The 144,179-nt window shown below is 43.1% G+C and overlaps 1 protein-coding gene across 1 annotated transcript; it reads right to left on the bottom strand.

Moving 5' to 3' along the window:
* Positions 1-58,196: 58,196 nt before the first annotated feature.
* ETV5 (ETS variant transcription factor 5) lies at positions 58,197-109,553 on the bottom strand (the record flags this gene model as incomplete). Its single annotated transcript, XM_079705067.1, has 12 exons — positions 58,197-58,418; positions 61,524-61,625; positions 66,304-66,473; positions 66,622-66,690; positions 70,755-70,814; positions 72,871-73,130; positions 83,744-84,031; positions 84,920-85,049; positions 108,962-109,012; positions 109,106-109,153; positions 109,286-109,373; positions 109,509-109,553. The coding sequence occupies 12 exons, from the start codon at positions 109,551-109,553 to the stop codon at positions 58,197-58,199; spliced, it is 1,533 nt and encodes a 510-aa protein (XP_079561193.1).
* Positions 109,554-144,179: the final 34,626 nt, after the last annotated feature.

Here is a 144,179-nt window from a genome sequence, read left to right as displayed (position 1 = left end):
AAATTCAAGTCTGTGTGTCTGCAAAGTCTGTGAGCTTTCCACCATATCAGAACTTTGATCAATGCAATTCTCAACTTATGAAAGGACTGGGTCATCAAATTCATTCAGAGTTCAGTTGTTTGGAATTTGGGACATATTTTTCTCTTAGAAACACTGTAGAAATGCTAACCTGCAACATTGTGTAAAGATCAACCCTCCAACACTGGTGAAACTACATCTACTCATATGCTGTGAAGCCACAACTTTCAATAAGGTGTTTCTTGCTAACCCTTTCTCCCAGATGTACACCCGAGAGAATATCGCAACTAATATCGGAGTGAGGACAAGGCAGTACTTGGGGAAGTCATGGAAAGGGTATCTCAAAAGTGGGCTTCCGCCTGCCGATGCAGGGGACACGGGTTCGTGCCCCGGTCCGGGTAGATCCCACATGCTGCGGATCGGCTAGGCCCGTGAGCCATGGCCGCTGAGCCTGCGCGTCCGGAGCCTGTGCTCTGCAACGGGAGAGGCCACAACAGTGAGAGGCCCGCGTACCTTAAAAAAAAAAAAAAAAAAAAAGTGTATGTGTGCAGGGGATTCCCTGGCAGTCCAGTGGTTAGGACTCTGTGCTTCCACTGCAGGGGCACAGATTTGATCCCCGGTCAGGGAACTATATGATCCTGCATGGCACACGGCATGGCCAAAAAAAAAAAAAGTGTATGTGTGCAGAAAGAGAAAGCAGAGTCAAGGTATGACCTGGGGTACAGGCAAAAGCCATGAGGTCTGAATGGCTGACTGTGTGAAGGCATCCAGGATAGGTTTGGTGGGTTTGAGTATGGAAGCCCAGCATGGAAACCTAGGGTGCCCCCAGGAGGTCTTGTGGGCATTAAATCCAAATGTTTCCAAGAGCCAGGCAGGTAAATTTATGAAACAGCCGATGTACCACAATACAGGATGGTGGAAACCATGGCAGTGAGAGCCTGCATGACTCAAGTACAGGCACTAAGAATAGAATTTAGCAGAAACACAGTGTCACCGAACATCAGTTGCCTCAGCTGTTCCTAACATGATGGTTTTCTGACTTTAGGGTTTAACAGTTGAATCTTCCCATTTTGTGGAAGGAGAGGTACCTGGTGAGGCTGTAAGGACAGCGGGTAGAGGGCTTGATCATGAGAGGAAGGGGCAAGAACAAGACTCCGGGGTCCCCTGCTTTGGCAATGCGGAAAATGTCAGGCGAGGGCTGCGAGGGTCAGGGAGCTTCTTGGCAGCAGCTGGTCCTATTTGTGTGTCATTACAAATGAATCATTCCCTTATTGCTTCCAGCACAAGTTTGGCCATGGGGGGAAGAGAAAGAAGAAAGGAATCAACGTTTGTTGAGAGCCACACTGTTTCATAATCATCATCTCATTTAAGCCTTATTATCTCCCTGAAAAGTTGGTGTACGTGGCAAAGACTTGCTAGATGTTTATCAAACCTGTCTCCTCATCTTCCTGGGCACATAGATGGACCTCATTTCTAAGTGTTCTTTGTAATTCATTGCAGCCATGTGATATAGACTGTGATATAGACTGTGATATAGACACTAGCCTGGGAGTGGAAGTGATGTGGGACATTTCTAGGCCCAGCAGAAAATTCTTCCACTTGCCACTGTCCTACATCATCTCCCTCCTACCTTTGGATTGACATCTACAAGTCTGGTGACCTTAAAAGCCATGTTTAGAAAATGGTGAAGTCGGACAAAGAAAGGACCCAGTCACCTATCTCCCCTCTTGGAGGAGAGCAGCCCACAGATCAGGAACATCTGTTCTAGACTTTATGCATATCAGAAATAAACTTCCATAATGTTAGAGCCAATTAACTCTGTGTGTGTGTTTATCACAGCTGCTAGCATTGCTTTAACCAATATGGCATTTTTAATGCCCGTTTTATAGAGAAGCAAACCTAAGCTCAGAGAAGTAATTAGCCCAAGGTCACACAACTGAAAATGAAAGAAATTGAACCCAGGTTTATCCAGTTCCCAAGCCCAGGCTCTTTTTATAACAACATATTGCTTCCAAGGGAACCAATAAACAGTGTAGTCCTAATTTGTGATTTCATATCTTATTTTAACCAGGCCGCCCACCCCCAAATCTGATGGGTGCCTCCAAAATGAAAGCAAGTGGGATGAAAGAGAGTAATGAATGACTCACCAAGATCTTGTTCTAACATCAAGTTGCAGGCAGGCGAAAGGCACAGGCAGCTCCCAGGTCTTTCTCCCGAGAGCCAGGTGGGGCTGCTGGCAGAGCAGCGTGGGGCCTGACAATCCTGGGGAAGTTTTTCCATTCCCAGTAGCACTCTTGCTTGGTCCCCTTGTTCATTAACATCTGTGTCCCTCCAATTTGGGCTCTGGCTTGAACTCTGTGAACTGCTCAAAGAGGCTCTTGCTACCTCTTTGTTCAAACAGACAATGGTTGCAGTGACAAAGAGGAAAATCAGATGCAGGTGAAAGTTTATTTTTAACATTTCCAAGGCCAAATGGGGATTTAACATGAAAATCAGAGCCCTCACTTCCGCCAGCTCTCTCTCAAAGTGGCTTGGGTGCTTTTGGCTGGCCGGGACTCCAACATGCTTGGATATTTTCCAAGCAAGTGCACCATTGACGAGTTAGACAGTTCAGTCTTTTCTGGGGCCTTCGTTTGGACAGAAATGGACATTTGTTTGGAGATGGTGTTCAACTTGGGCTGACAGAATGTGATAAGCCTAGGAAGGAAGGCATGCTGCCCTGGCCACCCAAATATGTGAGGTTTCTTTACATTTTAGTCAAGTCAAGCTGAAGCCTGAAAAAATGTGTAATAAAGTGAAAATTCTTGGAAATCACTAGGTGAAAAGCTCCCTTGGGGACTTCCCTGGTGGTGCAGTGGTTAAGAATCCGCCTGCCAATGCAGAGGACATAGGTTCGAGCCCTGGTCTGGGAAGATCCCACATGCCGCGGAGCAACTAAGCCCGTGCGCCACAACTACTGAGCCTGTGCTCTAGAGCCCATGAGCCACAACTATTGAAGCCCGTAAGCCACAACTACTGAAGCCTGTACTTCTAGAGCCTGTGCTCCGCAACAAGAGAAGCCACCACAATGAGAAGCCCGCACACCACAATGAAGTGTAGCCCCCACTCGCCGCAACTAGAGAAAGCCCATGTGCAGCAACAAAGACCCAACGCAGCCATAAATAAATAAATAAATAAATAAATAAATAAATTTATTGGGGAAAAAAGTCAGACCTTTGCCCTTCAGTGCCCCTCAAGAATGAGGAGCAGTAAAAAGGAAAGGGGGGATTTTATTGCCAGAGTTTCTCCAGGTCTTTGCTCAAAAAAAAAAAAAAAAGAAAAGCTCCCTTGGGAGTGGGCCCCTAGTTCATCCCTCCTCTGTGGATCCCCTAGAGGCTGGGAGGTTCCTGTGAGAAACATCGAGGACCACCAGGGGTAGGTCTTCAGGGAGCACCTACATGGAGCAAAGTACTTGACTATGTTACCTCCTCATCATATCATCTTGGGAGGTTAGAGTCATTGTCAGCTGTGTTTGATCAATGAGGGGACCAGCACTGTGAGGTAATGAGTCGGCCAGTAGTTACAGAGCACACCTAAGATTATTTGACTCCAGACTCACTCACCTTTGGTCAATTAAGGAAGGAGGCAAGAACATACAATGACTGAAAAGACAGCCTCTTCAGCAAGTGGTGTTGGGAAAGCTAGACAGCTATGTGTAAATCAATGAAATTAGAACACACCCTCATATGATATACAAAAATAAACTCAAGATGGTTTAAAGACCAAAATACAAGACATGACGCCATAAAACTCCTAGGAGAGAATATAGGTAAAACATTCTCTGACATAAATCTTAGCAATATTATCTTAGATGGGTCTCCCAAGGCAAAAGAAATAAAAGTAAAAATAAACAAATGGGACCTCCTCAAACTTAAAAGCTTTTGCATGGCAAAGGAAATCATTAACAAAACAAAAAGACAATGTACAGAATGGGAGAAAATATTTGCAAATGATGCAACCAACAAGAGGTTAATATCCAAAATACACAAATAGCTCATACACCTCAATATCAAAAAACAAACAAACAGACAACCCAATCAAAAAATTGGCAGAAGATTTAAATAGACATTTCTCCAAAGAAGACATACAGATGACCAACAGGCACATGAAAAGCTGCTCAACATCGCTAATTATTAGAGAAATGCAAATCAAAACTACAATGAGCTATCACCTCACACCAATCAGAATGGCTATCATCAAAAAGTGTACAAATAATAAATGCTGGAGAGGGTGTGGAGGAAAGGGAACCCTCCTACATTACTGGTGGGAATGTAAATTGGTGCAGCCACTGTGGAGAACAGTGTGGAGGTTCCTTAAAAAAATAAAAAAAGAATTACCATATGATCCAGCAATCCCACTCCTGGGTATATAGCCAGAAAAAATGAAAACACTAATTCAAAAAGATACATGCATCCCCATGTTCATAACAGCACTATTTACAATAGCCAAGACATGAAAACAACCCAAGTGCACATCAACAGCTGATTGGCTTAAGAAGATATGGCATATGTATACAATGGAATATTACTCAGTCATTAAAAAAAGAATGAAATATTTCCATTTGCAGCAACATGGATAGACTTAGAGGATATCACACTAAGTGAAGTAAGTCAGACAGAGAAAGACAAATATTATTTGATATCACTCATGTGGAATCTAAAAAATAATACAAATGAATCTATACACAAAACAGAAACAGACTCACAGCCATAGGAAAAAAACTTATGGTTACCAAAGGGGAAACGGAGGGAGTGGAGGGATAAGTTAGGAGTATGGGATTAACATGTACAAACTACTATGCATAAAATAGGTAAGCAATGAGAATTTATTGTATAGCACAGGGAACTATAATCAATATATTATAATAACCTACAATGGAAAGTAATCTGAAAAAAAAATTATAACTGAATCTCTTTGCTGTATACCTGAAACTAACACAATATTGTAAATCAACTACACTTCAATAAAAAAAAGATTATTTGACTCCAAAGTAGAGTTTCCCCATTGTCCCATAGTGAGACGAGCATTAGTTTTCTTTTCCCTGATTTTCTACCTACCGGGGGAGGCAGAAACATGCAGAAATGGCTCTGTGCTTTTGCTCTCTTGAGCCCCAGCAGCTGCAGTTTTCCTGCAGAAGTGAAGAAATGAGAAGTTGTGGGTTCACAGTAGCCATGACTGTAATAAAATGTTTCAAGAAAACAAAACAAAAATGAAATAGTTGTTCTTTTTTGTGCTTCACTTTAAGCTAAGATGGCTTTCTGATATGAAATGGCCTTCCTTTCTGATGTAATTCTTCCATTGGCAGGTCTTGGGCAAAGTACGGATTGAGGAAGAAAGGAAGAGGGGACTAAGTGCTCCCCAAGAGCTAAGAGCTGCCTTTCTGTTCTTAGGACACTTGGCGAATGTGCCTTCTTCTTGCTTGTATTTTGTTTATGTTTTCCTTTGTGAAGCAGGGAAAAGGTGGAGTGACCACCCAAGGGAAGGGAAGAGCAAGGATGGGCAGTGTGAGGAGGCAGGGTGGAGGTCAGTGTTGGAGCAGGGCCACCCGTTGGCTGGAAAGCCAGCTCCATCAGGTGGATGGGGCTGCCTGAGGCAAAACTGATAGGCTGGGAATGACGTTACATCCAAGCGCCTTATTGCCATCTACCTGTTTCCTCTCTGCTCTAAGCCTCCTCTGACTGTCCATCCTGCCTGCCTCCTGGTGCTCACTCCTTTCCCAGGGAAGAGGCACTCATTGAGGGTTACCAAATGGGTTCTTCCCAAATTCCCATCTCCAGCCAGTCCCTCTCACAATAGTACTGTATTACTCCATTTTCCTCACCGGCAACTTTTTTTTTTTTTTTTTTTTTTGGCTGCATTGGGTCTTCGTTGCTGCTCGTGGGCTTTCTCTAGTTGCAGTGAGCGGGGGCTACTCTTCATTGTGGTGCGTGGGCTTCTCACTGCCGTGGCTTCTCTTGTTGCAGAGCACAGGCTCTAGGCACGCGGGCTTCAATAGTTGTGGTGCACGGGCTCAGTAGTTGTGGCTTGAGGGCTCTAGAGCGCAGGCTCAGTAGTTGTGACGCAGGGGCTTAGTTGCTCCGCAGCATGTGGAATCTTCCCAGACCAGGGCTCGAACCGGTGTCTCCTGCATTGGCAGGTGGATTCTTAACCACTGCACCATCAGAGAAGTCCTCACCAGCAACTTTTATGAAGTTCAGCAAGGGCAAAGTCACTGCCAAATCTTCTCTTACAAGCCAGTTTCTCCTTCTTTCTTCCCATTTCTAAAGGGCCATTGCCAGGAGTCCAGGATTGGGGTCAACATTGACCCTTCTTTTCCCATAAACTCCCATAGTCTGTCATTCACAAAGTCCTATCTGTCTTTTTTCCCACTTGCCTCTTGCATTTCTTACTCCCTCTGCCTCCATCCTAAGACAGCATCTTGCATCTGATTCTTGCATCTGCCATTGGCTGGTCTCCCCTAGACTCTTTCCTCTTCAAACTATCATCCCATATTCATTTATTATTCACTCACCAGAAAAGTATTTATTGAGCACCCACTAAGTGCCAGTCAATGTATTGGACACAAGATCTACCAGTGAGTAAGACAGATGTGGTCCCTTTGGGGAGGTAAGTAATTGTCAGGCAATTACAGTGCCTTGGGGTGAGTGTGGTGATGGACGAGGCACAGGTTGCTAGAGAAGTCCTCAGAGGGGTTCCTAGTCCAGATGTGGAAAGGTGTCAGGGAGGCCTGCGCACTCCTGCCAGACTCATCCTCCTAAAACAACACTTTTTACCCTGTTTTAACTACAATTGGCCTCCTATTACTTTTGCTCCTTCAGGAGCATTTTACATTGGGCTGAATGTCCCCCCAAAGTTCATATGTGGAAACCCTAACCCTCAATGTGATATTATTAGGAGGTGGGGCCTTCGGGAGGTGATTAGGTCATGAGGGTGGAGCCCTCAGGAATGGGATTGGTGCCTTTGTAAAAGAGACCCCAGAAAGCTCTCTTGCCCTATTTCTGTTATGTGAGGACACAACGAGAAGAGAGCAGTCTGCAACCCAGAAGAGGGCTCTCACCAAAGCCTGACCCTGCTGGCACCCTGATCTCAGACGTCTAGCCTCCGGAACTGTGAGAAATAAATTTCTGTCGTTTATAAGCCATCCAGGCTACGGTACTTTGTTGCAGCAGCCTGAAAAAACAAGGTTCAAACTCTTCACCTTGAGATCCTAAGCCTTCCCTCTTCAGCCCAGCCTTATCCCCAGGACTCTCTGATGGCAGAAGTAGTAACGGCAGTATTCATAACAATAGCACAATAGCAAAACTTCATTATGATTATATATGTCTCAGGCCCTCTTCTGAGTGCTTCTCCCATGTCCACTTTCACAGCGTTTTCCATGAGGGAGGCACTATTACTATCACCTCTTACAGATAAGAGGCATGGGTGGCCTAAATGGCAGAATCTGGGTTCAGATCCCAGGGGTGTGGCTCCAGGCCTGACACATGACCACAACACCACTGCATGTCAGTGTAATTCTGTGGATCTTGGACTTTCTGCCTCACGCCCTAAATTCTCCCTTGGGGCTTTCCCTCTGGTCCTCTCTCTCCTGGGAATGCCCTTCTCTTTCTTATCAAACCCCTTATCTTTTAGAGAGCCTCCCTCTATGGAAAAAGAGCTGAGTCTCTACTCAGTTCTGTGTTCAAGTCCCAGCTCCCAGCTGTGAACCCCCTTCTTCTCCCTGACACTTGGTTCCCTCTTCTCTACAATGGGAATATTACTGTCCTCCTCCCAGGGCCTTTCTGAATATGACGTGAGAATACTGTATATGAGTGTGCTTTTCAAACTCTAGAATCCTATGCAAATGTAAGGGAACTGACATCATTTTTTCCTCGTGTTTCCCAAAGTAAGAATATTTCTATACAGCCTGTACTTCATTATAACAACATTTGCTTTTATATTCCCTTGGGCACATGACTTCATCTTTCTAAACCTCAGCTCTCTCATCTGTGAATGGGCATAATACCATCAGCCTTATTGGACGACTGTGGGGATTAAATGCAATAGTGCTTTAAAAGGATTAGACACACAAGAATGTGCATTGCCTGTCTCCCAAACCTTGACTTTTCTCCAGCTGCTGGGGCTAAATGGTTTTTGTCTCTCACTAGAGGAAGGCCGTCCAAAATCGTGCCTTCTCTCTCCCTCTACTTTTTAATAAATGAAAGGCAGCTGTCTTCTTGGAGCTTCGGATTTAATCAGCATCAACAGTGGAATATTTATTTACCAAAGAAAAATACTTTTCATGCTCCTTTTGACCATGTCGCCCACATGCACCGCCACCAGCTGCCCAAAGCCCGTTCTGAAGCAGCAGAGCGTTTTGCGAGCACAGCAGCGCTCTGTGACCCTCCGAGTGCTTGTTCAGCTGAAATTACTTGTGCCTGGCACAGACCTTCTCTTTTGATTTTGGCAGAACTTCAGGGAGTGAAAAAGCTGGGTTAGTGTTAGGGCTGGGTTTAGAATTTGAGACTCAACAGATCATACTGTTAACACTTCTCCTCTTTGCTAACTTTACGAAGTTCGAGAAAAGCTTTCTGGGGAACGACACCAGTTTATTTGCCAAAAGCTGAGATGGGCCAAGGAAGATGTAGTCAGCATTTGGAATCTCCTTGCCTTAGAATCTCACAGCCAAGGAGGGGAGAAGGATGCCGGGGAGCTGGGGGTGGGGGGCTGAGGGGGTAGGTGTGTAGAAAGGATTTGGAAGGATTCAGGATGCTGAACGGGCTTGGCTCCCTGTAATTCCACCCCCATGACATCTCTTAAACCATCCCTTCCTCTCCTTCTCTAGCACAGCCCCTGTCCTCGTCCTCATCATCCTTAACAACAACAGCGATACTTTCTAATACGCCTCCTTGTCCCTCTTGTTCACTCTAAACACGGCTGCCAGTTTCTATTCCTCTGCTTAAAAACAGTCAAGCCCCCCCACCCCGCCCAGCGCTTATCAAACAAAAGCCTCACCTTTAGGTGAGTGCTCAAGGCCCCCCTCCTTCCCCCAAGCAGGCCCCAAACTACCCCCTGTCCTCATCTCATCCCTCATCCTCCACGGAGCCTCTACCTACACCAGCCAGGTAGATATGTGCTACCCCACCGACTTGCCCGTACTGTACCTTCCAGCTTTCCAGCCTTCCAGCCTTCCAGCCTTTGCCTGGGCTGGCGCCTCTGCCTGGATGGCTCTACCCTAGTTCCCACCTTTGCCTGGATTCCCCCCTCAGCCTCCAGGACCCAGTTCAAAGACGCCTCCTTCTGCAAAGCCTTTCTCAGCTCCTCCAGGCAGAGCTGACGTCACCTCATCTCTGCTCCGTGGACCTGTGTACTGCACTTGTTCGAGTGTGCCACTAGGTGACCTTGGGACTCTACTAAGCCTTGTTTATGTCTCCCGCACCCCCACCTAGTGCCTTGTTCAGCGTATGCTACTTTATTTGAATTTTTGAAAGCTGATGGGACAAACTCCCATGATGCCAGGGAGGAGCCAGAGCAGTAGACTGAGTTTTTGGCTGTGTCAGGCTCACAGATTCTGCCTGCCCTAATCTCCAGAGCAGTGCCATTTACTGGGTAAATGCCTTCTTGTTTACCCTGGATTACAGCTCACTGAGAATGTGTCTGTCTCCAAGACAGTGTCCCAGCTGGCAGATACTCCAGCCCAGTTAATCTCCTGGAAGTGATCCCCATTATGTTGCAAACCCTGTGCTGGACTCTGGGCACACGCACATGACTGTGACTCTGTCCCTGCCATGGGGGTCCTCGCAGATAGTGGGGGAGAGACACACACATAATTTCAAGACCAGGCAGAAGCTCGATGGGGCTCTCAGTCAAGCCTTGGAGCATCAGGGTAGGCTTCTTAAAGGAGGTGATACCTGGACTGAACATTAAAGAATGTATAGGAGTTAGGCAAAGACAATGAGTCTAAATAACACAGCCTCAAGCTACCATGAGCATTCAGGACTGCAGATTACTGGTAGGGTGGGGAAAGGGGTCAGATGAAGAAAGAGAGAGATATTGACAGAGAAGATGAAGGCATTTGAGCTGGACTTTGAAAGATGAGAGTTTTGGATGCATAGAGATCTGAATAGGATAGAGGGTGGAGGACAATCTGGGCAGAGGAACAGCATGAGGAAAGGCATGGAACAGTGATGTAACTTGCTTTAAGTGGTCAACTCCAAGAAGGTTATCACTGGAAAAGATGAAAGCTCTAATTCGAAAAGATACAGGCACCCCAATGTTCATAGCAGCACTATTTACAATAGCCAAAACATGGAAGCAACCTGTGTCCATCGACAGATGAGTGGATAAAGAAGATGTGGTATATATATATATATTTATATTTATTTATATATATATATATATATATATATACAATGGAATATTACTCAGCCATAAAAAGAATGAAATAATGACAACATGGATGGACCTAGAGATTATCATACTAAGTGAAGTAAGTCAGACAAAGACAAATATTACATGATATCACTTATATGTGGAATCTAAAAAATAGTACAAATGAACTGATTTACAAAACAGAAACAGTCTCACAGACATAGAGAACAAATTTATGCTTACCAAAGTGGGGGGAGGGATAAATTAGGAGTATGAGATTAACAGATGCACACTACCATATATAAAATAAACAACAAGGATTTACTGTTACAGCACAGGGAACTATATTCAATATCTTACAATAAACTAATTATAAGAAAAGAATTGAAAAAAAAGAATATATGTGTATAAACAAATCACTTTGCTGTGTACCTGAAACTAACACAATACTGTAAATCAATTATACTTTAATGAAAAAAAGAAAATTATCACTAGAGTATGGACCATGGGGTCATAGGGAGAGATGGGGCTGAAGAGAGAAAAGGGTCCAGGTCACAGAGGGTCTAAATGGTGAGACTTGTATATTCTGATCATCTCCTGCTAACAGTGGAATCTGCAGAAGCGGGACACAGGGGCCTGGGGTTCAATCAGCTCTAATACCAACCAGCAAAACTGCAGCAGGTTCATCACTTCTGTTCTCATCTTCTCAATTACCATATTGGTATGATCAAGCTGACCCATCTCCTAGCAGCAAAGGCAGGAATTAAAGCAACCCAGGGCCCCACAGTGCTAAGATGCTGAGGACAAAGTTTGCTGTTCTGCTCTCTCAAGAATAGTCACCTTGGGCTTCCCTGGTGGCGCAGTGGTTGAGAGTCCGCCTGCCGATGCAGGGGACACGGGTTTGTGCCCCGGTCTGGGGAGATCCCACATGCCGCAGAGCGGCTGGGCCCGTGAGCCATGGCCGCTGAGCCTGCGTGTCCAGAACCTGTGCTCCGCAACGGGAGAGGCCACAACAGTGAGATGCCCGCGTACTGCAAAAAAAAAAAAAAAAAAAAAGAATAGTCACCTAAACGTCCCTCCCCGAAAGAAGAGGCTGAGCTCTTCCTTCCAGGCTAGTGTGTTTTTAGAAAGTTAAGTTCTTCGGGTGTTGTGCATTTCAGATGGGTCAGGGACATGTTGGAAATTGAGAGGCCCTTAGCCTCTTGCAAATAGGCTGGGAGAGTCTTAGGTCAGAGCCCAAAGGAGAGGGCTGTGAGATTGTTCATTGACATCCAAGAGAGATCAAGCTTGTTCCAATAATTCTCTCTGCTCTTAGCTCCAGGCTCTGCCAGAATGCAGGTCTGTTGGAAAGTGGGAATCCTGACAGGTTCTGGGAAACAACAGGAGTCTGGCTTAAATGGAAGAAACTACCTTTTTTTTAGGTGCATGGCAGTCCTGGGGTCCTTGACCCTCAGGACCCTCATGCAAAATATATAAGCAGCGCCTCTTGCTTAGCTGCAAAATAAACAGCTCTTGTGTAAAGCTCTGTATTTCAGGGTCTACTTTGGGTGGGAGTGGAGCAGTGAGATGGGTGAAACTGGCCTCTACTGTTCCAACTGGAGCCTCCAAGTTGACCACGCAGTCATAACCCACACTGTAGCTTCCCTTGTGACTAAAACCTGTGCATCTCTGCTGATGACTCAGGAAGGGTCTTAGCCTTGCATTAGTACCTGCCCAGGGAAGGGAAAAAGGCTCTTCTAGTTACTCTGAGCCCTGGGATTCTATTAGAAATGTCTTGTGAAGGCAGCCTCAAGCCCATCCAAGAAACTCTCCTTCAGTACCTGCTGTGTGCCTCGCACTAATACAGCTGCCAGGAACACAACTGCAGATAAGATCCAGTCTCTGCTCTCACACGATCTAATTGCAGCAGGAGGAGTGGGGAAGAGGATTTATCAGTTAGGACACTTTTGTTTGTAAGTGATGAGAATGCTGCTTCCATCTGACTTAAGCAAAGAGAAAGAGTAGGCACAACAGGGGCCAGGGGCTCAGGGTCCAGTTTTTCTCTTTCTGGGTTGACTCCCTTCTCAGACAGGCTTTACCCTTATGGTTGCAAGATGGTTCCTAGCAGCTACTGGTGCTACCTATCTGGCTCATGTCTAATGGGAAATAGAGGAAAATTTCCTTACCAGGACTCCTAGCAAAAGCCTCATAATGCATCACTGGCTATAAAACAGGAAACATGCCCATTTCTGTACCCATTGAAGGTCAGGGAGAAGAGATGGCGTGCTGATGAGCTTCTGTCTAGGTTACATGCTCCATCTTTGAGCCAAAGGTAGGACCTCAGCTGAAGTCATAGGCTTGCAAACTGGAGAGGGGAATAGGGCTATGGTTACCTAGAGGGTGAATGGAAACTGGTGACAAAAAATGAGATACTCCAAGGTAGACTTAGATAATAGTGATCTGATTGGAACGAACAGCAACCCAAGGCAAATAAAGCAAAAAACAAAACCAAAAACAAACCTAATAATAAGTGGAAGTGTACTGGGGTAGGGGTCACAGGATCAAAGGAAGAGTTGAACAATAAATTTTCTAGAAGGAGAGCTCCTGGGTTCTGTGGAGATCTTTGTGAATGACTCCATGACATGGCTTGAGGCTGTGCTGGCTGTACTCACTGCTTTTGCCTGTCTAACTTTACATTACATTCTTTAATCTTCTACCCCCATGATTAGTCTATGCCAATCATAATATCCAAGTAGTAAGAGCAGAGTGATGGAAAAAACCCAGGTTTTGTGAAATTGTTCTGTGACTGGATCAGCCAGTCCTAGAGCCCACCTTATATTAGGTTATATGAGACAATTAATTTTTTTAATTTTGATTTTTATTTTGTTCATGGTTTGAGTTCAATGTCTACTACTTTCAGCTAAAAGTGTCCAAATTAGTATAGGCTCAGACAAACACCTTTGGGACTCTGTATTTCACCTGGGTCTCTTTCCAATGCTGGCTATACTCCATTGTAGGAAGGCTCCACACATACATCTTAATGGTTCTATGTTCGAAAAATCATGGTGGAGGGTTCTGATTGGTCTGGCATGAGCAGCTGGTCTGCCCTTTGGACCAATTCTGTTCCCAGGGGCATGATATAGTCTGAAGGGCACAGCTTGTGTGAATTGTCTCTAGTCTTGGATTAATCAGTCTAGGGTAGTGGTTGAGTTAGGAATAGAATAGGCAATGCTCCTGGGGGTGGGGATGCTATTACATCTGTATCTACTCCTACAAGGTTTCTCAAAGTGTGGTCCCCAGACTAGCAGTATGCACATCCCAGGGAAATTGTCAGAAATGCAAAGTCTTAGACTTCACACAGATCTCCTGAATCAGAAACTCTGGGGGTGAGGCCCAGCAATGACCACCAGGTGTTTTGATGCACATACAAGTTTGAGAACTATTGGGCCACAATCACACAACGACTAAAACCAAACACCATGGTGGTTCAAAGAAGAAACAATAATGTTTGATCAGAAGATGAGGAAAGCCTTAAGAAAAGAGGAGGTCTTTGAGATGAATCTTGAAGATTGGTTAGATTGGTTGAAATGAATATAAGTTCACAAATAATACTGTAATTACAATAAAGAAATTAAAAAATCCTTCACCCAAACAAATCAACTGTTTGCTTTTACCTATGGTCTTTTTCATTCTTGGTTCATGAGAAAGCATACATATTCTTCTTTTTGTACTAACACAAAAATTTTCTATTTTGCTTTTCTCACTTAACAGTTTTATTCCTAGTACACTATGGTTTCTATTATGTAAACATTTTGACCATTTACAATAGCTTTGAGGAAATGCATTTAAAAAAACTTTAGAAGTTATCCATGGATCCACCACCCTAACCCAATCATTATGATCATTTCCTTCTAGTACTTTTTCCTACGGAAATTATTTACATAACTGGGATAATAGCAGATATATTTTATACATATATACTTTACATTATAGCACAAGCATTCATCTTCATTATGGAACAGTTTCATTATGTACAAGAGGTCAACAAAGAAATTTATCATAACTTAGTTAACCAATCTCCTGTTATTAGACATTTTGGTTCTTTCCAGTTTCTGCTGTGGTAAACACCTCTGTGTATGAAGCGCTTTCTCCCACATTTTGAGCTATTTCGTTGGAATAGATTGCCAGAAGTGGAATTACAGGATCACAGGATACAAACTCTTTTATGGTTTTTGATGCATTTTGCCAAATTTCTTTTAAAAGGTTTGTACCAATTTATACTGCCACCAGTAATGTGTAAGAGTGCCAGTTTTCCTACATCCTTGGCAGCTTTGGGCATTTTAATTAAAAAAAATTTTTTTTGCCAGTTTAATAGGGGAAGAACTTTACGTTGTCTTAATTTGCATTTTTTAAAACTTTACCTAACATTACTTAATAAATGTTTCCCATGTTGCTTCAACGTTCTTAATAAGCTCTTTTATGGTCGCAAAGCCTTTTTATAGTTGAGATTTGATTACTGAATATAAGTGTAGGGCATTTCAGTTTAGGGACCACCAGGAGCCATAGCAGAGGGTCAGGAAATCTCCCACACAGGCTGTCAGGAGCTGAACTCATTGTTTTCAACATCCTCCTCCTTTTGGGCTTCCCATCTTAGTGAATAGCACCACCAACCATCAGGTCATTCAAGCCAAAGCCTGAGTGTCATTTTTGACTTCTCTCTGTGTTACGGAACCATACTTGGGTCTGCTTGCCCGTGCGCAGTAAAGCCAATCTACTGACCCTGGGTTGTGGTAAAGGAAAGTGCAGCGTTTATTGCAGGTCACCAAGCAAGGAGTCCAGGGCAGCTAGTGCTCAAAACGCTCAAACTCTCTGATGGGTTTTAGCAAAGCATTTTTAAAGGCAAGATGAAGGAGGAGAGTCCCAGGGTATGTGATCAGCTTGTGCACAATTCTCTGACTGGTAACAGGGCGGTGTCACAGGGGTTAACATTATCAATCCTCAGGTTCCCATAGGCCTGGGAGCTAAGTGTTCATGGTCATCAAGTAGTTTACGTCTTCCTTTTGGTGGGAGTTTTTGCAGCTGTAAAACAACTCAGGAAATGTGTATCAGATACTATTATTTAGGTACTTCAGAGAAGAGCTAAAGAAGATGATATGGGGAGGGGTCTGCCCTGGGAAGGCCCCATGGGGTCCTGCTCAGTTACACCTGCCCTTCATCACCTACATTCAATCAATAACCAAGTCCCTAAATTGCTCTTGAAACCCTACTGCTATTACCTGAGTTCAGGCCATATCAACTCTTCCCAAAACGACTGCAGAAGCCTTCTAATTGGTCTCGTTTCCCTCTAAAACATGCTCCACATTGCAGGCAAAACTATCTTTCTTATACCCAAATATGACTCCAGTGTGTTAGCTTCCCATTACTTTTGGGATGAAATCCCCAGATTCCTTAGTCCATTTTGGAAGCCTGCCATGACCTGAACCCTGCCCTACTCTTTCCCAGGTGGTGCAATCAGAAGGTTGTGTACTTGTCTTTCCCCCTGAGGTGTACAGAGACCATGACCCAGACCTTTGAGGACCATAACCACATTCTCAAAGTGGCTGACTGGGGCTGGGATTAAAAGATAGGAAGCAGTACCTGGTTCACATGAGCAGCCTTACTGACATGCCCTGTATCCGGCAACACTTGGATGGTGCTTTACTCTGGAGCTCCTCAAAGTAGCTCCAAGATGTGTCCATGAAATATTTGTTACTGATTCATGATGGGGTGAGTACAGGAATAGAAAGTAGGCCTTTAGAAACTGTTATAGAAATTTGATAGACTAATTTTATGTTTAGCATCTAATCATAAAAAAGTTTGTATTTTGTGAGTCAAAAATTTCTCTTGTCTATTAATTGAATTTTATTGTATTTTAAAATTACTGGTCTACAATGTGCTGAATTGGAAATTTAAAAATAAAAGTCCTTTGACCACAGATAGTGTGACTTGAATTCTCTTGGAAAAGTTCAGTCTGAAACAATCTTCCCATGAGTTTGTAAATGCATTTTCTGGAGTAAAGAGATATTTGAATACCCAGCTGGGAAGAGTGTGTTTCAAAGATTGAAGAAAATTACAAAGAGAAAGAAATCACAACTTTATATCTTAACTTCATTATTTTCATAGAGAAACTGGTTAAAATAGGAAGTTCGAGCTTCTACCATCAAGTCAAGATATAACAGTCCTGGATATATTGAACAGGATGGTAACTTGGGACCCTTAAGAGGGGGAATTGGTTTCAAGCAATTCCTCATTTTCCTGGTCTGTAAGATGAGGGGGTGGGATGAAAAAAAACTTCCAATATTTCTTTCAGCTCTAAGACCATGTGCTTTCACAATTCTATGCTTGACTATTTAGTTTAAAACGTTGCTAATAAAGGTAACTGTTGGTATGTGACATGGAGTAACAAGAAGGCTTGAAAAAAGAAGCAGATGGATAATCATTATTCAATCATCATTGTACTTTGTTCAAATTCAACAACTTTTTAATGGAAGAAACTGCCAAACCATGAATCATTTAACAGAGACCTGGGTTTTCTACCACTAACTAGCTGTGTGACTGAGGACAGGTGGCTTCACTTATTTGTGCCCTCTGCTTTGTAACGAGGAGACTGGACTGTTGCCAGCACCCCTAAAGTGTCAAGTGGCTCCCCAAGGGTACAGGGGAGAAGGGTAGGGAATAGAAGTAGCCAAGCAGGTTGGCTCCTTCTTGGGGTTTTCCCCACACTCAGCCAGAACAGCTCCTGTTTTAGAGATCAGGTCTTTGTGTAAGACTTTGTTAGAAGAAGTACTTCACTACTATAAAAAGTTTGGAAAAACAATCAGGCTATACGATTTTTAGTGTCCCTTTTAGCTTTATGTCTACCTAAAAGCATTGTACCATTTTGTGGCTGATGCCTGACTTGCAGTCATAATATCTAAATGGAGGGATTGAAAAACGAAATGCACAGGAGACAGGTAAGCTATGTAAATGAAAGAAGGAGGCTGGGTGTCAGCCCAATAGGGAGCTGTGGGGATTATGGTGAACTAGAAAGTGCATGCCTTGTCTGAAGGGAACCTCGGAAATTCAGCTCCTTCCCATTGTTGCCTGTGAGGATGTGGGCACCTCTCTAGGGCCTATGCATCCAATATATATTCTGGGACCTGCATGTGACTCATCTGCCTCCAAACTGTGGCTCACCTGAATTTCCTAGAATTTTTTTTACGCTAAAGAGTGGCACACATGAACTATCAGTCTGGTAGGCCTAATCATCTTCCCAATTGTTTTGGCACCGTATTTGGCACATGGTAACCAGACTACAGATGTTAGCTATCATTATTATCAACATCATCATTATTACTTAATAATGATGTGGCAGACTTGGATCTGTTAGTAATTGCAATTGAATTCTAACATAATTATACAATTTTGTGCTATTCAAGTTTAATTCCTTTAAAAGCCATATCATAAAACTGGAGCATTTTGGAGAATTACTGACAAGAGGAAAAAGGAAATAAATGATGCCTCTCTATGAACTTGAGTCATGTCCAAGGTCTGTCCTACGGTACTCTGCCAAGCTTTGCCCTTCAGCCTCATCAAGGCTCACAGTGAAGTGTGTTGGCGTCCAGCACTACTGCACACTTAGATGTACATGCTCTGTGTGTGTCTTAAAGTCAGGCCTATTCCAGTGATGATACAACCACAGTCACACTCAGATAGGTGCCCAGATCGCTGACGTCTTTCTCAGTCACATGATCACTGTAGCTTTAAAGAAGTTATCATCTCTACAGAAATAGGCCCCTTCCTTACTTTTTATCAGAAATGTCTTGGCTTGTTTATCAACTTATTTTTCCAGACAAGCTTGCTTGCTCATATGGGACATAAATGTCTAGAGCCTGATTTCAGATAGCACAGTGAAGCCCCGCCCAGGAAACTGGGGTTCAATCATTAAAAAAAAAAGTTGTAAAACAAAATATAAAAGAAAAAAATTTTAAATGCTCAGTTCCACCCGCCTAACAAAATGATTGTCGTTTCTCTGCCTTCTCTCTCATACACGTCTGTACATTGTTAAGTAAATTAGACAATCATGACTTTATTGAATTTGTTGGTGGCTGGTGAAGGGGTAGGTAGTTACAAAAACGACTAGGACATAGTTTTTACCCTCAAAGGGAGGGAGACAGAGAGGTAAAAAAGAACCTTAAAATGGAATAAAGCAAGCAGGGGATGACAAGAGTGGGAGGTGGCTAAGGAAGAAAGAAGCGTAAAAGAGAAGGGCTCATTAACTCTGACTATGGGGTAATCTATCTGAAAGTTTCCTAAACCATTTTGAAACCTGTTTTAGCTGAGGATTTTTGATGCTGGAGTCTAGTTGGATCTGGAGGCTGGAGTTATATTTATTATTATATACAGTGTTGTGTTTTCCTTTTATTAAGTTTTATATCAAGAAGTAAACCATTTCTCATGTTACTACAGAGCCTTTATAATTATTTTGTGTACTCTACTAAAACAGTCCCCTTACATTAGGTATGTATGTTATAACCAGTTTATCCCTAAGGTAAATAACAGTGACAATAATATGTAATAACGATACAAGTAACAGTGACAAACATCTATATGCATATAGTTTTTTCCTTCATTATAATTATTTCCTTAGGATAAATTCTGTGGAATTGAGAGCCTTGGTTTTAAAAATATAGTTATTATTTTGACTTGTGTCATATTGCCCAACTGTCTTCCAAGAGGTTTGTATACATTTGCATTGCTACTGGATTAAATGAAGTTTCAGTGTTTCTGTAGACTTCTGAGAATTGGATTTTATACATTTTTGTTTTAGTTTTTGTGTCTCTGAAGAGTAATAAAATAGAGGATCTTTTCAAACTGCTTGTTCATTACTTTTGTTGTGTTAATTGCCTATTTTTGTCTGTTCCATTTGTCTAATGAGGTTGAGGTGATGTTCTTATATATATTTTACCCACTTTTATATAGTATAAAAAATAGCCCTTTGATAATCACTTTTACAAACAGTTATACTGGCCAGGTGTTTTCCTTTTTAAATCTTAGTTTAACTGAGTGTGTGCCAAATTCACCCTGAGCTTCTGTGTACTTTCTTTCTATCTCATTCCGGTATCTACCAGGTTGTGCTGCAATTACTGGTTTACATGTCTCTCTCTCCTATTAAACTGAGAGCTCCTTTCTATATGCCCAATACCTTAGATAGAATCTGTTACATAATATTTGCTCAAAATTGCTTGTTGAGGTTTGGAAGAAAAAGAATGTTTGAGTGAAAGAATTGAGGGAATGCTCCATAGCCCTTTTGAATTTGATACTGCCCTTTTGAATTTCTAGAACCAGAGGGAGTCCTGAGTTTTCCTCCTTCAGTCAGGAAGGCAGAAGGCAAACCTCTGGCTGACCCTTGGGGAGGCCTATCTGTGGGAGTGTGGGTTTCCCTCTCTCCCCTGGGGCCTCACCCAAGACTCAGGTCCTATGTGGAGAGTCCCTGGGGGTCTGGTTGGGGAGATGATTTCCTTTGGCACCACTTTCTGGGCAAAAGATTCCAGTGTTTGGATTTTATTAGCCAATAAAATTAAGGGAAAAATGCTGGGAAAAAAAAAATCACAGCGCACTGTTGTTACTCTTGTGAATGAATCACATAACTTGCAGCTACACTATTAATGTCTAAATGGATTTTCTGTGCTCCAAGCCAAAACATGTTTCATAAAGTTACCCAGAGGTGGATGGTATCCCAGTCAATAAAAACAGTTGTGGGTGAAGGGTGCATGGTCTGACGGAAGGGGAGGTGATTGATGCTAGGTTGCTGGGACTGTTACATTTAACTGTGATTTTATTTATTTTTAAAGAAAAATAAAACAATTTATTAAATAGTTGAACTTCAGTGTTATTACCAAACCCTAACTCAAAACAGGGAATTTATTGAGTGTTTGGAGATACAAATATGCAGATGGAATTTTATGAGGTGTCTTGAATAATTTTCCACATTGTATTATCAGCCAGTTTAATCCAATCCTAGTTTGTGTCTAGTCAGGGTTGGGATGTTTCTTTTTAATTTACATTTATTTGTCGGAGTAATATCCCTCCCAGAATTGATGCACAGTCCTAGAAGTTTAGTCAATACTTGAAAACAAAAATAAACAGCTCTACAGATTCTGACAGCTGTGGATACCTTAGCTCAAAGAATTATTTCTGTGATCCTCTCCCCCCACAATATTTTGTGATGATATATTTCAGAGTTTAATTTCTTTAGAGCCTCCATCATAGTCAACCAGAGAACAAAAGAAAGAATGCAAGTCACTGTACTGGAAGCTTAAAAAACCCAGGACTTTGATCTGAAAAAGGTAAATTTTCATTCCAAAAAATCTTCCCCATCCCAACAGATCTCATTAGTGGTGATCGGTGGCTGGTGGCTGGTGGCTGGATATCACCTGAAATTGCAACCACCTCTTCCAACAAGGCTATTTGTAACAACAGCTAGGAAATATGTGGCATGGGTCACAGACTGCTTGGCCAAAGTAGTTAGATCCTATATGTAACAAATATCGTTTTTCTTTTCTCACAAGTGTAGCACAGATACAATGTAGAAAAGTGATAAAATATGAAAAATAAATTCGATGTATATGTGGAAACATACCAAATGTGAACAGTGGGTTACTTCTGGGTCATGGAATTAGGAGTGATTTATTTATTGTTTGCTTGTTTGTATTTTTTTTTTTTTTTTTGCTGCAATAAGCCTGCACTTTTTAATAGCAGGAAAAAAGGAGCTACTTTTCCCTTTATTTTTTTTTAATTTTGGAAAATTAAAAAAAAAATTAAAATAGCAAGACTAGATTAGTATACCTAGGCCATCACCTAGACTTGTGCACTGGGTTTCAGGCTTGCTTGGGACCCGTGAGCCCCTTTTTCCCTTCCTCTTTCTCCTTTTAGACTGGGAATATCCATCCCATGCCTGACCTACCACTGTATTTTGGAAGGACATAACTTGTTTTCTGGTTTCACACGTCCACAGATAGAGAGGTATTTTGCTCCAGGAGGTACCATATCCCAAGTCTCAGCTATAAGTGATTTAGATGATGAAATTTTTGACTTTTTGAATTGATGATATTTACATGAGATATTGGACTTAGATGCTGGAATGACTTATAACTTTGGGGGATGTTGGGATCAGGTGAATATATTTTGTACATGGGACAGATGTGAATTTGGGGAGGCCAGAGGGCAGACTATATTGGATTGGCTAGAGTCTGCCGAAATTCATGTCTTTCCTGGAACCTCAGAATTTGACCTTATTTGGAAATAGGGTTGTTGCAGATGTAGTTAAGATATAAGTTAAGGGACTTCCCTGGTGGCACAGTGGTTAAGAATCCTCCTGCCAAGGAACACTCTTGCACTGTTGGTGGGAATGTAAATTGATACAGCCACTATGGAGAACAGTATGGAGGTTCCTTAAAAAACTACAAATAGAACTACCATACGACCCAGCAATCCCACTACTGGGCATATACCCTGAGAAAAACATAATTCAAAAAGAGTCATGGGGCTTCCCTGGTGGCGCAGTGGTTGAGTGTCCGCCCGCCGATGCAGGGGACACAGGTTCATGCCCCGGTCCGGGAAGATCCCACATGTCGCGGAGCAGCTGGGCCCATGAGCCATGGCCGCTGAGCCTGCACGTCCAGAGCCTATGCTCTGCAACAGGAGAGGCCACAACAGTGAGAGGCCCACGTACCTCAAAAAAAAAAAAAAAAAAAAAAAAAAAGAGTCATGTACCAGAATGTTCATTGCAGCTCTATTTACAATAGCCAGGACATGGAAGCAACCTAAGTGTCCATAAACAGATGAATGGATAAAGAAGATGTGGCACATATATACAATGGAAAAAGCCATAAAAAGAAACGAAATTGAGTTATTTGTAGTGAGGTGGATAGACCTAGAGTCTGTCATACAGAGTGAAGTAAGTCAGAAGGAGAAAAACAAATACTGTATGCTAGCACATATATATGGAATCTAATCTTACCTAGGGGTAAGACAGGAATAAAGACACAGACCTACTAGAGAATGGACTTGAGGATATGGGGAGGGGGAAGGGTAAGCTGTGACAAAGTGAGAAAGTGGCATGGACATATATACACTACCAAACGTAAAATAGATAGCTAGTGGGAAGCAGCCACATAACACAGGGAGATCAGCTAGGTGGTTTGTGACCACCTAGAGGGGTGGGATAGGGAGGGTGGGAGGGAGATGCAAGAGAGAGGGGATATGGGGATATATGTATACATATAGCTGATTCACTTTGTTATAAAGCAGAAAATAACACACCATTGTAAAGCAATTATACTCCAATAAAGATGTTAAAAAAAAAAAAAAGAATCCTCCTGCCAATGCAGGAGACACGGGTTTGAGCCCTGGTCCGGAAAGATCCCACATGCCACCGAGCAACTAAGCCCGTGCGCCACAACTACTGAGCCTGAGCTCTAGAGCCCGAGTGCCGCAACTACTGAAGCCTAGAGTTCGTACTCCACAACAAATAGAAGCCACTGCAATAAGCCCATGCTCCACAACAAAGAGTAGCCCCTACTCACTGCAACTAGAGAAAGCCTGCGTGCAGCAACGAAAGACTCAACGCAGCCAAATAAATAAATAAATAAATTTATTTTTTTTAAAAAAGATGTAAGTTAAGCTAAGCTCATGTAGGAGTAGGGTGGGCCCATAATCCAATATGACTGGTGTCCTTATAAAAAGAGAAGATACACAGAGAGACACACAGGGAAAAGGCCATGTGACAAAGGAGGCAGAGATTGGAGGTATGCATCTAGAAGCCGAAGACCACCAAAGACGAGACACCAGAAACAAAGAGAAAAGGCATGGAATGGGTTCTCCCCTCCAGCCTTTAAAGACAGCATGGCCCTGCCCATGCCTTGACTTCACACTTCCAGCATTCAGAACTGTGAGACAATAAATTTCTGTTGTTTTAAGCTATGCAATTTGTGGTACTTTGTTACAGCAACTCCAATAAACGAATACAACTTGGATATGTGCTACTGTATTGGTATCTTATGCACATTATAAAACATATATAGAAATAGATATTGAAAATGGGTAAAAATCAAAAAAACTAATATTTGAAAACAATTTTATCTTGTTTCCTGCATGCAAAAAGTTTGAGAGCAATAAGACCGAATATTTGCTGTTTTAAAATTAACTTGTTTTGGAATATGTTTACATTTTCAGAAAAATTGCAACGATAGTACAGCAAGCTCTCCAGAGCCCCTCCTGGTGTGGACCGGGTGGGTGGGAGAGCACAGTGCCTCCCAGATCAACAGGCAGCTTGACAGCCCCGAGCACTGACCTTGGAGTAGGAGACCAACGTGAATGTCTAACGCAGCTGCTCACCATCTTCCTACCTCTGTTTCCTCATCTGAAAACAGGGATGATAATACCTCCCTCATAGAGTCGTTGTGCAGATGAAGTAAATCCTAGCTTATCCGGTGCTAAACGACCCTGGAGAAGACATCTGACTCTTTAAGGCACAGTTTCCTCCTCTGTAAAGTGGGGAGAGTCACACCTTCCCTATAAGTTTATAAGAGCGTGCGAAGTTGTTTAACTCTAGGCCACCGGGTCTTGGTTTTTCCCGTTCTTTATCCCTCAGACATGTTTTCTAGGCTTTTTCTTAGAGTACTTTGTTGCGGTGGCAAAAATGCCAAAAGGCAGATCAACTATCTACATGGTATGTTAGGATGCACCAGGAAAACTTGCTGTGAGACACACAGCTTGTGGCACTAACAGTATTGACATGTGTGCATGTCGGGGCGGGGGTGGGAGAGGGAGAATGGCGCCCCCTTAAGGACCTTCCAGTCTTGAGATTCTTTGTACCTACCAAGATAAGCCAAATCCAGGCTTGATGCTTTTATGCTGGGAGTAGTCCTCAGCTCTGCCTGGAAAATTCCAGGAGGAGGCTTCTTCAGTATATATGTCTGAGAAGAGCTGATTTGTTCTAAAACGAGCAAATGCGTGGGCTGCTACGCACCACTGCTCCTCGGCACCGCACCGCCCCCACTTCTGCCAGCGCCAGTCTTGCTTTCAGCTGAGGAACCTCTGCCACCCCCGCTCCTTTTCCCCCGGACTCCCTCAGGGGGAGGGGACACTCCCAGGGTCTGGACTTCAGCCCTTTTCTCCTCCTTTTTCCATGATGACTAAGATCACAGAACACTCATTTTAGAGCAGGTTGTTCTTAGATCGTTTAGTCAATGTTTCTCAATCCTGGTTATACTTTGGAGTCTCTTGGTGGAGCTTTTAAAGCATACACACTCCTGGGTCCCACCATCGGAGATGCTGGGGAGAAGCCAAGGCATTGGCATTAAAAAAAAAAAAAAACTCCCCAGGTGATTCTAAAGTCCAGCCAGGATTGAGGACCAGCCCAGGGTTTCAGGCCACCTCTTGCTGAAGGCAGAGGTCTTGTCTCTCTTGTTTACCACTGTATCCCCTAGCAACACAAATATTTGTTGAACGAATGATCAAACTTACTCCTTGGAGCCCTGGGAAGTCCCTTGGATGCTGTGGCCGGTTGGGGAGATGAGGGCCAATTTACTGGGCTCCAGGCCCTCATTTTTATCTGTTAATTTTTTAATATATACTTCCAGGTAGGATATGGAAACTTGTCATTTACTATCATCTGCTTGTTGTAGACAAAAAAAACCGGAAAATTTCTCCTGATGCAGCAAGATGGCCTAAGAACACGCGTTCTTATGATAAAACTCCAACACATGTTCATTAATAAGAATAATTTAAGTTTAAGAATAATTTAATTACACATTAATGGAGTTCAATACAACACTATAGGCATTTTTCCTACTAGACTTTATTTTTTAGAACAGTTTTAGATTTACAGAAATGTTGTTAAGACAGTACAGAGTTCCCACATCCCCTGTACCCAGTTTTCCCCTACTATTAATTTTTTACATGAGTAAGGTATATTTATTATAATTAATGAACCATTATTGATACATTATCATTAACTAAAATTCATACTTTATTCAGATTTCCTTAGTTTTTACCTAATGTCCTTTTTCTGTTTCAGGATCCCATCCAGGACACATTACATTTGTTGTCATGTAGCCTTAACACTCTTCATGGTTGTGACAGTTTCTCAAATTTTCCTTCTTTTGAAGGCTTTGACCAGTTTTGAGGAGTATGAGTCAGATTTTTATAGGATTCCCCTCTATTGGAATTTGTCTGTTTTTCTCATGGTTAGGTTGGGGTTATGAGTTTGGGGGAGGAAAGCCACAGACGTAAAGTGCCATTCTCATCACATCATATCAAGGGTATGTACTATCAACATGACATCACTGTTGATGTTGACTGAGATCATCTGGCTGAAGTAGTGTTTGTTACGTTCCTCCACTGTATGGTTACTCTTTCCACCCCTGCCCTTTTCCTACTGTATTCTTTGGAAAGGAATTGCTATGTGCAGCCCACCCTTGAGGGATGGGTAGTTAGGTAACCTTGTTTGAGGGAGTGTTATCTACATAAATTATTTGGAATTCTTCTGCTTGGAAGATTTCTCTCTCTTTTCTTTGTTCTTTCTTTCCTTCCTCCCTTCTTCCCTCCCTCCCTCCTTTCCTTCCTTTCTACTTATTCAATCATTTATTTATATCAATATGGACTCTGGATATATATTTTATACTTTAGGTTATAATCCAACACTTCTTTATTTATTTATTTTTACTCAAATTGTTCCAGCTTTGGCCATTGGGAGATTTTCCTGTCGGCTCTGATAGATGACCACCTTTTTTTTTAGTACTTCTTTACTCTCTGGCATAACAACATGCTACAGGCTCATCGTGCATATTTCCTGCCAGATTGTAGCCATTTAAAGTGTATTTGAATCGTTCTTCTGTACTTCTTAATTTCGGGTTAATGTATATTTTTCTCAGAATAATTAAAAAAATTTAAAAAGTATTACAGGGAGATCGCTTCAAGACAGCGGAGTAGAAGGATGTGTGTTCACTCCCTGTTGTGAGAGCACTGGAATCACAAGTAAGTGCTGAACAATCATTGACAGGAAGGCACCTGGAACTCACCAAAAAAGATAACACACATCTAAAGACAAAGGAGAAGCTGCAAAGAGACAGTAGGAGGGGCACAATCACAATAAAATCAAATCTCATAACAGCTGGGTGGGTGACTCACAAACTAGAGAAAACTTATACCACAGAAGCCCACCCACTGGAGGGAAGGTTCTGAGCCCCATGTCAGATTTCCCAACCTGGGGGTATGGCAATGGGAGGAAGAATTCCTAGAGAATCAGACTTTGAAGCCTAGTGGGATTTGATTGCAGGACTTCGACAGGACTGAGGGAAACAGAGACTCCACTCTTGGAGGACACACGCAAAGTAGTGTGCACATCGGGACTCAGGGGAAGGAGCAGTGACCCCATAGGAGACTGAACCAGACCTACCTGCTAGTGTTGGACGATCTCCTGCAGAGGTGGGGGGTGGCTTTGGCTCACCATGGGGACAAGGACAATGGCAACAGAGATTCTGGGAAGTACTCCTTGGCGTGCGCGCTCCCAGAGTCTGCCATTAACCCCACCAAAGAGCCCGGGTTCGCTCCAGTGTTGGGTTGCCTCAGGCCAAACAACCAACAGGGAGGGAACCCAGCCCCACCCATCAGAAGACAAGCAGATTAAAGTTTTACTGAGCTCTGCCCACCAGAGCAACACCCAGCTCTACCCACCACCAGTCCCTTCCATCAGGAAGCTTGCACAAGCCTCTTAGATAGCCTCATCCACCAGAGGGCAGACAGCAGAAGCAAGAAGAACTACAGTTCTGCAGCCTGTGGAAGGAAAACCACATTCACAGAACGATAGACAAAATGAAAAGGCAGAGGACTTTGTACCAAATGAAGGAACAAGATAAAACCCCAGAAAAACAACTAAAGTAAGTGGAGATAGGCGGCCTTCCAGAAAAATAATTCAGAATAATAATAGTGAAGATGATTCAGGACCTCAGAAAAAGAATGGAGGCAAAGATGGAGAAGATGCAAGAAATGTTTAACAAAGGCCTAGAAGAATTAAGGAAAAAACACCTAGAAGAATTAAAGAACAAACAAACAGAGATGAACAATACAATAACTGAAATGAAAAATACACTAGAAGGAATCAATAGCAGAATAACTGAGGCAGAAGAACAGATAAGTGACCTGGAAGACAGAATGGTGGAATTCACTGCCACAGAACAGAATAAAGAAAAAAGAATGAAAAGAAATGAAGACAGCCTAAGAGACCTCTGGGACAACATTAAACGCAACAACATTCACATTATAGGGGTCCCAGAAGGGGATGAGAGAGAGAAAAGACCCAAGAAAATATTTGAAGAGATTATAGTCAAAAACTTCCCTAACATGGGAAAGGAAATAGCCACCCAAGTCCAGGAAGTGCAGAAAATCCCAGGCAGGATAAATCCAAGGAGAAACACGCCAAGACACATAGTTACCAAATTGACAAAAATTAAAGACAAAGAAAAAATATTGAAAGCAGCAAGGGAAAAATGACAAAAAACATACAAGGGAACTCCCATAAGGTTAAGAGCTGATTTCTCAGCAGAAACTCTACAAGCCAGAAGGGAGTGCCATGATATACTTAAAGTGATGAAAGGGAAGAACCTCCAACCAAGATGACTCTACCCGGCAAGGATCTCATTCAGATTCGATGGAGAAATCAAAAGCTTTACAGACAAGCAAAAGTTAAGAGAATTCAGCACTACCAAACCAGCTCTACAACAAATGCTAAAGGAACTTCTTTAAGTGGGAGACAAGAGAAGAAAAGGACCTACAAAAAACAAATCCATAACAATTAAGTAAATGGTCATAGGAACATACATATCAATAATTACCTTAAATGTGAATGGTTTAAATGTTCCACCCAAAAGACACAGACTCACTGAATGGATACAAAAACAAGACCCATATATATGCTGTCTACAAGAGACCCACCTCAGATGTAGGGACACATACAGACTGAAAGTGAGGGGATGGAAAAAGATATTCCATGCAAATGGAAATCAAAATAAAGCTGGAGTAGTAATACTCATATCAGATAAAATAGACTTTAAAATAAAGAATGTTAAAAGAGACAAGGAAGGACACTACATAATGATCAAGGGATCAATCCAAGAAGAAGATATAACAATTATAAATATATATGCACCCAACATAGGAGCACCTCAATATATAAGGCAACTGCTACCAGCTCTAAAAGAGGAAATTGATGGTAACACAATAATAGTGGGGGAATTTAACACCTCACTTACACCAATGGACAGATCATCCAGACAGAAAATTAATAAGGAAATACAAGCTTTAAATGACACAGTAAACCAGATAGATTTTATTGATATTTATAGGACATTCCATCCAAAAACCGCAGATTACACTTTCTTCTCAAGTGCACTTGGAACATTCTCCAGAATAGATCACATCTTGGGTCACAAATGAAGCCTCAGTAAATTTAAGAAAATTGAAATCATATCAATCATCTTTTCTGACCACAATGCTATGAGATTGGAAATTAATTACAGGGAAAAAACCATAAAAAACACAAACACATGGAGGCTAAACAACATGCTACTAAATAACCAAGAGATCACTGAATAAATCAAAGAGGAAATCAAAACATACCTAGAGACAAATGACAATGAAAACACGACGACCCAAAATCTATGGGAGGCAGCAAAAACCATTCTAAGAGGGAAGTTTATAGCAATACAATCCTACCCCAAGAAACAAGAAAAATCTCAAATAAACAATCTAACCTTACACCTAAAGGAACTAGAGAAAGAAGAACAAACAAAACCCAAAGTTAGTAGAAGGAAAGAAATCATAAAATCAGAGCAGAAATAAATGAAATAGAAAGAAAGGAAACAATAGCAAAGATGATAAAGCTAAAAGCTGGTTCTCTGAGAAGGTAAACAAAATTGATAAACCTTTAGCCAGACTCATCAAGAAAAAGAGGGAGAGGACTCAAATCAATAAAATTAGAAATGAAAAAGGAGAAGTTACAGCAGACACCACAGAAATACAAAACATCCTAAGAGACTACTATAAGCAACTCTATACCAATAAAATGGACAACCTGGAAGAAATGGACAAATTCCTAGAAAGGTATAACCTTACAAGACTGAACCAGGAAGAAACAGAAAATATGAACAGACCAATCACAAGTAATGAAATTGAAACTGTGATTAAAAATCTTCCAACAATCAAAAGTCCAGGACCAGATGGCTTCACAGGTGAATTCCATCAAACATTTAGAGAAGAGCTAACACCCATCCTTCTCAAACTCTTCCAAAAAATCTCAGAAGAAGGAACACTCCCAAACTCATTCTATGAGGCCACCATCACCCTGATACCAAAACCAGACAAAGGTACTACAAAGAAAATTACAGACCAATATCATTGATGAATAAAAATGCAAAAATCCTCAACAAAATACTAGCAAACAGAATCCAACAACACATTAAAAGGATCATACACCATGATCAAATGGGATTTATCCCAGTGATGCAATGATTCTTCAATATATGAAAATCAATCAATGTGATACACCATAGTAACACATTGAAGAATAAAAACCATATGATCATTTTAATAGATGCAGAAAAAGCTTTTGACAAAATTCAATACCCATTTATGGTAAAAACTCTCCAGAAAGTGGGCATAGAGGGAACTTACCTCAACATAATAAAGGCCATATACAACAAACCCACAGGAAACATCATTCTCAATGGTGAAAAACTGAAAGCATTTTCTCTAAGATCAGGAACAAGATAAGGATGTCCACACTCACCACTATTATTCAACACAGTTTTGGAAGTCCTAGCCACGGCAATCAGAGAAGAAAAAGAAATAAAAGGAATACAAATAGGAAAAGCAGAAGTAAAGCTGTCACTCTTTGCAGATGACATGATACTATACATAGATAATCCTAAAGATGCCACCAGAAAACTACTAGAGCTAATCAATGAATCTGGTAAAGTGCAGGATACAAAATTAATGCACAGAAATCTCTTGCATTCCTATACACTAACAACGAAAGATCAGAAAGAGAAATTAAGGAAACAGTCCCATTTACCATTGCAACAGAAAGAATAAAATACCTAGGAATAAACCTACCTAAGGAGGTAAAAGACCAGTACTCAGAAAACTATAAAACACTGATGAAAGAAATCAAAGATGACACAAACAGATGGAAAGATATACCATGTTCTTGGATTGGAAGACTCAATATTGTGAAAATGACTATATTACCCAAAGCCAGCTACAGATTCAATGCAATCCCTATCAAATTACCAGTGGCTTTTTTTACAGAACTAGAACAAAAAATCATAAAATTTGTATGGAGACACAAAAGACCCCGAATAGCCAAAACAGTCTTGAGGGAAAAAAACGGAGCTGGAGGAATCAGCCTCCCTGACTTCAGACTATACTACAAAGCTACAGTAATCAAGACAATATGGTACTGGCACAAAAACAGAAATATATATCAATGGAACAGGATAGAAGGCCCAGAGATAAACCCACACACCTATGGTCAACTAATCTATGACAAAGGAGGCAAGGATATACAATGGAGAAAAGGCAGTCTCTTCAATAAGTGGTGCTGGGAAAACTGGACAGCTACATGGAAAAGAATGAAATTAGAACACTCCCTAACACCATACACAGAAATAAACTCAAAATGGATTAAAGACCTAAATGTAAGACTGGACATTATAAAACTCTTAGAGGAAAACATAGGAAGAACACTCTTTGACATAAATCACAGCAAGATCTTTTTTGGTCCACCTCCTACAGTAATGGAAATAAAAACAAAAATAAACAAATGGGACCTAATGAAACTTAAAAGCTTTTGCACAGCAAAGGAAACTACAAACAAGCTGAAAAGACAACCCTCGGAATGGGAGAAAATATTTGCAAACGAATCAATGGACAAAGGATGAATCTCCAAAATATATAAACTGCTCATGCAGCTCAATATCAAAAAAACAAACAACCCAATCCAAAAATGGGCAGAAGACCTAAATAGACATTTCTCCAAAGAAGACATACAGATGGCCAAGAAGCACATGAAAAGCTGCTCAACGTCACTAATTATTAGAGAAATACAAATCAAAACTACAATGAGGTATCACCTCACACCAGTTAGAATGGGCATCATCAGAAAATATACAAACAACAAATGCTGGAGAGGATGTGGAGAAAAGGGAACCCTCTTGCACTGTTGGTGGGAATGTAAATTGATACAGTCACTATGGAGAATAGTATGGAAGTTCTGTAAAAAACTAAAAATAGAATTACCGTATGACCCAGCAATCCCACTACTGGACATATACCCAGAGAAAAGCATAATTCAAAAAGACACATGCACCCCAATATTCATTGCAGCACTATTTACAATAGCCAGGTCATGGAGGCAACCTAAATGCCCATCAACAGAATGGATAAAGAAGATGTGGTACATATATACAATGGAATATTGCTCAGCCATAAGAAGGAACGAAATTGGGTCATTTGTAGAGACATGGATGGATTTAGCGACTGTCATATAGAGTGAAGTAAGTCAGAAAGAGGAAAACAAATATCGTATATTAACGCATATATGTGGAACTTAGAAAAATGGTACAAATAAACTGCTTTGCAGGGCAGAAATAGAGACACAGATGTAGAGAACAAACGTATGGCCAGCAAGGGGGGAAAGCGGCAGGGGTGGTGGTGGGAGGAATTGGGAGATTGGGATTGACATATATACACTAATATGTATAAAATAGATAAATAATAAGAACCTGCTGGATAAAAAATAAATAATATTCAAAGATTTTTAAAAAAGTATTACAGAGGTGTGTCAGGCAGGTACAGATTTTCTGATGTTGGTCAGCTTTTAAAATTCGTAATTTGTGATTTATTTCCTTGGTTGAAATAAATATAATTTTTATACCTAATTTGATATTCATAATTTTGCATATTTTTCTTTTTAAACATTCCCCTAATTATAGAAATTTTAGACCCTGGTGAGCCCATGATGCCCCTTGGCTGCATAAGCGAGCCAAGACACTTAGGAATGAAGTCTAGGTCTTCAACAGTCAGGGTCAAGAAAAAGAATGCTGAAATATGGACATGGGAAAAGCTGGCTGTCCCATGGGTGAGGACAGCTGAGCCTTCCCTTAAACAGGTTGCTGACCACGGGCCTTTGTTAAGATAAGATTCCTGCTTTGCCAATAATGTAACTTCAGTTGTTGTATTTGTTATTTTACTAAGCACATGGTACTAGTGATTCATTCAATAAACATTCACTGACAACACTGTCTATGTGTTAGGCATCTTGCTGGGCATAGCTGGAAATAGTAAGATAAAGTCTTCAACTCCAAGGAACCTACACTGCAGAGAAAGTGATAAGATAGGGAGGTACATGGATGATTACCAATGGAATGCGACAGGAGCTCTGGGGCCATAAAATTCTTCAGGAGAGACTTATTCTTTCTTGAGGGGTCAGGGAAGGCTTCATAGAGAAAGGGATATTTGGATTGGGTCTTGACATATGAGTAGAAGTATGCCAGGCAGAGAAAGGGTCATTTCTGGTAAGGGAGTAGGGTGGCTGTATTAGTAAGACAGGGTTGTGAAAGGGCCTGCCAGGGACATCAGGACATCTAGGGGATTCAACGAGGCCAAAAATGTAATTGTGATTCTTTCAGTATCCTTTCCTAGATTAACAGTTCCTGTGCCAGATTCATCTTTGTAACTCTAGCATCTTGACCGTTTACAGTGAATAGTAGGTGCTCAAGAACAGTTGTTCAGTGAATAAAAGAAAACATGCAACACTTGTTCTAAATTGACTTCTTCAATGAATGTGAGTATTTGGCTATAAAAATGTCCAGTATACATCATATATAATAATAAAAATTTCAAAAGAATCTAAATTTCCAGGCAAAGTGGATTGGTTAGACAAAGTGTGGTATATTCATTAATACAATAGAATTCAAAGTAGCTAATAATAACAAGAAAGTTATATTTGGTAATATGAAACAGTAGTTATAGTATATTATTGAGTGGGAAGAGGAGATTACAAAACAAAATAAACAATATGAGCCCAGTTTTGTAAATTATGTGTGTGTGTGTGTGTGTTTGTACACATGCATTCATGAATGTCTATATATGAAAAATTTGGAAGGATTTTTATAAATAAATTATAGATTTCAATTTTCTCCTTTTCCCCCTTAATTTCTCTATAATGCATATACATTAAATATGTAAAAAGAAAAATGTTTTTCGAAGACTCACATTTTGGCAAAACATGCTTATTGAAAAAACATAAAATAGTAACTGAAAGAGTTCCCTATTAAAATGCTGATACTGGGCTTCCCTGGTGGCGCAGTGGTTGAGAGTCCGCCTGCCGATGCAGGGGACACGGGCTCGTGCCCCGGTCCGGGAAGATCTCACATGCCGCGGAGCGGCTGGGCCCCTGAGCCATGGCTGCTGGGCCTGCGCGTCCGGAGCCAGTGCTCCGCAACGGGAGAGGCCACAACAGTGAGAGGCCCACGTACCGAAAAAAAAAAAAATGCTGATACTTGTGCAGGCACGGGTGTATGCATGTGTATACGGTGTAGCTATATTAATATTTTAAAACCTTGTTGCCTCACATTGAATGGTCTTTTCCTATGCATCGTCTCATTTAATCTTCACTACATGCCTGGGTTAGAGGCCAGGATGGCATTATTGTGGGTGAGAAGGAGTAACTGTTGGTAACTGATGCTCACAGCCTCAATCTTACCTGTGTGCACACAGCTGGTAACTGGTTGAGCTGGAACACATCCATAAGCCTCTTGACTCCAGGGGCCAGAGCATTTTTCTTTATTATTCTAGAGATTATCCTGGGAGAGGCAAAAAATAGCCATATTAGTAAGCCAGGACTTCTTCCTGACGTCATAGCCCTTAAAAATCATGCTGTAGAATATTTGATGATATACAAACATTTCCATAAAAATTCCTAAGTGAAAAAAACAAATTACAAAAGTATGATCCCATTTTAGTAAAAAACTAAAATGTTTGCATAAACACATGAATAAACTTGAACTAGGATATATTGTCAAGTGCAATATGCTAGATGCATTACATGTAATATGCTGCCTTTTACAGTAAGAAAGGTGTAAAATAAGAATTTATGTTTGTATTTGTATCTTCATTAAGGAACAACAGAAGGATACACAAACGACCAAAAATGTTCACCTAAGAGGGTGGGAGTGGGAGAGAAACATGATAGAGGGAGGAGGGGTGGAGACAACACTTCTTAAGGAATATCTTTTTAATACCACTTTGATTTTGAACTATTCAAAAACCTAAAATTTTAAAAATCTAGTAAACATACCAAAATGCATATTTTTGGGTGGTGGTGCAGAAACATGTAATGTTTATTTTCTTCTCTTGGTACATTTGTATTTTCTCAGTGTTTTACATGTGTAAGAAAAGGAGTTATTTTAAAACCATTTCTTCTAAACTTATTAAAGTCTTTGTACCCTTGGTTGAAAAGAGGACTTGAACGAGATTTCTAAAGGATTTTGGGAAAAGGGCATTCTATAGTATACTGTAAATGTGAATTCTTTTTTCACCTGAAACTGTTTATTACTTTGGTCAGCCAAGATACATTCTGGACCTGGTTTCCATTGTAAGAAAAGCAGTAGTCCCCAGAACTCCTCCTAGAATTGCATTCAAAACATGGCTCCAGCTGAAAGATGAAATGCAGATTTCCCACTGAAGGCCAGTCCACCCCACCCTCCACCCCTGCATGTTGATTCAGGTAATGCTTTAAAAAAAATCCCTTACCACTTATTCTCAGGGAAATGGAAGAAGTCTAATCCAAAGATATTCCCTGAGCTGTTAGCATTTTTGATTGATTGCGAATTTAATATATTTTTAACTCAATTCAAGTGCTTTTCTCTCAAGAGACTGCTCCTCTGTTTCTGGTCTGTGTTGCCTGAGTTGTAGGCAGTGATGTCTGGCTGGGTGTTTGTGGACACATTTTCTGGGCAAGACTATTTGAGAAATACTGACATTTCCCCTAGCTTTCTCCTTAGGCATCAACCCAGTTTGTCTCCCCATCCCTGTTGGGGCTCCAGGCTCTTTTTTGGAAGATAAGAATCTGCTTTCATCTTCACAGTCTCTCTCAGATTTTTTTCTTTCTCTCCTTCTCCAGACTTATCTCTATTCCACAGCCTGGGTCTTTGCCCAGCCAGCTTCCGAACCATGCTGTCTTCCTAAGCACAGAGGCCGCAGCTTCAAATTTGGAGGGACCTCAGAGACCTTTTTAGTTTGCAAATCAGGAATTTCCTCTACCACATCTTTGCCGGAGAGTCCTCCAATGTCTCCTTAAACACCCCTAGTGACAGAGATGACTACTTTTTAAATCAGTTGTCCATCCCATCGTTGGTGTCAGAAAGCTGTTTTGTAAGGAAGCTGAGAGCAAGCCTATGGTCCTCTTGTTTGTTCTTTAGTTGATTTCTGAGCTGGTCTGAGAGGAGGAGGATGGAGAAGAGAGGTTGTTGCCCAGCCTGACCAAAGGGAGCGGGTCCAAGACTGGCACTTGTCCACAAGGCAATGGGGGGCAGTGGGGAGGGGACCTGAAAAGAGCTCTGAATTTGGCCTCAGGAGACAAGGCTTTGTCCCAGCTCTGTCTTTCAACTACTGACCTAGTTATCTCGGACAAGTCATTTGTATTCTGAATCTAGTTTCTCTCATTTATAAAAGTGGAGTTGTAGAAATAATGATGTCAAGAGGTTAATGGGAGGATTGAATGAAATCATGCAGGTGAAAATGCTTTGTACCTAGAAAGAGTTTTACAAACAAGAACACAGTTACCATCTAAGATGCTAGATGCCTAGCTTAGTGAATCTGTGAACCAGCCCAGCCCAAGGAGGTTACAAAGTGGAGGGTTTTGGGATATACTCTGCCTATACCTGTGTGTCATTGGCAGAATCAGCTCATGGCCACTGTTGGCCTTCTCTGAGGGGCCAAGCACATGTGATGACAGAATTTGGGCAAGTCAAAGACTGAAGGATGTGAATTTCCATCAGGTATAAAATGCTTATTTTCAAGATGAATGAGAAGGATTGGTGACTTGCCCAGTCACATAGCTCAATAATGGTGGGCTGGACCTTGATCCCAGAAGTCAGATTTCTAGGCACAGCTCCTGGAAGTTTTCCTGACAGAAGGGCATTTGGTGTTTTGGACAGTGATCTTTTCATCGTTCAGGTCTTCCTGGCCACTGTAGCAAGTTTAACATCTGTTCCCCATCCATTAAATGGCAATAGCATCCCCTTGTCTTATGACAATCAAAAAGGCTCCTACACATCTGCTATGGCTTCGAGGGGACAGTACCTCCCCTGGTTGACAACTTCAGTGATAGGTTCTATAAGACATTGAATTGGGGGTTAGAAAATGATGTTTGCCATTAACTAACTCTGTAATCTAAAGAACTTCATGTCTCCAAGCCTTAGTTTCCTCATCTAAGAAAAGAGGGAGTAGGCCTAGAGGCCCTCTGGAGTCTCCTGCATGCCTCTGTGCTTCCGGCCTCCGCTTAGCCTGCCTGCACCTGAAATGCCTGCACCTGAAATGCCTCCATCAGTGAGCCTTGGTGGTTAGGTCTTAACAGCATGAGTGATTTGTGTTTGTATTTATATAAACCGTTCTGCATTCTACATGTATTCTACACGTATGGAATGTGTATTATTTTCACAGTCACAGTCATTTCCTCATTCTTTCTATTCTCTTTCATTTTTGCTCTTTCTCACCCTCTTGCTCTCTCTCCCCCATTCTTCATGCTGTCCCCTCCACCGACATCTTCCCATTGGTATTTAAGTATGCTCAAGTTTCTGTCATTCAAAAAACCAAAAAAACAGCCCCCCAAAAAACTCCAACCTTTGACCAACTTCTCTCTCTTTCCTCATCACAATCAAAGCTGTTTAAGAATTACAAAAATAGTACAAAGAATTCCCACATACTCTTCACCCAGATTTCCCAAATGGTTGCATTTTATATTTGCTTCCTCTCTCTAATTTAATATAAATGCATAAACATGTTTATATTTATAAATGTTTTCTTTTTCCCTTTCTTTCATTACGTCTTTGATTTCTTCTTATTTCCACTATTTTGCCAATGTGTTTTCTAACACATGGATTTATTCTTATATATATTTTCTTGAACTGTTGCACATAGGATGCTCCTTTACCCTTAAATACTTAATTTTCTATAAACATAAGTACAATTATCAAAATAAGAAAATTAATATTAACATATTATTTAATCTGTAGACCTTATTCAGATTTACCCACTGTCCCAATAATGTCCTTTATAGCAAAGGAAAATTCTGGATCATGCTTTGCATTCATCTGTCATGCTTCTTTAGAAGTTTTTTTGTTTGTTTGTTTGTTTGTTTAAATCGAACAGTTACTCAGTTTTTTCTTTGTGTTTCATGACACTGACATTTTAAAAACTGTAGTGGCCAGGGGTTTTTGTTTGTTTGTTTGTTTTTGGTTTGGTTGTTTTTGTAGAAAATCCCTCAATTTAAGTTTGTCTGACATTTCCTTATGATTTGAATAAGGTTATAATTCTTTGGGAGAAATACCACAAAAGTGATGCTGTGTTTTCTCAGTGCATCATACCAAGAGGCACAGGATGTTGATTTGTCCTATTATTGGTGATATTAATGTTCATCACTTGGTGGCGTTAACAGGTTTTTCCACTATAAAGTTTCTACTTTTTCCATTGTAATTAGTAAGAATCTTTGGGGAGATACCCTGAGACTTTGCAAATATCCTGTTAGCCCTCAAACTTTTCACATACTAATTTTAGTACCCACTGATGATTCTTAGCTTGAATTAATTACATTACCATAATGGTTGCCAAATGATGATTTTCTAATTCCTTCATTCCTTCTACATTAGTGATTTAAATGCATGCTCTTTTACTTTTGTCAAATACCTTTTCAGTGTCTATCATATTATTTTTCCTCTCAGGTCTATTAATATAAATTATACTGATAAATTTGCTAGTATTGAACCATCCATGCATTCACAGAGTAAAACTCACATAGGCTTTATTATTATTTTTTAAATTAATTAATTAATTAATTAATTTTTGGCTGCATTGGGTCTTCGTTGCTGCACGTGGGCTCTCTCTAGCTGTGGCGAATGGGAGCTACTCTTTGTTGTGGTGCGCAGGCTTCTCATTGCGGTGGCTTCTCTTGTTGTGGAGCACGGGCTCTAGACACATGGGCTTCAGTAGTTGCGGTATGTGGGCTCAGCACTTGTGGCACACAGGCTCTAGAGCACAGGCTCAGTAGTTGTGGTGCACAGGCTTAGCTGCTCTGTGGCGGCATGTGGGATCATCCTGGACCAGGGCTCGAACCCGTGTCCCCTGCATTGGCAGGCGGATTCTTAACCACTGTGCCATCAGGGAAGTCCCAGGCTTTATTATTATTTTTTTAAACTGCTGCTGGGGGCTTCCCTGGTGGCGCAGTGGTTGAGAATCTGCTTGCCAATGCAGGGGACACGGGTTCAAGCCCTGGTCTGGGAAGATCCCACATGCCACAGAGCAACTGGACCCGTGAGCCACAACTACTGAGCCTACACGTCTGGAGCCTGTGTGTCTGGAGCCTGTGCTCCGCAACACGAGAGGCTGCGACAGTGAGAGACCTGTGCACCGCGATGAAGAGTGGCCCCCACTCGCCGCAACTAGAGAAAGCCCTCGCACAGAAACGAAGACCCAATACAGCCAAAAATAATAAATAAATAATTTTAAAAAAAACTGCTGCTGGGTCTCTTTGTTAATATTTTATTTATGATTTTTGCACCCATATTTATAAATTAGATTTATTTATATCTTTTGTGTATTCAGTTTGTTATTTATGTGTATCGATATTATATTCTTATTACGAAAAACATTTACAAGGTTTCTTTTTTTTTTTTCCTAAGCTGTGGAACAGTTTAAATAACATTGGCATTATCAACTAGAACGGCTGGTAAAAATTCCCTGTGAAATTCTCTGAGTGTGCTGCTTTTTGAGGGAGTAGCTCTCTGATAAATTTCTCACCTCCTTTTCTGGAAATTGGTCTATTTTTATCTTATATCTGTTCTGGGGTTGATTTTAGAGAATTGTATTCTCCTAGAAATGTATTCATTTCATTCAGGTTTCCAAAGTTATCTGCATAGAATTAACAAATTAGTTTCATGATTTTTAAATTTTCTCTAATGCTTGATTTCTCCCTTGTCATTTCTTATTTTGTGAAGTTTCACTTTCTCATTGTATCAGTTTTGTTGTTGTTGTTGTTTTTATGCTGTAACAAATTACCACAAACATAGTGGCTTATTATATTTCAGTAGGTCAGAAGTCCAATTTGGGCATCACCAGGCTAAAAATCAGGATGTCCACAGGGCTATGTTCCTTTCTGGAGGCTCTAGGAGAGAAGCAGATTCTTTGCCTTTTCCACTTTCTAGCGGCCGCCTCCATTCCTTGGCTTATGGTCTCCTTTTTCCATCTTCAAGCCAGTAATGGCAGGACAAAGTCTCACAAGTCTCTCTGATCCATCACCCATTGTTACCTCTCTCTCTCTGTCCTCAACCAGGAAAGGTTCTCTGATTTTAAGGACTCATGGGTTAGGTTGAATCCACCTGGATAATGCAGGAAACTCCCCCCATCCTCATGTCCTTCACCCCAATCACATCTGCAAAGTTCCTTTTGCCATGGAAAGTAACATATTCACAGGTTCTAGGGATTAGAGTGTGGACATCTTTGGGAGGTCATTCTATGTGCCATACACTTTTTTTTCTTAATAAGATCGGTTAAATTTTAAGCTACTTTATTACTTTTTTCTTTTATTCATTTCATCTTGATTTATTCTTATTTCTACTATTTTCAGTTTCCTAACACATTGGTTTATTCTTTTTCTTTCTACTTTTCTATTCTTTATTTTGTTGTTCTTTTTATAATTTTGGAGTCATATGCTTAAATTAATTTCTCTTCTATCTTCTCTATCAGTACAAATAAAGATATGGCATCTCCTCTGCACATTGCTTTAACTCTAGGTTCTGATATGTTGTTTTCATTATTATTGTTTCTAGATAGATTACACATTTAGTTGTTATTCTCCCTTAAGCCTAAGAAATGTTTAAGACAGAATTTTAACATTCTTTTTATTTTCTGAAGGTGGAAGTGTTTTTTTATTTTCTGATTTTCTTATTGTTACTGGTTTTATTGTACATTGATCTGAGAATGTTTTCTTACAGCCTAACACTTAGTTGAGTTTTGTGAATGTTTCATGGGCCCTTGAGGGGGCTGGAGAAAGTATTCTTTTTTTTTCAGGGTACAGAGTTGAAATTTTATCTATCAGACTTCCTTACTAATAATTATGTATATATATGATCTTATCTATCATTGTTTATCCACTTGACCTGTCATCACTGAAAGGTAAATTTTCCTACTAATGTGTTGGTGTCTATTTCTTCTTGTATCTTTTATAATTTATGGTATGTAATGGTTGTTTTTATATTACTTGGTGTATAGATTTTCATAACTATTATATCTTCATTGTGGACCTTTCTTATCTCATTCAGTATGATATTTTTGATGTACAAAAGCTATTATGGTTTTACGTGGTCAAATTTTATCAATATTATCCACTATGGTTTCTGTGTTTTGGGTCATGCTTAAATAGGCTATCTTTACTCTCAGCTTTTAAAATTATTTAGTCATGCTTTCTTCCAGTAGTTTTGTGGTTTTGTTTTTTACATTAAAGTTTTTTTAAATCATCTGGAATTTATTTTGATGTAAAGAGTAAGTAGGTGCCTCCCTTCACTCCCCAACCTTAGTCTTTTCAGATGGCTTATCAGATGTCTAAGCATCTTTACTGAATAATCAGTTTATAGGAAACATCTGTTGTTTCTGCCTCCTGCCCAGAGTCCTTTGACTCTTCCTTTAATAACAGGCCCTCGATTTTCCTCGGGGAACCAGCTTTCAGTCCATACGATTTGTTTGGAACTCACACTAGCTCCTGCTCCAGGGTTGGGTATATAAATCAACCTTGGTATCATTTCCCTGGCCATGGTTATTGGTTCAGGGCTGGGGCATGACCCAAGCTAAGATGATCAGAGTCAAGATGACTCAGCATTAGGACTTTTATTGGTATTATTTCAGAAGAGATAGTCTTTTACTGTTGGACTTGAACCTGTAAAAGTGTAAGTCTGGGCTTTCAGGGACTACCACCATGTGTAGCCCAAGAATGAAACTAACCCAATGAAAAGCAGAGTCTGTGTGATGGAGACTAGGTACTGATGAAATTATCTGAGCCTGTGGATCCAACTGTGTCTTACCCCTGTACTTGTCAGTGATCTGAGCCAATGTATACATATGCAGCTGGAGTTTTCACTTGCTAACAGAAGACCCTCTAAATGAAAAAAAATCCGCTAACTTGAAATAATGTTTTTTATCATATATAAAATTCTGATATGAGCATATCCCTCTAATCTGTTCCATTGACCTATTTATCTGTTCTAAGGTTCATAAATTAGAGGAAATTTGTTTTCAGATAACTTTTGTTTAGTTAGCTCAATGTTTAAAAACATTTTGAATTTGAATGTTGCTGTGAGTGTTGGCTGGTAACTGTTTTTGGCTGCCCCCTTCTTCAGAGAATCATTCTTGACCAAATAGGAGCGCTCCCACCATGGAGGCTATGCCCCCTGACCACCCCAGACGCTGCTAATGACTGACTGGTGGGCGTGGCATAAAAAAAGGCCAATTCTCTTTTCTCAAAGTGAGACTGTGTTCTAGAGCATTCTTGCTTAGCTTTCTCCCTTGCCCTTTCCTACTGCCTTTACTCCTCCTCTCCTGAGAATACTTCCCAATAAGTCACTTGTGCAGAATCCCAATCTCAGGCTCTACTTCTGGGGGACCTGACCTAAGAAAGAGGGAATTCTTTTCATGGTCAACACTCATTTCTATTCTCAACACTCACTAACTGGAAGGAGTAGCCTCTCTAACAACTGAAGCAATGCAGATTAAGGATGTTAATTTTTAAAAATGTATCTGCAAAGTTTTCTGGATCTACTCATCTTTCAAGGCATACCAGAAAATCAACATTGGACAACGGACAATGGGTATATTTATTTATTCAGGCAAGATTTTCAGAGGATGATAAAACAGTTAGGAGAAATTTAGTTGAGGAATGGGCTGCTTATTAATTACGAGTAGGGAAAAAGTACTTTTTGGCATCTCTGAGTTAACCAAGTGACCGAACTCAGCATCAGTTACATCAGGGCAAATTGACATCATGTGCCTCTTGAGGTGATGTGATAGGAAGCACACAATAACACATTAAGTAGCAGTCCTGCCAAAAATGTTTAACCTGAATTCAATCATGAGAAATCATCAAATTCAGCTTGTGAGGCTTTCTACTAGACAATAGACTCAGAGAATGTCCTTTCACTCAAGAGCTTGCACTTTTCACTTTTCATTGAAAAATACATACATAGGTAGGAGGATAGATGAATTTAAATATTCACATGTGTTCATTATATTATTCTTACAGCTTTTCATAGACTTGAAATAAAAAAACAAATTTGCAAAGGAAATAAAGTATCTTTCATATAAGCACACAAAAATGTATTCTATATAAAAATCTCGGGTGCTTGCAAATTTGGTGCATCATTTGATTAAATAGTTAAAACCTATTTTGTCAAATCATATTGTGAAATGTGCATTATGATTATAGTCAGTCCTCATCTTATTTCACCTTATAAGATTTTCCAGCTCCTATTAACAAAAAGTAAAATTATATGCTAGCTGCCAGACCAGTTAGTTTTGCAACATATATACCTTTCTTTTTAATTAAATACATGGGAAATTTAATCATAATCTCTAATGAAATAAATGGAGCTATTTTGGCTTTTTAATGCATTATTTTATTGCATTATCCCCAAAAGCTTTCCACTAGAGTTCAATATTCACACGAACACACATTTACTGAAGTGTGAAGTACACATTACTTGCCTTCAGTAATAGTCATCCCGTTAATAATAATTGATAACTTTAGCCACATATCACACTGGGTAATTAGAAGATAATGAATACTACCATTATCATCCTGTTTTGATAACTCCAATATGATTAATTATATTCGCTCTGCATCAGTTTGATCTTGACCTGACTGCTTTTAGTCATCTTTCTTACATTATGTGCTACAAAATATATTATTCCAAGCTTTTATATTGTTTCTTAAAATTTTTCCTAACACATTTATTTGATTTGAAACATGATATCAGAACTCTGACAAAAAGTAGTACATAGTCAGGTTTGGCTGATAGGTATGAACATGAGGCCCAGCTTTGCCAGAGGTGTTCTAGTAAACATTTTTCAGAATGTTTAGTACTGAATGATCTAAATGGAACCTCTGAAGTTTTGATAAAATAGAGGTAAAGCATGTGATAAAACAAAAGCATTTAAACAAAAAATATTGAGTAATGTGGCAGAGTATGAAGTGGCACCCATGATCCCTGTTTCCTAGGATTCATGCCTGTGTGTCATCCTGCCCCCCACCCCTCCCTTGAGTGGGTGTGGGACCTTGGGATTGCTTCTGACCAAGAGAATACAGCAAAGATGTTGGGATTGAGTGATTGTGTTAATGTGATTATGTTAGATGAGGTTGTAGCACCAGTTTTTTGTTTGTTTGTTTGCGGTACGCGGGCCTCTCACTGTTGTGGCCTCTCCCGTTGCGGAGCACAGGCTCCGGACGCGCAGGCTCAGTGGCCATGGCTCACGGGCCCAGCCGCTCCGCGGCATGTGGGATCTTCCCGGACCGGGGCACGAACCCGTTTCTCCTGCATCGGCAGGCGGACTCTCAACCACCGCGCCACCAGGGAAACCCTAGTTTTGTTAGGAGAAACTCTTTCCCTTGTGTTGAAGAAGCAAGTGGCCATGCTGGGAAGACCCATGTGGCAAGGAGCTGAGGGTGGCCCCTAGCTGGCAGACAGCAAAGAACTAAATGCTGCCAACAACCACGTGAATTTAGAAGTGTATCCTGTCCCCGTTGTGCCTCAGATGAGACTGCTGTCCCAGCTGACACCTTGATTGCGCCGTGGGAGATCCTGAAGTAGAAGACCCAGTTAAGTCATGCCTGGACTCCAGACCCGCAGAAATTGGGAGAAAATAAATGTGTGCTGTTTTAAGCCACTGTGTTTGTGGTAATAGTGTTGTGCACTAACAGATACCTAAAACAAATGGCAAAGATATGTTGAAATCCATATTTCAATATTTAAACTTTAGGAAACTATCAGATTAAGTACAAGTCCAGGTGAAAGAATTACAGACATAATGGGCAGCAGTGATTCTCAAACTTGAGCATGCATCAGAAACACCTGGAGGGCTTGCTGGTAAAACACAGACCACTTGTCCCACCCCCAGAGTTTCTGATTCAGCAGGCCTGGGGTGGGGCCTGAAACTTTGCATTTCTAACAAGTTGCCAGACGATGCTAATGCAGCTTGTCTGAAATCCACACTTTGAAAACCACTGATGTAGAGGCATTTGGTAGCTAAGTCTTGGTAAAACTTTTTTGGTATACTCATCAGAAATTGAGAAAATGATTAGATTCTAGTAACTGGTAACTTTTACTTTTGTAAGTTGAATTGTTTTCAATAGACCTAACGAGCTGTTAGTTGATAGATCATTTAAAATAATTTCTGATGAAACATCAGTATGTGATCAGTATGTGAATTTTGGCATATAACTTGGAAAGACTTCCAAGAATGGAATGGCATTTCTATTAAAAAACACATACACACAACTCCTTCCAATTCCTTCCATTCTTAAGTTTAAGTGAACAAGGTATATTGGTTGGGGTAGGTTAAAGTGCTGTTACAAATGGACTCAAACATGGTTCAAACATCGCCAATGTTATTTCTTAATTGGCAGGTGTTCTGCATGTGGTGAATCAGAGACTCTGGCTTCTCCAACTGGAGGAGAGCATGGAGGAAGTACACATGCTTTCTTAATAGCCCTAGCCCAGAAATAGCACGCGTTATTGTCCCTCAGTGAGAACTAAGTGACATGACCACTGTAACTATCTGGGTCCAGTCAAGAGACAAACCATGAAGTAATCTGAATAGGAAGAATTTATTAACTGTAACAGGAGATTGGAATAACAAGAGATTGGCAGTTCAGGGCTTCCCTGGTGGCACAGTGGTTAAGAGTCCGCCTGCCGATTCAGGCGACACGGGTTCGTGCCCCGGTCCTGGAGGATCCCACATGCCGTGGAGTGGCTGGGCCCGTGAGCCATGGCCACTGAGCCTGTGCGTCCGGAGCCTGTGCTCCTCAACGGGAGAGGCCACAACAGTGAGAGGCTCGTGTACCGCAAAAAAAAAAAAAAAAAAGAGAGAGAGATTGGCAGTTCAGAAGTAAAGAAATAGCAGATAAAGAACAGATACTACTCACAGAGCTGAGATCGGGTGCCTATGGAAGGGTCCTTCCTTCTCCTCCACCCTCAGGGCTGAGTCACCCTTGTTGGAGAGGTGTATTTGAGGGCTCTCAAAATCACACTCAGGTGCAATGATTTGTGAGAAGGACTCAAAGAACTCAGAAAAGCTGTTGTACTCAGGGTTATGGTTTATGAGAGTGAAAGTATATAGATTAAAATCAGCAAGGAAAAAGGCACTAGGGTAGAGTCCAGGGGAGACCAGATACAAGCTTCCACTTGTCCTCTCCCAATGGAGTCATATGGACAGCATTTAATTCTCCCAGCAGCGATGTGTGAAAACATTTATAAAGTACTGCCAATGAGGGAACCTCACCTGAGCCTTGCTGTCCAAGGCTTACTGTCCACATGTGTGACCTTACTTACTCAGTCTCCAGCCCTTCCAGAGGTCAGTTGATACTGTGAGGTCCAAGGCCTCCCCTCACTCTCCACATAAATCACATTGTTAGCATAGACTGCCAGCATGGCCCAAGGTCCTAGTTAAATGAAGTTACCCTTCTCAAGCAGAATATTCCAAGGACTTAGAGGTTAATTCCCAGGAGCCAGGCAAAGGCCAAGCATTTTTTGGAATGTGCAGGGTTTGGACAATGTAAAACTGCAGTAGAGGTCATGGCTATAGCTCATTGAAAGGCAGAGGAATGTCTGGCTGGTGGAACTTGATGGAAACCCACCCTTTTGGATGCCAGAGAAAGCTGCTCAAGGCACTTAGCTGCAAAACTGCCTGGGAGGGTATGATGCCAGGGGAGCTGCTCGTTTCTGGGTGCTGTTGGCTACTGTGCATTGCAGGAGCCCTCACAGGCACTGGAGAAGCTATGAGCATGGCAGGGGGCAGAGGCACTCTGCTACAAAATCACCCAAGATAAGTGGTGCCAGAGAAAACTGCTGGAAGCTGACTGCTGTGCACTGCAGTAGCTGGACACTGGAGAAGCTGTGGTCACATCAGCAGTCTGCACACAGGGTCTAGGAAGTAAACCCTCTTCTCCTTTAATGTCACACCAGTGCCCTCTACTGACAAAGCTTCAGTGCCAACTAGCAAAGGAAAGATGTTTAAAGGGCCCAGATCCATTTCACAAAGCAAACAAAAAGGACGGATTTGAGCTGAGAGGCAATAAATTGACAACCGGCACAGCCAACTACAAGGGATGCTGGGGAATGTAGTCCAGCCAGATATCTGGCTGCAATTTTATTACCAAGAGAGAAGAAGAAAATTGACTTTGGTGGACAGCTAGCACTCTGTCACATGATATTTCTTAGCACTTACTTGAAATTGAAAGTCTGGAATAGAATTGATGCTAAACCCTATCTCATTCTTGCAATGAACAAATGGAAAAAACAATAACACTCCCATTCTGATGAGACCATTGAGAGATTTATTTCTGATAAATTTTTACTTTTTCTGTTTCATAATTATACATCAGATTTGGCTATATATTTATGTTGTCTTGATCAATTATGAACTAATAGTTATAATAATCACTCAATACAGAATAATATTTAACTTGTAAAGCCTTATCATCAAAGGAAATTATTTAAAATAATTTGTTGTGTACAAGTATGATAAATAAGATATAAAAGCAGGATAAAGACTTCCAAGCATAAAAATATATTGGGGGGGCTACCCTGGTGGCGCAGTGGTTGAGAGTCCGCCTGCCGATGCAGGCGACACGGGTTCGTGCCCCAGTCCGGAAAGATCCCACATGCCACGGAGCGGCTGGGCCCGTGAGCCATGGCCGCTGAGCCTGCACGTCCGGAGCCTGTGCTCCGCAACGGGAGAGGCCACAACAGTGAGAGGCCCGCATACCGCAAAAACAAAAACAAAAAACAAATAAATATATTGGGATAAAATTTGGGGGGTGGGCACACATGGAAATATGGATTCAAGAATAAAAAGGAATGACAAAATTCTGTTAAGGAAGAGATTGTGTATTTTGGTGATAGTTAATAGTGATAATTTAGTGATGATGGTAATTACATTGCTGGTGTATATAGAATCCATTGTGAAATTGGAATAATTATAGTTTAAAATGTCATAATTTGCAATATATTGGAAATTATATACTTTTCAACTTTTAACAATGTGATGGAAAATATTAAATGTCAACTTAAAATAGTGCTAAAGGGTGCCTTGCTTTTCAAAATTCTTTTGGAGGGTATGTAAGCAAAAAATGTGAAAACTACTGATCTAATTCATTCACCTTGGTACATGGTATATAACAGGTGCTCAATAAATAACATCTGAATAAAGAAAGATGAGACGGGAATGGTAAATAGGTGTGTAAATGTAAATAATGCCCAGTGTAGACAGAGGTTGTAAGAACCAGGTAGTCCCCTACTGATACAGGTACAAATTAATACAATCTTTTTGGTGGGCCTTTTGCAGTTCACATAAATAACCTTAAAACGTGCCTACCCTTTGCCCAAACAATCTATCTTCTACGAATTTATCCTGAAAGTCATATATGAATAAGGAAGCATATTACTGTATTTACTTGTTCAATAGATATTTTACAATCATCTACTCTATGTTGGAGAGAAAGCAGTAGCAAAATAGATATGGTCCTGCCTTCATGGAATTTATAGTCTATTGGGGAAGACAATCAACTATTCTTTCAAATAAGTGAATAATTCAGAACTGTGAGACGTGCTATGAAAAAAGATAGTGAGTGCTGAAAAAGTATACAATAGTAGAAAATTATACAATAGTAGAAAAGAACATATCTAGGAAGATCAGGCAATTAAAATTATTCACTTAGGACTTCCCTGGTGGCACAGTGGTTAAGAATCTGCCTGCCAATGCAGGGGACATGGGTTCGAGCCCTGGTCCAGGAGGATCCCACCTGCTGCGGAGCAACTAAGCCCGTGCACCACAACTACTGAGCCTGCTCTCTAGAGCCCACAAACCACAACTACTGAGCCCATGTGCCACAACTACTGAAGCCCATGCACCGTGAGGAAAAGCGCGCAGGCTCGCCACAACTAGAGAAAGCCCGCACGCAGCAAGGAAGACCAAATGCAACCAAAAATAAAAAATAAAAAATAAAAAATTAATTTTAAAAAAATTATTCACTTACTTGCTGGATTAGTAGATTGTCTTCACCTGTGGAGACCTTGGAATTGGGATTAAAGTATGTGTGGAGGTTGAGCTGGTTGGAGGTCAGGGATGGACTTGAAGGCAGTGTAACATTTCAGGTCCAGGGAACAGTCTGTCTCAGGGTGGGAGCAACGTACAGTTGAGACACCAGAAGAAGGCCAAGGGCACTGGAACAAATAAGGGAGAGAATTGTGCAGGGTGAAGCTGAAGAGATAGGCAAGGAATTGCCTTGTAAGGCCAAGTTAAGGATTTTGGTTTTATCCCAAGAAATGACTATACGAATTTTTGGGGGAATAATTAATGTAAAATAAAATGCCTACCCAACCCTTGCTACCACTTTCTGATCTCTATCACCATAGTTCATTCTTTTTTTTATTGCTGAGTAGTATTCTGTTCTATGGTTACCACACCTTGTTTATCTGATCTCCTGTTGATGGACATTTGGGTTGTTTTGGTGGCTAGTGTGAATAAAGCTTGTATAAATGTTCTTGCAGAAGTCTTTTTGTGAACACATGTTTACCTCTCTCATGCATAAATACTTAAAATTGAAATTGCTGGATCATAGAGTATATGTATTTACTTTGATAAGAAATTGCCAAACACTGGAGCACTGCCACACTGTGTCACACCATGTGGCTTTTGAGGAGCCACTAAAACTTTCTGTGCCTAGACCTCCCCATCTTTAGAACAGAGTCAATACCACCTACCTCACAGGGTTGTTGTGAAGACTTAGAAGAACAATGTCAAATGGTTTTAATACTTTGGCGAGAGAGATGACATAAATGAAACCAGTACTTCATGAGTTACACAAAAATGGACATTTGGCTCACTGTACCAGATACCGGAAATGTGTGTTCAGAAAAGCATTTTACCAACTCAAAATATTACTTATTTCTAGAAAAAAGAGAAATTGTCAAACAGTTTTCCAGAGTGGTTGTACCATTTTATAGTCCCCCAAGCATTGTATCCTTGCCAACATTTGGTATTGTTAGTCTTTTTAAATTTTAGGTGTTCCGGTGGGTATCATTAAAGTCTCAAGAAGGGGAATGACTTGGGTTTAAAAAAGAATCACTCTGGGCTTCCCTGGTGGCGCAGTGGTTGAGAGTCCGCCTGCCGATGCAGGGGACACGAGTTCGTGCCCCGGTCCGGGAAGATCCCACATGCCGCGGAGCGGCTGGGCCCGTGAGCCATGGCCGCTGAGCCTGCGCGTCTGGAGCCTGTGCTCCGCAAAGGGAGAGGCCACAGCAGTGAGAGGCCCGTGTACCGCAAAAAAAAAAAAAAAAAAAAGTAAAGAAAGAATCACTCTTACTACAATATGGAGAAGGGGTGGGAGTGGGATAAGAGTGGACGTGGTGAGACCTGTTAGGTGGTGATTGCAACAGTCCAGGTGAGAGATGATGGCGAATTGGTTATGGCAGTGATGACGGAGATGGGTCTGAGAAATATTTAGAAGGTAAAATTAATAGGGGTTGGCTGCTAATTGGGAACACTAGGAAAAGCGCAAATTGTTATTTTTTGTTTATTTGATTTTGGGGGATGAAGATCACTTGGCTTGGTTTTGGATACATATTTGTGGTGCCTTAATCTCCAGTAAAGGGGACTGCTTAAATATGTCATATTACATACGTACTTTGGGATAGCATGCAGGCAGGTATTGTAGGAGAATATTTCATGATATGGAAAGATGTTCAAAATATAGTTAAAAAATGAATTTCAAAACTACGTACAATATATAGTATAACCACATTTTCCATTTGAATAACAGTACAGAGAAAAGACATCTGAAACGAAGTAAAGTGTTAACTGTGATCTCCATGTTGAGTTCTCAGAGTAGTTTTAAATTTGGGCTATGTCTTTTTCTGTTTTTCTACAAAGAACATATGCTAATTGTGTAATATGAAAAAAGGTTATTTAAAAAACACTTAACATTTCAAAAAAAGAAATTTAAGAGCACAAAACAAGAATAGAATCTCATAGGGATGGGAAAGGTGTTGGTAACAGCATCCTCACCTCTTCTCCTTTATCCTCAAATGGCTCACCCTATACCTTCTGGGCAGGATACCTGGCCGGCATTCCTAAGCCTCTCTCAGATTTTGAGAATCTGAGAATGGAAGAGCTTAGTGAGAGAGACTGGGCTGAACTCAAACTCAGGATTTTGGAATCCATGGAGCTTTCTCTGATCCCTCTCCCCAGCTGAGAGTAAACGCAAACCTCCTTTGGATTCCAATAGTATCAATCAGTTCTATCTATTATCTCTCTCACTCCATGGAAATGGCTTGTGTGAGTTACCCGTGACCTCCATTGTTGCCAACTCTGTCCCCATCCTCACCCTACTTGACACATCAGAAGCACCTGTTGATCTGTCTCCTGGAAATATCCTCCTGGTTATCCCTACTTCACCAGACACTCTTTTGCAGTCTCCTCTGTTCTTCATCTCCCCAACCTCTTAATCTTGGAGCATCTCAGGGCTTTCTTTTTTCTCCCTAGATCTATTCCCTTAGTGATCTCATCCAGTCTCAGCTTTAAATACTCTCTTACATACTGATGACTCCTAATTTCTCTCTCCAGTCTGGATCTCTCCCCTAAACTCCAGACTTGTATATCCAAGTCGACATTCCCATTTGGATTTCTAATAGGCATCTCAAAGTTATTTTGTCTAAAACGCAGTGTCTCTTCTTCCCCTACTCCCACCCTCCATTTGTCTTCCTCAGGCTTTTCTATCTCAGTAAATGGCAACCTCACACTTCCCTGTACTCGGGCCAAAAACCTTGGAGTCGTAACTGACTCCTTTCTTCCTCTCACTCTACAATTCAAAACCTATTGGCTCTACCTAAAAATATATCCAGAATATGACCTCCTCATGCCCTGGTCCAGACCACCATCTCGCCCCACCTGGATTACTGCAATAGCCTACTCCTTGGTCTTGCTTCCTTCCTTACTCCCCTGCAATCGATTTCAACTCAGCAGCCAGTGATCCTTTAAAATATAAATCAGATTATGTCACTTCTCTGCTCAAGACCTCTAACAGCTAAACACTGACAGAGTAAATGCCAGAGTCCTTAAAAAACCTACAGGGCCCTAGATGATATGTCTCCAGGTACTTTTCTGACTTTATCTCTTACTGTGCCCTGTCTCACTCCCTCTGACCCATTGTCACAGGCCTTGCTATTCCATAAATAGTCCAAGCATGTTCAAAGTCTCACAGCCTTGCTCTTCCCTCTGGCTACACGCTTTTCCTTCAGATAACCATCTGGCTACTTCTGTATTTATTGTCAAGTCTTTGCTCAACTGTGAGGTCTTCCCTGACCTTCCTATTTAAAATTGCAACCCCCATCCCCATCACTCATCATATCCCTTCCCTGCTTAATTTTTCTCCGTGGTACTTAACATCATCTAATGAATACTATCATTTATTTGTTTCATTTGTTTTTTTGCTCCCTTCCCCAGATGTAAGATCCTCAGCAAAGATTTATATCTATTTTTTCCCCTGCACTAATCCTAGAGCAGTACCTGGCATAGAACAGGCACTATTTATTGGGTGAGTAATACTCAGTATGCTATCACTTGTATTCTAGTTTCATGCAGACAAATGTTTCCCCCACTAGCCTGTGAGCTGTCTAAGGGGAGGGTGGGTTTCACTGCGAGGTCCCTCTCCCCACCCCCTGCGGAATGGTGTCTCACAAACAATAGATGTTTGATATACGTTTGTTAATGGAATGATGGAAGCAAAGAATCACCCACCTTAAGTATGGAGACAAAGAAGCCAGGTCATGCAGGAGAGCCCTGCTAATGTTAAAGGTGGGCATTGAGAACACCATGATGTCTACTCCAGGTCTCCTTGGCCCCCCTGAGTTACTGTATCTGCCAGCAGTGCCCAGCACACTGATACCCGCTCTTCTTTTCTTCCTGGTAGGAAGTACATTGGAGTGTTAGCCTCCCTGGGGTTGACCCTCAACCAGTAGGGGCAAGAATTGGTAGGTAAATGCCCCAGCCTCCTTGGCCTCTGGTTAATGTGGTCAGAATAAGACAATGCCAGTAGTGTTGAAGTAGGAGCTGGAGAGTAGAGCATTTAAACACTTACAAGGTCAAGAACAGGGATTTATTCGAAAATGCCATCCTAAACCTTTATTTTCAGTATCCAGCAGTGTCTGGCATCTAGTAGGTGCTCTGTGGATGCTTAGGGAATGAACAAACATATGCCTTTAATGGTGGGACTGAGCAATCTTCAGAGCTTGCTCAAAGGTGAGAATGATGTTAACTGTTAAATCTGCCTACACACACACACACACACATGCACACACACACACACACACACACACACCCTTTGAATTTCCAAGGAACTCCTTGCCCCTTTACCTCCTAAGAGACTTGGGAAGTAACAGTTCATCAGTGCCCTCACTGATGTAGGAGGTTAGGCCAGGATGGCCCTCTGAGATCATCTAGTCAAATCCAATCAATCCCTGAACTGGGGCCAGAGCCCCAGTGTTCCACCTCCCAGTGTCCAGTCCTCTTTCCACAGTAGCCACTGAGAACATTCCAAAAAAGTAATTTTGGAGGCTAACAGCCGTGAATATTTTCAGATTCAATTTCAGCAAAGTGTTACCATTTAAGGAAGTCTGCCAAAAAGATAATGCAGATGAAAATGTACTGTGTAAACTGTAAAGTGCTATCCAAACGTTAGCTATCTGAGGTCCACTGCCAAGGTCAACAAGGCCTGGGTGTAGAGCCAGCTCTTAAATTGGAGGAGATAAGTAAAGGCTGCTCATTCAAGGGGCCCCTTCCGAATGGGACACTGGTGTCTTTGCTGGGATCAGAAGGACACAGTGGCTTGTCTGTGTGCCTCTTTCACCCCCATCCCGCTAAGTACAATACACTTGTGCTGAATTAGATCAATGCTTACATTGTATATGTGATAAAACTGATTTTCCAGCTTCTTTTCCTTTTGCTTGTGTTTTAGAAGCCACACACTAAGCTCCAGCCACCTGTACCACCGGGCAACGGACTGTCTCTCCAAGGTTTCCAACTGTCTGGGTACGTGAGTGTTTTTCTCCCACATTAGTTTACACTTGTCCCAGCTGCACTACAATTTAGATTCTGCACATAGTCTGGCTCTCAAAACCGCATTCTTTTGCCCTCACACTACTTCTTTGTCATCTAACAACTGAAAAAGCATTGTTTCCTTGACTTGGCTCGAGAAAGGGGACCTCGATGAAGAGTAAACTTCACATTTTCTGGACTTTCTTATCCTAGTGCCCAACAGGAGAAGGGAGGCCCAGTGTTTGGTGACCTCCTGCGTTAGGTTAACTATCTGGATATGGGCCCAGGGGGATAATGAGCCCATGAATAATAGGGAGCTGATTGTCACAGTCTTATCATGGTGAAGCTGAGCGGCAGAGCTTGCTTTGTCCTGGCTCCCTTGCCTTCTCCCCAAGCATCTCTTAATCTGTCGAAGCCAATGGGTTTATGTGGCAGACATTCATTCCTCACAAGCTTCGATTCAAGCGGCTGTGCACCGATTCAGGCTCAGATGTTTCTACACTTAGGGCTTGTAAAACAGTGAAAGAAATATAGCAGATAAATTCACAGAAAGCCTTCTGTTATAGGCTTGAAAAAAGGATCTACTTATTTCTCTACTGTAACAAGAGTCTTGAAAAGCCCAAATTAAGGTGCAGAAAAAGGGTGAAATGAGAACACTAAAAGGCCGAATACTGCAGAGAGCCCTGCAAACTTTTCCCAAGTGATATATATATTCCCGAAATCATGAGTTAAATTCATTTCACCTGCATTCACTAATCAACGTTGTTTTAAGACTTGCCATGTCCTCCAAGGAGCATGTGGCCTAAACAATGTTTGCCTGAGATATTTTCGGGAACTTGGAGTCAGCTGTGTGTATCTAGTTGGAGCTGGGCTGGTTAAGACTGGAGCACGGACCCTCCAACTGGGCATGCGTGGTGTCCGCTGGGTGACCTTCCGACACAGAGGGCTGAAAACTCCACCCTCAGGATGTGCAGAGGCTTATAGCCTAGTGCAGAACCTCTATTCCCGCACCTTTTTCCAGTCACCTTTCCCCGTGCTCCCCACGCATGCCTCAGTCGGCCCTGACGCTTTATTCCTAAACCTATAAATACCCCCGCCCCTTACCTTGTAGGAGGCAGTTTTCAGACTTGTTTTCCCGTCTCCTCTCTTCGCTGCTTTCCCGTTAAGCCCTCTTTCTGCTGCAAACCTCGGTGTCTCAGCATTTTGGCTTGCTGAGCGTTAGAATGAACCTGGTTCGGTAACATGGTTCAAACTCGGAAGAAAGGTTTTTACTGTTCTATGGCTGGAAAAAACAAACAGCCAAAACCTTCCTAAGTTGTTGTTTTTGAGGGAACAACTATTAGTAAAATTTCTACTCCTTAAGGTCAAACCTTTTGGGGGAAAACTAGGGAATGTGTGGTCTTCTTAACTTCTGTCTGGTTTTTCCAAGAATCCATCTAAGGGGCTGAGCTGGATGTATCTTGGAACTCAAAGTCCTAGCCTAGTTAGTGATCTTTTCACGCAACTCAGGGCCCAAGCGGTGAGCTATGCTTTAAAAAAAAGTTGACTAAAAGTTGGCAAGTAGGTGGGTTCAAGGAGAGGGGGTGGTGTCTGCTCACCACTGGCTGGGAAACCCTCTCTGCATTCTTCTCTCCCACTCTCTTGGGTCAGATGTTTAGCCAGAACTTAAGAGATGAGGCGATGGAGCAATTGTACATAATCTATCAACTTCCACAGTCGTAAGGCTAAATAGCTGAGAGGGGGAGAGAAAGATGCCAGGTGGCTTCTGCTTGCTTCAAGATTAGACCACTGAGGGCAAGAAAGAGGCGGGTTTCAGGCACTTGGTAAACTGAAAGCAAACTTCTTTATTGTACACAGTACAGAATATAACGCAGCTTGGCAGGATGCAAACGGCCCTGCGCAGGGGAAAGTATTTCAAATCAACTGGCAGGTTAAAGCCTTTCTGCACTGTAGACTTTCCACACTCTGGAAAGAAGCAAAAACAAGAACAAAGAAACAAAACCATCAGGGAGGTGCATGAGTCCGATGGGAATGCAACGGTGATGCTGCCATCCTGTGTCCCGTGACAGCACAGGCCACGTGGCTACAGCAGGGGAGGGGAGCTCAGGCTACAGAGGATTCTTTTCAGTACTTGCTAAGACAGCATAAGTCCGTCAAAAAAAAAAAAAAAAAAAAAAAACCCAACAAAACCCAAACCCGGATAAGTAAAGAAAGGAAAAAACAAATCCTATACAGCATTTACAACAAATTAACCTCTAGCCAGCTGGGGGTAAAATATGCATCTATGTATAGACTATGTGTAGGTTAGAAAGCTATAAATACCAGTTTGGAAAGTCCTTTGATTAGAATACAATGCTAATTAAGGCCCAAGCTACAGGTTCAATACCTTTGTGGGCTAATTAGCTTCCAGGGGAGGAAAATCTTGTATTTCCATAGCTATAAAATGCACCCCTTATCTCTGTGACCCTCTTCACAAATGTGCTCCTGGTCACCAGGGGGACTGTTTGAGACTACAGAGCAGTTCCAACAATAGAAAAACAACTCAAAGCACTGTCCTTCGCATATGAAGAGTGGCATAATCATTCTTTGTGTGCTAGGTGTCAGGGGAAGCACAGAATCCTATCAGCAGGCAGCAAGGTGCTACCACTTTCTAATTCTTTTTCCACTACTTTGAGCTTAACTTTCATATAGCTTTAGCTGGGTTATTTAAAACTTTCCCAATATAATACAGCAATCAGAGAAAACCTTTTTAAAAGTGGCAGGAAACTAAGATGCTAGTACTGCTTTACCTGTCAGTGTCGCACATAAGTCTCAAACCCTATTGAATCATATGCAGGGTTTAAAGTCCAAAAATTAAAGAAAAAGGAAAACAAAACAAACTGAAATGGAAATTGTCATCAGTCATGCCCAGGGAAGAATCCCTACCTAGGGTTTCCACCAGGTGACCAGGTTTCAAATGGACATGACATGTATTATGTACATATGCTTTCCAGAGAGGGCATGTGAGGGAACATGGGGGACTATACACATAGAATCTAAACGGTGTGTCCAGGCTGCCCTGCACACCTCAAAAATGTACAACTCAGGTGCAAATGTTCCATCAGGCTGTCTGGTGCAGAAAGCACAAAGCAGGCAATAAAAGAGGGCTTGTACTCGGCTAAGGGGACGCCCCCAGCAAAGCCCCTTTCAAGCTGCAGCGTCTTCATAAGTTGGCACTGCCCTGTTTAAAGGGCGCAGTGCACAGTTACCAAAAGGTTTGTTTTTTTTGCTTTAAATACCAAAACTACAAAAATCAGTTTATAAACTGTTTTTCCAAAACAACCACCAAAACAAAACAATCCCCCGAATCAAAGCAAAACAAAATACTGTCAAAAGTGTTAATCACCCTTCTCCTAAAATTAAAGCCATCCACACACACAGCCATGTGACTGGGAAGAGAAAGAGGGCTTGCTCTACTTGGTGACCACATGGCCAGAAGGTTCCCAAGGGTAGCAATGGTTTATTATTTGAGAACCATGGAGTGGGTAACAGCCGTTCATCCTTTCCCCCTTCTTTCCAGACCAAGAGGAAACATTTCAGATTAAGCTGGAAGAGCTCTCTGAGTTTTAAGATATATTTCTAACCCTTCATGGTTTGAGCCTCCCCAACTTTGCCTACCTCCTCTTCTATGGGTTTGTGACATCTTTTTCAATAAATTGTGCAAATCAGAGCCCTTCTACGTAAAGGCATTTAGTAGTCCATGATCAATGCAGATTGTCACACACTCTGTCCTGGTTTGTGGGTACTAACCTGAACAAGGTATTGCTTTGCATATATTGTCCATGGGAAGGAGGCTCCATTTCAATTGCTTTCCCAGAAACCTTGTCAGGTTCAGAGCTGAGGCACCAGCCTTTTGGTGGTTCTCTGCCCCTCCCTGTTCCCACTCCCCCGCCAAGGTATCTGTCTTTAAGGGTGCCGATCCAGAGACAGCTTGGGTTCTCCAGATAATACTCAAAGGGCAAGCTTTGGGAACAGCCAGAAACACAAACAAAACCACTGCCCTCGTTTGCCTGAATGGGAACTGCTAGCTCTAGGGTTTGGCCGCTCAGCCGCTCGGAAACTTAGTAAGCAAAGCCTTCGGCATAGGGGAGGCTGCTGCAGCGGTCCACATCCAGGAGGTAAGCAGGGTTGTCTTCAAAGTGGGTCAGTGGCAGGGTGTCCTCCTCGCTGAGGTGGCACTCAGACTCCGCTTTCAGGAACGGACGTTGGTTGTCGGGGAAGGCCATGGAGAAAAGGGCATCGGGGTCGCAGACAAACTTGTAGACGTATCGTTCCCCGGCCACCTGAGAGAGAAAACACACCTTATGAGGCCCAGCTGGAACAGGGCGTGGGCTGGGGCTAGGGCACCAAGGGAAGAATGAGATATTTGTAAGTCACCAAGCTCTTAGGGAGCCAGGGACCAAGAGGCTCATTGGTAGCTGATTATCCAAATCATTCAGATTTATTTTGATAAACTGTGGGAACCTGTTACCTGCCAAGTGTTTTGTTGACACCACAGCTTAGCAGTTGAAAAGAATATCTGAATTTCAAACTCATATTAGGTTCTTTTAAAAGAAAATCCTCACTGTGTTATACTCACAGCCTAGAAACAATGGTTATGCTGAGGTTGGTGCCTGATATTACAAGAAGATATAAGGATTGAAAGATGCAGGAGTCAGACCATGTGTTCAGTTCCCTCCAAAGTTTACAGTCTTCCCAGGACAGCTTTGCTCTGAAGGGCTAGGAATTCAGAGAGCTGTGTGGGAATTTTAAGTTTGTTCCAAAACCAAACAGAACTGTGTTTTGGCTTACCTGCAGTTTTACATTACTCATTCCGTGGTTCTGCTACACTGAAGGAACTGATAACTACCTTTATATGAATTTTATGCATTATAATATTACGAGAACCAAATGGTCTTGATTAAGGGTGGCAGATGTATACAATCAATCATCCCTATTTGGGTTGTTAAATCTCTCGTTCCCTGGCCCAAAAGTCAGCTCACGTATGTGGAAGAGGGAAGTAGGAGGACATAGTGGCAATGACACCAGCTCATAAGCCAGGAGTGGATGGCTCCCAGCCTTGGCTCAGTCGCTAACAAGTCTCAACCTCTGAACCTCAATCTTCCCTTTCAAAAACCGAGGGTATGGACTACTGCTGTTCTAAGTCCCTCCCCAGACGGGCATGCTACCACTCCTCTTTTATTTAGTTCTCATTTACTCATGGGTCATGTAATAAATATAACAATGATCTCTTACACTGGATAGCACATTACTATTTCTAGAATGTTTTCACATATATTACCCTTTGAGATTAGATTAGGGACTTTCATCTACATTTTTATTGGAAACAGGCTTTGGAAGGTTGACTTTCCTTAAAGCATAAATGGAGTACTGGATCTGAGGCCCCCAAGTCTCATTCCTGTGCCTTGCTGTACTTTTTGCCTGTTTTATTCTCAGAAAATTCTCTTCTACTTCCTTAGAAAACCTAGAAACAAGTTCATAGGGACAACTCGTTGCCATTAGTTCAAGTTAACTGTGTCTTGATTACATTCCCTCAGATTGGATCTGGAGTTGGGAACAGCAAAGGAGTAATGGCCCTCCTTCCTGAGTTTAGGATTCTACCTGATAATGTTAAAACTAAAAGGGGAGAGAGTGTGTGTGAAGTTTGAGGGGAAAAAGGCAGTGACTGATAATGGGTTCAGGGTTTCTTTTTAAGGTGATAAAATGTTCTAAAATTGATTGTGGTGACGGCTGCACTACTCTGTGCACATATTAAAACCCCACTGAATTTAACCCTTTAAAAGGTGGGGGGGCTTCCCTGGTGGCGCAGTGGTTGAGAGTCCGCCTGCCGATGCAGGGGACACGGGTTCGTGCCCTGGTCCGGGAGGATCCCACATGCTGCGGAGCGGCTGGGCCCGTGAGCCATGGCTGCTCAGCCTGCGCGTCCGGAGCCTGTGCTCCGCAACGGGAGAGGCCACAGCAGTGAGAGGCCCGCGTACCGCAAAAAAAAAAAAAAGGGGGGGGATGTTGGGTGGGGTGACCACCCATCTATTCACTCTGTGCCAAGCACTGAAGTCAAACCCTCATTCCTGCCCCAAAGGAGCTGATACTCCTGTGGCAGATACTGACAAGCCAGGGAGTAACTTACAATACAGACAGTAGGGGAAGTGATGGAGATGAGCCCGGGTGCTCTCAGAAGCAGAAGAGGGACCATGTAACTCAGCCTGAGAACTTCAGATTCTTGGAGTAAAGAGGTGATTTACTGAGAAAACGAGTAGGGGCTGGCCAGGCAATGAAGGCGTTAGTGTTCTTAAGTAGGATGGTAGTTTAATAGGTATTTTTTTCATTTTATAGTATGCTTGATAACTTACATGAATGTGATATGTATTGTTTGGTAAACAAATATATTAAGAGAAAGATGGCTATGCTAGTGAAAGCAGCCAAGTACAAGTGAGGAAATGAGGGTTTAATGGTGCCTTGAGCCTGTATGAAGCATTAAAGTCTGGATCTTATCCAGAAGACCATCCATGAAAAGCCGTTTTAATATTTTTTAAGGAGATGAGAGGAATATGGGGTCATATTACCACCTGCCTCTGAGAAAGATAAACCTGGCTTCAGTGTAGACAAGTTCTCAGCAGCAATGACCTTATACTTCTGAGTGCATCTTGGCATCTACCATGTAGACTGCTTAAATGTGTAAATGCTAGAATCTGGGCAACAGTACAGTATAAAATCTGATGGCTAAGAAAAACCAATCAAAGATTTTCCATTCTCATCTTCTGCCTATCCACAGGATTTTAAGACTGTGGATCTTCACCACCTATAGCAATAAGGATTTTGTACTGGCTTCCTCAAAATTACACTTCATCCTTTTTTCTGCTACCTGCTACCAGGTGATTCTGCCATTTTGCAAACCTTGGGTTTTTAACTTGAGTTCCAGTTTCTAAGGTTCTAAAAGAGAAATAAGATTTTTTTTACTGCCCTAACACTTTTGGGAGTATTAAACCAACATATTTGGAGGTCTCGGTGTTTCAACTAAAGACTTCGCCTAAGCTCTCACGGGAGGGGAGACCTTCAAGTCGATTCCCTCACTTGCTCCTTTATGGATATAATAGTTAGCCTAAATGTCTGGATGTTTTTGTAAGTAGAGACAGTTTAAAGCAGAGGAGTCTAATTTTCCTACAGTGTCTTCCAGACACAACCTTTGGCTTTCATGTACCCAACAGCATTAAAGGTGCTCTTTATTATCTCATCTAACTCAAGTTTTTCCAAGATGTTTTTCCTATCACAGAATTACTTACGAGGCTAACATTTCCTCCCAGTCATCACATACAGTTTTATTTCAGAAGCCCTTGACATTTTCTTTGAGAGTGGTCAGAGTGGTCTAATCGTCTCTAGTAATCGCTCACCTTCTGCATGATGCCCTTTTCATAGTAATAGCGTAGAGATCGGCTGAGCTTGTCGTAGTTCATGGCTGGCCGGTTCTTCTGAATGCCCCAACGCCGAGCGACCTGAAGAGACAGGAAAGCAATGGAAACTCATTCCCTGGGCTTAGTGGTTTTCTCCCAATCCCAGGAGAGCCAGTTCTAGAACCTGACTGCTTTGGTCAGTGACCCATTTCTCTGACCTGGAAGGAAAAGCGCTGAATTCCCTCAAGACCAAACATTCAGCAAAGGTGATGATTCAGTCAAATGCTAAGAGGTGAGACCTAGAGGTGGAAAAATCCTAGCACTTTAAGATTGCAGAGGGCTTGGCTAGCGTCCCAGAGGAAGCAGGCTCTCTACTGTTTCTCCACATATGAATTATCGACCAATACCCATAGACCATTAGCACGTTGCCATTAAGTGCTATGGTTTCTGTAGCAGTCAATAAGGAATAATTAGAATGGTCATTCCTGAAACATTAGAAACACACTGGTGAATTGCTAATGGGCCAGCAGAGCAAAAGTTCAATTCTAATAAGATTGGAGAGGGGCTGGTAGATGTTTACTTATAGCAGCTCATGGAGTAAAGGGGAATCGGATCATTTCAGCCTGCTGCCATCCAATCCCCTGCTCCCAGCAGACTTGCAGAATGGACATTAAAACATGTAGCACCATTATCCACTTAATGAAAAATTAACAGGGCTTCCCAAACAGTCCTGAAGTGCATTATATCCAACTTGGTCCACCTCTGAGGTGCAGTGATGGGGGGCGTGTAATTGGAGCTTTGGGCAAAGAGGCCTTATAGCAAGAAAACTTCCTAGTGGAGGTCAGCAGGACAGCCAAGCAATCTCTGTTCTCAAGTATCTCAACATCCCAAATCCTACTTATAAGGATGACTGTCGAGGTAAGAGAAGAATAACCTTGGAAATATGAGGTCTTTAAATGTATGCAAACCAGGGATCATGTTTTGAACATTTTGGGTCAGTTTTAGAAACTTAAAAAACCAAAATAACTACATTCCTTTTTATTAAAAAAAAAAAGATGACAAACATGGAATGAGAAGTAGGGAGACTGCAAGTGGAAAAGGTGGATCATAAAACCACATTTCACTTGAAGTATTCTTTAAAAGTATTTGGGGCAGAATGAAGGCAACATCTCCTGAATTCAGTCTTCTAAGATGACCTTTAATAAATACCAAAAATAATCTGGTAAGTAAGGAAGAATGCATCTGTCCTAATTATATTACAGTAATTCAATAGCCAGATTCCACTCTGCCTTGCAAGAAACTGTGAAAGTTAAATTCCCATTCGTTTGTTTTGTGCCCCACGGCACGCACGATTATCCCTGGCTCTCCCCCTTTCTCCACAGTGTACCCGTTCAACTCTTTGAAATGGCCCAAAAGGCAAAATGAACCAAAAATACATCCCCTGGTTAAAGAAGACAAACATTTTATTTTACTATTATTATTTTTGGCTGCATTAAGCAGCATGCAGGATCTTAGTTCCCCGACCAGGGATCAAATGCGTGTCCCCTGCAGTGGAAGCGTGGAGTCTTAACTACTGGACCGCCAGGGAAGTCCCGAGAAGATAAAACCAATTTTTAATCAATTTCTATTTTTAACCAGTTTTTAACCAATTTCAATTTTTAACCAACTTCTATTTTTAACCTATTTCTATTTTTAAACCAATAGAAATAGGGGTGAGAAAGAACCTGTTAAATCAATACATGTTCTTTTACCTGTTCAGAAGAAATGACACCATGAAACTGTACTTGAACTGCTGTCAGACACAAGTGATGCAGAGACCCTTAAAAGAAGCCCAGCCTCATCATTTTACTATAGTCAGTGGTGGAAAACAATTCGTGAATATTTTTCAACTTCAGCCGTGACCTCTCTTTGCTGTCACGTGCATATGCAGTAGCTTGCTGGAGAGAGGTTTTATATATGCACAGACTTCAAAGCAGCTCTGGTAGCCATAGTTACTGACTCATCCTCTTGGGCCAGGGCCCTCTGATTCAGTAGCCCTCACCAGGGCTGCTCCTTCTGCAGTAATCATGATGCAGCACAACTGCAGAGCAGCTGGGAATTAGGGCTGTCCCATTTCTGGGGGGAGGGGAGCAGGCAATAGCTTGCTACCAGCTCCTCCTTTCTTTCATCTTTCACATTCGTTACTTTGATAGCATGCATCTTGAGGATGGAGGCCGAAGGAGTTTTAAAAACAAACAAACAAACAAAAAAACCTCACGTCTCTTCCTCCCTTTTTAAGAGACAGCAGCCGCAGCGCAGGGAGCGGCTCTTTCTAGCAGCCCGTCCTTTTAAACCTCCCCATGGCATCAGTTATCTGCCACATGTTCAACAAACAACCCTACCCCCCAAAATATTCATTAATGCAGATTCACAGTTAAAATGGCTCCAGATTAAAGCCGAGTCAGTCATAATTGAGAGGGTGCTAAGCTGGATGACAATCAAAAGACATTTGATTAGGAGGCCTGCCAAAAGCAGTTCCAAAACCACAATTTCCATGCACAGTGTAATGGATATTATGGATAATTACCCAGAGTGCACTACTCAGCCACACAGCTGCCTACAATTACGGCCCAAACAGCTTCCTCCTCCGCTTCACCCTTCAAGCTTCCCCCATGACAACTTCTTACAGCTTTTTCGAGGAGTTGGTATCTTCCTGACAGTAACAAGAGTAGGGCCCTCCAAGTTATACAAGGATTAGAGAGCGAAAAAATTCAAATGCTGCATGTTCCGAGGCCAAAGTGCACATGTGGAACAGAGCTGATCCTGGGTTAAGAGAATGGAATATTCGGAGTTCATGGAATGCTCGGGGATTTCAAGGTGCAGCGGAAAGAAGTACTTCCTGAAGAAACAAAGCTGTCCAACCAGCTGAGGGAGGCTCAAGGCCACCACAGGCCTCCCCTGTGACTTGGCTGCTTGGCATTTACGTGAGCATTCTGGCTTAGTATTAGCTTCGTTATTAAGAAAGCCGGGGCCCTTTGCCATCTGTTCATCATTTTCTTTACCGCTGGTAGGAGAGCAGCAGATTCAATAACAGCTTTACAAAGGGTCATAACCAGGTTTACCTGCAGCTATACAGCCTGTGCTTAGGCCAGAGGCAGTGGCAATAAAGTAATAAGAGCTCCTGTTTGAAATGAGATAAATCAATAAGGGCTGCCCACATGACAGACTGACTTTCAAAAAGCCTTAGTGAGTCTGGGCGAAATGCTTTCCTCAAGCCTCACATAAACCAGGCCACGTTATGAGGAAAAGAATGCAGGGCGGATGCTCTCCAGTGTGGCTGGAAGCCGCAAACACAGCTCCACTTCTAAACACGACTTAGCCAAAAAGACACCCTTAGAAAAACACAGCAGTACCAAACCCTGGCTTTGAAGGTAGACTGACTCTTAACAGAAACCGTTTACAATATGAGGTGTTGACATATTTCTATTTTTTGGTGAATGATGCAAGATCGGGAACACCATACATATATCTTCTCTAACTGCCTTTAATGAAGCCTGCCTTCCTCTCCTATCAGTCAGGATTCTCCTTAAGTCTCCAATCCACACATTCTCCTTTGCTCATCTTAACTTTCAGGCCACTTTCTTCTTCCGAATCTCCTGCTGTTAACCCCCATACCCACCTGTCCCCTTGGTGTGCTAAAGTGAGCCCTGGAATTGATGGAACAACATCTACAACTGCAGTCCCTGTTCAAACTCCTTCCGAGAGCACTGGTCCCATTCCAATCACACCCAACCCAAAGATACATTTTGCTCTGCTGGTTTAATATGTAACACCTAAGTACATGCTACCAAAAGAAGCATATGTCGGATTTTCAGGGAAGTTATTTCTTTTCTATTTATAATCTCTCTAGATTCTAAATCAAATAGAAATCAAATCAACCCCTTTGGGAATTCCCTGGCGGTCCAAGGGTTAGGATTCCGAGCTCTCACTGCTGAGGGCCCCGGTTTAATCCCTGGTCGGGGAACTAAGATCCCATAAGTTGTGTGGCGTGGCCATAAAACCAAAACAAACAAACAAAAGCCAACACCTTTTGAAATATGCCAAACTCAGAGCCTGATTTAATTTACTTTGTAATATTCAGGAAAGGAGGAGTTCTATGATGTCCTCCCCTTTTGAAGAAATGGTATTGGTTCTGTCCATTGGCCTTTCTGTCAATAGTCTGGGCAAACAGTAACAATGTTTCTTCTTTCTATTAACAAAATGATGAAGGTTTGTGTCCTCAACCACTGTGATACTACATTAAAAAAAAATCTAACTTCCTAAGATTGACCCATCTCTGATAATTTTATTTCTCTAGGTTAGAGCCATTTGAAATACACAGTGGGGCAGTTGCAACCTATAATATTACCTAAATGTCTTACAACCTGTTCATGTAACCTCTGGTATAGGCTATGACATATGAGGGCTGACACCAAAACAAGTTGGTATCACTGAAAGAACACTTGAAAAAGACTTTCCAACAGAGAGAGCCGACCCTATTAGAATGTAAGTCTTCATGGCCTCCCTCCCCAGAGTTTGCAGAAGTGTTACTAATACTTTTTATATATTCTGCAGTGGAGAACTCTGCCTGTCTGTGAATTGTAAGTTGTGCTATTAATAGAAAAGGCACTGCCAAGCCCATTGGCCGGGCTAGAATCTGAATGAGAAGGAAGAGCATATTTAACACCGCAAAAAGGCTCAATGGAGAACAGGAACAAACATCAACAAATCAAATCACCCGATCCCAGCTTCCAGTGCTTACCTCCTCCGGTTCTATCAGCTTGAACTCCATGCCTCGGCCTGTCCAGGCAATGAAGTGGGCATTGGCTGGGTCGTCAAGAAGGGTAACCAGGAACTGCCACAGCTGAAGGGAACCTCGCCTCTGGTAAGGGGGCCCCTCCCGATACATGGTGGGCTCTTGTTTGACTTTGCCTGTTTGGGACAAAGACACATATGTGGTACTTTAGTCTCAAGTTTCTCAGCTGATTTGGGCAAATGCTAATTTGGCATCAAGACCGATGAACGTACTCTGACATCTTGAACCTTCCAGCTTCCCAACAAACTGGATGTGGCTACTTACCTTCCAGTCTCTCAGGAACAACACAGGTGTCGTCAAAGTACAACCGGGGATCCTTCTCATATGAAAAACCTGAAGGAGAATTTAGAAAGAACGTGTTGCTTAACAAATTGTGTTCTCTGAAAACTCTGGATTTAAGGACTAAAACAGGATTCTACCATTTCAGGTCCTCAGCCTGATGAACTGCTCTATCTATTCCAGACTGAATTTTGGGGGGAACTTCAACTTCACCAGGACTTAGGTGTTCTGTTCTGATGCAATCACCTGCACTTCAGTCAGAGCAGCATCAGTTCCTGCTATTAGAGCTGAGACTGTAGGGAGGCACTGAGTCGCCAGCACGTTCCTTCACATCTTGCTTACGAGTTCTGCATGGATCAGTGTGCCTGTGACTAAGCCTTTGTATCTGAAAAGACATCTCATCTATTTCAGTTGGCCTTACCGGGTGGATTTGGTTGATCTATATGTGGTCTAGCCGTTTTCCTTTTAGCAAATATTAATTTCAACCTTTCTTACTGCTTGTCTAGGCTGCCCACACACCTCATTCAGTTATGAAAAAGCTTGGAGGGTAGAGAACAATGCCAAATGAGTAAAGACCTGGGCCTGTGGAGGATTGTGACAAGCAATAATTTTTAAAAGTTGGAGATATTATCACCTCCAGACACTGTGGAAGGAATCTGAAGAGACTTTCTGTCAATAAAACTTATTCACTGTATAGACAAGAAAACAAAGGGGAACTGACTGGTCCAACAACACATGTAAGTGGAAATGAAAGGAAGGCAGGGCAAAAAGTGGAAGGTGTCAAGGAGAAGGATGGCCTGGCATCCCAAACCCACCAACCCTTAATATGCATTCAACACTGACCACCAGGTCACCAGGCACCCTGACAAGGCCAGCGGCTCAAGCCAAAGCCAGTTAGTAGACAGGCGTGATGGGACCACACCCTTGCCTGTGGTCCAGCCTGTTTCAGGGGGCGAGTGCTCCAGCGTACTCTCCTCTACCCGCACACTTCTCAAGAGGAAGCACCAGGAGCTCCTGTCTGCTCAGTGGTGCTCCCTGTGCTCGGTTCTCTGATCAGTTCGTCTGGCGTGGGGTCCAGGCGTATGAGCGTCAGGTACGTGGTAGGGGGAGGGCAGAGGAGGCCGCTCTGCAGTGAAGGGCTAGCATTAGATTTTGAGAGGGATTTGCTCTGACTTAAAATCCCTGGGTAAAGGTGCCAAGAAAGAATCTGTTCTTTTTCTTCACAATCAGCCCGGGTCAAGTTCTCCTTGGCAGGATCAGCACAATTTTAAAGAGGCCTGGGGTTGGGAAAACACTGCCCAACCTGGAGGAAACAGACTGTCTTAAGGTTCTGTATTATTCATTTTTGTTTCCTCAGCCCCAAGCATTATTTCTCTGCTTAACTACAAAGGAAGTATATTTTATTTAGTATTTAATCCAATAAATATTTATGCCAGGCACTGTGCTAGAAGGGGGTAGATAGAAGAATACAGACTCGGTGCTTGCTCTCGTGGAGCTTGCATCCCAACTGGTGGAGACAGACAACAAAGTAGGGAAAAAAGAGACATGGTGTAGTGTGGAGAGTGTGGGCCCCGGAGCCAGACTGATAGACCTAGGTTAACTGTGTGACCTTGAACAAGTTAATTCATTTCTCTCAAGTTAATTTCCTCATCTGAAGACTGGGGAAGATAATAATTCCCACCTTATAGGCTTGTGAGAATTTAATGAGTTGATACATATTCTGTTCCATTGACCGATTTATCTTTACAATAGAGAGCTAAGAATAGCTCCTGGTACATAAGTGTGCAATACATGATAATTATAAGAAATTAAGACAGTAAGTACTTGTACATTGTGATAAGTGCTATTAAGAGATTAACTGGATAATGTGAGAGCTTTATCTTATATTCTGTCATGGATTCTAAATTCCTTTAGGAAAAGAACATATCCTGAATATCTTAGCCTCCTTATAGCACCTGGTACATAAGTGCTCAATAAATATTTGAATAAATATGAGGGAATCTATAGTTTCCATTAAAAGATTTAAGAATGCAATACTAACTTTTAAGTTAGGGACTCAGGGACTCCTATAATTTATTTTCCAATTTGGTACTAGGAAACTGACTTATGACAAACTATTATACTTTATATTAACAAGAATTACATAATCCATCATGCTTCATGCTTTTTGCCTTGGCTACCAGGAAGCTATGTATTTCCTGACTTTCCACATGGATTTTGCTATTCCAGTGATGTTTTAACAGCCTTATTATAAAGTCATTATAAATAAACTACAAAGTTTACACACCTGTCAAAATTGCCATGTTATTTTTAGAGCTTTTCTTCCTCTAAGGTAAAGAAAATACATTCACAGTTCACAGTATATAGGGAAAAAATGTAAATCTAGATTAAATTCTAGGTTTGGTTTTTCAAACTAATCAGATGAAGCCCTGCCCCTGAGTATCGTTTTAGTGTACTTTGTGGTTTCTAGTCATTGCCACGTGTGGTTCTCTAAAACATCTGGAAGATGCTGTTGGTTTAAGTGAAATTTAAGTCAGTTGAATTTGCACAGCAGTTACATCAGTTGTGGCCACAACCATCTAATCACTCAAATAAAGGTGGCAGGAAGGAAGAACCTGTTTGAGGGACAAAGTGGAAATGAAAGATTCAAAACAGTATGCAAAGATTCCAGGTGAACACTAAGGCAGGATGGCTGTCTTAGTAATCACAGATGCCAATCAGAAACACTTGTCTCACTATTTCACAGGCATCTGTGGTCAAGCCCGTATAAGGAGGAGAGAAAAACCATGTCAGGGTAATTGAGAGCAATTAAGAATGCAGATCTCTTTGAAACTAATTTCTTCAATGTGTATGGGGTCAGGGAAGAAGTGGGGGGAAAACCCAAGCTCGCAGATATTCTGTGTGTAGTAAGCAGCCCGATGCCTTACTAAAAATATTTCCTTTAAGAGCATGCTCCTTTCTAAATGTTGTAATCATGCAAAGTGTTTTCCTCCCTCTCTTCCCTCACTCTCTTCTAGTTCGCCTGCTGCTGTAGAAACATTCGGGAACCTGGAAGAGAGCCCCACACAGCTGTGCCAATCATGGCCAGAGGTCCAGTAGACAGCCCTTCCTTCCCAGGGCTGGACACTCACTCGGAATATCTCCGGGTGCCCGTGGCAGCCACACTGGGTCTCCCCTCTAACCAAGTTAGTGGGAGGCAGCCTCCCATAGAGACCACTCTTGTGAACCAATCACTCACAATAACCAGCCAATGCTTCACAGTGCTATCTTACCGGCTCTTTCAACCTTTCTCTAAAACTCTAGAACAGTGGTTGTCATCCTGGGGCACATGAGAATCACCCAGGAAGCTTTACAATCTGCTAACGCCTGAGTCCTACCTGAGAATTTCTGATTTAATTGCTCTGGGTGAAGCCTGGACACTAGAAGTTTTAACAGTTCCCCAGGGGATTCTAATGTGCAGCCAAAGCTGAGCCTCAGGACTCTGTAGTAGTAGTTCTCATGTTAGTGTGCATCACGATTGCCTGGAGGGCTTGTTGGAACACAGTGCTGGGCCCCTCCCCTGGAGACTTTGATTCAGCAGGTCTGGGGTGGGCCCTGAGAATCTGCTTTTCTAACAAGTCCCAGGTGAAGCTGACTGATGCTGTAGGTTTGGGGAATCACACTGCTCTAGGTATTTATGGAGAGATGTATAGGACAGAAAACAGGACATACTTCTGGGGAACGTGTTCTAAGAGAGAAATCCTTCCCTGTTTCAGCATTCAGAAGAGAACTCTTGAAGGTACCATCTTAAGTCGTGACATAGTTCCTAAGTGCCAGTTTAGGTGATAGTGTTATCTACAGCTATATATACATAACCTCCTTGTATGGAAGGGTGGAAACCAGACGGTTCATGTTTTCCTTTTAAAAGTTGGGGTCATTACTATGGAAAAGGATGGCAGCCCTCACAGGTCAAGAGCATGACTCAAATCCTGTGTGCGAGATAACTGGGGATCACGATAAATGAACTCTCGTGTTCACAAGCTAAGGAAGGTTTAAACTATGATCTCACATCTTAGCCTGGAAACTGTGCAACTTTAAGCTCCTTGAATATTATTATTATTTTTTAAAGAGCTACTTACCTTCATGGCTACTGGAGAAGTAGCCCCCTCTCATGTAGGACGACTGGCAGTTAGGCACTTCTGAAAGAGAAACAGACACACACACTCCTGTCAATAGTCTCTGCAGCTGAATCAGCACATCAGTCCAACTGCAGCACTGCACGAAAGCCCCTACACCTTCTCCTGCTCCAAGGTCATGTCTTTTTGGCCTTGTCTTGGAAAAGGGGTACCACTCTAGTAAGCAGCGTGGGAAACACCATGACCCACCATCTGAACGGAGGACTCGACTCGCAATCAAGAGAACTGGGAGGAAAAAATACTCACTCTCGTAACTTGCTCATTTTAGAAACTAGTTAGCGTCGAACCTTGTGAGAGAGTTAATGGCAGAAAAAGAAACTGGCTTTCAAAAGGCCAACTTGGCCTTCTGCCTGTAGCGACTCAGGGGCTTTGGGGTTTGGAGGGGCAGGAAGGTCACTTTAGCTCTTTCCCAGTTTGCTCTCCTTTACTGCTGATGGTCATATCCATTTCTGCTCCAAGAAGTGAGGGTATTTTTAGGTCAAAGAGATGAAGGGATTGGAAGTGATGAAGCTAGGACAAGAATGGGCAGGAGTGAGGAACTGCAGCTTGGCAAGCACATTTCGACCACGTTATTACTGTTAGAATGGAACCCATGCTGAAGCGATCTCTTCTTTAGACACCATGTTATCAAGGTGTCCATTGAGACAAAAGACAGTGAGCTGAGCTGTGCCCATGTGGGATGAGGCTTCACCCTGGGAACACCTCTCAGATCAAAGCATTGTAGATATGGTAATATCTGCTGGGTGTCTTGCTTTAAGGGAGTGGGATGGGGTGAAAGACTCACAGGACCGATTAAAATGTCAGTCCCAAAGGAAAAATGCTGCTGGTCATGCCTGCTCCTGAGAAAAATACATCAGAGCCTTCAGGAGGAATGCCAGTGGACATTTTATAAGCTATCGATACCTATACTTGGTCATTTTTCCATCATAAAGCAACAGATGTCTCCCTTCTGCCTACCTCCCCAGCCTTTCCCATAACCAATTTCTGCCTGAATTGAGCAATCTATGTATTATCTCAGAAGGCCAAGAGAAAATTCTATATCCTATTCCATTTGCAAAAGCCATTGAGTACATACTGCCCCACCCCCTCCCCAGGATCTTCAAGGAAAGCACGCACAGGAAAGGTTGATAACTGACCCACCACCCTCACATTCCTTTAGCACCAAGTACAAAAAAAAAGGAGCAAAAAAGTGTCATTTTTAAAATAAGGGTAAATGAAGAAGAGGAAAGAGTTCCTAAATGTGCAAGCTGCAAAATTCCCACTCTCCTTTCCCATAATGATCTCATTTAATAAGCCTGGCCTATAAGATATGTAGTCAGTGAATGAGTGTTTGGGTGACGGTGGAGAGAACTCCCAAGGCCAGCTTAAACTTCTTTACGTTCAAGTTTCTAGATAAGAGGTAACCCAAAAGCAAACCATACGTGTTCTAACATGTTATACCTCTCCCTGTGTACACTGGCAACAGCTGAAGGACACAGGAATTTTCCCAGATGAAAGTACTGCAACAGAGCAGCGACTCCTACGAAGCAACTAACAGGACAAACTTTTCCATGGCGTACCCAGCACCCTATACAGCCATGACAGACCAGGCAATTTCTCAGAACACCACTTATTTCAATAGAAAGAATCCCATCCTACATGTGGACTCTCTTATATTTGTATTGGGAGTTTAATGGGTCACTGTATTCAAAAAGAAAGCCACAAAACTAGAGGCAGGGCTAAAATGCAGAAATAATATCCCCTGTGCAGTGACTCGAAAGATAACCGGTCTTAAGAAAGGACATCACCAAGACTGGATGGCGGCGATCTTCAGGCTTGGACTCAGATGTACTGTGCACCACTTCTGAATGCCTACTGCTCTTCCTACCATTTGCATGGCTTTTCTGTTTTGTTTTGTATTCAGTTATGCATAGACATGTTTGCTTTACTAGCTCCTAAGTTCTTTGAGGGCAAATTTTATAAAACTACTCCCCAAAGCCCCACACATAGAAGACAGTCAGTAACAACCTGATAGATGAATGAGAGACTGAAGAAAGGAACGGCATGATTTTATGCTTACCTGAATCAACGCAGTAATCCCGGGGCTCCTGCTTGATTCCCATTGGTGACTGGAATCCATGTGCTGGGGGGCCCGGCATGCCTGGGACCCCATGTTCATAGAGTGGGTCATGGTATTCTTGTTTGAATCCCTGAGGGGGTGGGGGAGGTGCAGGGACGATAGGTTCTGACATTTGCCGGTGGTAATTGGGGCGATTATCTCCAGGAACTCCTGACTGAGGAGGGAAGGGGTGGCAGGGTTCAGACAGTTGTCTCTGAAATCTGCAAGAAGAAAGTAGTAGTTACATTGTTAAGTAAGAACAAGATGAATACCTACTGTGATACAGCACTGAGAATTAGAAGTCCAGATTAATGGAATTATTTGCAAAGTACTTATTAATGCTTGTTTCTGGACATCTTACCCTCTTCCCAAAATTATATTGCACATTTCAAACCTCCTGAGTCAGGGACTGGCCAAAAAAAAAAATAAATAAAACAATGAATGACATGGTAGCATCTTATTTTCCATGCATTTTTATTTCATGCACAGTCTATGTGTATAGTTGGGCCAGATTACGTATCTGAATATATAAAACCAACTATTTGCAAATATCACTAACATGTTATGTTTGTTCACTGGTTCATTCATTCTCTAACCTGTAGACAGAATTAATTTTTAAAGACAGAGGAGTATTTAACCAGAAGTTAACCAGTTAGAAAACGTAGTTTAAAAAAAAAATGCCTATATGTAATAGCAATCAAAGCCATAAAATCCCTAGAAAAAAATCAGGAAATGTGTAGGCTATACAAGAATAAAATCTTAAAACTATTTTCTAAGCAACCAATCTAATGAAAGAAAATATTTAGGACTTGGAAGGTGTTCACTCACTGAAAATTATTCTGTAAAAGCAATTCCTTCCCAACCAACTTGACAAAATGATTCTAAACTTTAAAAGATTAAGAAAGAATGATCTATTAGACTGACAAACATTATAAAGCCACAATAATAGGAATACAAAGAATGAAAGATAGGCATGTCAAAGGAATCCAACGAGAAGTCACAAACTGTCAAGCATAGTCCAGAATATGCTACTTGTTAAGGTTAGCATTTCAAATAAGAGGGGAAAAAGATCCCTGTTTTATACCACATGCCAAAATTTTTATATAAAGATTTCAACATGAAACCACGATAGTAAATATATGTGAAAACATATCTTGGAGTGAGGAAAAACCTTTCAATACATCATACCAACAGCAGAAATCATGAAGATAAATATGGATATATCTCCTTGTATAAATTTCTGTAAGTCAATAAACACCAGAAACCTAAAGAAAAACAATAAACTGGGGGAAAAAATCTATAATAGTCAGAAAATACCAGAAACAAGATCCCAAATTAAACAAACTGAGGAAAAATCTCTAACAGATACAGTAATGTTAATACTGCTGATATAAAGAGCTTTTAAAAAATCAATAAAAGATGGACACGCCAACAGAAAAAATGGGTAAAGAACATAAATGGGGAAATCACTAAAGAAGGGATGTAAATGGTCATAGACAAAAAGTTTAACTTCATTAGTAATCAAAAAAGTAAGTTTTAAAAGTCAACAATGGGGCCTCCCTGGTGGCGCAGTGGTTGAGAGTCCGCCTGCCAATGCAGGGGATACGGGTTCGTGCCCCGGTCCGGGAGGATCCCATATGCCGCGGAGCGGCTGGGCCCGTGAGCCATGGCCGCTGAGCCTGCGCGTCCGGAGCCTGTGCTCCGCAACGGGAGAGGCCACAGCAGTGAGAGGCCCGCATACCACAAAAAAAAAAAAAAAAAAAAAAAAAAAAAAAAAAAAAAAAAAGTCAACAATGTAACCCTATAATACTAAGGTCTTACTCTACTTTTAGTTTGATCCTATTAATAGTTTCAATCAAATAATTTGAATTTGATCTGAATCAATCTGTGACAACAGGTGGCCAATAGATTTCTAGAACATCAAGACGTAAAATCTTAAACTGAAGAGATTTGTGTGCAGATAAAACACTGTTTAGATCAGGGTATAGCGTGGCTCTCACTCTGTGAGTCTTTACTATCTTACTAAAAGCAGCACAAGACCATTGTATAACATGAAGATCACCAAACTATTTTATATATATTTATCCTTTTATCCCAGACACCAAAAGCATCAGAATCTGCCTGGCCAATTATTTAAACAAGTTTTATGAACTCTGTAAGGTTCAGTGGGCACTGAATGCATTACAGTGGATTGTCACCAGGAGCGCAATTTTCAAGGTTGCTGTTATTTAAGGAAACCCTTCTGTGGTCTTTGAAGTGTAAATGTGAAACTTGGGTTTAGGCTTGACATTTAGAATACAGGCACCAGAAGCATGCTGCACCTGATTTTTTTTTAACGCAAATTCTGAACAAGTGGGCAGAAAAGAAAGTGAAGATACTCTTTAGGGCTTTTTAAAGTAAAGTACCCGAAGTTTATGCTAGCAGGAACAGTAACGAGGGCACCACTTTCCATGTTCTCTCCCTTCCCCGCTCTGCAACTTTCCTAGCACCTTCCAAAGTAACCTCCACAAATCACTTCCTTGATGGCTCTGAGACAGCACCGAACCGCTCAGTTCTGTAACCAGAGCCTGTGCAGCTGGCAGGTCCAATCACTGCACTTCCGCTCAGCGCTCATCTTCTCACTTTCCAGAATGAAACTCTAGAGTTGGCCTGCTATGGCCCCCTCGGGAAAAGGTACTTCCAGGTGGGCACCAGCCAGCAACCCTCATCCCCCTCCCCGCCAGCATAACTTTAAGGATGCATGAAGCTAACAGGCCTGGGATCTGCAGAACAGATTCTATAACTGGGATTGTTTTGTCCTAGTTTGTTTTGAGGGAGTGGGAGTGGCAAAGGGGAGCTTAAGGGTAGGTCACAAAACCAACATATTTGGAAGAAAGATTCTCTCAGAGCTTGCTGCCGATAATGGCTTTTATTTGCAGAGATTAGTAAAGTAATTCCGTTCTTGTCCTCAAATACATTCTGTGAACTTTACTCACTGACCTTCATTTGAACCTCCTTCCCCTTTCTGCAATCCTTCTGAAGTATCTAAGAATGTGCTGTATACATAGCACAGCTATGACAGAGATGCCTCTTGTTTACTGAGGCAGGCAGTCATTTTCAGTGGAGGGTGGCTTGGTTCCTGACAGACCTCTTTCTTCCTCCTGATAACCACTCCCCCCTTCCACCACCCCCCTCACCCCGTGATCCCAACAGATTTCAGGCCATAGTGAGCTCACAGTTGGTGAGCAAAAGGAGACTTCTGGCTACTGAGCAAGCCTAAATTCAATAGGTTACAGATTAAGGCTTTTTTCAGTGCCAGTTTATTTAAAGAATCAGTTATTTATTTATTTGCCAGATTTATATAGCGCCTTTCCTCCCAAGAGCTCACCCACGCTACCAACATTTGGTTTACATTATGAAAACCGTTAGATGCTTTTTCTGCATTTCCTTTTCGGCTTCTGCTGCCAACACATAGAGTAAACACAATCCTTAGAGAAAAAAGGAGAAAAGTGTGGATTCAACGAAGGCTACACAGTGGCTGGCTCTGGGTGCCAGGTGAAGTAGAGTGACAGTTCAGAGGCTAGCCGAGAGATGATACAGAAAATTGGCTAAGAAACCACCACCACGTACTTAATATTTCTGTTAAAGCTAAGAGAAGATAGAAAATAGAGAAGCAGCATAGCTGGGTAAGAGGCTCTGGCTGCAAAGTCAGAACACATTGGGCTGAAATCCAATCTCTACCCCTTACTAGCTGTTTGACCTTGGGTTAGTTATGTAAATGCTCTGAGCCTCAGTTTCCTCATCAGGAAAATAAGGACAGTCGGGTTACTTGTCCCAAAGATCTGTCGTAAAGATTACATAAGATACTGTGTGAGACAGGGCCCAGCACGCTCGCTGCTGAGTTTTTGATTTTATGTTACCTTCAGATGTCACCATCAACTCCCCATGCCACCCTGACCCCCACAGTAAGCTAAATTCAGCAGGTATGCAAATGTAAGGGAAGATCTTAAGGAACTGGGAGAAGACTTTCCTCCACACAAAATAAGAGTCTCCTAGCTGCCTACTCAGTCTCCTGTCTCAGAAAGAGAATACTGACTTTTATTCCGGGTGGTAACGTACCACCTAACTTCACATAATATTGATTTTCCTGACATATACCCAGAGCCAGGCACTGCTGCAAAACAAAACCCACACATTGTCCCTAAAAAGCCCACCAAAGAACTCTGAAACAGCTCTCAGGACTCTGTGAGGCCTGTTGGCATTGCTTAAACTCAAATTGGCCTAAACTCAAATTGGCCTATCTAAACTATGGTAAAACATAAAGAGATGACAAACAAAATATGTCCTTTAAAGGCCTAGGTATTTATCTGATTTCTCAAGATCTAACATGGAAGAAAAAAGGTGATGTAAATACAAGATGTTACCAGGAGATTAGATGGTGAAAGTATTAGTTTTACATGTACAACATTAGTAAGTCTAATGATGAAAAGATTTAGGGATACAGGGAGCTTTACATTTTTAAAACTTAACATTAAACAGTGAACCAACTAAAGTTTCTGTTGTAGTATCTACATCATTTAAGAAAGATTCCTTTAGGATAGTTTTCTTTATGGAACATAAAAGTGATTTTTTTTTTTTTTTTTGCGGTATGCGGGCCTCTCACTGCTGTGGCCTCTCCCGTTGCGGAGCACAGGCTCCGGAAGCGCAGGCTCAGTGGCCATGGCTTACAGGCCCAGCCGCTCCGCGGCATGTGGGATCTTCCCAGACTGGGGCACGAACCCGTGGTCCCCTGCATCGGCAGGCAGACTCTCAACCACTGCGCCACCAGGGAAGCCCCATAAAAGTGATTTTTGAAATAAAATTGTTATGGAAACATTTATTGAGCATTTTCCCTGTGCTAATGTGACTTCATTTAATTCACCCAATGATCTAGTATTCTCCCATTTTCAGATGAAGAAACCAAAGCTTAGAAAAGTTAAATGCCTGCCTGAGGTCACAGATAGGAGAGACGTAAGTGAGAGAGCAGTGTATTCCAAAATTCTTAGATAGGAAGTAGCAGAGCTGGGATTCAATCTTAGGCTGTTAGTCTGTCCAACTCCAGAGCCATTGGCCTATACTATTTGTACAATTGTTTCTATAATTGTTTTTAAATACCCTCTTGATGACATTTAAATAACAGTCATATAGTCCAGGAAGCTAGAAAACTCCTATATGTTTGGAAATCAAGAAATATATATTTTAAGAACTCCAGGATTGAAGAAATAATAGAAAACACTTGGAACTGAATTTTTTAAATACCACAAATCAGAACCTGTGGGATATAGCTAAAGCAGGACTTGGGAAGGGAGATCAAATAATTGATTGTCCCAACCATGATATTTTGAGGATTGAAAAGGAAAGCTGTTAGCAATTACTTTCATAAGCCATAAGTGACCCAGGAAAAACTGAATGTATGGTCACCCCAGCCTTAGGAGAACCTTTATTTGGTTATATGGTTATAGTATAAACAAAGAAAGCTAAAAAAATTAATGAGCAAATCATCCAACCAAAGAAGTTAGAAAAAACGGAATAAGCAAAGAAAATAGAGTAAAACATTTTAGTAGGAGCAGAAATCAATGAAATAGAAAACATCCAGTAGAAAGAACGAGCAAAGCCAGAGTTGATTTGTTGAAAAGATGAGTGATATAATTTGCTAAGACTAAGAAGGTCTAGATAAATAGCATCAAAAATGAAAAATGGATAAACAGATGCTATAGAGGTTGTTAAAAGGACATTACGAACAGCTTTATGACAATTAATTTTACAACTTGTAAAACAGAAAAATTCCTAGAAAAATAATTTATTAAATTCACTCAATTAAATAGGAATCCCCAGAGCAAGACCATAAAAGGTGAAGACACTGAAGCAACCAGTAATTAAAAAATCTTCCCACAAAGAAAGCATCAGGCCCAAATGGTTTTACTGGTAAATTCTTCCAAAAATTCAAGGATTGGAAAACCCCAAATTCACACGAGCTATTCTGGAATATGTAGAAAGGAGAATACCCTCTACTCATTTGGTGAGTATAACCTCAATGCTAAAACCCAACAAGGACAATATAAGAAAGAGAAAGTATTCATTATTCTCAATCATAAATACAAATGCAGAAGTCCTAAATATATACTGGAAAACCTAGCCCAGCAATGTATAAATGATAATACATAACAGATAATTTTGCCTTATCACAAGTATATGAGGTTGGCTTCATAAAACTCAATGTAATTCATAACACTGAAAAATTAAAGGAGAAAATTTGTTTGATCCTCTCAATAGAGGCAGAAGTGTTTGATAAGACTCAGTATGTAGTCATATTAAAAAATGTCAGTACACTAGGGAAAGAAGGAAATTTCCTTTAGCTTGATAAAAGGTAAAAAAGAAAAAACAAAACCAAAAACAACCCCCCACCCCCCAAAAAAACCTATAGTAAACATGGGGAAATGCAGAAAACAAGCCCTTTTAAGATTCAGAACCAAAAAAAAAACCCCATACTCGAACCATTTAGAAGTACATTATTCAGTCCGTCCAAGAAGGTTCCATTAAGCATCTATGAAACTCAGTTTTGGATCATAAAGTGAATTTGTGCTGCCACACATAACACGCTGTTAACAGGAGTGCATGGAGAGGCATGCGTCAGACAGGCTACAAGTGTGACTGTCAAGTTCTTCCCTCTCTAAAAACTACAAAATACGAAGGACAAAAATGAACAGCAATTTATTAGGGATGGACTTTAAGAGAGGAAGTAGAAGCAAGAGAAAAACTTGCATATATTACATCTCTTAATCTAGCATCTTTAGGGAATAAATAGTTTTCTATTAAATCACAATTCTAGAAAACGTAGGCTCATCCTTTAAGCTCTGAAGTTTCGATCATAACCACTGAGGGAACCTTCTCAACCAGGCCATTCACTCCTTTAGATTGTGTGGCACACAACAGACCCTTTCTTGATGACTCTGGGGACTCGGTTCTGACTATCGATTTCAGTGTGATAGCCTGTTGTGATACTGATGCCCTTAGGAAGCATCAAGAAGCAGAGGATTTTTCCACCATCAGGGGTATCTCCTTAAATTTTGTCTTTTCTTGAGTTTTTGCTTCTTGATGCCACGTAAGTGCGACAGCAGTGTATTCCAAAATTCTTAGATGATGCTTTTCTTAGTGGAGCCTCTTCAGCTGAATTGTGGGGACTCGAGATGGAATGACAAATGGAATAGTAAAGATGAAAACATATCTGGCCAGGACTGTGGGCATAACATAGGAGTATTTTCTAAGTTCCTCCACCCAGCACATGTAAACATTGTAAACAGCACAGTGAAAACTCCTGTGAGAGTGGAAAAGCTGCATGAGAAGCACTTCTCCTTTTCAAGGAGCAGCTGCTCTTTAAGGATAAATGGAACATGTCTGAACATGCCAAATTACATGGGTTTTTTTTTTCCTCCTCCTTGAGGGGAGGAAATAACGAACATAAATCACGGCTTTCAAACACAGTATTTATCTTCCAAAAACGAATTTTGAGTTGTAAAGAATTATATACTGAGATTATACAAAACATTAAGAATGTACTCTTGACTGGATTATATTTTACTTGTTTAAAGTATAATCTTAGCAAACAATCGCTATCAATAAACATTGAAGACAAGATACTGAGCTAAATGTGGTCTAAAGAAAGGGGTCTAAGTCATGATTTTTAAACCTGAAAGAGTTTGCTCTATTCAACTGAAGAAATAAGGCACTCTGTGAGCAAAACAGAAAATATAGGTGTTACAATGTGGACTTAGATAAGTGATGTGGGAATTAACTAGGATTTTGTAGTTTAAGAGATGGATAAAGTTCTGGTAGTTTAGGAGATAAAGAGATGGATAAAATTCAAGGTCGAAATGGATTTCTCAAGGTCCCTTACTCAGCTTTCAGTAGATTGTTAGCAGCCTCCCTCCTGCAAGCATAACCAAAATGGTGTACTTATATGTTAATGTTTTGGCTTCTAAATGTAGGACCCTGTATTTGGCTATGTGACCTTTAGGAAGTCCTTTAGATGCTCTGAGGTCTGATTTTTTTTTTCTTATCTGTAAAATGGGTTTTTTTTTTTTTTTTTTTTAGTCTGCCTTGGTTACAGAGCTGTAAAAAAAAAGAAAAGCTCAAATAAGACTATATTTCCTTCTATCCTGCAAAATATCACATTTTTGTTATGGGGTTAGTTTTGAAGCAATATTCCCTCTAATTTAAATTAAAAGTCTGCAAAGAACAAGCTACAGTTACAAACTAAAGTAATCTGCCCCACTTTCAGGCAGGCATAAGTTATTGAATATGTAATTATTAAGCCTGTAATCATACATGACTGCAATTCCTATTACTTTTACAAAATCAGACTAGGGATTTTAGTTTGTCTCATTTTCTGTGCGCTATCCAGTATCTACATTCAAAATCAATTGTCATGTTGATGTATTCTGCATCACACAGATATCAAATCTCATTAATAACAGACAAGGGCAATAAGAACAAAATTCAGAGTATTGGGTACTTGCTGCTTAAAAAGATGGGTTGGAGTAGGCGTGGGGGTAGAAGAGAGGGTGGCACCATGATGTCCCAAAATGTGACAATAATATTTCCAGGTCCTGCCCCAGAACCACAACTCCATCTCTGGGGTACAGCAAGAAATCTGCATTATTAATAGCCCCCCATGGGGACTCCTGTACTCTCAGCTTGGAGACTATAGTGGTCTGGGGTAGAAGCCTAAGCACCCAGTCTTGCTTGTATTTTACCTCTCCAGGCGCCTGCCCTCAGCCCCAATTCTCTCAAGGATCTCTATCACTCCCGTGTGTGTGAGGTCTTTTTATTTCAGACCCACCATTCCTAAAGGCAGAGGGTAAGGTGAAGTGAGTGCAAGGTGGACAAGCAGATTTCAGGGAGGAATCACCCCCCAAAAGAAATACCTACTTTCTGGCTCCTGCCTTTGGACACCTGAGGACAGACACTCAAATCTCAGGGATCAAATGTCCTCCTTTTGGGAGGAGGCAAACCTACTTCATCACTGAGACTAAGGCTCCCTGTCTGCCAGGGCTGCAAGGGGATGAATAACCACAGCAGAACTAGGGGATTTCTCCCCCAGTTTAGTTAGCCATTGACACTATCTATTTACACAGGCCCCTGGATAAGAAACAGAGATTAGGAGGAAATAGAAATAAAACAGACTGAACACGAAGTAATTTTCCTTTCTATATGGTGTAATAAATATAAAGTTTGCTAATTATTTCAAATACCAAACATATACCCCACCCCAACCCTCTTCTTCAATTAATAATCCCTGCAGAAAATCAGAAAGATACTGTTTAAAAACATAAAACCAGAAAAATTATTGAAATAAAAATGGCATCCAGGCTCAAGTTCACAAGCTTGCAGGCCTGAGGGTGATTCTGCCCACAGAGAGGTTTTGTTTAGTCTGCAAAGTGTTACTGCTGTTTTAAATTTGAATTAGTTGCCAGCTTAAAACAAAACAAAACAAAACAAAAAAACCTCAAACAAACCTGGAATTTCTACATAAAAATCCAAATTTCCAAATTTTGAAAAACTATAAGACTATTAATACAAGGCAAGAACTAGCAAAAGCTTCGTGGTATCTGTCTCCTTCAGATGAGCTCCCTGTAGAAACCAAGGCCCACCACTGAGCCAGCCCCCAGTCAACACTCTCCCCTCAGGCCCCCTATATCATTGGCCTTTGTGGGCCCCTGGCTTCAGCAGGTGAACAAACACTAACCAAACAAGTTATATAGTTCTTTATAGTGACTTTCACAGCAAAGGGGGAAGGGAATTGGAACCAGACAAGAGTGCTTACTTTTCTGCATTTCATCTAGAAATAAAGTGACCTCCAATTAAATACCAGCAGGCATCTGGGTTGGACCAGGCCAGGGGAAGAAACACTCATACATTCTTCCTCTCCTGTCCTCCTCCCCCACACCCACCTATGCAGAGCAAGACAGACAGAAAGGGCAAACAACGGTCACCACCTGGCAGCCCTTGGTAACCACAGACAACTACCCGCTATGTTATCTCCTCATCCCAGAGGGACTTGAAATAAAAAAAAGACAGGTCTGCAGAATATCCTGTATAAAGGAAGGTGACAAGCATCCAAAGTTCTAGAATACTGCAGATAATGGACTCTGAAGGCTGGGACCTAAGAGGTTAAGTTTGGTGTTTGCAGAGTAGATTCCTTTTACATCTTAGTTTTTCTGAGAATGAATGTCTTCAGACAAGTTATTCCTGATGCCTCAATTTCCTTATTAAGAATGTAGAACTACCTGGAGTGAAGTCAAGATCTCTATCTCAAAAGTGAAAAATTATAAATAAGGTCCTTGGGTAATCCCCTACTGTAAAAATGTGTTAAAAATCAAATGAGTAATAATATCTCCTATAACTCAGCAATCTTCCCTAATATATAAGTAAAATGGTAATAAAGTATTTATAGGTAGCATAAACCAAAGTGCAATTCTAGCAGGCAGCATCCAATGAGGAGCCATGGTCAACGGACTGTGCGTCCTGAGCAGGCCCCGCTTCCTCTGCCTCTGCAATGGGGAGAGTACCAGCTACCTCTCCCCTACCTACTTCACAAGGAGGTTGTAATGTCTATAACCCATCTGCAGGACCTCAGGTACAGGGTGGTATAGAAACAGGTCCTATTCATATTATTAGTAGTCTTACCTCACAAGATGCCTCAATGGAATGAGAACTTTATAGGTACCTGGTAAATATGACTAACTGCTTCCCGTCTCCCTGGGAGGTAAAGGAGAGGGGGAAGGAGGCAGTAAAGGAAGCTCAGATATGCACCCACCTCTGTTCTGATGGATACTGGTTTTCAGGCATCATCTTTGGCATCTGCAGGGGCTGATGTGGCGGCCGGGGGACCGCAAAGGTTTGCTGCTGTGGTCCAGGTTCTGGAAGTGAATGAGGGCTGGGGGTGGGGCCCACACCTGGTACTGGGCCAGCTGCAGGGGCATGTGCCGAGGTGGGCAGAGTTGCCTGAGGCGGGGGAAATAGGGAATTCTGATGGGTAGGCGACAGGGGGGTGGTAGGAGGGGTTAATGGCTTGAACCCAGAGGGAGGCTTCCTATCATAGGCACTGTAAACAGAAAAAGAGAAGGAACCATTTAGCTGCAATGAAGCCATTAGCATGGTCACCAGGTCCAGCCTGCAGCCCGTGGTTGCCAGGAAATGACAGCATTAACATAGTTAAATTGCTGGCAGCCCGAGGGAATATTTGTACCTCTGAAAAGTGACAAACACACTGCGTCACAGGGACTTTAACACTTCTAGTGATTCTTCTCAAAGATAATTTTAGCCTCTGCTTCCGGTTTCCTTTTTCCCCTTTTTTAAAAGAATTCTCCATGTATGCGTGGGCAGGGATGGATAGATGAGGGGAGAAAGTATGCCTTGGGAGGAGTTTTCCGGCCCCCTCCAAGAATTCCAGGGTTCCCAGGAATTAGAACCTTTATTGAGGATAAATTTCTGCTGTAACATCACTTAACGACTCTTCTCCTCCCCCCTTCAGGCAGGTCTGTGTTTATCTTCCAGAGCAAAGAATGATTTAAAATTAAAGCTTCATTCCTGGGGCCTGGATAGTCTTAAGTAAAGGGCACAAGCATGGGGACTTTTTCATATATTCTGATTTGAAGATTACTTCTTTGGTGCTTAAAGTTCACATTAACATATGATAGACATGAAGAAGCATATATTCCCTCCCTCGAAGCCACAGATCAAATATCCCAGCATTCAAGGTTCTTTCCCTTAGGAGGGCTCAGTACCCCATGAACTCAGTCCCCCCGGAGAGCCGATTTAACGGTTTTGCATTTTACGTGCAGACAAAGCCGCATTTGGACTGGCTACACCTAGAGGATCATTACACTGCCACGAAAGATGGGGTGTGCTACACTGAGCATCTGCTGAATAATACTGTAAGCAATCAGCATGCTGGCCACTTCCTGGCCAGCCTTGCTCTGGCTCCACTTACCAATAGTTGTAGAGGCACTTTTCTCCATAATTAGCACCGAGAGCCTGTTCATGGCTACAGGACGACAGCTCAGAGGAGGGGCTGTGCAGCTCCCGTTTGATCTTGGTTGGAGGTGGGGCATGAAGCACCACTAAAATCAGAAGAGGGATGAGGGAGGAACAGAGGACAGCTGATTAACAGGGAGCACAATGCTTCCTTCTGCAAACCCTATACTAGCTGATTGTTCTTGGAACTCGTGTCAAATCACATGCCAGAGAAAGCCCAACCCTTAACACAGAGCCTACCATCTAAAACCAATGAAACGTTCTTTAAAGTCAGAAATTATCATCTGACACTTTACATTAGCCAAGTCTGTTTTCACCAAACTTCTTTGGTGTTGGGTCTGCTTCCTAGCAGCTCTGAGGCCCTTAAAGATCCTGTAGGTGATGGTTCTTCAAGAAAAATGCAGGTGTGATAGAATAGCAAGGACTGCAGATAAGAACAATTTTGTTTCTGAAAAGGACAAAACAACACCAAAAATATACTGGTAGACATTACACATTAGCTTATCAAAGTCTTAAAATTCCTGTGGCAAAATACAGAGGCATATATACAAATTAAATATATGACTTTAAAGAAAATACATGACTTTTCAAAGTCCTTCCTCAAGCAACTCAATATTAGCTCTGAGTAAGAAATACTCAATTTTAGGGGCATTTCAAAATTTTTAAAAGCAGAGGAATACAATGATGGACCAAACCACAACCGAGGAGAGGTTAACTGCATACAGGAAGGAGGCCTGGAAACCTCTGTGCTCGTGTCGGCTCCATGCCTCTCCTAGTACCCGGCCACAAAGGGCAGGCTCTCATAACCAATCCTTTCACAGATGGTGCCAATTACTTTTCCTAAATTGATAGCATACAGAGCTGTTGCTTTATGTTTAGAAGTCGACTGCACATTCCATACGTGATTCTGAGAGGGCAGAGGAGTAAGAGTTTTTCAAACCAAGGTGATTCACATGCAGTGGCAAAACCCAACCAGTTTTGTCTTTTCTGCCGTATCTAGGAGCTAACTCATTTCAGAGAGGGCGTTTTACCCAAAGTAGAAGGGCAAACTCTAAAGATGCTGCATCATAAGGGTTGTCTTCTAGCTAGGGGCTAGAATTGCTACTCTCTGTCCAGCATCTGGGAAGGAGAGGGAGGGGGAATGAGTTAAGCTTTCCTGCCAGCTGTTCTCCACTGGATCCAAATTCTCATTAAATAGCTAACAGAGCTTAGTGCTCTGGTGACCCACTAAAGTTTTCTGTTCCACTCAATCTTTACTTCTAAGCCATCTTCCAGGAGCTTGGTTTTCTTAGTGATTCTATTAGGGAGAATTAGCTAAAGGATCATCCCTTTCCTTTCTGGTAAGACTGAACAATCTTCCCACCAACTGGTTTCTCAGGTGCCTCCTCCAACCCCTGAATTCTGGACTCAGAAGTGAACAAATGAGACTGAGGACTAGATCACAGATGACAAGTTTATAAAGCAAAGTCCTGCCAGGGACTGACTGGCAAGGGCAGGTTTTCATTATTCCTTTCCTACATAATGCCAACTGCTTTTCCCGAACACGCAAAATAAGTTCAGAACTGGCAGATTATATTTAGAAGTCATTAGAGTCTCTCTTGTGATTTTTTGATGGTGACATCATGGCAGCCAACCCTCAATTGCTATCAAATGTTTTCAGACATTCAGACACAGAAAATGGCTAAGCTTGTTGTTGTTAGAATGTTGTTAGTAAACGAGAAGGGAGAATCGACGACTCGACACAGAAAACCATTTCTCCAACGCAGTGGATGCTCTGGTGGTTCTCGGCACTGCCCCCGTGTCATTGCTTCTCCTCTTACCAGTCTTCTGCCATAAAAGTTTTGGCAAGGTAATGAGGGAAGGTGATGATGCCCCAGTGTAAACAGAAGTTACATGTCCTGGAAAGTACTTATCTAAAGAAAATCATTTATAATCACTGTTTTACCGAAGTTTGGAGAGTAAACAAGTTATGGCATTATTCAATTTTCTCACTTCAGGTTTTAGAAATGTTTTGACGTTTTCACAATATTGTTATAAAAGTTACCAGCTCTGCTGACAGGACTAACACCAGAGGGTAAACCAAAGTTTTCCAGAAAACAAACTTTCGTAATGTCTTCAGGAATAGTATATACCCATTTTGAAAGAGAATCTAAGCTTTTGGCTAACTGGATGTCCTGATTCCCTCAAATCTACACAGTATTCTTAGTGTGTACTATACCATTTTGGCTCTTGATTGTACAGTATCTTCCACCACACCAAACTGTCCTATACCTGGAATCTTATGTTCTCTAACCAAAGGAGGAGTTCAAGAAATAGCTGATGAGTGCTACGGTCTGAATGTTTGTGACCCCCAAAATTCATATGCTGAAATCCTAATGCCCTATGTGATATTAGGGGGAGGGCCTTTTGGAAGTGATTAGGTCACAAGGGCGCAGCTATCTGACGACACAAGTCTGTGACCTGGAGGGGAGCCCTCACCCAACCATGCTGGCATCATGATCTCAAACTTCCAGCCTCCAGAACAGTGAGAAATAAATTTCTGTTGTTTGTTAGCTCCCCAGTCTGTGGTACCATAGCAGCCTGAATCAACTACAATAATAAGTGATTGAATGGGTTGTATTTCCAATGAATTCTTAACCTTGAAGGCAGGGACCACATTTACCCTTCAAGGCTAGACACGATGTTAGTCATAAATATTCTTTCCCTCAGGAATCAACCATTCGAAGGAGGAGAGTGGTACAGAGCAGGAGCGAGAATTGGAAGTTTCACAGATCACTGACAGGAAAGCCAGTAGGGGCCCTGTGAGGGGTTACGACAAAGGCTTGGTCTCCAAAGGGACTGCTGGGCCAGAGGATGTATGAAGGAGCCTGACGGTGGTATGCACTACTCAGAGCTAGTCGTGTATTTATTTATTTATTTATTTATTTTATTATTTTTTTTTTTGCGGTTACGTGGGCCTCTCACTGTTGTGGCCTCTCCCGTTGCAGAGCACAGGCTCCAGACGCACAGGCTCAGCGGCCACGGCTCATGGCCCAGCTGCTCCGCGGCATGTGGGATCTTCCCGGACCGGGGCACGAATCCGTGTCCCCCGCATCAGCAGGCGGACTCTCAACCACTGCGCCACCAGGGAAGCCCTAGTCGTGTATTTTAAGCAGGAACTTAGAAGTCCAAGGAATGCTCCTTGCTTTCAGCCCGTTCCCTCTTTGTAAAATGAGATATGTGATGCTGCCTTCAGAAATAAATAAAATGGCACAGCACCTTGCAGATGGTGCTATGATTTTGTGTAATTATACTCTGTGCTTTCAAAAACAGAGTATTTACCTTCGCATGGGCAACTTACTAAACGCTGACAGAGACTGAGGACTATAAAGCACGGCAATGAATTGCAATTAAAAGAGGAGCATGAACTCCTTAGGAAGTTTGAAAAGAGATGCTACTTCACTATTTGAGTTGATAAACATTTTCTACAATTAGAAAATTTGAGTTTAAGCTCAGTTATAGAAGATGGGCCCATGAAGCCAACAGTGCCCTGAGAACAACTCCTGGCAAACGTGGGCCGCCTTCCTTGTTGTAAAAATTTCTTTCATTCATTCATCCAATCATTCATTCATTGAACGTCTTCCATGGGTCAGGCATCCTGAAGGTGTTGGGGATATGACGGTAAACAAAACAGACATGGCAGTCGTTTCTTCAGGGCATGCATAATTTAGTGAGAGGTCTGACTTTCAACATCTTCCCACAGATGTAATTAGAGTTGGACTGGGGCCTCACGATCCACTTAATTCAGGCCCTTACATTTATAGATAAGGACCCTGAGGCCCAGAGGAGTTAAAGGAATTGCTCAAGGTCTTGGAGCTTCTGATATTGGAGGGGAAAGGAGGCAAGAGCCCCCCACTGTCATTTCAGTGATCTACCACATTGACAGGAATGGGAGATACTGCACTCACCCACTTTGTACATCAAAAATAGAGGACATAGACTTTGTTTTCAATAAAAACAACAAAAATACCACATTACATCTGGTTGAGAAAGTGCTGTAGAACAAAGGAACAATGGATAAGAACTAACACCTTTGGAAAAGAACCAGGTAGACCAAGAGAGAGGCAGCCAGACAGACCCCTTATCACTGGCTTTGGCCAGTTTGTTTATATACATTATATTATTCAATCTTCCCAACCCAGTGAGAAAGCTACTTTCACTGTCTCCATTTTAGAGATGAGAAGATCAAGGCTCAAAAGGTAAGTAATCTGCCACTGTCTCATAGCTGTAAGTGATCAGGATACTGTCCTAAACAGTTGTTAGTCATTTCATCATATTGCTTCCTAGACGGAATCTGAGAGAAAAAGACTACATCAAAAAGGGATTAAAAGAAATACAGAAAGAGGTCGAGAAAGAAGACAACACCAGAGAAGAAGATGAAGGAATACTATTTGCCAATTATCAGGGTCCATGTCCTCATGTTTACTCTGTACTCGCCAGCTGGAGGCACACCTGATACACCTGAATCCACTCAAGGGCTTACACCTTCCCCATCTCTAGGCCACCAAAATACCCAGGATCCCTGCCTCACTCCTACTGGCAACTAACATCTCTTGACTCCAGTGGCCTCTACTTCTTACAGTCCTTGCCTCCCAACCTAGTATTCCATCTAGAAGATCTCATTCTCCCTTCTATATCCTGCTGATCAAAATCTTCTCATTCAGGGCTTCCCTGGTGGCGCAGTGGTTGAGAGTCCGCCTGCCGATGCAGGGGACACGGGTTCGTGCCCCGGTCCGGGAAGATCCCACATGCCGCGGAGCGGCTGGGCCCGTGAGCCATGGCTGCTGAGCCTGCGCGTCCGGAGCCTGTGCTCTGCAACGGAAGAGGCCACAATGTTGAGAGGCCCGCGTAACGCCAAAAAAAAAAAAAAAAAAAAAAATCTTCTCACTCAGATAGCTGGAGGCACTTTGGAAGGCCTGGCGTCTTGACAGCCAGTCACTGACCAACCAGATGCCACACTGTTGCCATGGATACCATCTCGCACCCCAAATGCCCCACCACTCCTGAAACTGCTTCTTGACATTCCCTCTTAATGCCACCTCTGAGGCAAGAACACTTTGAGTGAGCTGTCTGGACCCCTATTTGACTATAAGAACTCTGTTAAAGATCCATGCACAAATATATGAGAGTCTCTGCTTGTCAGGGGTAGGAAAGACAAGGGTGGCTGGCTGACAAGATATAAATCCATATCTGTGGGCATGCATTACAAAGTACAAAGTGCTGCTTTGTAGACGATCATAATACCATCTAAAATTTAGATACGATGTTCACAGATCAACCAAGTTAATAACTTCACAGTTGCTTTTCTTACTAGGGAACTCCTTGGAATATTTTTCTATCTGACACAGTGATCAAAAATCAAGCCTGATCCTAGCCAATGCAGTAAGTTAAGAAAAATGAATAAAGGGCAAAAAGATCAGAAAGAAAAATATAACTCTCATTATCCACAGATGGCCTGGCTGGGTACACAGAAAATATTAAAGAATCCACAAAGTATAATAATCAATAAGCTAATTTACCAAGATCATTGGCTACAAGGCCAATACATAAAAAGAATAACTTATATACACAGTAACTAAAACAATGTGACATTCAAAAAATACATTTACAATAGCAACAGATAACATCAAATACCTAGGAACACACCTAATAAAAGATATGCAAGATATCTAAACTGAAAACTATAAAACCCTGAGGAAAATCAAAGAACTCTCAATAAATGGAAGAATATATTATGTTCATAGGTTGGAAGGTTGATACTGTAAAGATATCAGCTCTTCCCAAATTTATGTATAGGCTCAATGTAATCCCAAACAAAATTTCAATACTACACAGAAATAAGAATGAAGAAATTACAATCACACTTAACAACACGGGCTCATAAATAAAAGCCAGACACTACATGAACCCATTTACAATAACATTCAAAAGGAAACAAAAATATTCTATGGTGTTTAAAGTCAGGATGGAGGTTACTCCTGAGTCTGGGGGTGGTGCCTGTTCAGGGGGCACATGGAGTCTCCTTGTAGTTTGATAAGTTCTAGGTCTTGATCTAAAGGCTTATATAGTTTGAAAATTTATCAAGCTGTACTCTTATGATTGCTATGTGTTATTTCAATTGTTCCTTTTTTTTTTTTTTTTTTTGCTCTACGTGGGCCTCTCACTGCCGCGGCCCCTCCTGTTGCAGTGCACAGGCTCCGGACGCACAGGCCCAGCAGCCATAGCTCACGGGACCAGCCGCTCCGCGGCATGTGGCATCTTCCCGAACCGGGGCATGAACCCGTGTTCCCTGCATCGGCAGGCGGACTCTCAACCACTGCACCACCAGTGAAGCCCCAATTGTTCCTATTTAAAAAAAAAAAAACAGCCCTGTCCTGGTCAAATAACATCACTGAGTTAATACTAAGATTTCTCAAACTTTAGAAAATCTTCCTTCTGTGATGGTGTAGAAGCAGTCTTTCAAAGATATAACCCAACTGTTTCAAAATAGAAAAAAAAAATAGACAAACTAGTCTATTCAAGAGAAATAATAATTCCCTCTGCTGACAAAATCTGTTTCCTGCCCACAAGTACAGGCCTGTGGATGCTGTCCAAGGCAGCTACCCCATGCCAGTGCTGGCAGTGAACTTCACTATTACAGCACAGAGGATCAAAACAAAGAAAAACACTTTTGTTGAATGTTATGATGCACGACAGTTTGAGTCAAAAGGAATTTTTTTCAGAAAGACAAAAACCACCTTGTCAATAAGCCTTTCCTTTGGTGTTTCGTGATCATCAAAATTTCAATTCACCACAGCCTTTGTTGTGAATACATACAGCATTTATGTAGTCGCTGAGTGTTAAAGAAATTGCCAGTCAGTTATACTGTGGTCTGCGCGGGAGAGAGACTAAGACCATCCTACTTCTCCTGCATCACACACAGGCTCTGCCTGCTTTCTGTTGGGTGCCGCCGTTCTGATTTTGTTTTGGGGTTTTCCTCTCCACCTTCTTCAGTTTCATTACTTGCATCTGGAACAGAGTCATCTTTCCCAAATCAGCTGTGCAGGCATGACCTCAGGATAGGACCTTATTTGGTCACGATTGACAGGCACGATCTTCTTACCGTACATGGAAGGTTGACCATAACACCAACACCTGCCTCCAAATGGCACGTCCATGAGGCTATGTCCCAGGTGGCCAGCCCGTGTCTCCAGAGCCTCTCACAGCACTCATGAACAAACGTGGTGTGGATGTACAGTCATGGCTGAGAGACTTCTCAGGATTCCAGAGCCATAATCCTAAAGGGAAGGTCCATTCCTAAGCTTTCTACTCCCTGGGCCACCAGCTTTGGGTCACTGCTCCTCTCTCAGGCCACTCATCCTGCTTCATTTCCCTCCATAGTATGGAATACATACTGTTTAGTTCAAGAATGATGGTGGGGGGGGGGGGGGCTTCCCTGGTGGCACAGTGGTTGAGAGTCCGCCTGCCGATGCAGGGGACACGGGTTCGTGCCGCGGTCCGGGAAGATCCCACATGCCGCGGAGCGGCTGGGCCCGTGAGCCATGGCCGCTGAGCCTGCGCGTACGGAGCCTGTGCTCCGCAACGGGAGAGGCCACAACAGTGAGAGGCCCGCGTACCGCAAAAAAAAAAAAAAAAAGAATGATGGTGGGGGGAGCCCGAGACACCTGACTGTACTGCTCTTTGGCTGTGGCTGTCAGTAGAACTCAAGGAAAGAGGGCAGAGGGACATATGAACTTAAAAATGACACTGGCAAAACAGAAATGCAGAAGCCGTCTGGAAGGAGCAGGTGTGGCCTCTTCTCCCCTGATTACTCTTAACTTGTCAGGGTACCCAGTTGGCAAAGACCAGAGGGCTTTAAGTCACCAGGTGCAGTGTCCCTTGAGTTCTGTGCACAACAAAACCAAAAGGCTTACTTTCCAACATACTGCTGCCTTTCCTTAGTGCTGGCCTATTTTGGACAAATTCTGAGACAAAGAGCATAGATAGCCAGTGAGTAAGAAAAAAGGGGTAGACAGGCTGAGGCTTACTTTAAGTTCTACCATACTACTAGAAGGGGTCAGAAATATGTCTTTATTTTAGGCCTGAGTAGATTAGAAATTCATTTCAGGCATAAAATATATTCCTAATCTCAATATTCTTTGCAATTGCTATAACAAACGACAAGGACAGGAGATAATACCCTGTTCTGGGAACCAAAGAGGTTTAAGGGAGATGAGATAAGTGGACAGGTTCTGGCACTTAAAAAAAGCGTCTGGAAAAGGAGATGCCTTTTAGATTTCTAAACCAAATAAGAGACATGCTCAAACCCGTTTGAATGGATGGTTAACATTGATTCTGCCTGGCGACAGTTTCCAAAAATAAAAACTTGAAATGTTATCAAATTTAGTTAAGGGGCACAAGTACGAAAGGCAGAATTGGTGGAGATATGGGGGACTGTGCCATTTTCTTTAATATCTGATACAGCTAACCTTTGTAAACATAAATTCAAAAATTGAATACAGCAAAAAATCATCCATAAATAGTAAAATCAACTATTTAGTAAGCTTTGCTAAAAAATTGTAATGAATCCCTCAAAAGCCCTCTCCTTTTGAGGGATTCATTTACTTAGTTATATGCATGTTTAGTTCTCTCCAGGAACTAAACATGCATGTAACTAAGTAAACATGCACAAACTCTCTCCATCTGACTCACTCTGTTCTTCTACCAGTGTTTAGAGGTCAACATAATAACATGGATATGAGAGGTGAGAAAACCCAAAACATAGGGCATTTCCAGGCCTAAGGCCAGCATTTCTGTATGTTGTTTGCATTTCTACATATCCTTTAAAAATATACCCTAAAAAAGTCAACAACTACAAAACAACTGTCCAGGACCCTTCAAAAAAAGTCAGTTTTTTAAAAAAAATCTGTATTGGAGTATAATTGCTTCACAATACTGTGTTAGTTTCTGTTGCACAACAAAGCGAATCAGGCATAGGCATACACGTCCCCATATCCCCTCCCTCTTGAGCCTCCCCTCTCATCCTCCCTGCCTCTAGGTCATCGCAAAGCACCGAGCAGATCTCCCTGTGCTATGCTGCTGCTTCCCACCAGCGAACTATTTTACATTCAGTAGTGTATATATGTCGATGCTACTCTCACTTCGCCCCAGCTTTGCCCTCCCATCCCATGTCCTCAAGTCCATTTTCTAGGTCTACCTCTTTATTCCTGCCTTGCAACTAGGTTCATCAGTACCGTTTTTTTTTTTTTTTTTTTTTCGGTACGTGGGCCTCTCACTGTTGTGGCCTCTCCCGTTGCGGAGCACAGGCTCCGGATGCGCAGGCTCAGCGGCCATGGCTCACGGGCCCAGCCGCTCCGCGGCATGTGAGATCTTCCCGGACCGGGGCACGAACCCGTGTCCCCTGCATCGGCAGGCGGACTCTCAACCACTGCGCCACCAGGGAAGCCCAGTACCGTTTTGTTTTGTTTGTTTGTTTTTATGTTCCATATATATGCGTTAGCATACGGTATTTGTTTTTCTCTTTCTGACTTACTTCACTCTGTGTAACAGCCTCTGGGTCCATCCACCTCACTACAAATAACTCAATTTCATTTCTTAAAAAAGGTCAATGTTATTGGGGGGAGGGGGCAAGGTAGGCAGATTGTTATAGATTGAAGATAAAAGAGGCATAACAATAAACATAATGTGTGATTCTTAATCAAATACTATATCAATAACAATGTCAATATCAGTTATAAAAGACAGCTGGGGAATATTACTGAATAAAAGTTAATTTTCTTGACTATGTAGAAGAATGTCCTTTGGAGATGCACACTATAGTATCTGGGGGTGAAATGTCATAATGCCTGCAACTTACTTTCCAATAACTTGGAAAAAAATATCTATACACAGAGAAATGAAGTAAATGTAGCAATATGTTTTAAAAATAAATCGATAAAACAGCTATTATATCTCATCTCCTCCAAGATACTTGGAGAAAAAAATTATCTTATGGTTGACTAACAGGTCAGTAGACGTGCTAAGAACTTCAAAACCATGCATTTACACATGACGGAAGTCACCCCTGGCCTATTACCAAACTGGAAGGAGACAGCCCTGTTTATACTGTACCTTTACCATGTTTGGATAATACAGCCCTGGGAATCTAAAATTACACAAGGACAAATGTTGTCATACTCTAACATCTAAGCCAGTGATTCTCAAATATTTTTTTGGCCCTGGCCCACTTAGAAAGGAGAAGGGAACACCCAAGAGAGGGCAAAATGAAAACTGCCACTGCTATCACCATGACTACTGCCCAGTGCCACCTCTACTATGGCCTGGGTAAAAAGACAGCAATTACACAAGTACAAAATATTAACAAAAGTAAAATTGATCAGTAGTTCCATATACATATTAATACACATATAACAGGAACTAAAATATAAGCTCAACTCAAGATCACAAAGCATTTTTGGAAAAAAAAAATGGAGAATGTCCACTCCTTGTGAATGTATATGCACAACAGATTTAGAACACTACCAGAACAGATGAACAACTCATTAGATTTCATCCCGAGTCCTCAGAAGGGCACAATGCAGCCATCATCAAGCTGTGAAAGCTGGCAGAATTAAAAGGAATGAAAGTTCTCTTCCTCGAGGTTCTCCTTCATTCTCCTCTCCAAGTAGCTGGTTTGGCTCCTTCTGCCCATAAAGCCTGAGCAGGGCCAAGGCCAGGAGAGGAAGCTTGAAATGGGTGGCCTGGACTTTTGGTGCCCTGAGCCTTGGGGGAAAAAGGCACAAGAGTTTCTGGGAGCTACAACTGGTCCAACCTAGCTTATTAGGCTAAGAGATCAGAAAGGAGTGTGGAGCTGGAGACCTAAATTGTGTTCAAGTCTGTTGGCTTGGAGAATCCCCTGTGCATTTATGTTTTGGGAATCAAGAATGGCAGCAGGACTCTGGTATGGAAACAGGCTCTCCACATAACTCATGGGAAATATGACAAACATCTGGTACAGCCAACATCTGGGTGAGCATACCACATACAGGGGCTGAGATTTCAGGGTAGGTTCATTCTGAATCTCAAATGGCAAGAATAGCTGCATTTGTCCTGGGCAAAGTCCTACATGGAGAAAGCAAGGCTTCTGTTCTGGGACAGAATCTGGTATCAGTAGGTATAGGGAAAGATCTCTTCACAATGGTCACAGTGGCAGTATTCAAGATATTATTTATTTAAAGTAACTTTTGTTTTCATCACACTAATAAATTCACATAGTTTAAGAAATCAAATAGAACTACAAGGTTTATGATGATGAGTAACAGTGGTAGTACTCAGGGTTTTAGATTGGAGATTAATCATGGTGGTGGGGGGATATGTTGATTTTTCCAGCTTATTCTTTCCTTACTTGTCCTGTTTCTCAGTAAGGACCAAAGGACTGACTATCACCCTGGTGATATATTTCAGGGCCCCAGGACGTAAGATCAACCACGAAGTAGCAGAATTCATCAATTAACAATTAAAGAAGTCTTCCCTATATGGATGGCCAATATCATCTTCTGTACAATAAATAACGCAAGAGCCAAATTAGGAACTGATAAAACTAGTTCCTGGAACATCTGGCTCCAGGAATCAGATTTCTCCCAAGCAGTGGGAAAAACCTACAGTCAGCGGAAGAGAGGCTTCAGGAATTGGTGTGTGGACAAAAAAACCCACTCTGTTTTTCATGATTTAGAGCTAGAAACTTGGGGTAACATAATCAGCTCAAGAAAAAAGCCTTTGAACTTATCATGACATGGACTATGGGAAAAGACCGTCAGATCCAACAAATAGGGTTATAATTACATTGGTGTTGGAACAGGACCAGCCCAAGAGCGAGATTCAAATCTTGATGACCCTGCATGAAGATGGCTGGGTAATACCAGAGTGAAATAATAACCTACAAAACTAGAGCCAGGTCTTGCTACAGTGGGAAAAGAGGCGAGGGAAGAAAACACCTTTCTCACTCATAAGAGTAAATGAGGTTATATCAAGTATTTGGAATTCTACAGCTGGAAACTTTGGGGGATGCAAGCCCAGGAATATTTTGTTGGTGAGTTCCTGTAAAAAATGATAGGCACTTACTTTAAAGATGGTGTGGATTGGGAGTTTGGGATTGACATGTACACACTGCTATATTTAAAATGGATAACCAATAAGGACCTACTACATAGCACAGGGAACTCTGCTCAATACTCTGTAACAGCCTAAATGGGAAAAGAATCTGAAAAAGAATAGATGCATGTATATGTATAACTGAATCACTCTGCTGTACACCTGAAACTAATACAACACTGTTAATCAACTATGCTCCAATATAAAATAAAAAATTTTTTAAAAGGTGGTATGGAGACTTGTCTCCAGAGAGACCCCTCTCAATTCACAAATGGGGTGGCAGAAAAACAGGGTTAGCAGGGACACGAGACGATCACTTCAGAATTCTGAAAATGGAAACCAAGAGGTCTTGAATACAAGAGTTAGAAATTAAAGGGAGGAAAAGGAGCTTAAAAAAAACTGGCCCAACTTTGAAAAGGTATAAATAGCATTAGTAGAGAGTGGTATCTGAAACTTCTGAGAGGTCACCTGCAAAGGCAGTGGAATTTCTCCCAGGAGACAGGAATTAGAGTTATTGATAGAAGGTCTCCCACCTGGGTTTTAAATTAGACAATAGAATTGATACCATGAAGAAGTTAAAACCATGAGGCCACGCTCTGTAGGCCTCTCTTCCATTTTGTTTACCTTGGATGACCCTAAATCTCTGTTATGGACTCGAGCTGACAAGAGCAACATGGGTCTAGGTTGTGTCCCAGATCAAGTATTGGGCTTGTAGAATGCTGCTTTCTCAGGGGGAAAGGCTGGCTGTATGTGAGATTGGTGCTTCAATGACAAGAAGCTGCAGTGTTCACACTGGCTCTGGAAGGTGAAATGTTGCTACATTTTGTTTGGATGGGCCTGGTGTTGTGGTATTTTATGCTCTTACTGCTCCCTGGAATGTGGAATATATGACACAAGATAGATTCAACAATGGAGAAATCCAGCTCTGAAGAAGCCAAAGCTCCAGCTTAAGGGGCCCTGAGGTTGTAGCTTCCTTTAGACCCCCAAACAAAGCCCTTCTGTCTAGGGTAAAAGCAGGAAGAGATGAAAATGGTGGTTTTACACTCATAAAGGGATTTAAATTTCTCTGTGGTAAAAGAGGGACTGACTGGACAAGGGGGTTATACTTTACAGGAAAGGGCTTTATTGGGGGCATTCTTACACTGCTGGGCTCTTATATGAACTAGAATGTTTATATTATCTAGTAACTTCATAGAATGGGGAGGGGTGGTGGGTGATTTAGAGGTTTGCTTCTGCTAGGCCCAGCTCCATGATATCATCCCACAAAAAGTTTCCTCCCTCCCCCGCCCCCTCTTCCACTGCCTCTTCCACCAATGGCAGCCACTGGTGGCACAACCAGGACACGGTACCTCAAAATCAAATCACCAGCTGAAATACTATTGGGCAGAAGATGAAAAACTAAATTTTGCCCATGGAAGTCCGTTTGGCAGGTCACTGTATAATGTACACTTGCAACCCAAAAGGTAGAACAGTACCACCCAGGCTGACCACTCAAAATGTGGGGGGCACTCTAGCCTCCAGGGGGTGCTCCAGGCTTCCCCTACCCCTTTACTCTGCCTCCGGAGAGACCGTGACCCAAGACAAGGGTGATGCCCAGGTCCTAAAGCGCAGACAGAGCGAGGATGGCTTTGGCTAGGAAGAGAAGTGGTCCTCGAGGCCATCTATTTGCCTCTTCTGCAACAAGGGGCTGGAAAGGCTGGGCGGGTGCTGGGAAGAGGTCAGGGTGATGGGCCTATACACAGGGAGGGCTTAGGGGGTCAAAGAGTCCTCAAGGGGGACCTATGGCCCAGTGGCAAGTTTGCCAGGGTAAAGAGGTTGGCTGGCCATGTCCCTGGTCATCAACTAGGAAGAGCAGTTGCTAAATGGAATTTATAGGACATTGGCCTTATCCCTTCTTCACCTCTACCAGTACTAACAATAATGACAGGTGATTTTTTTAAGGGCTTCTATTCTAAGTCTGGCTAAAATAGAAGGAAAAAGATTCTTTGTATTAATGCTTTCTTTCTCCTCCCAAAAGAAGTGGTCATGTTAGTAAGAGGAACCCACCTTGGCTGAATGTACTAAATCAGGAATGTCCTGACTCGGAGGGGAACTGCAGGTCAGAAAGAGGGCCTATCACGGAACAGCTGCCTCTCATTGAAACTGCATCTTTCAAACAGTCATTTCTAAATAGAAAACTGGTTTCTCAAATAAGGAAGATAATTTAATGCCAATGGTAGTAGAGAGGTTTTTGGGGTTGTTTTTTTTTTGACCCAGATGAACTAGTTTCAGATTTACTTCAAGTTCACACTCTCTCCACACTTTAGTATTATTCTTGAAACAGCTTGGATTTGTGCAGTTCATTTTCTTTCAGGGACTCATTCATCCTAACAATTTAGGATTGTTATTTTAGAATTCCAAAAATGGAAACCCAGAGGCCTTGAATATAAGAGTTAGAAATGAAAGGGAGAAAAAGGAGCTTAGAAAAGATCTGGCCCAACTCTGACTGAGGTAGGGCTTGTGTATTATAATACAGGGCTCTGCCATGAAAATATTTTGTACAGAACCAATATTTCTAATTGCATCAGTGTCACATCCCAAAACTCTAGGCCACAGAGAAACTAGTATGATAGACAACTTATTTGCTTAACTTTTACCATTGAGAAAGAGGCCTAAATAGAGCCCTGTTCTCCCAACTCGGGTTCGGTTAGAGGTGAAAGGCTGGCTCCCCCCACTGTGGGCTTTCCGTCAGCCACAGCAAATTCTACCATGAAGGGCTGCTCACAGCGGAACACACCATCAGGAAAGGGGGAAACAGCGCATTCCTCCTGAATGGAAAAAAATGCAAGACCAAACCTTACACCCCTTCTATAATTTATTCCCAGTTTATTTGATTTTCATCTAAACTGGCATTAAAGCATCAACAATATTTGAAGTGGGATTTAATCACTGTGGAAAATTTTACCTTCAAGTTTAAAGTTCATCTTAAAAGTCTTACGGGAGAAAACTCAAACCCTAGAGAAATAGGCCTCTCATACGAGAGAACCATTCCCTTCTATTTATAACCCCGACGCTCCTAAGAGCAGAAACGCACCAAGTGTGTCAAGGGTACCTAAACTATGACTTGTCCCCTCACACATACAGTCTTACTGGGGAACAGCATTAGCCACACAAAGTCTAGGTGCAGCCTGGGAAGACCTGGCTAGTGTATGTGTTTGAAAGAGGAATCAGAAAATGAGAAATAGCCCTAGCTAGTTTTCTTCTATCTATCACTAAGGTCATCACAGGGGCTTTCAGAACTCATGTTACAAACTTACTTCCCTGCAGGCTGGAGGCTGGTGTTGGGGCCTGCTGAACAGGGTGGGGAGGGAACAAAACAGAGAGTGGTGGTGTGCAAAACACACCCCCCCAAGTGTCAGCTGCGTACAGAGCACCATGCTACTGCTCAGGCAGACGTGAAGAAACACATGACAGGGGTTCTCTGCTTTTGGACACACTTAGAGCCTAAGAGAAACAGTTTGCTTCTTGTTTCGACAGGAATGGAAATTGGGAAGCAGGAACCTTGTTTAATATGTCAAAATACAGAATACATTAAAGCCCTACGCTGTTTTCTCTTTATTCCCCAAGAAATAAGATCCCAGGCTGGTGGGGAAGGAAAGGAAAGAGAATGAAGCTGAGGGGGAGAAGAAATGTTCTGACTCTGCTGAGGTACCCTCAGCACAGTGACATTATCTCTACTGAATTATTCTCTATTAAAATTCAGATTAGGAAACTTGGGGTAGGTCTTCCAGGATCTGGTCTTTACTGTGGGCAGCCAAGTAGAAGAGACATCCCCCCTCTTCTATTCTACCTTTTCTATGGGAAAAGTATAAAAGACCCTCGTTAAGTGCCCTTTCAGGCAATTACAAAGCATTTCCAGGCACTCAGCTGAGAAGTGTTTATGTAAGCTAAGTCCTCCTCAGCCCCTCTGGAGAAGCACAAGTATCAGCATCCTCTTACACAGCCCATATCTAGGGTTACCTCCTGAGACGTTTCAAACTCTCTCACAAAAGGACAATCTGCCCAGGCCTGTTCTTTTTCTAATAGGGAAGGGAAGACATTCTTGCAAGACCAATTTACAGCAAGGGAAACATTTCAGGAAAAAAAAAATCCTTACAGCAAAAGCACAAATGCAAACAGCCTTGTTAGGTGGTGAGGATGACGAGCAGGAACGAAGAACTCTTAATTTAAAACCCTGAGGAAATGGCACCGGATCATTACTATTAAGTTTTTTTTTAACGGATTGTCCTTTTTATGCTTATCATACAGCCCTGGTCTAGCCCACACAGCCCTTTGAGGTGGGGGAGGAGGGGGGGTATGTCTGCGAGCAGTTAGCCAAGAGGCTGGAAGATGTTTAGGGTGGGCAATACTGAGGCAAGTGTACCCCTAGAACCTGGCCTAGTTTGGGGGTGAGGAGGCCACTCTGGTGTTGGCGTTCCTCAGAGGCTGGGTTCCTTCTGGTACTTCCTGGGATGTTGAGGAGAAAAGGCATTTGATGAGTACCCCGTGGGAGGCTTGCTGCCATAGTGAGGCTCCCCCATAGCTAAGGACCAGTCTGGGAAGGGTCACTTTAAAATGACAGGTATCTGACCACAGTGGGAAATTAAACGGGAGAGAGAAGGCCAAGGAGTCGAGAAATTACAGCTAGGTCCCTCCCATGTTAAAATGTTAAGTAGAAGTGCTATAGCAGAGAAACACCCGTTCTTCAGGCCTGGAGTAAAGACTGGCGTAGAAGAGAGGCAGGACTCTTCAGTGGGGAGATAAAGCCACAGCCCCAAGGGAACCAAGAGATAAAAGGGTAATATCCTCAGATCAAGTCTCAACACCTCTCTCTCCAGGGAAGCTAAACCACCCTCTCCTATTATCACCCCCTTTAGACAGCTACAGTCTAAAATGGGAGACAAAGAAGCGGGGGGCGGGCCCATGGGTCAGTAGCAGCCCTTTGCCTAAGCCCAGGCCCCCAGCCTGGCAGTTGGAGGGTTAAAGTCAGCACTTAAAAGAAAACTCAAACCCCATTAAGCCCAGGCTTGGAGAACAGGGAGCAACAGGGAAGCCAAAGGAAACTAATTTTGGAGGTTCTCCAAACTGCCAATCACCAGCATATTTCTAACAGTCCCAGTGTTGTTTGAGTTGGTTGTTTTTCCACAGCCTGCACAATGGGGTCTGGTTATTCATTGAAAAAGTCTGCAAGGGAGCCCGGCCCTCCATTCACAACCAATTTGGAATGCTCCATTCAGGCCGGGGTGGGGGGTGGGGGTGGGACTCAGCCGCTCAGCTCGCTGGGGCCGACTGAGCAGAGCCCAGCTGTCGCCGCAGGGACGCTTGCTCGCCCAGCGCGCTGTGTTTATGTAAGAAATTCAGACCCTGCAGGCGTGCTCTGCACTCCCTAAGATTCAGATGGCCAAGACGCTGGCTGAAATCCGCAAGGGTGTGCAAGTCAGCTCCAAGTGAGGTCGGCAAGTGCCCTCTGGCAAAAGAAATCTGTCTTGTGCGGCCCACTTCAGACTCTGGCTGTAGCTACCAGCTGAGAGAAACAGACTTCAGCGGTATTTCTCCTGCCCTCAGGGACGAACTGGTTTGCATTAGAGGACAGCTCCCTATGGAAGCCAGCCTTTCCAGACTCCTTGCTTTTCCATTCATTGCCAATGGCTGTAACGGGAGCCACCTGGCTTCCTCCCCAAGGGAGTGGGTCTCTGGAGACACCCACTACTAGATTCTGGCTGCAGAGGGGGAGGGGTCGAGCTACCTATTATGAACAGTTTCACAGTTCCTTTTCCTGGCTTTGCATCCGGCCTGAAAAGTTTATAATACCCACCGGGCATGCTCAGGAGACATCAAAAGAGAAGGGCAGGAGACCTGGGGGCGGGGGTGGGAGTGAAATCTACTCTAAGGACAACGCAAAGTACAAGGCTAAAAACTGGTTGGGTTTCTATTCTTCTCAGACCTTCAATAATCACCCTAAGGGAGATCTTAGGAAGACAGTGTGACAACTAGACTTTATTTCAAGGAAGAATATACTACTTTAGGAAAGATAAATTTTAGCACATGGGTTTTTCTTCTTTTTCGAAACATATTGGACTATTTTAAAATGTCTTACGTGGACCTCTTCTCACTGCCTGCCCCCATTCCCACAGCCAGTGAACTCAGATAGTGACACCGGAAGCATTTCTCGGCATCTTTCTAACTACAGAAATGCCTGGTGTGCTCTGCAGATCAGACTCAAACTCCTGGCCTTTTAACAGCTAGATCTTATCGTGCTCCCTGGAACCTTCACCCTTGGCCGCAACTTTCCTCTAGATGTTTCTTTCTGTTAGGCAGGGGAGCCTCCTTCATGAGGGGGCTCTTCTCAACTTTAACATCTGAGTTGCTAACATCTGTCATTTACCTGCCAAGCCCAAAGGTGTACTTACCTTGTGATTACACACACACACACACACACACACCCCTGTGCAGGCATCCACCCACAGACACACTCGGGGCTTAGTGTCTTGCCTCTCCTTTATTTTAAGCTGAGCCTCTTAGAGGGATGGGACAATGACAGAAACTGACGACCAAAGCCTCTGTTAAATGAGCTTGATGAGTTCACAAAATGAATTTTTAAAAAAGAAACCTAATCCGGTACTGGCATCAACATGCCTGGCACTGGTCCAAGAGCTGGGAGCTGCAACATGACAAGACTCTGAGCTCCTTGGATTCCAAGTGGAGAAGCACTGTGTGCCAGGGCACAGATGGGGCCCAAGCTGCCTCAAGGGCAGCCATGTGCCCGAGAGGGGGCTGTCAGCCTCTGGGCCTGGATGTGCTTTACCACCATGAAAACTGCAGAAACACGTGGAGGGAACAGTCTCTGGGGAGAGAATTACACACCCCACCCTACCCCACCAGCGTTAATATTTTTTTCTAGGATTGAAATTAAAACAATGATACTACTAGATGGTTGAAATGGCAGATAGTACAAATCCTCAGCTTTATCAGTCTACCCATGTCTTAATCTTATAAAGCCGAAGAATGCTGAAAAACAGGACATAGACTGTAATTTCTTGATTGATGCCAGGATTTTGTTACCTCTGGAATCTACAAAAGTGATCTGCCCAGCAGACGCAGATGTAATTCCCCATTCCAAGTCTTTTGCGCCAAACACAAATGATTGGAAAGGATACTGGGTTTTATTAGAAGACTGAGAGCAAAGAGACATAGAAGAGGAAGAGAAAAAAAATCTATTGTTTTTAATAAGCCTAACTGAATTAAAGTCAGATGAAAAGAGATTTCGTGTAAACATATGGCTCTGTTTGATAAATGGGAACACTAGGTCTTGGGTCCTTAGGAGTCCAGCATCTTAGGGATCTTGGAGGCTATCAAAACAGGAAGGATTTCAAATCATTTAGTCCCTTCTCAGTGGTAAGGTGGTGAGTGGGATAGCTAACAAAGACTTTGAAAGGTTTGTAAAACTTGGAGTCAAATAACCTCCAGTTTTCATCCTCTTGCTTTAGCACACTTGTTTCTTCTCCCTACCTTCAGAGCTACCGGCTCTGGATAAGGATAAAATGATAGGCTTGACTCCCTCAAGCCTCTTATTTTTAAAGTGCCTACTGTTTTCTCTCTTACCTTTTATAACAAAAAGACTCTAGGATGCTCCTTTCATACAGAAATGGCCCAAGGACACAGAGCAAGTAAATGCACAGTTTTGCTACATCATGTCTGGGGCCAAAATCATGTGCCTCTCCCAAAGGAAGGCACTCCCTCTACCATATCAACCTCCTATGCAGTAAACAAACAAACAAAAAAAACCAGATGAATAATATCATATAGAAACAGGATTAAGATCAATGTATTTTAGGCTCAAGGGCTGCCTTAACAGTTAATCCTATTTCCCCAGTCATCTCTTGCAATGTATTTATGAAATGTCGATTTTTATCAGTTAATTAGCCAGTCCTTAGGAAATTACCCTTACTTCCTCCAGTCGGTCCATTCTTTTTGAAGCACAGATCTAAAAAGAACACTTCCAGGGGAAAATAAGGTCATTCGGATTTTAAAACAATTCTTCAAATTATATTTGGTACAGAGACCATCTTTTAAAATAAGATTTTACCACACCTTCTCCCCAGCATAAAATATTTTAGTTATTCAACATGCCGACAGGTAAAACAGTCACAATTCAAACAAATGAGATTTTTAAAAATCAGAACTGAAATCTGCATTTAAAAAAACCCATTTATATATGCTAAAATCTAGTAATTACCCTAAGGTGCCCAAACAGTCAGCTCAGAAAAATGAATGTTGACTACCCATACCTACCCCAAATCTAAGCACTTTGAGTTCCATTCTTATCCATGGTTTTGATTTGCAGCTAATTCTGTGAAAATGTGTAGTAAAAATGTGTAGTACACATCTATCTACTGACCCAGATTCCGTGGTTTGGTAGTTCTGTGTGTTAAGGCACATGTAGCTACACACACATTTATAATATACAGGATATATATTCATAGTTTTATCTGTATACACACTAATGTCTTCTAGGAAACATGTCTCTTTCATAATTTTTCTGTTTTATAATTTCTCTTTCTTCCAAATCCTACATGAAAAAACTCAAAACACCAAGATATTGAACTGGTTTCTTGGGATTGTAGAATGAAGAGAACTGTGGGTTAGACTGGGCAGCCAGCACTCTCCCAGGCCTTCTTGAGGGCCAGCTCCAGGTATCTGAAATAATGAGGGAGAGCCCTGAGCAGCCCTGAGCATGACAGTGCTCCCTGGCTCTGCAGCTTTGTGAGAGCTTCTTCAAGGATATGATTTTATACATTTTCCCCCCTCATTTCACTTAACCCCTCCCATTTGCCCCCAATCACTAGTCAGTCTCCCCAGCTATCTGGACCTTGTCATAAGTAAAATGAAAGGGTTAGGCAAGACCACCTCTACAAGGGACCTCTAGCTCAAACAATTTGGGATCTTCAGGATTATTCATCAGGATCAAGGGATGATGCATGGCATTGGCAGAACCCCTATGTCTATAGGTTAAACTTTCTATTCCCTTGAATGTGACCTTTAGGAGTTTCCAGGTGGGGGATACTTTACTAATGTCTGAATTTGTGACATAAGGGGAAATCTATACAACTAGAAGTAGGCTAGGCATTTCTATACGACTTATAAGAACAGTGGTTTCATTTATTTAAATCACACTTATAGATGGATGCCTATGGGTAGAAACCCAAATCTAGAAAATTTACAAAATATAATCTCTTTAGAAGTTGAGCTTACAGTGTTTATCAAAAAAAGGTAAGCCATAATAATCTTCAAACCTGATGTTCTAAAATAAAACGTTGCCTACATTACTTGGTATTTCTTTTTCTCTCTCTCACACACACACACACAAAAACTCTCACACACACAAGATGGAAAATTAATCAAATCATCAGCAACAGGAAAGGCAGACTACTACTCGTGGCAGGCCACAGAAGAATATTTGCAGAAACAAACGTTTCTGCTAACCTAGGGAAGGGGTTTGCTTTACCTAGCAAGTGTGAGTTTGGTTTATAGTTCATTGATCGGGTGATTCAAACCAATTCATAAGATTTCATTAAATTTAAATGAGCTTCCCCCCCTCCCCTGGAACAATCATGGGCTCTTCCAGAAGGTGACTGGAGTGGAAGCTGATCCTCAGCAGGAGGTTGTGAGATGCACTCACAGAGAGTCTGCCCAGCCCTGGGCTCTGCCAGCTCCCATGAGTCTACACTGCCTGTCTCAACTGCAGTCAAAGCAGTTACACATGTAACAGCAAGGATAAATGGCTCAAGGATACACCTCCCCACATTTGGGTTCCTGCCTAACCTCTATTTGAATCTATCCTTCTTGAAGCTCCATCTCCAGAAATAAGAGTCAGAGAGGGGGAAAGAATTAAGAGACTTTTTGAGGCTACTCAACCATCTGCTTTATCCTTAAAAGACAGAAAAGCTCAACCTTAAGAAGTTAAAGCAAAAAGCAAACAAAGTAAGAAACACATCACACTTGGTAAGCAGAAACATCTCCCAAAGCAGCTCCATTTTAGGTATGGCACTTTAATTAAAGAAGTTAGCACATTCTATTTGCTGAGCAGGAATTATTTCTAAGGAGCCAAAACACATTTATTGATTCCTTCACTTTAGCTTCTTCCTGCAGATAAATATCTCTCCAAATATAAATCCTGTTTGCTGACATCTTTCTCTAAAGAACATACCTTTGATTCAGCACATGAAATCAACCTGAATGCAGTCATCTCACCTTCCTTTTAACTCTTTTGGGTTACAGAGAAACAAGTGTCATAAAAGCATTACCTCTGCCAAGAAAGCCACCTCCCAGACTGCAGTTTATGCTGCTCTGAGCAAGAACCGGAAAGGCTGGGCCAAATTGTCAACACGGAACAAAGTAGGATTACAAATCCTGTCTTTTATCTTGCAAACACACACACACTCACACACACACACACACACACACACACACACACAATTTAGGTTATCTTTATTTAGTCTTTTAGTGGCAAGCTTCCCAATCACTTGAAAGCAGTCAGAGGGCAATAATTAACACGCATTTACTCTCCTATAGAAAACATTCACAGCAAGCTGTGACAAAGCTAAGGTAACCATGCATCTGTGGGTTACAGTTTGTTCCCTTTCAAAGTTTCCCAGCACTGCACCTTGAATACGAGGCCGATCATTAAAGAATGTTTAGCAGGTACCTCTGGTCTTTCATTTATTGATTTAGAACACCCAACTTTTACTTAGACCAAAAGATATGCTCTCTCCCAGTGGCATTTTTACACACACACACACACACACACACACACACACACACGAGATAAAACAAAGCTGGGAAGAATGTGTTGGTGCAAAATGAGAAAGCGAATCCTTGCCTGGCTCAGGTGCTTGCTATTATAAACTATGACTAAGACACGAATTTCTCTATGATGCAACTCTCAAGAGAGGCAGCATTTTTCTCCAGGCCTCTCTTAAACCTGCTCATTCGCCAGTAACTAATGCTCTCTAGAGCTGCCCTGTGCTGCTCAAATTTCATCAGCCAGCTTTGTCCTTGATAGCTCTTCCTGGACCATAAAATCTCCCAGACCTGTTGAGGACAGCCCCAAAAGATCAGTGTAATGCGAACCGCGCCTGTGCTAGCGCCGAGGGCCGTCTTTTGAGCTCCCACTGCATTTGTTATCTCAGTGATATGAGCACTTAAAGACCATTTTAAGAAAGTTTTTACTCTCCTTTGAATGATAAAGTCCTGACAACTACATGAAAAATAAGTGTAAATCAGGTCACTCTGTGACCACCTTCTGTCAACTTTGAACTAGAAACAAAATTGACAACATGTTTGGTGAAGCGACAATTAACTGGAATCTTCCATTAACTATTTTCTGCACCTTTAAAAGAAAAAAAAAGTCAGGCTCATGATTTGCATCAAGGATTTAATTTATAAAACAAACCCCAAAAAACCACTGTAAAAGGATGACTGATTTATGGATGCTTGGTCCAACAACTTATATATTTCAATTAATTTATCATTTGGATCTTGAAGCCTTGCAAAATTCTTAGGCAAAAAGACATTTTAAGATAAAATCATGTTCAGTAAATCTCACCTGCAATACAATAAATGCACTTTAGAAATAATTTCAATAAGGAATGAAACAAATTCGGAGGGGGGTTAACTTTGAATTATTAAAAGAAACCAAACACATTCCACTGTCCAAATATGCTGGCTACAACTGGAAAGAGTATTCTAGACTTGGATGATCCAAGACCAAACAATTTCAGAACACATGTGCCACCACCAGAAAGGTACTTACAGTTATCAGACTGAAAATCTGGGACAAACTGTTCGTCATCAGGAACTTGTGCTGGAAAAGAGATTTTTATTTTAGACCTTTAAGTTTTATTAAAAAGCACAGTAAAATGTTTTATGTGGAAAATAGGACAGCCAAGAAACTTGCCTTCAGCTAACCAAGCCTCTTGAAGTTGACTGAGATCCTGAAACAACTCTGGAATTGAAAACAGAAGACACCAGAATGAGGAGAATTCTTCTGCTAGGGAGAAGAGGGAAGAGCTGGCTGCATGCAGCTTTTGCGGGGAGCCATGTGAACAAGCCACAACAGAGGGGAAAGCTTCACTACCTTCAGAATCATGAGCCAGATCTGTGTCCAAAAACTTCCTCTTTCTGTCAATCACAGGCCGCCCTCTACTCTCCTCTGACCGAGATTTCTGAAAGAGGCCAACAGACAGTGAAGACTCAAGTGTAATAAAGGGGTCCAAAGGGGGTTGTGCCATAAACCAATAAGGAGAAGACTCATGTTCGAAGAGGGAAGACAAAACAAACCAAAAGCCACATAAACTTACCCCTGGGACCATAAAAGGGACTTGTTGATCATAAAAACCATCCATGGTGCTTCCAATGTCTCTAATGTCACTTTGGAAGGTCTCAGCATTGAGTAATTTCTGGGGGGAAAGGGGTCCTCCTGTAATACGAATTTGGGAGATTTTAACCGAGAGGGGGGAAGAAAGAGAAATGAAGTAATTTTATATTGCTTGTCCTTTTAGGGCTTGTGCAAAATCACTACCTTTCTCTAAGGTAATTAAAGCCCACTTCAAGGTGTAAGCTTTACAGACTAACGCTGGGCTTGATTAAGGGCATCAAAGATTCATGGTGTACTTAGTGCCAAATCCATTCACCTAGTCAGTCTTTTAATCTTTTTCTCTCTCTCTTTTTATTTAATCATTACTACCTGTCCCCTACCAAAAAAAAAAAAAAAAAAAAAAAAGACCTTATTTTCATTAAAAAGGGCGATTTCAAGATTCTCTCCATAAGAATATTCCCCAGGGCGTTTGTAGTGTTAGGTTTTTTTTTTTTAGACATAATTTAATTTTTGACAGTACAGTGACAGGAAGGAGAAAAACTGGGTTTAAGCATTCCAAATTATTTGCAATTAAGAATCTGACATACATTCTGTTTCTAAAAGTATTTTGTAGGTCAGTGGTAAAACACTAAAAATAGTTCCAGGAATACAACGATCAGTGTTATACTTATCTTCATACACAACTTTTTATTAAAACTTAAACCTTCTGTCCAAACAGCTGTAGTGTCTGTAATGTCACAGATATCTCCGTGGCAACTTACAGAGATGTCTGTGATATCTCCAACTTCTTAAAGAATAAAGTAGCTATGAAAAGTAACGCATAAAGTTAACTAAATTCCACTGCACATATTTTAAATGCATCTCTACCACAGATCTTTAAAAAGCATTAAAAGCAAAAGATCCATGGAAAGAAAAATGAGTTTATTATAATGAAATCATTTTTTCTCAAACATGACCAAAAAATAAAATTAAACTTGTTTCAGCACTGTCAAGTGTTGGGGCTGGGAAGGGAGGTTGGGGGTCAGAATGGAGAGGAACTTTTTCTAATTTGAGAGGTATAAACTAACAATTTTAGGAAAGTGCCATTTTCCCGAACACTGTTTTATTCTTCAAACAAAAACGCAGTTAATTCAACAAAATGGGGGAACATTAATTTCACTCATCCCAGCTCTAAGCAATGCGAAACACTTCAGGATAAATCTTTTCTTTAACTTGTATACAAATTTTAGATAGGGAACTTTTCCTCAGTGGGCAATTCCATCCAATTTGTTTTTCACACTGTGTGTAACATATCCAATTTTTCTAAGTTAGCAGGATACAAGGAAACCCTTCACGGCCAGCCTCCTCTCAGCACTTTGGTCCAAGTAATAAGATATTTTCCAAGTCAAAGAGAAAGAGGGAGAGGAACAAAACTGCACACTTCATAACTTCCTAGAAAAACACTTCGGCTAGCCTGCCCGCGTGCCTTCCAAACAGCGCTAAAACGTTCAGAATAAAGCTTCTTTCCCAAATGTCACCAACTCGTAAACAAAATCTGAGGGGCATCAACAGTGAGTTGAGGGGCAAGAAAATGAGTTCTCTGCAGCCTTCAAAAATCTGTCATATTAAATAAATCGTGGCCTTAGAAATTCTGTAAATATCTATTGGGAGAAGGGGACAACGGGTAGGAGATCGGAGAGGGAGATATTTTCAGAGTCTCACGATGAAATACGTTGCAAAAATACTTCACCATGAAGAGCAAAAATACCTTTAAAAAAATTAAATGAAAGAAAGAAGCGAACCCAAAAGAGGGCTCAAGGATCTTTAAGGCAGCTCTCAAAGTTCAAGGGCTAGAAAAATAGTGTTCAAAGTGTAATTTTTTTTAAAGCCTGAAGGGAAGGCTCGAGTTCATCCAGGAGTTTAAACCACTTCCTTTGTGCCCCCCCCTTCCCGGGGGCCCCAGGAAAAACTTTAACACAGCGCAGCGGCGCGATCGAGGCCCCTCCCCCGCGGCGCGCAGCGGGCCCGGTTTTATGAATGAGAGAGAGCCGCGGCCGCCACATCAGGTAAAGACTGTAACTGGATCCCTCTCACTGGGCCCCATTCACAAAACAAGACACACTTCCACCCAATTCCCAGCCTTCTCCATTCAAGAAAACTCCTTCAGATGCGCCCCCGCCCCCACTCCCAAAGCTCGCCCAGCCTCCGACGCAGGCCCCTCACCCCAGCGTCCTAGGAAGAAAGCTCAATGCTTCATTCACAAATAGGGAAAGAAAAAAAAGCCGCAGGGAGCGGCGAGCCAACGAAAGAAACCCGCTTCATTCATAAAGTCACCCACATTCATAAAAACGAGCTGCGGCGCCAGGCTCTACCAACCGCCTCCAATCGCCCCCCCCCCCAAAAAAAACACCCTTCCAAACATCTCTCTTTGGCACCCCTCCTCAATCAGGACTTCGGCTCCCCCAGAGGTCCCCTCCCCTCTGAAAACGCGGTCAGATCCCAAATCCAGCGCGAGGCTCCAGCATCTCTCCATCCCCCGCCCTCCGCACCCATTTTTTTTCTTTTCCACCATCCCCAGGCCGAGGTTCTGATGCTCTCCTATTTCTCGAGAATCGCCATGCAGCCTGACGCCCTCAGTCTGCTGGGGGTGGGAGTGGGGGATTGGGTGTCCGCTTTTCACAACCTGAAACTTGCAAGGCCTTCATAAGTTCCTGGCCGACCCCCAACGCCGGAGGCTGCACATGCCTATGTCACTTAACCCCTCCAGGTGCTGGGGTGGGGGTGCATCACTCTCAAACATTCCCCCTAAGCTGCTTCAGCCCCCTCCTCCCCCCTGCAAAGATCTGCCGAGTGCCTCTTCTCGCGAGCCTCCAAGTCCCCTCGGGGCTCTCAGGTCTCCAGAGACTGTAAAGCCCGCAACTCCCCGCCCCTCCATCTCCACCCGGGAGCCTCCGCACCTCGCGCTCCCGCTCGCCTCCCCCGCGACGTGCGGAAAGCCGCTCTCCGCTAGCTCCGGAACCGTTAGCCGCCCCCGCCCGACGCCTCCCAGGAACCGAACCGGACCCGGCCGCGGGAGGAGGGGGTGGTCAGCCTCGGGAGGGAAGGGGACCCAACCCCAATGGAAAGTGCACCCCGACTCTGAGGATTCTCAATCAGCCAGTGAACTCTCGCCGGCTGGGCCCTTCCTGGACACCCCCTCCTAAGCCCCCTTGTCTCCTCGACGCCCCCTCACCTGAGGCAGCGGCTCTCCTCCCCTTGCAGCGGCCCCGGGGCGCAGGCGCGCTCACGCACGCGCGCACCGGGCCTGAGCGCCTAGGCTAATGGCTGGGCCGAACCGCTCCGGGGACGCTGAACCGCTCCGCGCACCAGCCGCTGGACTCTGCGCCGCAGCTGCCAACCAGGCTGGAGCGCTGGCCCGGCCCCCAGCGGCCTGCCGCTCCGCCCTCTGCTATTGGCCCGCGGCTATAGCCCAGTAGCGTTCCCATTGGCCCGAGGCCGCTCCAGCGGCTGTCCATCACCTCTTGTTTACCCTGTCTGCGGGCAAATCCAGCCAAGCCGCCCCATCAACTCCGGCCCCCATTGGTCAACAGCGCGTCCTTCCCCACCTCTCAGGGGTCTGTTTTACATAATTTATGCACCGGGGGCCATTGGCCAATCAGCACAGGCTTGTTTATATAATGAATGTAAGGACGTTTTTCATTCATAAAAAACGCGACCTGAGGGGGAAGCTTAGCTGAGTCAGTGAAGAACTTAAAGGGGCCGAGGGCCTCGAAGAGCCGCAGTTCCTTCCTTCCCTGCAGCTCTCCCAACTTTTTACCGAGGCTTGGCTCTTTTCCCTTCCCCATTTACCCCTACTTCTCTCCCCCCAACGCCCCCCAGCAACACCACTGCCAGGACTGGGCCGCTGGGCGCCAGTCGTTTGCAGCTGCAGCACCAAGCGAATTTATCATTTTAGAATTCGGGCGACAGGAATCCGTCATTCCACCCGGAGAGAAACTCGCTGACCGACCTGGGCGTTCGGCCCATAGAAACACAGAAAACGGAAACCGAGCGCTCTAATCTTAGTTACCTTTAAGAGAGGCCTTAATTTCCTTTAACTAGGTTTCCAGTGGGGGAAGAATTAGCAGCATCTCCGTTTAAAATCTGAGCTCTCAAACAGATTTTAGTTACTATTTTATACTGGCCGGCCAAGACCCAACCAAATCCCGTTTTCTCCCCGCGTCTAACTGCGGTTTATAACCGCCAGAGTGGGTTTTGGATCCGAAATGAGGGAGGGTCGGCGCTCAAAGAAATCCTCTCCGAGGACTGCACCAACCAGTCCGCAGACCTAGAAATAGAAACATAAAGCCCTCCGAAACGGGCTTGCAGAGTTCGATCGCCTGCCTCCCTCCCGGGGCTGCTGTTTTCCATTTAAGTGTTGAATGCAAGATGGTGTGTTTGCGAATTAGATCCCGTGCAGCTGGGAACGACGAGAAGCTACTCCGCTTGCCAAACGACCGGGCACTAACTGCAATTGCTGAGATTCTTAACAGGGTGTTCCAGGAAACAAATAAGCAGTCCTCTCCCTTCTCCGCCCCCTCTGCCCCCTCCTGCAAGGCCGTGGGGCGGCTCTGTGCTCTCCCCCAGGATTCTGGGGCTTGTGAGGGAGCTCTTCTGTTCTCGTTCTGTTCGTGTGCCCTGCCGTTCACCCCCGCGTGCCGGCGGTGGGGAAGAAAGACGCCAAGTATCAGGGGAGTGCGCCTAGAAAAGGGAGCCCCAGGCAACTCTGGGGCTGCCTCATACCACCACCATGGGGAATGCAGTGTGGCTTTCTGGGAAAAAATTTTTAAGTAAAAATTTGCCCACTTTCTTTTCTGCTTCCACTTATGGGTTCTTGGTCTGTCGTTTATAGCCAAGAAATGTTGGAATTCACCAAAGGAAACCAGGAGTTCGGAGGCCCAGTGCTGACCAGGCATGAGACTTTGCAAGAGAGTGGGGTGGGCGTGAGCGGGTGGGTGGGAAAGCCTCTGAACTTTTAACAAGCAGTTCCATGATATTTAATTTCCTAGGAGAGCAATTTGCTACCTACCCCAGCTCCAGTGGAGTTTTCCCTTAGTGCCTCTCCAGGTAGTGTCATTTCTGTTTGGCAGCTAAAGTACAGCCCTAGCCCAGTTGTGCTCCCAGTGTGTTGCTGAGGGCTGTCTCCCTGGCTAGACTCAGGGCCCAGATTAGCTCCCTAGTCCTCCTCCTCCGCAGCTCCTCCCCAGTCTGCCCCCATCCTGCCACACCTCATCCCATCTCATCCTGCTCTCTGATCTAGTTTCTCCAGAAGAGGTTTTGAATTCCTCTTCGCTTCAATCTGTCTTCAGGCCTCAGCCTGGTAGGCCTGCAGCCCATGGGGCCACATAAACCTTGGTGCATCATCACACTGGCTATAGGGAAATAGTGCAGGACGCTTCACAGCGACTTCCTCCATGGGGTTGAACTTGAGGCCTGGAGTGTGACTTGGATGACCTTTGCCTCGAGCCAAGGCTCTCCATCCCACCTTGGGAAGAAAAGCCTGTATTTCTGGATTAAGTAGTAATAAATAGCAGCTTAGTTGGGGGGAGGGGAGGAGTTGAGGGAGGGGTTTTTATGAGAAGATTGTCACAGACACGAGATCATGGAGGGATTTACATCAGAGTAAAGCTCTTGCCAATTAATTATTTAGTCATTTGGTAAACATTTATTTGGTACTCAATACTCGGCCAAACCCTGTGCTCAGCAAAAAAGTTACAGAGATGAGTAAGATCCAGTCTTTGTCTTGGAGGAGTCCACCATCTATTGAACCATTTCAACGGCTGAAGTTTACTTAATGTATAACCTGTTCATGCCAGGTACAATTCTCTACAGATTATCTCATCTAGTCCTCATAAGAATAGAACTGAAGTGGTCTCTACTGTTAATATCTGCACTTCATAGACAAGAAACGGAGGCACAGAGAGATTAAGTAACTTGCCAATAGCTGCACAGCTTGTAGGTTTCTGAACCTGGATAAGCACTAAGGCAGGCAGGCTCCAGAGCCCATAAGTGGCCGACTTAGCATGTGCCTTTGTTGCTCAGGAAACCACCAGGAAATATCATTTGAACCCCAAATGGTAGAGGGCAGAACTGGTTGAAGTCACAGGGAGGCAGATTTTGAGCTCAGTATGGGGTTCGGAAGAACTTTGGAATGTTTGGAGTGGCCCCAAAAGGAATACTGCTGCTGGTAATGAGTCTCCTGTGACAAGAGGCATTTATGCAGAAAGATTTAGTGCAGAGATACTACTGCACTGGGTGGCGTAGATGAACTCAGAGGATTGCTCCAGCTCTGAGACTATGACTCGTGTTTGACAGGGGTTCAGGCCCTGGGCCCAGGCACCTTGCCTCTGCTGTGACATGTGAGGGTGTAACTCATGATGAACTACCTTGCCAGACTGATGCCTGGGCCCAGAGTTTGTTCCTTACTGTTAAGTGTTTATGATGTTTTTTTTTCTACACTTCTTCCTTCTTTTCTTCTGCTTCTCCTTCTTAGTGACTTACCTCCCCCGCTCCCGTCCCCATCCCACTCCCCGTCTTCTTGAATTATCTTTGCCTTTAAAAAGAGTTAAGGGTCGGTATTTAGAAGTTCTTTGTTTAGTACACCGAGTCTTTCCTCCTAAGAACATTACTTACATTGGAGGATTTGTCCAGCCTGTGTTCTGATGTATCATTCCCTCTCCTTCAGGAGAGAAACGGAACTGGAAAAGACAAGAAAAAGAGAGACCAGCCCTCTGGAACATTCATCTAGTGTCAGTCTATCCTTTGTTCTCTGGCAACAGCAAAACTCAATCACAGTAGGATAACTAGCCCCTTGTTCTTCGATTTGCAATGTGTTTTCAGAGGAATAACACAGAAGGATAGAAAAACAAGTCCCTTGCCCCCATCCTGAAAGCTTCTGTTTCCCTTTAGAGGACTGCTTTTAAAGTCTTCCCCTAAAACCCCAAAAGCGAGTTAAAGTATAATGCAGGTAACCCTGCCTTGAGCTGATCAGCAAGATGGCAGTGGGAAATGTGGCAGCATGGTGATCTCAGTCTCTCTCACAGTGGGACAGTGCCTCCCCTTCCTCTGATCGAAATGCTGCAGGAAGTGTGGCCCTGTCTGGAGGTGAGGGTGTGGGCTACATGACCCTGGTGGGGGTGGTCCTTTCCCATTCTTGTATAATACAGGGGAAGGGACTCGAGGACTGCGTCAAAAAGGTGCAGCAACGTTTTTCTTGTCTTCGAAGGATAAAGGATTCTATCTGGTTGGCACACCTTCCTTTGTAAAATTCAGATATAAATACCCTAAAAACTGAGGCAAGAAAAGAAAATCTTTTAGATTCAAAGTCTCTTTAAACGAATAGGTGCCATATTGTCTTCAGGGTTCTTTGTAGTCAGGGAATAATAATAGCTGACATTTACTGAGTGCTTAATATGAGCCAGACACTTTTCCAAACACTTCACATGTATTAGCACGTTTAGTCCCAACAACAGCCCTCTGAGGGAGGTACTATTATTATCACCTACACTTTTCACAGATGAGGAAGTTTAGGTGCAGGGAGGTTACATAAATCGCTACATGGCTAGCACACAGTCAGAGGGAGACTGTACCCACGGGACCCCCTCCAGAGCCCGGCCAGTAACCACTCTGCTGGGCTGTCTCAGCTCCAGAGAAGGTGTGTGTGCTTAGTGACAGTAGCTGACACCAAAAAATCATGTTACTGCACCAGGCCATTTAGGGGCTTTGCCTATACTAACCCCCTTGATTTTCCTAACAACCCTGTGATGTAGATATCATTATTATCCCTATTTCATGCATGAAGAAACTGAGGCACAGAGAAGTTAAGTAACTTGCTGAAGATCGCATAGCCAGTAAGAGTTGGAGTCAGGAGCCCGTCGCAGATCTTGTACAGAGTCCTTGCTCCGGAACACTTTACCATGAAGTCTTAGCTCCAGCCATCTTCCAACTCTGTCGGTTTCCCTCATCTTGCCTTTGGGGCTCTGGCTGCATCCTTGCCATTCTCCTGAGAGTCACTGTGCTTCCTTGGGAACGTGCTCCAGCAAATCCAGGCAGACTTCTGAATTATTATCTTGGGCCAGCTCGAATTTGTCTTCATTAGAGCCATGTCAGAAAGAGACTAGAAATTACCTGTACTGAGCATCCCCTAGATGCCAGGCTCTGTGCTAAGACACTTCACATACATTTTCATTTAGTGCTTCCATTCCTTCTTGGAGGTGGTGAAAATACCCAGTTTGCAGATGTGAAAACAGAGGGGCAAAGTGAGATTTTAAAAACCATGTCTGAGCCTTCACAGTCAGGAAGGAACAAGCCAGGCCTCTGATCCAATAGGCTGACTCTGTGACCCACTGGCCTAGTGGGGCCTCATTCCTTTCCCGGCTCATTTCCTGAGCTTGAGGACACCCTCTCTCCTACCTCTTTCTCCTAATTCTCAATTCTTAGATTTTATAAAACATCCACTATCAAGAAAACTTGGGGGCACATGTTATATTTAGATTCCTGACTGCTGAGGAATTTCTTCCTTAAGCCCCAACCCTTACCAGAACTGTAGGGTGAAAATCTTTGGAAACTTCCCATGGCTTCTTATTGCCTTCAGAAAGGAGTCCAGCTCCAGAACAGGATCTTTACTGCTCCCTGGTGACTCTGCAGCCTCTCCCGAGCCTCCTAGACCTTGGGTCCGGCCATGCAGGACAGAGCTGCCTGTTCCTTGAGCACGTCACTCATCAGCATCCTGCTCTACCTCTGAGGCCCGTGAAGGGTCCCTGCATGAAAGAGCCTCAGGTTGCTGGGCTTCTGGGGGATCCCATGTCTGATCTTTAGAGTTTTCCTTCTCCTTTTCCATAGTAGGTTGTCAAGCGGAGCTTCTCAATACATTAAGAACACGCTTTTCCAGCAGCCCCTCATGTTCGCTGGGATTTTCTTCCTCCGATGTACCATGTGCTTGGAAATCAACAAACCAAGGGAGTTTGAAACGGGCGTCCACGGGTTCTGAGTGAGAGCTAAAGGGCCCCCTCCAATGAGGAAGTGGATGAACTTGAATGTGTAGACTTGACAACATCTATTTTGACCTTTCGGAGTCCTCTTTTTGCTTCCTTCCGTGCCTTTAGTGGAGAGTTTCCTATGGCCAGGGGTTAACCCTTGCTTGGATGTGCTCAGATTTGAGCCCCTGAAATCTGAGTAGCAGGGTAACCTAGAACTTGCCCTCCTCCAGCTGTGAAAGGCTTGTGGCGTTGCCCCACCATCCTACTGGGCCAGCAGGCTGAGGGGATGGTGGGGCTGGGAGGTGCATTCTCTCATGGGCCTGCTTCACCGTGGCAGCTGGAGAGCGGGTGGTGGCTCTTTCAGCTCTTGGCTTGGTTTGTGAGTGCCCACCCCAGCTCGGGCTCTGTCAGGCCTGTGAAGGGGGCTGTATTTATTTGGAGTTGGACAAAGGGAAGATCAACTCTGCCCAACTGGTAATAGAGCCCTCAGGTGAAATGCTCCACCAGTGTGGATTCTATCACAAGGCTTCAGATGGCGCGTCCAGCCTGCCCGTTCACCCTGCAGCAGTCTTCCCGCCTATTGCCACCTGAAGCCAAACAATCAGCGTGTTTAAAACAAGTAGGTGGCTTCTGCTGACCCTTCCCCACCTAGATTCTTGCTAATAGTCTGTCTCTGGCCCCCAACCTCTGGGACGTAGGGCAGCTTCCATTTAAACCAGAGCCCACCTGAAAACCTCTCTGCACCCCTGTTCCTCTCCCTTTTTTGCCTTCTCGCTCATTAAAAAGCCAAACTACTTGGCTGGAAAGTTTGAGCACAGCATCTCATCCCAGGAAAGCTCTGGCTGCTCAGCAGCACTGAGGTGCCGGGTGCTCTGCAGTCAGGCTCTGCCTCTGGCAGGACGCAGGTGCTCATAAAACCATTAGGGACCATGTTAGATGCCATCTCCTGCTGCTGTGCCATCGCTGGATATCTAGGAGGCTAGAAGTTCGGCATCTGACGCTTAAAAGGGATTATCAGCTTGATGTAAGCGAATGCTCAGGCATCTCATTTGTGGCTTATTTCGTGTTTGTTTACTTTTTACTGAAATATAACATACATACAGGAAAGTACACAAATCATAAGTGTGGAGCTTGAAGAATTTTCACAAAGCAAGCACCTCTGTGCATCTAGCATCCAGATTACAGAACATTTTCAGCTCACCCCCCCGAAGGACCCCTCATCCCCTCCTCTAGTCTAGTGACTGCTCCTCCCCGTGCTCTACAAGGGTAGCCACCTTCCGGGCTTCCAGCATCACAGATCAATTTTGCCTGGTTTTGTACATTATACAGATGGAATCATACAGTACATACTCTCTCTTTTTTTTTTTTTTTTAGTTTCTGCTTTATAACAAAGTGAATCAGTCATACATATACATCTGTTCCCGCATCCCTTCCCTCTTGTGTCTCCTTCCCTCCCACCCTCCCTATCCCACCCCTCCAGGCGGTCACAAAGCACCGAGCTGATCTCCCTGTGCTATGCAGCTGCTTCCCACTAGCTATCTACCTTACGTTTGGTAGTGTATATATGTCCATGCCTCTCTTTTGCTTTGTCACAGCTTACCCTTCCCCCTCCCCATATCCTCAAGTCCATTCTCAAGTAGGTCTGTGTCTTTATTCCTGTTTTACCCCTAGGTTCTTCATGACATTTTTTTTCTTAAATTCCATATATATGTGTTAGCATACGGTATTTGTCTTTCTCTTTCTGAGTTACCTCACTCTGTATGACAGACTCTAGGTCTATCCACCTCATTACAAATAGCTCAGTTTCGTTTCTTTTTATGGCTGAGTAATATTCCATTGTATATATGTGCCACATCTTCTTTATCCATTCATCCGATGATGGACACTTAGGTTGTTTCCATCTCCGGGCTATTGTGAATAGAGCTGCAATGAACATTTTGGTACATGTCTCTTTTTGAATTATGGTTTTCTCAGGGTATATGCCTAGTAGTGGGATTGCTGGGTCATATGGTAGTTCTATTTGTAGTTTTTTAAGGAACCTCCATACTGTTCTCCATAGTGGCTGTACCAATTCACATTCCCACCAGCTACATACTCTTTTGTATCTGGCTTCTTCAACATTATGTTTGGAAGACATCCATTTTGTAGTGTGTACTTGTGTTTTGTTTATTCTCTTCGCTGTACAGTGTCCCACTGTATGAATATATTACAACTGATTTTTCCATTTAATTGTTAATGGACATTTGGGCAGTTTCCAGTTTTTTGCTATTATTAATGACGTTGCTTTGAACACTCTAGTGAGACTCTAGTATATGTCCTTCGGTAAACTGCAACCTGATTTTCATTGTTCATTTAAGATATAGTCACAGAATTCATTTTCTTGTCTCACTTTTCTTTGAAAAGTGGCAGAGACTCATGACAAAAATCTCAAGATCACAGAAAGGCACAGAGCGGAAAATAAACACCCCACATCACCTCCTAGCCCTACCCATTCTTCAGAATCATGCACTATTAACATTTCTCAATATGTTCTACTGCCTAGACAATCATATCTAAGTATATGCATTATAGCCTTTAAAAAAACACAAATTGGACTTTATCACACTGTTTTTCTGCCCCCTGCCCTTGCTCCCACCATCCATAGCACTGTAGAGGCCAGCTAATAAGTGGATGAGAGTGTTTGGCCATGAAAGGCAAACAGCCCTTCCCACCTGTTAGACTAGGCTGGGCTATCACTTTTAATAGGCCCTTACCTTATTAAGGTAAGACGCACGGGAGTTTACACAGCCGTAAATTTCATTTCCATGTCCAAAAACATTTGTTGAGTGGCCGGTGTCCTTGGTGTGGGGCTTGTCCGAGAAGAGCTCCCAGTCTGGTGGGAGGTGGGTGAAAGGCACAGGAACAAATAGCTATTATACAATGTTTACAGGTGTCGTAACCGAGGCCTGTAAATGGGTTCTGGGAGTACAAACGAAGGAGCAGTGAGTACATCCTGTTCGGGTCAAGGAAGGCACCAGAGAGGCTTGACATTTGGGCCAACCCTTGAGTGATTAATTACTAGGGCTTTGCTGGGCAGAGTGAGGAGGGAAGGGCCTTCCAGGCAGAGAGAACAGTGTTCACACACACCGAGGCCTCGCGGTCTGTGGAGGGTCCAGGGACTGGCAGCTGTTCATGTGTGGCTAAACTGTAGATGTTCAGGCCGGGAGGAGATGTGACTGAGAGGGGGCTAGAATGGATACTTGGGGACAGGGTGTCAGGCGTCTTATATAGTCATTCGAGGGGTGATCATTCACACTTTGGAATCATGGGATACACCTCATAGATGCTTACAGATATCAACCAAAAGGCACACGAAGACTGCTTCCAACATCATACCTCTGTATTGCCCTCCATTACAGTATATATCACATTGTTCATGTGTCCGAGTCACCCATGGGACAAATTCCTCTAATAGGGACCCTTTGGATGCCTGTCTGAATTACCCAGCCCCAAACATAGCACCTGGCACTTAGCAAGAGGTCACCAAAGGATGAATGAACATGTGAGTATGCACGCGATTTCTACTGAACAGCAAACCCTCTGCTCGAGAAAGGGGGTGGCTGGCTTACCCTCTCTTGGTGGATTTCTTTTTATGCATGGCCTGCTTCGGCCTGCCCACCTGGTAGGTGAGGACTGAGAAGCCGGTGACCTGGGCTCCGCCATAGCTCAGGTTGTGGGCTGAGAGAGGTGCTGCATTTTCTTAGCAGCAACACCTAGGCTCTGGGACACTGCCTTTCATTTCAGCCAGATCTGGGGGGGCATGGAAATTGGTGGGACCCTACAGCCTCGTCACGGCCCTTAGCAACCCAGAGCAATTCATACTGCACCAGAACGCCCCAACCTCCCATTTGCATTTTGGAAATCCAGGCCTTGTTCAGAAGGAGGGGATCAGCCTCCTCATCGACTTGTTCAACCCACATCCTCCCCGACAGGTGGCCCCTTGCCCATTGGGCTGGCAATCTTGAACAGCTTTCCATTTCTCCTTGGGCCTGCCTGCTCCTCCTAAGTGTGGCCAGCTTTCTGGGATAGACTCCAGGGCACCTAGACCATCTCCTTTAGGCAGGCAAGAAAGATCAACATTTCAGTCTGACCACTGAGGAATTTTCTTCATCAGGTAGCAGCCTGGTTGGGAGGATTTCATGTGCCCTTTGACTTGAACTACCTTTGAAATCTTTCCTCACTCTTGTTGCTCCTTTCTCCATAACCTAATTGCTTCAGATATTTATCTGGGTTTTAGCTGGACCTTCCCACCTAGAAATGTTCATCTTTTTTTTTTTTTTTTTTAACAACTTTATTGGAGTATAATTGCTTCACAAGGAATGTTCATCTTGAACCAGGAAACTGATCTCAGGGTTTGTCCTGACAAGGTTGTCTCAGCCACAATAGAATATAAAAGCTAAATATGGTCTTCCTCTTCCTCCCTATATGTTAAACTGCCTTCAATGACAAGATGTACTTTCTCATTACGGGATCCATGTTTTATCCTTTCCAGCCCACGCATCCTGACTGGAATGCAGGCAGCATTCATTTACAACTATGTGTACACCTTGCAAATGTAAATGGTAACGAGGTAATCCATATGGTAATATGGTAATAGCTCTTATAGACTCCCTTCTGGAACCAGTTCTTGATTTATTCAAAGATCTTCAGTGGGTTAAACTACCTCCCCCTGCTTCCCGGATTCACAGCCTTCTCTTGCAGTTACTAAGTTACATCTGCACTCCTTGTGTGGTGAATGGAGGGTGGACATGAAGCCAAACGCCCACTTCTTAGCTCACCTCCATCACTACCAACTGACACAGGCTGGGATCTGGGACCCTCTGCTGCAGTGCTTGCACCTGGACAAATGTCCCCTCGAGCAACAAAATACAAGGAAACCATAAGGGACTAAAGATAACAGCGTGCATGCGCAGTTGGGGCAAATTCTTGACACAAGATACAAAAAGACCAAAAAAACCCCAGCTGCCGCTTCTGTAGATCTGGAAGCAAAAACAGGGTGTCAGGAGGAAAAGCAGCATACTGTGCATGCCCCCTGCACTCAACACCATCAAAGGGGTGGGCAGACCACCTAAGCCACCCTCTGGCCCGGCCCCTGGACTCACCCCTACCCTTGCCCCATATAAGGGACCAGCTCGCCAACCCCCTTGGGGAGTGAGCAAGGGAACCCGTTACTTGTTTTGCTCCCCCTCTGCTGCAGCAGGGACCCCAATAGAGACTTGCCGGAATTTCTTGTCCGGCCTCCAGTCAATTTCTCTTGATTGCGGAAGGCCAAGAACCCTGGCTGGTATCATAACTACGTGACTGTTGGCAGGCCATTTCACTTCTCTGCACATCAGTCTCCTACTCGAAAAATGGGAATCACAACTCCTGCCTCACAGAGCTGTTGGATTGTTCAGTGACAGCCTGAGTGACGATATCCAGTGCCTAGTAAGTGTGGGCAGTGAACCTGGATTTCCCTCATGGCTCTGCCACTTGCTCAGTGGGTGAATTTGGGCAAATTCAATCTCTCTGAGACTCAGTCTTATCATTTGTAGAATAGAGATGATAATGCAAACCTTAAGATTTCCGAGGAGGAATAAATACAATATTCAAAAAGCACATAACGGAATGTCTGGCATAGAGTAAAAACATAATACATCTTCTCCCTCCCCTCTTCTCTGTATGACTGTAGCCACTAGGTGCTAACCTTTCATGACCACTACTGACTCTTTCAGTTTCTGCCCCCACCAACCCTGGTAAATTAAAGAGTTCCCAACATTTTACTTCTCAATGTATTATTTCCTCCTTTGTAGATTTCACTTAGTGTTTTCTTCTTAACTACTTTTCTCTGATGTCTAGTGATTCTTCTTCATTGATTTCTGGAGGAACTAAAGGAGTTGGGTTGTATCTTGGGACAGAGGGCAGAAAGCCTGCATGAAGGCTGTGCTGTTTGAGTGGGACCTTGCGGAATGCAGAGGGGTTTAGAGATCATAGGCGGAACAGTGTGATAAAGGCACAAATGTGCCTGAGTGTGCGATATGTTGGCGGAAAACGGGTGTCATGTGTCTGAAGCAATGGTTTATAAAGTCACCCAGATGTCCTGGCTCATAGCAATCATAATTTTCTTAGCGGACCACGAAGATTTTTTTTTTTTTTTTTTAAAGACTACCACACCTAGAAAGATGGTACAGATGAACCGGTTTGCAGGGCAGAAATTGAGACACAGATGTAGAGAACAAACGTACGGACACCAAGGGGGGAAAACGGCGGGGGCAGGGGTGGTGGTGGTGTGATGAATTGGGCGATTGGGATTGACATGTATACACTGATGTGTATAAAATGGATAACTAATAAGAACCTGCTGTATAAAAAAATAGAATAAAATTCAAAAATTCAAAAAAAAATCATTAAAAAGACTACCACAAAAGCATGTGGTATATAATTCTATCACATGAACCAATAACAATTTTATTATTGGAAAATGGGAATTTATTTTACATGTACATATAAAACCACAAGCATGAGCACATGTCTGTGAAATAAACAAGCTGTTGAAGACACGTGATGGGCTCTTCCTGAGGCTTTTCCATGAATTTTCACCAGGGACTTGTTTTTTTGCTTTGCCATCTGTAGGCTCTCACTAGCGCTAGGCAGAGCTGCTGGTGCCAAAGGTTTAACAAAAGTTGATGGGAGAAAACTTAACGTTGGGGAAAATTGTATCTTTGAGCACAATTTGGACAAGACTCCATTATTCCATTTTAGTAAAGGAACATTTCTTTCCATTGGATGGGGCTTCTGAGGGCCACTGAAATGCAGCCTGCCATACCAGAGGGCTGGGCTGGATGCAGGGGTGGGTGGTAGGGAGGGTGGGGGAGGTGGAGGGCAGAGGAGGGTGAGTTTGGAGGGAGTTGGGTAGGGACTGTGTGTTGGTGATCTGAGGAATCTGGATCTGGTTCCTTGAGCAAGAGGGAGCCAAGGTAAGTAGTTCTAGAGTAGGGGAGGGACAAGTGGAGAGGGGACATCTGCAGCAGACAAGTCAAATGGGTGAAGGGTGGCTTGAAGAGCATCAGAGCAGAGAGGTGAGAGGAAAATCATGTAGCTTTCAGATGAAGAGAGAGGGGGATCGGAAAAGTATCTGTTAGGTGCCTTCTTGTCCAGGGCCAGATCACTCCAAAGTGCAAATAAACAGGACGGAGTCCACAGGAAGGATGGGGAAGGCTGTCTATGGGCTGCTGGTGCTCTGAGTGCCTCAGAATGACTGGCGTCAACCCAGCACACCCTTCTGCTGCTGCTTTCTGCCTCTGCTGGCTGGCAGAGAGGAGGGAGAAAGGAGGTCCAAATCCCTTCAGTGAGTAAGTGACTAAGCACACGCCAGGCTGGGGAGGAGGCTCGTGTTTGCTCCTCCCCCTGCCTCCCTGCCCCCCACACACCAGGGATTTCTTCCAGGGGCCCTTCATCAAGCCTGACCATGAATGGTAGAGGTCAGTTCAAGCTGTTTTCCACCCAAGTCCACCGTTGACAAGTAACAGAATCCTGCACACTGTTACATTGGTTATTTTTAAAGACTTGGTACATTATTACTTGTTAAGGGAGTAGGGATCAGAAGTAGAATTTGTTCTTTTCAACAGGCAGTCATGCATATCTGTCATGATACTTAAAATTTTTTTAAATTTATGGCTTAATTCCAATCAGAGAAATTTTGGATATTTAATACTCGCTTTCTTAGTAGTTTCCCTCAAATTGTTTTTAATTTTTTAAATGAGTCTTCCTAATTCACCCAAACTGGGAATTTCATCTTTGAAAAGTTTTTAAAACATTACAGATTATAAAATCATTATATACCCATTGTGTACAATTAGGAAAATACAAAAAAAAAAATTAAAAATAAATGAACAGGTACCCATAATTCTAGAAATGAATACTGTTGACATTTAAACATATTTTTTCCCTGTCTTTTTTTTTGGTGGGGGGGGCACTGTTTTTCATAATGGAGATTTTTTTTAACATAACTTTGCATTTTACCTAGCATGATATCACAGACATGTCCCCCAGGACATTAAACATTCTTCATAAATTCCATTTTTAAGTTTTGCCTAATGTACCTTCTTATGGCTATAACATCATTTACTTGTTTCCCTGCTGTTGGATATTAGGCTGTTTCCAGTTTTTTGAGGTTAGAAACAACACTACCATGAACATTGTGTGTGTGTGTGTGTGTGTGTGTGTGTGTGTGTGTGTGTGAATATAGGTGTGACTGTTGGAAATCTGGCCATACTTTGTTGCCTATCTCAGATGAGGGTCAAAGGCTCCCTCCCATTGTGAATGACAGCTGTCAGGCAAAGGGAGGGCTGGGCCAGAGGCATCCATCTGGCTCCTGGGAGAGGCAATAAAACTCAGAGCACAGGGGTGTTATAAACACCAGGGAGGTCTTGCAGTTCCACTTGGTAATGGGGGAATCTAAAGGACAGTTTTCAAAGGAAACATAGAGGTTTTCAAAAAGTCATTTGAATTGATTGGGTTAGTATTGTTTGGCTTTTAAATTACATGTGTTAAAAGATAGAGGATCTAATGAGTAGAGAGTAGCAGTTGCTTTGAATAAAAACTGGTAGGAATAGGCAGACATTGTCTCCTGTGCAGACCGGCTCCCTTGGTGAAGCGGTCCCCCGGGAAGGAGCTTTGGGGTCAGCAAATCGGAATTCTGACTCGAGCTGAGCTATCTCAGGGCAAGTTGCCTGGCCTCTCTGAGCCTCAGATTCCTCACTTACAAACTGAGGTGGATGAGGACACCATCATGGCTCACCTGCAGTTTGTTGAGAGGAACTGAACACCAAGTAAGGGGGAGGAAGTGGTGGCTGAGGCTGTGCCCTGAGGAGTTGCTAAGGCATGTTCTTGACCCAGAATTCTAAATAGATGTGCCTGTCCTCAGGACAGCCCAACCCAGAAGGCCCACGCTTAACAGGACATGGAAATGAGGGGGGAGTCCTGGGTTATATTTTCAGAATTCACTGCAGGGATCTTAAGCGATCTCTCTTCAGGCGTTTAATAAATGGTTTAATTTGCACACACTGGGTTTCCATAACTGATAGTTCAACGCTGTGCTTCCCACGCCCGCACCCCCCAGCCTGGTTGGGGACAGGGCTGGGCTAAGAGAACGCTGAAACATTGCATTCCTCTCTCAGACACTTTAAAACCCTGCAATCAAAGCTGAGGCCTTATTCGGAAACAACTGTATCCAATGACAGCTTATTATGGAAGGTTCTGAACTTCTAAGAATTCCTTAGTAGGAAACAAACAAAATACAAAGATCTCTTCCGAATTTTCTGCCACTAGGAATTTTTATCTTTCTGACTTCTCCAACCGTGCTGCATGTTTGCTAAAACGTAGGCACACAGATACAGGGCATGTGATGCTTGGGTGGGCAGAAGGCTAGCTTCAGTGGGCCAGGGAGCTGGAGAAAGTTTGATTCAACTACCACGCATTCCTGGGAGGTAGATTTCTCCATTAGCTCACCATGGACATCAAGTAAAGATTTCTGTTGGGAGTGTGTTGGTGTGTTTTCAGATCCCAGGCACTTCTGAATCTGTAGAATGATAGGAAAGAAAATCTTCATCACCTGTCATGTATGGGATGCTGACAGGCCCCGGGAGGTTTTATTTAGAGATATTCCAGGGGGAACTTACCATCCTGGCTTCATCTGCTCTCCTCTCTCAGGAGGAAAGAGTTACGCTTTTCCTGCTCCCACCCTGGACGTTTTATTTTCACAGTTCTCTGAAGTGCCCTCAGAGAGCTAAGCGTCTGGTTGAAGGCTCTGTGTATCTTTGCAACAGATTAGAACATATTCACATTTTATTTGTTCCCAAAGCAAATATTTCCCTTGGAATGAAATCGAAGCAGCGGAACAGGATCAGGCAGGACCCGCCACCAAAGACAGCCCCCCCAGCCCCCAGGGCCTACACAGTTGGTTCTCCCCTATTGGCTCACTTAGGCCATAGAGACCCATATTGATTCCTTGATTCATTCAGAAATAATCAGTGAGCCCCACCCATGAACCAAGCACTGTGCAGGTTACAGAAATAAAAAGAGAAACAGATTCTGTCCTCAAGGGCTCATAGTCAAGTAGAGGAGATAAGAGGTGTTTGTATATGAATGACTCTAATCTAGGTGAGAAAGATAAAAGTCTTCAGAACTCAGGAGATCAAATGCTCTGAGGTGGGTGATTATTCTGTGTGTATGTGTGTAAGGGTGGGAGGACAAGCGGAAGGTTGTGATGTGTATGTGCCTCTGTGTGTGTGTGTGTGTGCATGTTAACGGGAGTAAGCCTATGTGTCCGTAGTAAGTGGTGGTAGTGAATGTGGGTGTGAGTGTGTGGTAGTGGAGGTGCTATGTATGCGTGTGTGCATGTGTGTGTGTGTGTGTGTGTGTGTGTTGATCATGCTGGTGGTAGAAATGAGGTAGGAAAGACTTTTAGGCAAAGGGGGGTGGGTAGAAAAAAAGATGGGTGGAGTATATGTGTATGGTGAGGTGTGTATGTGTGTGTGCGTGCGCGTGTGCGTGCATTGTCCTCAGTCGTGTTAGGGCTGAGAGAGGGAAGGTCTACTGGCAAGTGCAGACGGGGTGGAGGAGGAGGGCCCAGCAGGCAGAGGAGTTGTGCCAGCAAAGCCACAGAGATGGGACAGCTCTTGGGGGCATGTGCAGGGGGAGGGTGGGTGGTAGGAACTATGCTAGAAGAGAGGGTTTAGTTTTGATAAATGCTTTCTGATCAAGACAATGACCAGTTGGCACACACCAACTGTCCCTTGTCCTAAGCTCCTGCTAGGATCTTGGGTTAAAGGAGTCTTTTCCTTCCCTGAAGATCAGACCCCAGCTAGAAGTCAGGCCTCCTGACAATCTCCGAGCGTTCACCGGGCCCCTTCTCAACCAGCACTGCCGCACCGGGGGTGCTTCTTACGGTTTCCAGTCTCACGAGACCTCAGGATAGCGAAGGTGGATTCTACTGGGCTCGGGGCAGGGGAGGGTTAAATGCTAGGATCCCGGAGGCAAAGGTTAGAAACCAGGCAGTATGTAGCTACCTGCCAGCAGAGCAAGGGGATCTCTAGCAATTCACGGGCTGCCTGGGCTAGGATCTGCATTTTGTGGAGCTTTTTAAAGAACAAACAAGGAGGCAGATGGTAGGAGCTGGCTCCCTTTCTCAAATTTTGGTTTGCTTTTCATTACTTTCCCCTTTCTGGATAGGGTCAAAGCTGCTGCATGATTAAACCTTGGCCAGATAGGAATGTTTTATTTCCATTTAATTAGACAAGGAAAAGAAACTAACATTTATAGAAAGTCTAATATTTGCAAGATACATGTCCTTTTCATAGTTCTCTGAGAGGTAAATATCATCATCCTCATTTTAGAAATGAGAAAATTAGGGCTAAGAGAATTACGGTAACTAGCACAAAATCACTCTGATAACTTCTGTAGTGAGTTCCCCATCACTGGTCTCCTAGCTGAAGCTTGAACCTGTCTGTTTGGCATAAAAGACCATGCTGTTTTTATAACGCTTCCTGAAGTTTAGGTGGCAGCATGATATAGTGAGGTGATGGTGCATTTTGTCATCAGATGGACATGGTTTCAAACCCAAGCTCTTCCCTGTGCTGATTGGGTATGTGAGCTTCTATTCCTTCCTTCCTTGGCAAATATTCAAGGGCCTGTTATATTCATGTTAAGCACTGAGCTGGGAACATATCAGTTAACTTCACAATCCCTGGCCCCTCAGAGCTCCAGTCTGGTGGATAGTGCAGACCATGAAACAGGCAATTGCAATGTAGTTTGAGAAGTACTGTGATGGGGAGGCACCAGATGCTATGGGAGCTTCTCTGTCCAACGTGGTAGCCACTGACCCCAGGCTAGTGCTGCCAATGGAAAATAAATACTGGATCTTGAAGACTTAGTATGAAAAAAATAATGTTAAGTAACTCATGAATAATTTTTATATTGAGTACAGGTTGAAATGATAATATTGGGTTGGCCAAAAAGTCCGTTCGGGTTTTTCTATAACATGAAAAACCCGAACAAACTTTTTGGCCAACCCAATATTTGGGATATGCTGAGCTAAATAAAATATGTGATTAAAGTTAATTTCACCTGTTCCTCTTTACTCCTTTTATGTGCCTACTAGGAAATTTAAACTTACATATGTGGCTCACATTACATTTCGATTGAACAGCTCCACTCTGGAAGAATAAAGACATGGGATGATATTTCCTTAGTGCAACAATCTAAGAACACTTATCACGTGAGTGCCCCAGGAAGGCACACAAGAGTTGCTTAACAAGTAGGAGTTTCTTTCCTTTTCCACATCATCTAAGTGGCCACTGTGGAAAGGGTTGTTCATTGTGGGACCCTCAGTCCTCTGATGTGAAGAGGGTGTCAGGTGACAGCTCCAGAGCCTCTAGTTCAGCCCCCCTGAGGATTCCTTAGTCTTTGGGTCCTACTTCTTGAGAGGTAGCTGTTGTAATCCTTCTCTCCCCTCCCCCCAATTAAAAAAAAAAAAAAAAAAAACCAGGGCTGGCAATCAGGTGAAATAAATGTTGCTTATTGCCATGACCCCAAGCCCTCTTTGCTTTTCTTTATTTTAGCAGAGGAAAGTCATGTGCAATATTTTGAGTCCGATGTTCAATATCTTCATTGAGTTGAAAGAAAAGAGGAACTGTTGGATTAATGATAAGGTCTTTTTTACCTATTAGATTCATAAAACTGGGAAAGGTCTTGGGAATTGACTAGTCTCACGGAGATGCTTGCTTCTCAGAAAGTGAGGCTCTGAGAGGCTAGGTGGCTGGCCTTGGGTAACAGAGCCAGCCAAGCTGGATGGGACCGGGAACCCACTCTCCCAATCTCCTTGTTCAACATGCATCTGCCACCCCACATTACCCATTCTTCTCTGAGGTGCTCCCTTCCAGCTCCTCCCTCCCAAAGGCTCTCCCTGTTTGGCACTTCGTCCTCTTCTGCTGCCTTCTCTCTCTGACTTGGTGTCTTCCCTTTAATGTCAGGGGTGGCAGAAATGGGAGTCAAAAGATGGAGATAGGATAAAGGATGGGAAGAAATTAACAAGACAAAGTGGAACAGAAAAAAAAAAAGAGAGAGATTTTGAATAGACATTAACAAATGAAGCCAGGGAGACTTTCTTGGCCTTAACAGAGGTTCAAGTGAGAAGACAACATGGGTGTGTTTAGAGGAGCATGGATTTGGCTTGAGCCTGGCCATATGGCTTTGGAAAAACCTTAGTTTCCTCATCTTTAATCAACTTCACTGGGCTGTAGTGAGGAGTAAAAGAGACCATGTTTCTGAAAGGACTTTGTGATCTGTGAAGCACCACACCCATTTTCGTTATTAGCACTCATTAGAGGATAGGAGATGTCGGCTGTGAGAGCAGGATGAATTAGCAGGGTGATACAGGTGCCAAAGAAAGCTAACGTGGCATCCAGAGCGAGGATGCGGCTCTGCACTTGTCCACCTGTTTCTGTACTGTGTTCAGTTCTGGGAATCGCAGTTTAAGAGGGACCTTGGCAAACCGTTGTCAGTCACTCCACAGAAAGTTGCAAGAATAGCTTAGGGTCTGGGAGTCATGACATATAAGGGATGATTCGAGGATTTAGAGGATGTTTAGTCTGGAGGGAAAAAAAACAAAAAGTTAGGACAAGGGAGCTGTTTCCAAGTATCTGAAAGCTGTCCTGGAGAAGAGAGGAGAGATTTGTTTTGTGTTGCTAGTGGCCAAGTCAGGGCCCAACGATGGGAGTGAATGGCCGGTGGATTTGGGTGCAAGAGGAGCCTATCTAAGGCTCAGAAAACCACTCCCAAATGGGCTTCCTGGGAAGGTGATGGGCTTCCCGTCAGCGGAAATCTTCCAGCAGATGTGGGTGTGCACAGACAGATGCGGTGCTGGAGAATCTGGCTCTGGCTGGAGGAAGGGCTAAGTGCTCTCTGGGAGCCCTCCCATTCTGAGACCATGACCATGTCCTTCTGATCTCGCTGATCTTTCTTTGCTGCTTCCATCACCACTTTTTGCTGCCTTTTGACTTTTTGTCCCCCCTGTGAATGTCTTTAGAGTTTTAGATTCAGAAATATTTCTGAATAATATGTGATAGTCTGGTTTAATGGAAAGTAGGAGGGAAGAACATCTAAAAACAAAGTCAGTTTTGTTACTTTTAAGGGCACACAGTAACCTGTTACGTGGGGGAAGGAGCAGAAACATGGTCCCCTGTGTTAGAAAATCTTGTAAATGTTAACAGCAAATGGCTCATTCTTCACTATTGTTTAAAACACAAACACAACTGCTTAAGGCCTTTGTTCTTGAATGCACCAGCATTTTCCTTGTTTACCCAATTCTTTTGTTAGCTACAGAGATTCAAGAAAACTCTCACTATAAGAATTCAGTATCATAAACAACTTTCCAGATTCATAATTTCAGTGTTTTGCTGATTTGGTAACATGAAATTCTGTACAAGAGGGGTTTTCTTGAATTCTTGCCTCTAGAAAAGCCATTTTCTTGAGGAAAATATTTTTCATGCATGGTTAGTGTTTCAGCTGGGAGGGTGATAGCTGAATCTCCCCAGCTGAGTGGGCAGCTAATCTGTTTCCAGCATTTTCTTCTGCCCCCAAGTAGCAATTATGCATCTGTCTCACAGTGGCCCTGCCTCAAACATCCTAACCAACATTTCAGAAACCTCCATCTAGACTCAGAGGCACAAAATAGAACTCGGTAGATCCAGGTGGAAGAGGGAGGGAATGGGTGGGAGTGGGTAACATTTTGCGTAGGTTCCCTGAGGTTGGAGTCCGTGCCCAGCCCCGAGGATGACAGCAGGGACATGGAGAAGACTGGGGGTTCCAGGTGTGAGTTCCAGGGATTTTGTGGCAGGAAGAGCCTGGAGAGCAGACAGCAACGGCTCTTCAAACGCTGGGGAGTGGCCAGTAAGGCCAGGCTGGGCAGGGAGATGGGGGCTGAGAAGGCAGCAGGAGCCTGCGGTGAGCAGCTGCCAAGCGTCCTCGGCTCCATCCTTGGGGGCTGCTGCCCCACGGCAGCACCCAGTTCCCGAGCCTGCTGTGTTGGGCCCACACCTCCTTGCCCAGCCGCATCCAGGTGTGACCTTGGACCCTTGGGCTCAGGACAGCCTCCACCTGGAGACCAGCTGAGGGACTTGCTCTTGGGGTCTGAGTTCTGGGGCGAGAGGCAGCCAACTCTGATGTGGAGTCCACGGCCTCACTTCCCCTTCGCCCTTTCAGTGCAGACCAGCTTCTTCTCCCGGTCTCTTCTGTCTAAGTGTACTCTTCTGCAGGCTCCTCCCAGAGTGGTCCTGCCCTCTAGCAAGCGTGGTACAATGGTTCTCAAGCTTTCGGAGCCACAAGGATCTATCAACAGTCCCAGGTTATAAATGTCAGGTCTCAGGGTCCTACTCTCAGAGATCATGATTCAGGAGATCTGAGTGGGGTGCAGGAATCTGGACTCCCAAATGTTTCTGATGGTAAGCAGTCCATGGGCCACACTTGGAGAAACACTAGTTTAGAGGCAAGAACCTGAATCTGGGGGTATGAGAGAGACAGAGGTAGGATACTCATTGTGTTACTTGTTGAGCAAGCTCATCACTTCTTCTGTGTCGTTTCCTAATCTATACAATGCTAACCACTTCGTAAGGGACTCTTCAGATGTCAGTGACATTGTGTACATAAAATGTTTAGCAGGTTCTTCTTTAATAGAACTTTTGGCTTCCTCTCCCCCTCCTTCAATCTCAGGAAAGTGGCAATAGAGTTTCCCTTCTTCCCTGTCTTGGCATATCAGTGGTACCCGGCTCCCCCAGCAGTGGGCAACTGTGGAGAGGCTACAGAATAGTCTAGAGAAACACGCACAGCTCCAGTGCTCTTGGCTGACCAGACAATCCTGATTTCTCAAGCCATGGCATGAAAAAAAGCCCACCAGGAGGTCAGAGGCCAGCCATCTGCTACCATTTTTATTTGCAGTAAACCACAGAGTCAGACATACACACGCACCGTACGTTACAGAACAAGTCCACGGCACTCTAGGCAGGCAGACAGGCAGGCTGGAGCAGGCACCCACCATTACAGAATAACATATCTATGGGTGAGCGTGTGGGCAGTGGAGGTGGACGAGCCTGGAGGGAGGGATCTGGGCCCTGGCACTGTCTAGCTAGTTGCTGCCTCAGTCTCAGCTGGTAGAGTCTGCATTTAGGGGCTGCAGTTGAGGGGTGTTAGAACCTTTAGCTTCATTCAACCTGAGCCCAGAGTCACCCCCAAACACAGAGGTTTGGCTAAGTTCCCTAAGAGGAAGCAGTGCTTTTCTGTTGGTGGAACTGAATTTTCTCCGAATACACTGGCAACTAGAAAGGGTAAAAGAGGTCTGATACACAGAGGGGAAAATGTTTACACTTCACCGATTGGGTATGTGTGTCTGTATTTGTGTGTGTGTGTGTGTGTGTAAATGTGTGTATAGGTGGAGGGCTTATCAAAGAGTTTCCTTGTAGTGTTTTTTTTCCATGTTGGACCCCCAAATCAGCTGATTTCTGAGCACTATCAATCCTCAAAAGGGAAGGAAGGTAGATTCTCGGCTGAGGGGCTAGGAGTAGCCCTCTGGGGTCAGCAGGGCTGAGGGGAGCCTTGGGGCTGGTGGAAGACCCATGAGAACAAGGATGGCAGCGTTTACTCCAGGTGAAGGCAAGATTGGTGAAGTGGGAAGGTCTTCAGAGCCCCCCTTGTGTGATAGATGGAGAAAGAGAGGTCCCAGAAGGCTACAGGACGTGTCCAAGGCCACATGGCTGAGACTTGACTGTAGCCCCCTCCCCGTGTTACTCTTGTTTCCCAGGCAGGGTTTCTTCCTTCAAACCACCATAGCTTCCTTCCTCAGCAGCCTCGATGGAACATTTGCCAGATTTTTCCAAGATAGAAGGGTCTTGTTTTCTGCAGAGAGAGAAAAGCATCCATCAGAACCTCCTTAACAGGTGGTGGCTTCTTGGAATTATGGTTACTTGCTAACAATAATCCTTTCTCTGAGGTCTCTACCGAGCATTGAGGATGACGGTACAGAGAGGCACACAAGGTGACTTCTTCCCATTCTACAGGAGAGGGCAGCTGTGCTGTACGCTGGGTCAGCAACTTGCTGTTGGATCCTCTTCTCTTTAGTTGGATCTCCTGCCTCTTGCCATCTGGAGAAGGAAAAAAAAGATGCTGCAGGTTTTGAAATCTGCTTCCTTGTCAGGTGACCTGCCCATTAGAGCACACGGCCTCTATCAAGACCATAAGCTACCTTGGCAGGTTCGAATAGATCAAAAGGGGCACATTCTGGGGCACCAGGCCCTGTCCAAGCATTGACCTGGCCTGCTCCCTACCTAAAGGCCTGGGAAAATGGCTTTGGAGAGGAATTCTGTATATGGTGACATAGGAACAAAGGCTGAATGACCACCACCTATTATTCAACGACCATCAGCAGAGCACAGACATTATGCCACGCGGGCTACCAACTTGGTGTGAAAGGTTGGACTCAGTGACATCTAAGGAAGGGCTTTTCCAGCAAGAGGGGCCTGTGATTCCACAACTCCCTGTTCAATGGACTTTTCAGATCAATTGAGATAGTCTATCAAATTGTGGCTCCAGAAGGGTTATGCTTGTGGGATTTTGCTTATTTGTTGTCTTTTTGTTGATTTTTATAGAATTCAAACCCTCTTAACTGCCATGGCCTCTTGTCCTTTCTTGTTCCTCATTCTGTTGTTTTTACACTGAAACTAATATACTTATGGTCTAGGATGTTGAACTATGTCATTTTGGGTTAAACGTCCCAACAGTTCTGTCCCCACAAAGGTGCTTTACGGCTGAGATGTGACTCAAAAGGTAAAGAGGAAAAGGAGTGTAGTATTGAACAGGGGGTAAGTGAGACACTGAGGATGAGAGAAGCTGTGAGATGCTGAAATGCATCCTGAGACTGGGCTCTGGACTATGTCCTCTGATCTTTTAAGCACAGACTTGCCTGGAGATAACAAAGTGGGTAGATATCTCTTATGATCCCTCTGATCCACCGATTTCATGTAGAAACACTCTAAAAATAGAATCACGGGGGGAAAAATGAAGAGAAACATCATGAGGATAAAAGGAAGAAGAAAAAGTAGAAGCAGCGGACCCTGGGGGTGGGTGGAGATTGAGAAAAGCAGAATGTGATGGGAAAAAGTGGAGAAAAATAAGAGAACTGCACTGAAGCATGTTAAGAGGTTAAGGTACCTGCTTAGCAAATAGACATTGTTTAATCACAAACTCCTTATTGATGAATACATGAATAGATGCATTAACCATCCTCTCTAGCCCCATTTTACAGGTGGAAAACCTGAGATATAATTTGACTTGCCCAAGTCCCTGCTGCTAACTAGTGTCGGGGTAGGAAGGGGAGCCGGCCCAGGAGAGGAGCAGTGCAGAGCTGAGCAGACGGAGGAGAGCGCTCTTCCCCTCCTGAGGCTTCGTGGGGAGGAGTTGCCCTTGGGTCGTGGCCTGTGAAGCTCTGAAGGAGACAGGCTGAGGCTCCAGCCTGCCTCCGGCTCACCGGGCCTGGAGTAACTGAGGCAGCGGCGTGGAGTGCGTTACTGCCGGAGGCCCTCCCCGTCCCTTTCCTTTCCTTGATGGCCACAGAAGAACCAAACCCTGACCTAAAATCTTCCCTCCTCCTCGTGGGAGCCATGTGAAACATCCACTGGATTTGGAGGTTGGGCTCCCGGCCTTCCCTTGCTTTCTCTGTCTCCTCACGTGTCTCTGAGTCTCCAGAGTGCAGTTCCCAAAAGTTTCTCTCCTCCCTCAAGAAAATGGAGGCTGGGCAAGGATGGGAGTTCTTCCCAAGTCACGTGGAGGCAGGAGCAATTTCCTGCAGATGGCCTGCCTCTGGGGACATCTGACAGATTTCCATAAATCCCCTTCTCTTCATCCCTTTGGGGGAAGACAGGAATTCCCATCTATTTTCTCTCCCTCTGCCCCAGACCCCGCTCACAAACATCTCAGAAGGAACACTTGAGCTGGCGTCCTTCGAGTCATCAAGAAGGCTTCTGTCCAGGGAGATCAGCTCGGTGCTTTGTGCCCGCCTAGAGGGGTGGGACAGGGAGGGTGGGAGGGAGGGAGACGCAAGAGGGAAGAGATATGGGGATATATGTATAGCTGATTCACTTTGTTATACAGCAGAAACTGTTATACAGTATAAAGCAGTTATACTCCAATAAAGATGTTAAAAAAAAAAAGCCTTCTGTCCTCTGATCCCGCTTTATTTCTCTCTTTGCTCCTCTGTTGAGATCCCAAGCAGGAAGGGCTTATCACGGAAAAGAGCCGAGGAAAGGGCAGCGCCACCGGGAAGAGGGCTCAACATGTGCAAGTGAACTTTGTCTCTGTTACTCCCCCTCAGGAGACCGTGCCCATTTTGAGCACTGGGATACAGGAGGGGACCCTGTGCTTTCTCTTCCCTGCTACCAAATGACTCACGAACAGCAGTATAGACAGGCCTCTGGTTCCAAGCAGACAGAGAAAAGGCAAGTCATGTTGCCCAGAGGAGGCAGCAGGGGTGTGCAGACGTGGCTCGCCGTCGTCTCCGGGAAGGCCTGTCAAGAGCTCTTCTCCGAGCCCCAGGGAGCTCATGTGTTTTCACGCCCATCAGTGGGTCCTGGGCTTCAGGGTGCCAAGGGTTAGGCTGGAGGAGGGAGCTCAGAAGACACTGTGTTCTTCCAAAGAGTGGGTGCTCTGGGAAGAAAACATGTTCCCACTGGCAGGAGGATGAAAACAATCTTCATTCCCGTCTTAGTCAACATCGACGCTCACTCCTCATGGCAGCAGTGTCAGGAAAGGAGAAGGTGGTACTTGGTCTTATGAGCCCCGTGGTGTTGGGAGATGGCATGGTGGGCTGGGGTGTTTAATGAGTCAGAGGTCTGCAGCAGTGCACTGGGGGTAGAGATGAGAGAGCGTTTCTTCCTGACGTGTGGCAAGTCGGATGGGTGCTCAGTTAGGTCCACCGGCCACAGGCTGGGAATCAGGCCTTGGGTGAATACCAGGCCTTGCTTTCCAGTTGTTGCTGCCACATAGGCTGTTCTTAAATAATAACTCATTTCATTCATTGACTGAGATGGGCTCAATATTCTGAAACCTGCTGTCATTCATTTTACCATCCTTCCTTTGGTTGGGCAGAGTCACTTTTGAAAGCAAGCCAACCAACCACCTTGCCCACTATCTTGTCCAGAACGCCTGCAGTCAGCCTGCCCTGACCCCAGCAGCCGAACACAGAGCACGTGGAACGTTCCCTGCTCCCCTTACACTTGGCCCATTGAAAATGATAGCTCGCCCTGCTAAGTGGGCCTCCCAGATGGTCTCTCGGGGCTTGACACAGCTCCAGTTCAGTTGCCCCAGAGGAGGGGGAGGGCCTGTCTGTACACCTCAGCAGCTGTCCCCTCCCCCAGTCTAGCTTCCTCATCTTCACGTGGTGGGGGCAATAACCAGAACTGGTTTTTATATGGTTTTTAAACGAACCTGCAGATATGATGTTACTGTTTTATTTGTCCCAACTAGTACTGTGCCTAGTCTTCCTGTAACTCCTACTGTTTTAAACAATATTTATTTCAAAAATAAGAACACGCATCCTTCAGGTACATTTCTAACTAACTCCTCCAAGTGCTTTGTGTTTTCTCCCTGGCATCATCAGTGCTTATAACACTCCCCGATTTAGTGTCTTTTGAGAATTTAGCTAACGTGCTGTTTACCTTCCTCTTTCCAGATCAATCAGGAATGTTTTGAATACAGCTAAGGTCTTCCTTGGGTTCCACCCAAAACTTTCTCCTGTCAGTGACAGCAGTGTCCTGATTAACATCTACTTGTGACAACTGCATTCAGTCAGTTGAGAAATGACTGAGCTCAGATGCACAACACCCTGAAATCTTCCTTCAGCAACATGGATGATACACACAATGTTTCACACTTAAGAAGGGATCCCCCGTAATGATGTATATGTAATATTTTGGTGTGAGGTGTCATGACATCTATAATTTAAAGTATTCCAGTAGAAAAAAAGATGAAGCAAATATGGCAAAACGATAACAACTGTTGAATCTAAGTGATGGGTCTATGGGTTCTCATTATACTTATGGCTCTACTTTTCTGTATGTTTGAAAATTGTCATAATAGAAATTATTCCCAGATGGTCTAATTCCAGGAAGTATATGTAACTGGGGGTGGGAGCTCCAGGAGGCTGATGGGGTGGATGGGAGTGGGAATTGCTTAGTCCTCGTAAGTTTATGATCATTACCTTAATGCCTGGTGGTAGCACAGTGTGATGACAGCAAACCCCACACAGCAATTCAATGACATTCTCATCATTAACACCTTCCATGCATGGATGGTTCTCTAAGTTAAAAGCCAACCAACCAACCAAAAGTTCTCAATCTTTTCACCTCAAGGATATTGGGGAGAGAGGAAATATTCACCAGGAAAATTTTTCTTTTCTTGAAGATCATGCCATTTTCTGGTAACCACTTTGTACCAGTTTTTTTTTTTTTTCTTTAAAGAAAAGGACAAGAAAAATAAAGTTTATTAATTACTTTGAAAGTACTGTTGTTTAGTCCCTCCACAGTAGACTTTCTGGAATCTTTCTCTGGATTGCCACTTATATTGTGACATTTATAAATTCTTTTTTTTGGGTATTATCTAACATAAAAAGAAATTACCATTTTTATTGCCCCTCACTTGTAATTCTTGCGAAGATTCCATTTTAAAAATAATTTTTTTTTGGAAGGGAAAAAGTTTTTTTGCATCATTCTAGAAGCAGTCTTTTTACTCCAAATTATGATTCACCCAACACATTTTTAAAAGGACACTTCAAGTCTCCATCCCACCTTTAGATATCAGGTACTAAACTCTGATGTCTGACTGCCCGACCTCACTTCGCTTGACCTTTGATGTGGTCTCTGTGTGTCCTTTAGTACGATCTTTAATATTCTGTGAATACCCTGATCTGGCTGAACACCAAGGTGCTCACGTGGGTGCTCTGTTCTCTGATCGGTGTCTTAGGAGGCGGCCCCACTGTGCCTGGGAGAGAGGGCCTAAGAAGGGAGGTGGGCGAGGTGTATATAGACTTGCTGCCGCCTGGCCGCTGTGCCACTGCGCCCAAGCTAATGCCATTTCCCACTCCAGCTCTGTGGAAGGGGGAAGGGAGGGACTTGGATTTCATTTTGAGAAGGAAGTAATCATGCACAGGGCTGGGGTGGGGCGAGGTTTGGGTGTAGTAAATCCTTGTCACCGTGCTTGAAGCTCAGCGGCCTCAGCCAGGGCACTGTCGGCATGAACATGGGCTCTGAAAGGCAGATCCTGACAGATCTGAATCCCAGATCTGCCCCATGAGATTTGCTCCATTTCCTCATTTGTCCAATGGGGAACCGTATAACTCTGACTTCATAAGGTTCTGGTGAAGTTTAAAAGTGGTCATAAAAGCAACAGGCTTTGGACTGGACAATAAATGATAGTTGTTATTTAATAACCATTTCATCAATGCCTGGACATTTCCATTTCACCATGAACTCAACGTTAAGTGTTTTTAAGAAAAAAGGATTTCTCAGTCCTTTCTTCCGTTTTTGGACTGAGTGTTCAGGCTCATCTCCCTTGCCCAAATAAACCTGCTAGAAAACCCAGTTCTCTATCTCTTTTCATCTCATGAGTCTGTATCTTATTATGCTCATCTCTTACTGTGTTGTAATTCCACTTCTGTGCTGTCTTTTTTTGTTTTGTCAGTTCTGACCTGACCTCTCAGAAGAAGACTGCAAATATTTCTGTCTTTTTGTCCAAGTTGAATTTCATATTTTTCTGAATCATGAAGCTGCCCTCCATGTGACCTAGAAAGCCCTTTGATGATCCATATTTAGCTGTATCCATCACTCAACAGATGTCTGAGTAGTTAAAGGCCCTCATGAGCTCCCTCTACATCCTGTGGTTTCAAGTTTCTGAGTTGTTAGTTAAAAAGCTTTAATCCCTTCTACCCGCTTTCCCCTACCCATTCCAGGGTAGAAGGACAGATACCTATTTTAGCTATTCATTCATTCAACAAGTATTTACTCATTACCTGCTACATGCTTGATACTGGGTTAGATGCTATCCTCTTTGCTTCCAAATTGCATTTTCTAATTTGACCCATTTAGACGAGTACTCCAAGTTTTTTGATTATTCCTCTAGAATCTTTATTGAGCATCCAATTAAATGGTCTCTTCTACCTGTAGTGTTTCCTGACCCCTGGGAGACTTGGAGGCTTAATCGCAAACCCTGGTGCCTTGCTATAACGCACCTGCCATTGCGTCTACAGATTCCAAGATAACGTAGGTTCAGCTTGGGATCCATCTCAGGGAGTTTAGTTAGCAGGTAAGGCTGCAGGGCTCTGCTTGTTGGCTTCCACATGAACATGAAGAATGAAGTGGTAGCAAGGGTGAAATGCCCTGCAAGTTAAGCAGCTAGTTTCCAAAACCCCATGGTTTTGTGTCCCTGGTTTCCCACAGAGATGCTCAGGAGGAAAGATGCCTCTCTGCTTTTTGAGCTCTCTGGATCTTGCCATTAGATAGCATCTCTTGGCATCTGAAAGGCAGCCTGCCATTCTGTTCTCCTGTGGAACACAGATGGCCCAGCCCACGTCTATCACTAATGAGGATCACATGCAGAGCCTTCTTGCTGGAGGCTCCCTTCCACAACCCTAGCTCTCCTTCCCTGTGCAGGCCAGTCACTGCTGACCATGGCATTTAGGTCTGAGAAGGCTGCTTGCTGCTCTCCCACTCACAGAGTTGAATAGAAAAATCTATTAGGTGGGCCTTGGGAAATGATTCTCATTCAGCTAGAATTTGAAACATTGAGGATTAAGGGATGGCTGCCAGTTTGATTGCAAGGGTGAAGTTTTGGGTTCTAGCTGCCCATGGAGGCTGTTGAGTTTCCATATGAGCAAGCACTGGAAGTTCTTTAGTAGGAACATGAGTAGATGGCCATACAGAGGTTGACCAGGTAGGACATCAATTTTTCACTGCTGTGTAGTCTCACCCAGGATGATGGTAGGGTTGGAAATAGTGAGATAAGAAGGTTAAAGGCATTAGAATATAGTAGAAAAAGCATAATTGTTGATGTAAGACAGACCCATGTCAAGTCTTTGCTCTACTACTTGCTATCTGTTTGACCTTGGACAAGGTACTTCACCTTTCTATGCACTAACTCCTTTTTCTGTGAAATAAGCAAAATGCCCAGATTATGAGGATTAAATGGGATAGCACATGAAAAGGCCTTGACACAGTGCCCTGTACTCAGCAAGCCATAAATGAAGATTCCCTTTCCTGTTTTCTTTCTATAGTAGAAATTTAAAATATGTACTTGAGTATGGTGGAACATTAAGGTGAGCCAAAAATGATGGCCCCATGTGAAATTCTACATAATTCTGTTCCCCTGTTTTATGCAAAACTTGACTGGCATTTGAGATGTAGGATAGTTTCTTTTTCCTTGCTATTTATTGCAAGTCGGATGCAGGTCTGGTACTCGTGACTAGGAGAACAGTTCCAAACTGCTAATATGAACACCAACAGAAATGCAAAATCTCTTTTGGGCTTAACACTGTAACTCGTTCCTTTAACTTTCAGAGCTGCCAAGGAAAGATCACCACCACCACTAGCTGCCCTTGAGGGCGCCAATGATTCTGGTCAATCCTGCCATGTACAAGTGTGGTCTAACTGGTCAGTACCAGTTAGACCAGAAAGTACTTTTCTAGAACAAGGAGAAAAGTACTTTAGAAAAGTACTTTATGAATATTATTTTCTGATCCAGAAACCTCTCTGGGAGTCATCTTTCACTCTTTCAGAAAACAATGGACACTGAGGTTTGCTGCTCAAAAGGAAGTACTAGACCTATTGATTTAACACTGATGCCTACAAAAATAGTTTAACAGCTTTTAAACAAGGTAGATCAATCACCGCTTTTTCCTCCTCAACTAGGTCAAGGCTCTTCCTATAAGAGCAGGTGGCTGTTCATTCCCTCACAAGTCAGCTCTTTCCATATTCAGCCAGCTAGCTCCAAGAGCGGTCATTAAATTGAATAAACATCGATCCTTTCCACAACTGTGTTCTTTAGACCTGGTTCTGTCCTCTAGAGCTACACAGATGAAATCTGACCCCTGGCAGCTATCCTGTTTTCCCCTTAATTTTTCCCCAATCCCTTCTCCACTCAGGAAGCAAAGAGGCCAGATCCTTGATTCTTGCTTGAAGACACGTAGAGGGGAACAATAAAAGTAGTTAAGCAATCACAGAAGAAACTAGAAAGAGTGTCTTGAGAAGTTCCTTGTCCTAGAAAAGTACTTTATGGAATATTATTGCAGAGGATCGTTACTTCCATGTTTCCATCTCCATGGAGAAAAAAAAGAAGAAATGGTGGGCTTAAGGCAGTGTTTCTAATCTATGGACGTCAACAGACAAATCAAAGCCCACCATTTCTTCTAGAAGGGGATCTAGTACTTGACCACAGAATGCTTTTGTTCATGGAGCATTTTATGGATACTGGTATTGTGTGAAACACATTTTAGGAAATTATGGTTTCAGATATGCTGCAGAAACTTAAACTAGACTTTTGAAATAACT

This window comes from Hyperoodon ampullatus (genome assembly GCF_949752795.1).
Source record: "Hyperoodon ampullatus genome assembly, chromosome: 5".
NCBI lineage: Eukaryota > Metazoa > Chordata > Mammalia > Artiodactyla > Ziphiidae > Hyperoodon > Hyperoodon ampullatus.
This window is presented reverse-complemented; position numbering and strand designations above follow the sequence as displayed.